Source organism: Ammospiza caudacuta, chromosome 3, assembly GCF_027887145.1.
Source record: "Ammospiza caudacuta isolate bAmmCau1 chromosome 3, bAmmCau1.pri, whole genome shotgun sequence".
NCBI lineage: Eukaryota > Metazoa > Chordata > Aves > Passeriformes > Passerellidae > Ammospiza > Ammospiza caudacuta.
The window spans coordinates 67,332,572-67,456,163 of record NC_080595.1 but is presented as its reverse complement, the minus strand read 5'-3'; the positions used below and the strand labels follow the sequence as shown (position 1 = coordinate 67,456,163).

General features: G+C 36.0%; 2 protein-coding genes across 2 annotated transcripts in view; one reads left to right on the top strand and one right to left on the bottom strand.

Annotated features, from left to right (window-relative positions):
- Positions 1-5,973: 5,973 nt before the first annotated feature.
- On the bottom strand, positions 5,974-78,361 carry TBC1D32 (TBC1 domain family member 32). The gene is made up of 33 exons (XM_058801792.1): positions 78,207-78,361; positions 74,304-74,465; positions 72,984-73,161; positions 72,287-72,358; positions 71,023-71,148; positions 70,060-70,138; positions 69,803-69,903; positions 69,666-69,727; positions 69,034-69,178; positions 68,263-68,322; positions 66,364-66,463; positions 65,959-66,096; positions 64,486-64,578; positions 64,099-64,241; positions 63,246-63,370; positions 62,105-62,306; positions 58,370-58,452; positions 56,630-56,768; positions 56,031-56,118; positions 54,425-54,543; positions 53,713-53,829; positions 50,164-50,252; positions 39,844-39,966; positions 38,462-38,570; positions 37,531-37,624; positions 29,744-29,869; positions 22,884-22,967; positions 14,496-14,565; positions 13,578-13,693; positions 12,443-12,597; positions 10,872-11,012; positions 8,869-9,057; positions 5,974-6,616 (listed from the first exon to the last, which is right to left on the bottom strand). The coding sequence occupies exons 1-33, from the start codon at positions 78,359-78,361 to the stop codon at positions 6,497-6,499; spliced, it is 3,903 nt and encodes a 1,300-aa protein (XP_058657775.1). The 3' UTR covers positions 5,974-6,496.
- A 44,492-nt stretch (positions 78,362-122,853) lies between these two features.
- Positions 122,854-123,592, top strand: part of GJA1 (gap junction protein alpha 1) — a 9,333-nt gene continuing 8,594 nt past the window's right edge. The window contains exon 1 of the mRNA XM_058800948.1: positions 122,854-123,087. The gene's annotated coding sequence lies outside the window, so the exon portion shown is untranslated. The remainder of the gene's footprint in view (positions 123,088-123,592) is intronic.

Below are 123,592 nucleotides of genomic sequence, written 5' to 3'. Positions count from 1 at the left end.
TTTTAAAAAGCTGTAGGTGACATGGGTATACAAGGGCCTTAGGGATAGACTGGTAGCAGTGGTGTATAGTGGAGGAAAAGGACAGTTCAATCAGCAAGCTGAAATAAAAACTATGTGCCAAAGAAAATATGCTGTGAGTCTTACCAGGGTTTTTCCTGAAGCAAGACTTTTGTTTTATTATAGGTGCTGAGCTTGTTTTCTTAGTGTCTGGTGTTACTGTATAATGCTGAATTGGTATCCCTATTTGTCCATTTAGCCCAGAAATTAGTTTTTTGCACCTTTAAAACTAGATCTGAGAGCGAAGAGGGGAAGAAGGAGAAGCAGTGGAATGTCTGAGGTGGTTGTATTCAAAAACACGGAGATCTTCAGCTTTCCTTCTCACAGACTCTGTTTTCTGCAGCATGGATGGACAGTAGGAGAAAGTTCTCCTTTGCTTTTTAGTTAGTTTTTGTTAGCTAGCTAACAGAGGCACAGAAGTTCCCTGGACTGTGGTTTTTCTTTTTCTTGTGACTGTTCAAACTACCTCTGGATGGAAAACACCAGAGAACACCCAGAGAAGTTCCATTGTTTAATATTACTAATTTTTCCTTGTTTTGTGAGTACTTTGCTTGTTAAATAAACAGGGATTTTTTCCAGTTCTCTCTAAGGAGATTTTTGTCTCTCAAACTGGGTGGGCGGAGGGGCCGCTTGAATTTGCTTTCTAGAGGGGCTCCTTCAGAGATTTCCTCCCTAAATTTGCCCTAAACCAGGACACTTAGTTAGAATCAGAAATAATATTTGGGTTTTTTCTAAGTTTCTGGTCTATTTTTATCTTCTGAAAGGGTCATTTGGAAGACCAGTTCTGACATTTACCTCCTCTGCTCTTCAAAGTCAAGTCAAACTGGCTGCTCACAATCCAGACCATAATGTACCATAAAGAATGTTAATGTATTTCTTTGAACCTTTGAAACTTCTTCAGTGGCTGAAATTTATAGTAGAAATAAGTTCATGTTGGGGGAAACAAACTACTCTTACTTTGGGATTTTGACGCTTTCATTTTCTCCACTGAAACAAACGACAGTTTAAGGGCTTGTGACACAAGTGGAGGAGACATTTTTCCATGTGCACACTATTAGTCATGTTACAGGTTCACCTTGCAACCCTGATGGGGCTTCCACACCCCACCTGAGCATCTAGAAAACAACGCTCACAAAATAAAATTATATCCTTCTGCTGTTTTAATTATATAAAGCAGCTAGTGGCAGCATCTGATAGGAATCAGTGGTGCCAGCAGTGAGACTACTAATTGCTCAGGCAGGGATTATAGAAGGTAGCAGCTTATTAAGATTGTTTTAGCTGCCTGAAACAGCATGTTCCAGGAGTTCTGTATTACCATTTTTCTGTAATGAGTATTATGTTTTAAATAGTTCCCTGCAATTTTGGGGGGCAGTGCTGATGGTGAGGTGGACTAATTTTTTTTTTTGAGAGACACAAGGATTTGCCTCTCTGAAAATAATCACTGTGCTTTTGGAAAATATTTGATGAAATCTGTTGTCAAAATTCTGTTGAGGCAAAGTGCCTCATTATTATTCACCAGAGAGGATGAGCTAGCTCACTCAGGGTGGAAGATATCCCTGCTTTCCTTGGCATAGTGTGTTAGTTGCATGATGTTGTCCATAGCTGTGTGAAACAGCTGGCAACAAGAATAGCCAGAGTGGTAGCTGCAGCAGTGTTGCAGACTAAAAACAGAACAATGGTTGTTAAACACTAGATAATTCTCCCACTTCTTCAGCTCAGGATGTTTTGGAAGCTTCAAGTCTACTGCATGTTGAAGGTCAAGGCAATTATTCAGGATATAAAATTAGTTTCTCTAGGGGACAAAGTTGCATGGCTCCAAGTGACTTGGCTGAAAATTCATCAAATTTAATTTTCATGGGAGTCCGAAAGGCTTGGGATATCTAGAGACCATGGTTTCCTCTCATTTCCAGATTCTGTACAAAATTAATTTCCTACAAATATCTGAATGACTCCAAAGTGATTTAGACAGATGGTCTAACTGGCTTCATGGGTCTATAGTTTCCCTCAGAAGGAATTCCTTGCCAAAATTGTATTTGTTCCAAACTTTGGTTTCCTATTTTCTAGCAGGAAGCTTTTCTCTGCTGATTTAGAGCTAGAGGAAAATGGCAGTGTAACCAAACACCCTCCTGGATCAGCATGGGAAATAAGCTTTTCTGGAGAAGAAATCTTTGCCTAGAAAATCCATTACAGAAATTGTGACAGTATATACATTATGGGATTGTTTATAACAGTGGGTTTTACAAATCAAGAAAAGTTGTATCTGAAAAAACTACTCGTAAATATGCCTTCTAAGTGAAAATATTGTGGCAATAGCCTGGATAACTGAAAAAAAAATCATATCTAAGCCATCAAAATTTTTAGAAGAGGGAAGCTTAATTGGATTGTTGTGCTTGTGAACATCTGTGTTAAAACTAAAGCAGCATTTTAAAAGCTGAGTCAAATTTTAAAGTTAATTCCCACAACATGGATGAATCTCATTCCATGACAGGCTTTCAGTTAGAGCAGAGAAAATACCAAGAGCAGATGAAATTTTTTGAGAGAGTTAACAATAATTTAAATGGTTAATTTCCCTTGGAGTTTTTATTCCTGTGGTGTTTGTTTTCTTAAAAATGTGCTCCAAAAAAGCTTGCTTTCTTCATTCATCATTTTAAGTGAATTTCATGTATTCTCCTTGTCTTGTTCTATTTCTGAACAGGAAACTGACCATATGAAATATTAGTCAGGTATCAGTTCCTGATTTAACACCATCTAAACTAATTTTTCAAACCATGTTGAAACCTCCCTATGCACCACTGCTCTGTATAGTATGCTTTAAGGCCTTTTGTTTTTTGTGATGGAACAGAATCAAACAACATTATGTTCTGGAGCTGTGGGGATTTTTTAATTTACTGGTGTTTTGGTATCAAAGGAACAGGGAAGATGTTTTTTCTCTATACACTGATGAATATACAAAACTTTGGATCAGTTCTTGCTAGATGAAATAGTAAAACTGGTAACTTAGTCATGATCTGAAATGTAAAGAATTGTTCTCCTTTAGCTTAGATGTTGAATAAAAATGAACTCTAAAAAGACAGGATCTGTCTAAATGGAAATGTCATTTTAAATTACTGGAAACTGCCTTAAGTAATCTAGCTTGGAAGAGTCATATCACTGTCTACTTATGTATGATCAGTTAATGAACAAAATACCAGTATAAGTGTCATAAATATAGCCCACAGATTTGCAGAAACAGTACAAACACTGCAGCTCTCGAAATGACTTCTTCATGGGAAATAAATGATCGTTACTTCTCCTGGCACAAATACACTGTTACATTTCAAACTAATTTTTTAATTAATTTTTATCTGCTCAAATTAGGTAAAATTTTATCTTCTGTTCTAGTCCAATGTGATATATAGGTAGATATTATAATCTGAGAGGGAAAATGTACGCTGAAATTACCACCTATTCTTGAATCTATGGACAATTGCTATGGATTAGCTAAAAAGCATTTTAAGACAACACAAAATGGTTTAGAAAAGCAGAGACTTTTTAACTGTTGTCCTAGTGATTGAGCTGGAACTATTAAAACACTCAAACCCAGAATTTTGAGTCCAACTATTTACCACTGATATATTTTTTTCCTACCACATCTAAAATATTTTATTTCAAAGTTTCTAGTTGCATTCACTGTCAGTACTTCTCTTGTTGTGTGAACATTATATATTGTAATGGAGAAACTTTCTACCTGCAGAACTGTCATTAAAAAAAATAAATTGGCAGAGATGACGAGTTGGAAAGTATTTTTGGATATTACTGTTTTTTATCCCAAAAGGTTGGCTCATGCTGCACAGACTAAAGGAGGTAGTTTGGACATGACATATCTTTTAGAAACAACGCAGACCTTTCTATCCATCATGGCATCCCAGCTGATGGTCAGGGGGATAGGACAGACAGGCAGATGCAGCAGAGCTCAGTTTCCTCCAGTAGGAGCCTGGGTCACGACTGCTGACAGCATATTTGGGAAGGTCATGTCTTCCTACTACCGCCTCCTCAGATTTCCAAGTTGGGGATTTATTTAGTGTCTTGTTTTGGGGGGTTTGCACCATTATGTTTATTTTAAATCAAGTTTAGTTACACATTTTAGGTACAAGGAAGTAAATACTTCTTATCCTTTAGTGCTTGGGCTGTCACTGGGGATTGGGAACAATGAGGCAGCTAAAAATAAAAGAGAGAAAAAGCCTGACAGAGGTAAATACAATCATGATGGAAAGCAAGGAAGAAGAATCTGGAAGAGGAAACCAGAAAAATACAAGTAGATTTTGAGATAGAAACTGTCTACATCTCAGTAGAATAGCTCCCTGAAAGGAAACAGGGAACTGAATGGAGAAATTTATATATATATATACACCAGCAAAGCTGTATAAGGGAGTCTTCAGACTGGAGGTAATATAGCATGTGAGCATGTCTTCAGGTATCTGTTGCTAAAATGGTCATCTGTTTTCACACTGTTATTGATTTAAAGAAGATGCCATTGGTTTCCCCATCACTTCAAGCTTTATTTCAGTCTACTTGTAATAGGTGTCAAGGTCCTGTTTCTGTCATAGGGCACAATGGAATTTTAAATTATTACCAGGTATGAAGATTTAGCATTTACGTAAGATTTTCATGCATTAACTATTTTATGGATGTGCTCTAATTAATCATCTCAGCATATACAGACTGTATGAAAATGCAGCTGTTTTGCAGATAGCAAAACTGAAGTCGATTGAATTGCTGGAAATGCAAAAATTGCTTTTATCAATAGCACTGCTTGGCAGTCAGGCTGTTTGCTTTCTACTATTTGTATCTGCCTTTCCTTTCTGGTCATTGTGTACTGGATCTCTTTGGATTAATTTGATGCAATAGTGATGAAAGGTATTACTAATAAAGGTCAGCTCTGCAGTACCTCTCTCTTCTTTGTTGGGGGACAAGGAATACAAAATGACAGCTATTGCTATGGCAAGAGTTCCATATATATATATATATTGGTTACTTATATACCTATCACAAAGGCCTATTTTCCTGAAAAATTTCTGCTGCTGCTAAAGGAACTGATGACTTACTTCATAATGGATATTTAATCACCCATGGTCTGTCTAGAAATATGTATATATTAGTGTTCAAGTGTTATTCAGCACCTGGATGTTTGTTATTTGTTGTTTCTTGGTTTGAGATATGTGCCTAAATAAGGTTATTTAAGAAAAGAGAAACTGCTATTAAGGTTAAAAGAATATATACCATGTAAGTCATAGCATTCAATGGCCTCAGTGTCAGGCAAGCACTTGGTTCTATCAGTTCTTGTCATAGTTCCTTCCTTATACTTGCCAGCCTCTTTTATTAATGTAGGTGAGCTAACACAGTTCACAAAATTGCAAAAGTTTTTAAAACATATCTTGGCTAGACAGGAAAAAAAACTAAACTTGTGAACTTATGAAATACACAGTCAGGAAAGCAGAAATTAGTGGCAAAACCTTTGTCAATGTTCACTCTAGGTTGCATATAATTTCAGAAATTTCACAGCAGGTTCTAATGTGTTTTATAATTTGAATTTGAGTATGGGCTCAGTTAGTGTATATATAACCATTTTATCTAGCAAAGTTGTTTTTCAGGAACTTTGCAGTAATCTTTAGTTTTTCTCCCAGGAATGTGTTAACAATATTGGATAAATCTAAATTCAACATTTGTGGTGTCTGTTGGACTTCCAAAATACTGTATCATTAATTTCTAATCAAAATAGTTTGAGATTATGGACATTCTGTAAAAAAATGTTATTGCAGCTGTTGACAAAACATAGTATTTTTCCCTCATCTTTGGCCAAATAATAAAGATTCTAATTTCACTCACAACAAAGGTTAATAATGCTTTATTACATAAAACTATTTATTTGGGTTTTTTTAAAGGCAGGAATATCAAGTCTTTTTTCATTGCATGTATTCAAACATCCCATTTTCTCAATATTATCCACAAAGATGGAACAGAGTTTGGTCTCCATTTGTTGACTTTTCTTGCACATGAATCCACAATAGCAGTTGTTTCTAAAGAAAAAATCCCTTTGTCAGATCCAAGCAAAATACGAAAGCTTTAGGGCAGTGCTATAAGGAGATGACAAAGAGAGAATGAGTTGAGAACAGGTTCAAGGCTTTATACGGAAGAAACTTCAGCAGCCTACAGGTGGTTTCTGAAGCTGCCTTCTGCTAACTGCAAAGGAGGCTGTGCACATAACCTGTCTGGTAAAATCAGGTTATCAAAAGTAGGCTATGTCTTATTGAAAAACTATATTCTGAAAACACTTATTTGTTTTACAATATGTACATTTCAACAGCCTGGCTGATTTTAGGTGAGACTGAGGTATCAATCAATAAGGATCCTTTTAAAGGATGTAATCAAAACTATAAAATAAAGTGCTTGCTTGCTTCATCTATGTGTTCTGTGTTCTTATATTCTTCATGTCTTTCAGCAGCATTGGTCTGTAGAGCTCCTCCAAGCTTTCCATGTAGTCTAAATAATCACTCACTCGAAATCCATGCAGTGCTTCCTCCTGCACAGATACACAGAGAAAGCATTTTTTAGCTAGGGAAAAAAATGTACAACTTCAATTTAACGAATTCCAACTTTCTAAAGGTAGATATTTTTTTTTCTGATTGTCAGAGCCTGACTGTTTAAAATATATTTTATCATGTTTTATTTAGAAATACAGATTTGGCAATATCTGCTTCCAGGCAGTTTGTTTTTTTTTTTTTCTAATTACACACTTGGTATCAGAGAATTTCATTTCACTGGGATGTTGTTTATCTAATTTCTGGAGAACATTTCATTGAAGATTTTTAAGGAAATGAAAGTAAACTTTAAGAAGAGAAAGCCAGGTACTAAAATATTCTTTTGAAAGAAGATTCCTACACCAGCACATGGTATAAGTTTATGGTTGGCTTTTGTATCCAGCTAGGTTGTAAAGAAAAACAGGAGATGAGGATTTTTTTAAATCAATGATAAAAGAAGATTTTCATGAAGTGCTTAAATAAAACCAGAATAAACCGTTCTGCACTACTAAAAGTGAATAATTCTTACTAATTCCAAAACACAGAGTAAAAGGAAGTGCCCTCAGAAAACAAATAGATAATGTTCCTGCTCATGGCTACTATATTGGAGGGATAAGGAGGATGCCCCACAGCACACAGGATACTGAAGAATGGTTAAGTGTAAAAAGGGTTAATTTGTTACTGTTATGTACTCATCATCTACTAATCATTATTACCACTGTTGGCAGCCTGTGCTGCAAAAAACTCTGGAGCCAGTCTCTGTGGACATAAGCTGTACCTCTGGTGTATTAACTGTGAATCTCTGCTAAGTAGAATTCTCCTGAGAACATCTACTCAGGCTTGGAAAACTGCACTTTGGCATCTGAACAGGAATTCAAAATAGTCTTTATATTTCTTCTTCTCTACATAGAAGCAAAGCAAAAGTAAGATTTTACCTTCCAAGTTGCTCCTTATGCACTGTGAGAAAGCTGACTACAGTGGAATATAAAATTATATATATACACACACATGTATCTGGAATTAAATGGCATGTAGTGACAGAACAAGGGGGAACGGCTTCAGACTCAAAGAGGGTAGGTTTAGATTTGGTATGAGGAAGAGCTTTACTGTGAGGATGGTGAGGCACTGAAATGAAGTTGTGGTAGTATTCAAGGCCAGGCTCAATGGTGTAGTGGAAGATGGATTAGAACTAGATGATGATTAAGGTTCCTTCCAATCCAAACCATTCTACAGTTAATTTTTTTTTTTTTTGTTTCAATTAATTAAGACTTATCAATAGCAAGAGTTCAAGTTAAATATGCTCCTTTTTTTCTGCACTGGTCACTCAATAAATTGCAGATGTTCCAGTAATGCATTAATTTACATTCTTTTCTCATTAATTAAACAGTACCATGCCAAACCTTTAGTCTGTTTATACTGCATGTGGCAATGTACAATTTCTTTCTTCTTTATTTTACATATTCAATCCAACAATGCCATCAAGATTCAGCTTTTAAGACACTTTGTCCAAAACCAGGGAAAACAAAACAATACATTCATTAGACTGTGTAGCAAACATTTTCAAGGAAGCTGATTGGGCTGAGATACTTTTCCATATTTAAGCATATGTTAGTTGGAGGCAAACTAGTCAGAAAACTATTACTCTTGAGACAGACTAAGATGCAGATATCTAGTTCACAAAAACATTTTGACAGGCGAAAAAAAACTAGCAAAAAAGACAAAAATATCCCTGTGAAGAAGAGTAAGATACCGTATCAATTTATGACTGCAGCTACAGCTTTGCACTACCCTGTAAAAAACCCCAAGCATAATTTATAATTGGGAAAGAATATGAAATTGCGAGGCTGGTTGCATGGTAATTGGCATTTCTTCAAACTACCACCTTGATCAGCTTTGTGCCACATCTCTACAAGCTTCAGCAAGAAACAACTGTGCAAACCCACCTTTCTGGAGAGCACCTCGTTCAGTGAGATTGCGCCCACATATAGAGAACTGAGTCAAATGCTCTCCCAAGTTAATGTGCCCATTTTCTTTGCTCATGAACAAAATTGCTCAGTAAAAAAATGCAGGAAAACTATTTTCTGGAAAATACTATACACAATTTCCTGCTAGGGAAGAAATAAAATTAAAGTATTATTTCACTTGTTTAAAATGACTAAGTGAAATTCAGAAAGAGTTTCAGATTAAGTAATGTATATATCCTGAGTATTCAGAGTTTTGCTTCTCCTCAGTTGAAAAATTAGGAAACCCTTACTTTCAGAAAAACCTGAAGATCTCGGGCTTCTGTGTGCTTCAGGATGTCTTGCTGTAGGTGTCTGAACAGAGAAATACATATATATATCTGATAATCAGGACCAAGAAAAATACATATGGCAATGTAGTGACAGATCTCACTCCAATCCATGTAATTCCAGAAACACTGAGTTATCCATTGCAGACAGATCTAGATGAGAATAAAATGACATATCATTAAATCATTCTATACATTCAGTCATAATTAATCAGTTTTATCTCTTTTCTATACTACAGAACCTTTTCCCTGTAACATTACCCCAGCTATGAAAATAAAAGGCATAAAGTACAAAAGAAGCCAATTTTTTCACCATTTTTAATGCACAGCCTTTGAACAGACTCCTAGTGAGTTAGACTAAACATTACAGCCTGTATCCATGCAGCTCACTTGTATGAATGTATTCCAGCGCCTCCTGAGGTTGAAACTCAAAGCCCAATGAAAGAAAAAGTGATTTTTTTCAAGATTTTGTTTTAAATGTGTCCTAAAGGGTAATGACAGTGATGAAGACATGTTCAACACGGGTTTTCCTTTCAATTAAAGTAGTTATCTGCATTATAAATGAACATAAGGTCCTCCCCTAAAACACATTTTCATTTAATGAAGTGAGTATGAACACAGTGACTTCTTTGCCCTGATCTAAATTACAATGTATTAAGAGGTATAATGAACATTTCATTTGGTTCTAGACCACAAATCTTCTGCTAATCATTCCTTAAAGTGTTTAAAAATATGCAGCAGAATTACCACAATTCCAATTAGATGACAACCATAGTCTGGCAGTAAATCTGTTTTGAGGTATTTATTGAGGCACACAATCACTTAAATACATCAAAATTGTTTCTACAGTTCAGAGTTTGTTTTTAATGCTGCAGTAAAACTGCAAAATCACAGTGAAGATATAGTGGTACCCACAAGTGGTATTTCAGTAGCTCATTAAATAAATGAAAAACATCATTATTAGCAGTTTCGAACAGTGTCTAGTGTACTACTGAGTGCACACAATTAAAAAAATAAAATAGTATTACTTGCACAAGAATAGCTGAAGGAGTGACTGTCCCCTTGTATTTTCTTCATCCTCAAACAGGAACCTTATTGCAAGCACCTTATTCCTATGCTGAGATAAATTCCTTCATCTGCCACTCTTTTCTCACCAAAAAACCAAACTCCAAGATGACTACTTTAAGCAATGTTTGTACCATACTGGCATCTGCCCCATTAGAGAGTCTCTTCAGCTGCAAATCTTACAGCAAAAAGGAATTTTGAAGGCATAGGATGAAAAATATTTTTCTTGCCTTGGCACAGCAGTACACTTTCTCACTCTGGCAAGATGTCCTTTGCATGGACAATCTAACTCACTGCACAGAGTTCTTTACCCTTCATCATGATTGCAATCTTCACAAACAATACTTCAGCCACAGCTTTCAATACTACCAAACAATTGTTGTAAGTAGACAAAATGAAAGCTGGTGTTATAGATAATTATTCTGCTGTTGTAACACTTCTTTAATATGAAAGAACAGTGTGTTACCTGATTGCAATAGTTATAGTAGCTCATAAAAAATTTTTTTTTCTCTAATATCACAGGAACTGCTTCCCAATATATAATTACTGCAAATTACCCATTTCTCTCCTATGGAAGATTTAGATAATTATTCCAGGGAATAAGGCATTTTGTTTAAACGCTAAATCTAAGGATTTATTATATATTATTTTTATCAATTTTTCTTCATGAACATGTAATAAAAGGTCATCAGCTCCCGTACACTGGTATTATTTTATGAGTCAGTCACTTTCTATTTTCAGATACTCAGATAAGTCGCTATGTGTTTTTATCTCTTACCCTCAGTTTTATAACCACACAAGTGCCATTTAGAAAAAAATGGCCAGTATTTCCTCAGTGTTCTTGGTTTTGCAGATTTAAGTCAATAGGTTGATGATCATTTAATAGACTTTGAATTGGTTACCTGGGATGGAGTGAAACCAGACATGTGGAAGGCTGAACAGACAAGGGGCAACTCAGCTTTCAGCAACATTTCAACGTGGTGAGCACTGCAAAAATAGACTGGATGGATGCCATATTCCACTGTTGTAACAGGCAGGTGCATCTGGTTAACAACAACAACACCATCATCATCATCAACAACAATGAAATTGAGGAACAGGATTACAGACTGCAGAAATGTGTTGGTTTTTAATGCCTTGCTGAGAACAATATATAAAAATATACCCTTTATATATGTAAGATAAGTAATTCTGATTATTTTAGAGACAGGAAACAGGATAAACAAAATAGGTTGTACTTCCATCAAGAAAAACATGTGGGTAACTAAAGTGTTAGTAAATATATCCTCATTGTTACTGTGCATTAGTAGCTAGCTAGCTCCTTATTGTATACAGGCTTTAATTGTCAAAACAGGGATGGAGAAACTGTTGTTGTATTTTAAACAGGAGAATAGAAAAAAAAAAAAAAAAGATTGATTTCTGCTGAATATTTTTCCTTCATTTTGTGGTGGAGTAAAACTTCATGGTATTTCAACTTGTTTTTTGTGTGCACATATCTTTGCAGTATGTGTGGAGGCTGTGAGCAAAATTCTATTGTGTACCACAAAAGGAGCAGAGGTTTTATCACTATGGAAGGCTCTGGATATCAATGCCCAGTTCCAGCTAATGAATCCTTGGCAGCAGTGGTTTTTCAGCACTAGCAAAGTGAAGCAAATTTCAGCACAAATTTCATTATGTTGGAACAACCTCAGGCCAGACTCAGTGCTGAATGGACCGAGGACTTGTCACCCCTCCTAGTGACAAGACAGATCACTTAGTATTGCTACAGAAGCCTCCATGCAGAAGAAACACAGAATCTAATCTGCTTTTTGTATCTCAGAGTTCTCTGGAAGTCTCTACTACAGTTTAGAGTTTATGTTCAAAACATGACAATGTACAAAGGGTTTTATTTTAAATAGCTGGGAACTCCCATAATGAAAGATAGAAATGATGCTTCCTTTATTACAACCTCAATCCAGATACTGACAATTTTAAATTGTCAATCATACAGTACTTGGGCAGTAATAATTTTTATATTTTACTAAATATACTCAAATATATTAAGTAAATTTCAAAACTGTCACTAAAAAAAAACCAAAAATCAGTTTGACAGACTTGCTCTCTTACTGGAATCTGATAATTAAAAAAATTAGGTCATTCAGCAGTATCATTGACTTCACACAGAATTTAGTGCCACTAACAAAGTTTGTTTTACTGCCAGCTTTAAAATTCATTAACATTGCCTTCAGTCCACCTGCTACTTCTCTCCTTTTAAAAAAAAATTTGAACAAATATCAGATCAACATTTTTCCATGAATTTTTCAGGGTCATGTATTTAGCTAGTGGGGTTTAAGGATAATATAATGCAATAGAAAAGTAAACAAACAAACAAACAAAAATGCCAAGAAAAAAAAAAAACTAAGGAGATTAATAAAATCTCATTTTCAAACTTTCAGAGGAGCATTTCAGAAAGAAACAGGTTACAAATTCTTACGGATAAATGCAGTCTTGGTAGCCAGAGAAATGCTGAAGCAAGAAGATGTGAAAATTGCTGAAGAAACATCAGTGTCCTCTCCCTGTCCCCTGACATTATGAGGAAGACAGAAGATGCAAACCAGTCATAACCAGCACAGTGCTCCTGCAAGCAGCCTGGACAGGAAGGTTAAGGAACTTGGGCAGAGATCTCCTCCTCACTCTCCTGCAGCAACCACAGCTCTCCTCCTTCCGAGGTCCTTGCACACAGAGCCAGGAGCTGGGTTGTTAGGCATGGCCAAGGGGAACAGAGCTGCACAGAAGACAGCATCAAGGCACAGTTGTCTCTCAAACTGAACTAAGAGCAACAATTTAAGCTGTTTTCCCCATATACTAAAATTTTTCAGTCCATATGTAGTCAAGCTAAATCAGTAAAAGTGATTTATAAAAAACAAAAAAGTAAGTAAATGCAAAAAAAATCTGCACCAAAATGAGTGTGCTTATTAAGTGCAAGAAAGAAGAAGAGTGGAGGAATAAAACAGGACTTAAAATTATTGGGGGAAAAAAAAGTAAAAAGCCTTAAAAATGAGATTTAGCACATTCTGAGTAATATACCTGAAGTATAATTTAATAGTGGTATGCAAGTTAAACAGAGAATAATATAGCAAAGCTGCTTGAAAAGCTATTATCTGTTTTAATTTTTTTTACAGGAAGTTCCACAGTAGATGCAAAAGAACCAGAAGTCTAACCAGTGCTGTTGATCTGACTACATTTATCACACTTATCACTACATGGGCAGTATCATTAACAGTGTTGGTATTGTGGGAGTACCTCAAATACTCATTAATGTTCAAAGGTGCATTGCTGCAGGCTCTTTATCACATCCAAAGATGTGATCCCAGTCCAAAACAGTTGATGACAAAAGTGAATGTGAGTTGCACTTCTAACAAAGTATGGGAACAAAAGGGTGAACATTTTCCTAAGTGCATTGGGAATGCATTTAACTTAATAAAATTTCAAAGTAAAAGTGCTCTTTTAATTTTCTTTTTCTTTCCATAAATATAACACACCTATACCTCTATTAAAAGTACAAACCAGGAGTTCAAATTCCACTGAAATTTTTAGACAATATAAGTTATACCATCAGGAAAGGATACAAAGTGAAGATACCACAGTTCTTTGCTGTTGTTTCAGAAACTCCTCACAATTCTTTAACACGAAACACAGCCCATTTTCAGCATCTTCTTTTAGCAAGTTTAAGTATTTTCCATATCTATTTCATAAAGTGTAAAAAAAAAAAACCCTCTTTAATATTTTTTGAATTCCTAAAAAGGAAGAACTCATATTTAATAAACCTGTAAAAGTTAAGCTGTCATAAAGTTGTTCATCACTAAAACTATGCTGTAGATATACACATAGATCATTAAATAAAACTTGTGCTCTATCTAGAAAGGATTCACAGCAAACATCTGCTGCTCATTGTTACAAATCTTCACCCAAATTGCCTTTAGTTCAGTTTTAGAGACAGTGGTGGGGATGAGCAAGTACTCCATCACACACAACTCAGTTTCTTCATGTACAATATTTAGAATTCGATATAATTATTGTGCGTGTAATTATTATAATCAGAATTCAAACAATAATGCTAAAGATAGCAATCCGTGGAAGTACAGACATCTAAGCTTTTCCTTCATCACAGCTCTGCAAATTCCCAGCCAAATAAAATGTTTAAATGACATATAACTAAGCTTAGCTAAACAGAACCATTTAGAGAAGTAATGCGAGGGAAAAAAAGCCACATAATTCAAGATAATGCAATTTTATGGTAAATCTTACTAGCACATTACAATTAGTCTTTACAAAAATAGAGGATAATAACATACATAAACTGTAAAGATAATTTAATTCTGTTCTAATACCTTTTTCAATTCTAGTTAGAATTCATTTTCTTAAAGTTTATCTTAGATTAAATGCTATAAAGCAATGAGTTGATGGATTAAGTATTATTAAAGTCATTCCATGAAAATCAAACAAATCCTAGAAATACTCTAGGGAAATATTTTAATACCATGTACCTGACTGTCATTTCAACACCAAGCTGCTGCACAGATGAAAGGTTTTCTTTCTTCACATCTGCATCCACGGCTAAAACAAAATAAATTAAATAAACTGTTACAAGAAATATGATTTGAACTGAATGCTAATGTAAAGTTCTTTCTGTGTATGAATATCAATTCTGGAGAACTGTCTCCTATTCAAAATTATTTTAGCAGCATTTGGAAAGGAGTCATAAAAAAATCTCCATTTTTCACAAGACTCTTTTAAAAATGAAAATCACCCTTGTTTTAAGGAAATCTTCATGGTTGGTATGGTTATCATTACATTTACAGCAAGCAACATCATTTTCAGCCCCATATCTTAGTGGAACTTCATCCTTTCTGGCCTAGAAATCAGAAAAGACAGCCTATTCTGATCCACTTTGTACCATTCCAGAGGCCTTAAAATTTCCTAGCTGTAATTCCAACTTTATTAACAAAAATTCTATTCTGATATGAATCACAGAAAACTTTAAAACTGATAGATTTAATACATTAATTAAATCCTATATTTACATGCATTTTTTTTCTATAGTAAAGTATACCCCATTTTCCGCAGTTGTTTAAATTAAAAATCCAAGCTAGAAAAAATTTATAAATAAGGATTTATAGCAAACAACTCCTGTAGCATTTCCTCAAAATTTTAAATTCGAAATTGAATTTTAAATGGGCATTTTCCCTGTCAGGTACATGTTATCATCTAAGATAACTATATCACAGATAAAAATTGCAGTCTTATAATATTATGAGTTACAAAGCTCAGGGAATAAACCTTGAATATACTTCTTTGAAAGTGCTGCTTAAAACCAGAAAGAAATGAAACAAATTGAAACCCTTATTAACTGACAACATTAGTTTAAAATGTAAATAAGAGATATGTCAGCAGAAGTTATTTTCATGTAAAGAATAAATGTAAAAATCTAATTAAGCAAATCACACAGTAACTTCTTCTGAATTTTTCCTATATCCTCAGACACAGAAATCAAAGTGAAGGATTCCCTGACTATTCATGTAGGTAAAGACTCTACGTTCCTGCCACATAAACAGGAACTAAGGTAGTAAAGATGAAATAGTTACAAGTTCAGGGAGGAAAGGACTCAAAGGGAAAACAAACAAACAAACAAAACAAAAAAACCCCACCAAAACCCAAAAAAAATAAGATTCAATCTGCTCATATCAGATGGAGTAGGGCAAAATTTTTATGAAGAAAATAATACAGCAAAATACACTCAACAATGAAGCAATAAAATTCAGCAGAGTAAGTATGGCTAGAATAAAACCCCACTCTGTTTTATATTTTTCAGAGAACAATAATTTGTGTTAGCATTGTGAGAAGTTAACCTTGTACCTTTGACAATATATTTATACATAACAAATATCAACTGCTCTTTGAATAAAATTATCTTAATAATCTGATGGGACTGAAACAATAAACACACATCAGAGAGGTTTTATGCAATCCAAAGAACAGAAGTTCAAATATCTTTTACATAGCATACCAGCAGCACAATCTTTGGAAGAATACAATTAACTTCACAGGGTATTTCAGTTAAAACCCCATGGAGATAACTGAAACATTTATAACTTTTTACAGCTCCTGTTCCAAGTTACCTGTGTACTCAGGCTGCAATTGCCGTATGAGATCAATATATCTTCAAGTTTGTGTGTGCAAGTGGGAAGGCAAGAGGCATACATACATCCTAGGAAATAGGGGGAATTTAAATGAGTTGGCTGTGGCTAATGACTAATTCAGTCCTAACACCACCAAGTTTAATGGCAGCACAGGGCAAGGACAGCAATGACCTCTAAGCTCCATTGCAGACCTGCTTCCATTTTGAGGTTGATCCTCTTGTGGGTAGCAATGCAGGTTTCCCAGTCCAGCAAGGGTGTAACAAAGAAAAGCTGTCACAGCCCCCAGTGTCCGCCCTGTAACAGTTTACAGCAAGTACTGAATGCTCATTGTCCATTAACATTAAAAGAACACAACTGACTTCACTGATTTTCATCGACTTCTCTATTGTAACAATTTCTCAGTGGCTGGAAAGGGCTTTTTTTTTCCCACCACATTTCCTTCTCATATTTTTTCTGTATTGTGAAGGAAGATAAAATTAACTTGAAGTCTGGACTGAATAATAATTCTCTAGCACACAGTACCTTATCAAAACTAAACCTCTTGCTTTCAGACACCACTGTATTCCACATAATCACAGCTCTGTATCCTCCTAATCCAAAAATTGTGTTTCTTTGTCCTGGGTCAAAAGTTTTTTTTTTCCCTTTTGCTTATTACTTAACAAACTGGGAAGACTAGGCCTAAGAACACTGTGAAGTCGTTTAGAATACACAAAGGACTACTTTCCACTGATTAAAAACTGGACCTAGAAACCTTAAATGCTCCATTAAACTTAGAAAAATGCTATGAAAAACAAGTGGAATATTGCAATCCATGGACAAAAAGCTTGCTTGTTGTGACTGTACTATTGTGATGATGTCCATATATCTGATTTAATGCACTGAGTTAATTTTATACAAAAATGCTTTGACAAATATTTTTCAATACACCTGATATAACTGTCTTGAAACACAAAAGGTTTCATAACAAAAAGGCATGGAGAAAAATCACTTCTCTAAATAAGAATGCCATTCATCATCAAAGGCCAGACCACCTCTCTGAACTGTGAATTAATAATATGATACAGCACTCTGGCTATTATTAAATTGAATGAACAACATATTTTGGCAGCTTCCTTTTTATTTATCTTTAAGGAAAATTATCTATGTTGAACAGATATTTCACACTTTTTTTCTTTAAAAATGAAAAACACTGTAAAACAGAAGCCAAAATTAAACTGGTGTCTTGACGAATATCAAAATTCTCTAGGAGCTGATTTACGATTTAAGCAAATTCTTAGAAAGCACCTCAATGGGCAGCACTTTTCAAAATGTTTTGTAGCATTCAGGAGCACAAAAAGAGACCCCCATGAGGCATGATTTTTTAAATTATTAAAATCAGTCTATAGCTATAAGCACTCCAGCATAAATTAAACTAACATGCACAGTCCTGTGGCATTCTTTCTGGTCAGCCTACACTTCAATTAAGTTTACAATTTATATTAAGGATTGCTTTCTTACTAATTTTTCCTCTTACCATGACAAAGCTTTTCTGTGGTTAATTCAGAAAATGGGCTACATAGCATTCATACTGAAATGACAGGATGCTAAGCTGAAACAGCTTTACAGCACATGTCATGTAACTTGTATGGTCTTTGGATAATATTTAATTTATTTCCCTGTTTAAAGTGCTGTTACACCAAAGACACAACTGGCTTCCATTTTGTCTTAAGTAAAAAATATTACTAAAGCTGTCACTCACATTATTGGTTTAGCTCTTTCAGTTCCTGGTGCCCAGGCCAAATGGTTTTATATCTATATAAATACTCTTTGGAATATACTAATGGATGCTAAATTTTAACTTCAGTGACAATAAGAAAGATTAGGTTTCTTGCTATGGATGAAAAAGACTTTTGATTCAAAGAAAATATTTAAGTAAAGGTTCTGCAAACAGTTGAAAATACCATGATAGCCAGAGCCACCTGCATGATTCTCACAAATGCTTTAAAATACTTAGAAGTATATAGGTATATTTGCTATCAGATTTCTAGTCTATGGCTTTGTCCATATAAACTGAATTATGGAACTCATAATTTATTTCCTTTGATTTATTATTTATGTTAACAAACCAGCAGGTTTTCACTTTCTCTTCAACAGGTACCTAAACACTAACCCTGTCCATTGGCAGATACCCAGGCAGTCAATATTAATCTTTATGCTATGCCAGTAACTATCCTTTCTCATTCTAAAGTTCTTATGAAAGTTTTCTATTTTAAACATTATTTAGACTTGTGGCAGAGCAAAATTTATGAGTTTTTCTCCACAATCTGTTCTGCCATTTTGCTACTGTTTTTTCATGATGTCACCTCCTTCAACCAGCTACTCATCTAGAACACTTCTGACAGTCTGACTTCACATTCATTGATAGAAATGTCTATAAAGTAATCTTTAAAAAAAAAAAAAAAAAGTATTACTTTTCTTGGATTTGAACTGGGATTGGAGACAATGTAAACAAGATCTAAGAGTGACTGCTGGAGAATGGTGATGACTTCTCAGAGGTAACCTTATGCACAATTCTAGTTTGACTATCTGAAGTATTTTTTATGCCATCAATACTCATCATAACAATACAAGACCAAAATATTGATATCTGGAACTTCAACTTATGTAATGATCATCTCAAATGCTCAAGTTGTTTCTGGCAACAGCTTCATTAAGAATGAAGCACATTTTCCATCCAGTTACCTAAATTGGCAATGGGTAAAATGCTTTCTGATAACAGCATCTTCAGAATGGTGGACAGTTTGAAGAAGTGAATTTATCAAATGATGCAGAAAGAATGGAAAAGTTCCCTTCCTTCTCCTTCCCTTTCAGCACAATTTCAGGTTGTAATCAGTGTTTCTCGTTTGCTGCTCCTCCTGAACAGCTCTATATTGATACATTGCCCCTGGTGTTTTTAAAATTTCTCAGTTTGTTACCTGACACACCTGACCCTCTGAAGATTAAGAGCTCATTAAATGCTAGAAAGCTCCTAAAGATTTTGTTCAGTCAGAGAACTTAGACTTATCTAGGAGAAGGAACACACCATGACATTTGAGTTTTATGGCCAAGACCTGAAATCCCAGAGGTTCTGTCCCTTTGGCAGTAAATGACAGAGCTGTTTCAGAGACAAAGTCCAGTGGAAACAGAGGATTCGACTGCAAGTTCATCTGCAAAAGCAGAGCTCCCAAAAAAAACCTGCTGAACACAAAACATTGCAGCAGTCCCAAGTGTCTGCAACACATCACGGTCTGCAACACATCATGGAGATCAATTAAGAAGCACAAAACACCAATACATTAGATGACTTCACATTTCTCTGATAAATGGGTTGTTTAAACCTTGAGAAAACTATGACATTTTAACAAAGCATTTCTGTTACATTGAACTAGAATTTGCTAACAGAAAGGGAAGAGGCTATTTTAGGAACTTCGTATCCCTAATATATAATGCATGGTATTTACTACTACAGCAAATTTCAATTTATTGCCATTTTATTACCTATTACAGCTAGACACCAAGGGTTTGGTTTTCAATGTTTTAGGGTTTATAAAGGAGAAAGAAAAAATAAAAGCAAACTAGAAACTATTAATTCTAGGAAAGGGGACAGACAGAGATCATCAACATACGCACAGATTCAGTCATCTGAATAAGCATCACAGCAGTATTGTTGCTGCTAGCAGAAAGTAAACTTCATGTAAGATTTGTGTTACTGTTTATAATTGAATATTGCAACTGCATAGTTTTTTATCAGATATTTTTTCCTTCTCTCTTATCTTGAAAACGGTAACAACCCAATCTAATTTAATTTTTCCATATTTGCAAATTTTATAAGAGACTGAAATCCTAAGGGGTTCCACGACAGATGGATGACTGTGTTATTCTAATTACAACTAGCTACAGGTTTACAAGGCTGTCATTTTTTTAAGATAATCGAAATCTAATTTCAGGAAACATGATAAACGCTGAATATCTATGTGCTGTACTGAATCCACTTTCATGCAAAATGTGACTTTTCTTCATTGAAATGAAACAATTATTAGAAACCGGCTTTCAGTTCCTCAGACCCAAATTTATTTTGTTACCTTCTAACAACTCATTACCTCATACCAAAAAAGTCTCTATTGTTACTAGTTTTAGGATTTAGGTTAGATGGCTCTTACAGGAGGATATGAAAAACATACTGTGAAATAACATGGCATTCAATAATTGTCCTTGAAGCAATTGCAATGCTTCATAAAAACTACCAGAAAATCTTGGGAAATGTACAGAAATCTGGCCAATCATTATTAAATCAGTGAGAAATCTAATTTTAAACAAATAAGGTCGGATAAAGATTTGAGTGTGTTTTGCTGTCCCTTTGGTACAAATGTAGGAAGCACGATGCATCCTGGGTTCTCAATGCTCATCACCCTCCCTTCATAGGAAGGCCATACTGCTTATTTTATGATGTAAAAAAGAACCCAAAATGAACGTCATTTTAGCTATATGACCCATTCCTAAAATCATGTCTTTTTACTGTTTCAGAGTAGAATTAGAATATGATCACAGATTCAGTTTTAGAGCCAGACTTTTGTTTCATGTCAATCAGCACGAATTTATTGGCCTAAACTAACTTCCCTGGTTAACCCTTATGGCTACACCTGTCTGGAAAAGGTGCTATGAACACTTAATAACTGTTTTCATATAAAAGTTAAAATAAACCTTTGATAATACATGGTGTTTACCTGAGCAACACTCTTTTCTGGGCTAGAGAACTCTTCACAAAAGAAGTCTGTGATAATGCTGTTGCTCACAGGGAAAGAACTCAACAGGGCATCACCAGCCCTCTGTCTACCTCTTACCACCAGATTGCTGACTACTCTTTAGAAGACTTCTTATTCTCCCATTTCCAAGCTTTTATTCATTAAAGCACATGGAATATCAAAAGCATTTGCACATGAAAACTCTTTCTTAGACAACCCATTAAATGTCGGAGCCTTTATTTGATTACTGAACAGGCAAACTTATCCAGAATTAATGCCTAGCAGTGCCTGTATAAGACCCAAAAACACTCTCTCATATGGAAAATACAAAAATAAATATTAGACAGAGTTGGTTTATCATTAAAAGAAAATCTTTAAGGCTCAAGAAAACCAAGAACTAAGGTTTTCACTATGTTATCTTTGGTTTTGTATCTACTCTCTTGGATTTTTCATTCTAGATAATTAATTGAACCTGCAATTATCTAGGGATTTTCAAACTTTGTTTTCTTCAAAGTTGACATTAAATTTTAGATAAACTATGCAGTGTTGATGCCACATCTGTCTAATCAGTGGTTCGTGGTGAAATCAATTACATAGAAGATCTAGGTTCAACCTTCCTGAATGTATTTTAAATCCCACCTTTGACCAGAAGATTGAGAGGAGTGGTTTAAAAGTAAGGTACTTGATGAGTAAGGCCTACTACTTCTCTTTAGAGATCTTACACATTAGATGGAAGCACTTAGCTATCATAATTAATGAAGAGCAGGCTTGCTGTTTTTGCTGGGCAAGGCATCCATTCAGAGTCAGATGTTTCTTCTTCCTTGAGTTAGTTTTTGCATGTTTAACTTTTAAAGGAACAACCAAAATTATTATTTGAATTAGGAAGTCTCAGAAATATGTAATTAGCAAGCCTCTGAGTCCATGGAATTGCTTTATTGCTCATTATGCCTCATGAGAAGATGAAAAGTAATACAGGACAAGACAAATATCTTGTCCTTGACAAAGATATCAGTATCTTTTAAGAAAAAATAAAATTGTGATAGAAATAACCGTCTCATCAACACTGTCTTCATAAAGCAAAGAGACAGATTCTCAAATTAAATTAAGGGTATCCTGTTAGCAAGCTTTTGGAAGGTAAAGGACACTAAATATAAAGAAAGACAGCTTCTAAAATTTCTAAAGGGGTTTTATGCTTTGAAACTTCAAAGGCAGGCCTCAAGGATACTGTATCTGTATACTATGGATAGGAGAGTAAAACAACAGCATAAACAACAGACTCTCCCCAAAGCAGGCTTGATTCTCCACAGTTAGTAACAGAATAAGTACTCTAAATGGCTGAACTACAACCTGAGAGAAGAGTCATGGACAAACAGTGAAGAAAGAAAGTGCATCTTCCAGCAGATATAAACATTGGTTCTAAATCTTCTAATTTTACCAGTGCTTCAAAGTATTAAAACACATCCATTTATACTCAGAATAAATCAACGTTATCATTCATCCTTTATTCTTGGCTGTAAGCACAAAATCTGTACAAAACTAACACTCAGGTTACTCTGGCAACAATAACAGTTCTTTAATACATATCCCTTAATACAATATAAAGTGTATACCTTTGTGGGGCTTTCAAAAATGAGCCAGATTGCTTACAACATAAATATTTATGCCACCAGCTTTGCAAATCATCTATAATAGGTGTCAACAAATACTCTGAATCTCATCCTCACCTGCTCTGCATCTTCCTCTTTCCATTTTACACACAGAAATGTGAAAGCCCATCACTAATAATTATCTGTTCGGTTCACTCAAGCACATAATTTTCTTCTGCAAAGTGAGGTATTTCCCAACAGTGAAGTAATGAATTTCTGAGCTGTTAAAGAACATTTTAAACAACCCCCAAAATGATACAGATACATTTAGAAGAAAGGCAATTTAAATATGAAGAAGCTGCATGGCAATAAATTATTAGGAGACTGACCTTTATAGCTTCCTGTGCTGAAATAACAATCTGTTTTGCTTTCAGAAAGATGTGACACGAACTTTTCAATTAATTCTGCCAAAACTGCAAGAAGTAAAAACCCATTAAAAATTAGAAGCAACAAACAAAATATGGAAATGCGTCACTTAACTAAATGACAATGTATGGGAAAGTAAAGCTATTTAAATTCCTGCATATTTATTCATATTTTTATGGGGAAACAACTCAAAACATGCATTGCACTTTTACATTCCTAACACCATTCCTAACTAAAATTAAATTTTAATAGCTTTGCTGAGAATATATTCAGTGTAAACAGAAAGAGAATCTCATATTATCTTCATATCCTCCAAGGATTACTTCAGAATTTGTTACATGGTTTCAATATGAAATGAAAATTAACTATAATTAAACTATAATATCTCACCACATTTGTCTGTGGTTGGAAAAGGAAAACAATAAAACGAACAAACCACAAAAGCAACCAACCAAATACCCCAAATAAACTCAACAACCCACACAGAACAAAAACACTGACACCATCCCAAAATTATGCTAACAAAAGCACATGAAGTTTAAGGGCTGTTTCCAACAAACTTCAATATAAAACTACCTATGCCATCACAAAATAAAAATTATTCACTTAAATTTATGCAATAGGAGTATTTAATTTTGGAAATTCTGCATTTAATGGTGACCATAATGTTCTTCTTCAGTTCTTGCTATGGAACTTTGTGTCTGCAGGCACTGCACTGCTAAGCCCGATGCTGACACCTGTTCACTATGGTGGCAATCTTATCTCTCACCTTGACAGGATGTTAGCCAGGAAGTTAGCAGGACCTCTCATTGACAAATCATTATCCAAACTGTCCCTGATGCCTCAATTCCCCAAGTCTGAAGCTATGGCAACTGAACACATGACATCATACAAGTTTAAACAAAGGTTACAAGGAAGCCTTTACACCAACTGCACAGAGGAAGCCTGCATGACATAAGCCATATTAGGAATTTAGGATAGCAACAACGAACTTCTTTTAGAAGTAAATGCTATCCTAAAGCACCTGCTGTTGGCTCCATAAGTGGTATATAAAGCATACAGATCTGCATACTGATACTTCTTACAAGAAATCAAAGCAAGGGAGTCTTTTTAGAGGGTAACAACTGCTGCCACCTGTGGGATTTCCTGTTTAAACACCATGTTACCATTTCCCTCCCAGCACTTCCAGCTAATAGCAATGAACCTACTGCTCCTGTTCCCCCATTCTTGCACATAACTCCAGGCACCCACTGCCAAGGTGGGTTTTCTGCTTTTGAATTGAATAGTTCAAAGAACCATAGAATGGCAGGGGTTGGAAGGGACCATAAGGAACACCCAGTACCACTGGTACCAGTACACTGTTTAAGCAGACAGAAGTAGGAGCAGCTGCAGCAGCACAAGTGAGGCAGAGCAGTGACACAAGCTGGAGGTGGCAACAGAGTAAGCCAGAAACCTCCTGAGCGAGCCATGGTGACAGGAAAAGTGACACAAGCAGTTAATGCTCTTTCGGGAATGAGGAGGAGGAGGAGAAAGACAGAATTTCCACCCACACTCTGATGATTGTTATGCCAGAAAAACAATTTTAAGCTAACATACTGACATTAAATCACAATCTTTTTTGTCTTGATTAATTGCCTAAAATATTTACAGAAATTACACTGAATGAGTCCAAAAAAAAGTTTTTAAAAGGCTGTATTTTGGTAATGCTAAAGAAGTTTCACTACAACAACTAAACATGAATTTTCAGTTAGAGTTCTAACTCCAATGGTAACAAAATTAATTTTGCATTGCAAGGAACTACTAAATTAAAACTAAAAACCTACATGTGTAATTTATATTCTTATGCACTTTTACAGTGAAATGAAACTGCTAATTAAATATACCATAGTTACTTTTAATCATGGTTAATAAAACACATGAGGCTAAAAAAAGCAATTTACTTTACAGAAGAGTAACAATTTATTCTTTTTTGAAGAATACACAAACTCACTAATCCTCACTAATATGCTTAGTGGAATTTGGCTCACAAACAATATAACAAGTATTTGTGTAAAATGAGCAAACATGTCTATTTCTGGAACTGCAGACAGCCAAAAGCAGAAATTACACTTTATGTTTGTAATTAGCTATATATTTACTGTATGATTATTTGTACAGTGATTATTGAAATATGCCATACTATAATAATAAATGAGAACTACGTTAAGACTAAAATATCCCATAATTCAGGAACTTTAAAACCAAGTTGGCACATTGTACATTTCTTCTTTTTGTCATAAGGCAACCACATGCTTGACCTAGCAGGTGAATACTTCAATTCAGTGCTTGAGTTAATAGAAGTGAGAGTTCAATGGTTAAGTAATATTTTGAAATTCAAGCACTAAATTCATTCCCACCATTTGAAAGTATTTATCTAAGTGCCTATCAGGATCTTTGAAAATATTTTCATCAAGTTTGAGAGACGAAGACACACAAGAACGTGTCTCAAAACACAAGTGGTTAATATTTAAATAACTGGTTTTCACAGGACACTGCCTTCTCCAAAGGAATGTCCATGTGAAATGACAAGTAGCTATTTCAATTTTTTTCTTTTAATACTACATCATTTAGCTGCCATTTGGACACCACTGTAGAAACTGGTTCAGTGATTCTTCATTTAACTGGAAAACTAGAAAAAAAACATTTAGGCAGGTTCATTGTACATTGTGCTCCTTTATAATAGTCAGTATTGCTGTAAAAGTTGAAATTTTCAGGTAAAGTTTATGTGGCCTACCAACACAGTGAAAATGTTGATTTTCTTAAATTATGGTAGCTTGGCTGTATTCGTATTGAAGTTTTTAAGATTCTAGAAATAATCTCATGGAAATTTAATTCTTACACAAAAAATAAACATAATTTTAATTTCGCTGTGTGTCATCATATACAAAATAAAGAGAAATGCTTTTAAATTTCTTAAATTACTAAAGTATGCTTATAAAATGCCTACTTTCCTCCAGGATTTTATTTTTCCTTGAAGAAGTAGTGTACAACAGAAGGTAACTGAAACAGCTTCAAAACTGCAAAAGAACACTGCTTTAAAAAAAGCATGTGGTTAAAACTGTTTTAATAGGTAACAACCATGAGCACTAACTTAATTCCTACTCTGAAAGTTTTAAGTAGAAAGGTCAAAAAGTAAAAATCATCAGACTTTTAAAAATCCTCTAACTACTGCAACCGGATCATGTTCTATGATCCAGATGTTTCAAAGGAGCTTAAAAGAAAATACAAAGGATTTTTTTAACAGCAGTTCTGCTCTCAGGCACCAGGTGTGACTCTTGGGGATGGTCCTGTGCAGGGCCAGGGGTTGGACTCAATGATCCTTGACAGTCTCTTCCAACTCTGCTGAGTGGAAGGGATTCTGTGTTTTTGTGACTTCTGTTAAGAGGCTAGAAATTCAAGAGTGAACATCTTGGACAGATTACTTTTTTGCAAGAGTAGTGTCAGAATTTTCAACTCCATCAACAATACTTCAGTTTATTAAGTATATGAAAAACAGAGTTAGCAATTCCATTACTGATGGCAAGAACAAGGAGAACTTTCAATTATTGTGCATTAAAATGACAAATGAACAACCTACATTTTCTCTGGAAAGAAGAAAACAAGATAATAAAAATTCTCACAGTGCTTCCATTAGAGATGAACATTGCATATGTTATATAAATATACAAGTATTTTCTTTATTAATGGAAAAAAACAGCCCTTCAAACCAAACCAAATCTTTACACACCTGCACAGACATTCATGTGCACTCACGTGCCACTGCTTACAGTGGCTCAAACTGATTTGGGGGTCAGAAGAAAGAATTTGTGATCTGCAATTGTTTTTTCTGCATAACATAAAGACCCACTGTTTCACTCAAATTCTAACAAGCTTCCTTGGAAAATCAAGGACATAAAAATAAAAAACACAAACATCTAATTTGTATTATTCTAAAAACTTCTTTTGAAAATACAATATCAGCATTTTGTTATCCTGAACTAAAACCACTACAAAAGCATACAACAGTTATGGGTTCTTTATCCTATGGGGAAAGTCCTGCAGTTAGTTTCAACTTTTTGTTGCAATTGCTAAAGACTGCAGCACGCATACATCACAAACAATAACACAGCCTCAAAGGCTCACTGTATCTTTTGTCAACCTGTTTTGATAGAGCTATCTCAGATGATGCAGAGCTCACAAAATATTAAAGGATTCCTGAACACTGTGTTTACTGTAACCACTCTGCTTCCATCAAACATTTCATTTATAAAAGCTGGAGAAAATTCCTGTTTTACAGTGAGTTCTCACATGCAAGTTCAAGAGCTGCTGTATTTTCTTTTCTTGGTTGATTGGTTTTTATTAAGAAAAAACAATTTGGAGGTAAATTAATAGGCCCTAAAGAATATTGGAGATCTAAATCCAGATCCTCAGGGAGATAGGTGATGGAAAATCTGAAAGACTCTATGGAACAAGTAATTTTAGCTGAGTATACTATCCCTACCCACATCACATATGAATATAAAGCTTGAGAAGAATAGGATTTGGGGACAGAATATCTCATTATGAAGGGAAAAATGTTAGCATATAATTGATATAATCTCTGCAACACCCTTAATTTATTTTGCTTTGGGTTTAAAGTCTCCTAAAAGAAGAGTGGAATAAGGATGTTGAATCTGCCCAGAGGTCAGATGCTGATACAATGTTAACTGGGAACAGATGAAAAAAGAAGTTTCTGGAATAGAAAACAACATTCTGCCATATCTGAAGGACAAAAAGGAGGAGATAATTGAAAAAGGCATGGCTGAACTAGTCAAGATGAGATTCTGGTTCAAGAGAAAAAAAAAACCAAAGCCACAAGCCATCTCTCAGTCATGTAAACTATTTGAACATGCATTATGCTAAGCCTAGATTCATACAGAATAATAACTTTCTACATAAACCTAAGGTTTTATTCAGAGGAGTTGATTTGCCTGGTTCTTTTTCTGCCAAAGCTTAGATGGAAATACACAGAAAGTTCTTTTCTAGATGTACTAAAGACACTTGAGGGAGGCCACAAATATTGTAATGTGTAGTCCAAAAGAAGCCAAGACATAACCCGGCCAAAGGCTCTCCCCATGGTTCTCTTGCTGGTAAGTGACCCAAAGAAAACAAGGAGCTATACACCCTAACACCCACAGATCTGTGGCACCTTAATGGAAGGAATGACTGGAAGAATGCCTTTGTCATCTGCTTATTGTGCTTAGAACACCAGACTGTAGGAGCTGATTGTCTACAATGTTTTGTGTTAGGAGACCAAGAAAATTCCCAGACTTTCAGTCCTGATGTATTAAAAGATATGCAAGCCTGGGAAGGTTTGTATCTCCTTCCAGCAGTTCAATAAAGCCTTTCAAAAAACAGATTTCGATGTTTGAGAACAGAAATTACTTAAAAGCTACAGTCAGAGGTGATGCTTTAGCAGAGAAAACACCAGTCTAAGGACATCTCAAAAGCAATGCATTACCAGAGCATTTAGCACAAAAGTATTGACCGAGTGGCTCGGAGAGTAATCAACATGGGAAGGGTGAATTGCAGATATTGATACTGTACAGTTTGCTCAAGAATTTTTTGATGGAGTTCAAGCAAGTTCTATAGATTCACCATCTAGTAATCCTTACAACAGATCACAGAATATTTTTAACAAATCAATATACATTACTCCATACAGTCCTTGAGTCTAATGTTATCTTCTCCCATTATATTCTGGTTTAACTCCTGTTAATATCAGTCCCCCTTAGAATGGGCCCAGTAAAGAAAGCACAAGTGGGCATCTTTGTTCTGTAAACCATGGAGATTGCTCCATCTGTAACTATAGAGAAAATTTTGATTTCTGGGCATCTGGACTGAAGTCTCTCACTCCTCTGAAATTTGGGAGAGCTTTGCAAGCTGCAAAAGATACACGGCAGTACAGCTGTCTCTTGTAAAGTGATTCAGCAAACATGATGTTGTCTCAAACCACAGAGCTGCAGATATTTTGCTGCTTCTGAAATATCTCCAAGCAGATACAGAACATCTGAAGAGATTTGCAACAGCCAGTTGTATTAACTGCTTATCCAAATAACATAAAGGGAAACCTTGGGCACCTGTAAACAAGTGACCATAATCAGAATTCCTACAGGAATAGAAGCCTGAAATTTCTGAGAACACTTCACTTCTTTATTGCTACACAAGCTTATATATCACAAGGGAATTATTATGTCTTACTTCAGATGATTTATGTCATATCGATGATCTGTGTTTTTGCTTTGGCTTTTTACTGAGCTATAGTACTTCATGATCATACTGTTCATTAGAAATGCATATGAAAATTAAGAAAAACCTGAATGAATTAATTCTTTGATGCTTCGTATGGTTTAATTCTGATTTTTTTTTTTTTCAGAAATTGCCCATAAATATAATTTCCCAACCCATGTTAACTCATTCACTAGTCTCTGAGAAAAGTCTGTTTTCTTTCAGGCTTTCATTTTCATTTTCTCAGTATCTCAATAATGGACCCTTTAAAGATCTGGAACAAAGACTTGTATCTGAGCCCTCTTTCTCTGTCAAGTTTCACTGACAACATAGAGGGACAATAGTCGTAAAGTGAAAAATAGGACATAAAATGCATAAACCTTGCTTTCTTGGGAAAATACCATTGAAATAGTTTTCATAATCAACACAGAATTATGGACTACTTGTATAGATAATGTACTCCTCAATGAAAATAATTAGTTTCTTAATAGTGGTCTTTTGTCTGCTTTCTTTGTTAAACTTCTTAAGTCATACTCACTTGGTCCACTGATGCTATCTGGTCTGGTTTTCATGACTTTGCAGAACTGTTTTCTACAAACTTCTGCCCACCCAGTTGGCTTGTCTGGACTTCTTAAGAGTTTTAAGAGCTTGTCAAGATCTTTATCTAGAAGAAATAATAAATTAGTGTTATTCTATAATGATCATACACTGACAGAATAGTTTGAGTTGAAAGGGACCTCAAAGATCATGTAGCCCCAACTCCATTGCCACATGTATTTCAGACCTCTTAAGAAAAGACTACATAAATATGCCTTTTCCTAAGACAATTAAACCAGAGAAGCAGTCCTAAAACTGATGACATTCTGCTTTATACAAAACATTCCATTTACTGATGGGATTTTGGGCTTATTTTGGCTGGGGTAGAATTAATTTTCTTCACACGGCTGGTATGGGGCTATGCTTTGGATTTGTGCTGCAGATAATCTAGAGGTGATAATCTAGAGATGTTCTAGAGATCTGTGTCAGCAGAGCAGAGCTTGTACAGATTTGGCCTTTTCTGCTTTCCTACTGCTACCCCAGCAAGGAGGCCGGGGGTGCATGGGAAATTGGGAGGAGACAAAGCTGGGACAGGTGACCCAAACTGACCAAACAGGTATTTTATACCATATGACATGGTCAGTATATAAAGTTGGGGGAAGAAAAAGGAAGGGGAGGAACATTCTGAGTGATGCTGACATGATGACATGGTTGGTGACATGGTGGTGTTCAAAGGCAGTACTCAATAATATCTGAGGTCTTTTCAAACCTAATTATTTCTGTGATTGCATTTGTCTCCCTAAGTAACCATTACAGGTGATGGGGTCCTGCTTTCCTGCAGATGGCTGAACACCTGCCTGCCACCTGGATGCAGTGAATTAATTTTGCTTTGTCTGTGTGCATGGTTTTGCTTTTCTATTATACAATCACAGAATAAGCCAAGTTGGGAGGGACCCATCAGAATCATCGAGTTCAACTCCTGGCCCTATTCAGGGCACCCCAAAATCACACCGTGTGCCTGAGAGTGTTGTCCAAACACTTCTTGAACTCACAGCTTGTTGCTCTGACCATTGCCTCGAGAGGCCTGTACCAGTACCCAACCACCCTCTGGATGAATAGCATTTTCCTGATGTCTAATCTAAACCTCCCCTGACTCAGCATCATACCATTTCCTCAAATCCTGTCATTGATCACAAGTGTGAAAAGATCAGTGCCTGCCCCTCCCCTTCCACTTGTAAGGATTTTGAAGATCACAGTGAGGTCTCCTCCAGGCTGAACAGACCAAATGACCTCAACCACTCCATTGAAAGCTCCCCCCTTCAGACATCCACCATCCTTGCTGCCCTCTTCTGGACACTCTCTTATGGCTTAATGTCTTTTTTATGTTGTGGTGCCCAAAACTGCCCCCAGGACAGGACAATCCCCTCCTTGCCCAGCTGACAATGCTGTGCCTGATGCCCCCCAGGACACAGCTCGCTCTCTTGGCTGCCAGGGCACTTGGCAACTACCAGGTAACTTGGCTCCCAGAGTCCTTGATGCTGCTATGAAATACTTTCTGGCCATCTGGAGGAGAAAAATAAAGATGGTACCTGACACAAAGCAAATGCACATGCATTCACTCCAGCTGTGTACAATCCCTCTGCTGTTGGACAATTAATATTACACATTTTTCATGTTTGCGAGTACTTTGCTTGTTAAATAAAGTTTTTTCCATTTTTCTTGAAGGAAATTTTTTCTCCCAAGCTGGTGGGAGGAGGGGCCACTTGAATCTGCTTTCTAGAGAAACCTCTCCAGAGACTTCCTCCCTAAATTTGCCCTAAACCAGATCAAGTGTCAATAGTTTGAGCCAGTCTATGGATATGAAAAATATTTGCTGGTACTTTTACTTCTTTATACCATTTCTATTTCAAAACATTCTTTTCAAATGATCTTATTCTTTTTAGATTATTATAATATTTTCAACAGAATTATGATTTTGCATGTAATTTATTTTAAGCTCATCTAAAAACCTTAATGATTTCTAATTAGTAGATTGTATCCCTGTCATTGGAATTTATTATACAATACATAATATTTCAAAACAATCTTATTATAATAACTTGATTATTATAATTAATAATGCCTCCAAATTAATTAACCTGAAATTTCTTTGTTATTCTCAAATAAGTCCTCAGTATATTCCCAAATAACACGCAGTGATGCTTAGAACAGCTTACTTATGAAAATTTAATGTGAAGAAGGATTTAACTCTTACAGTATTATCAGTATGATTTCTAGTTCTTTCTCTGCCCTTTTTTGTTATTTCTGAAACAGTTGAGTATTGAAGAAAATCCTGGAGCTGCAAAGAAACACTCCTTGATACAAGTTAAATAGTTATTTTACTTCCTCAAGGATTGTAGTAATTCAGTTTGCCAGACAAGGATCAGAGACTACAAGCTGAGACTTAATCAGTCAATGTACCAGAGATCCATGCAACCAAGATACTGTGGTGCAGTCATGTATTTAATATATCCAGTACAAACTGAAACTGGTATCATACTGTGGAAACTCACTGCAGCTTATTTTCTTCCAGGTAAACCACTGCTTCCCTTAACTTGTCATTAAATGTGGACTATCACTTCTGCCAGCAGGTCATCATAGTACAAAAAAAAAAAAAGACAGAACCTTGGGGGGTTTTTGGAATGACAATTGTTTCCAAACACTCATGATATCTAAAAAACAGCAGCTTGCTTTCACAATTCTGTAGGCAACTATAACTTGCCCAACAGTATTACCCTGTAGCTGAAACTTAAGGAACGACATAGTTCTGGGCTATGTATATTATGTGTTACTGAGGGCAGGCTGTCACACTACCATTACCACTACAGGTGTTCCAAACCCACCAACACTGAGAAACAGATGTCCTGCTTTTATTTCTTCTCTTTTCTGGTTTGTCACTAAATGAGTTCACAAGTTATTCTAAATTAATGACTTGAATTTGATTTTTTTCCTGAAAAAATACTAGACCTTCTGAATGATGTGAAGGATACAAGGTGAGGGAATAGGGGAAGGAGAAAAAAATAGAAGGAAGAGAAAATATGAGGAAGAAAATGACTAACACCTTCCTCTACTGAGGTAGGTCTTAGTAATTTAAAAGCTAGCAAGCTTTTAAATATGGACATCATTGAAAAGAAGCTAATGTCAATTTAACTAATCTGCTGCACTTCTGCTCTCTTCTTCACACGTAGCTATATTTTGCCATCCCATCCATTACTTGTACTTACCTTGTGCTAGCATTGGTTGTTCTGTGTAATCCCATGAAAAAAAAAAAAACAAAACTCCCACATTCACTAGTTTACGAAGCTATGAAATTGCACTATAAATAAGTTACACTTCCACACGTATGAAATCTGAACCACTGCATCATAACAGCAAGTTTAAATTGATGTCCCTTTTCTAAAAGATGCTGCTTTATACTTCTTCAAATAATTCTTCAGCTAGCTTGTTTAGATCTTCTAAAGCTAGTAAGACACAGAAAAATTCATCAATGTTTTATAAAACATAAGAAATGCAACAAGCACCTTCTCATCTGACTGTGCTTTGTGGCAGAAGTGTTTTTCTGTGATTAATAACTAAGATCTGTAAATCCATGCATATCTTATTCAAAATCTAAACTGAGAGATTAATAACCTGACTACAATTTTTCGGCTAGTACATAGAAACAAATCCATATAGAGATGTATAATTAAGGAAAGCTTATGTGCATTTCTCATAGACCTTACTACTCTTTCACCTTTTTTTAATTGAGTGGACTTAAAAGCAAAAGGCAACAGACTTGTACATTAATATCACGGCAAATATAAAAAGGAGTACAAGTCAAAGAAGTGTAGGTGATAGAGGCATTTATGTGACATTATAAGGAATAACAGAAAAGATAATACAGCTGATTCTTGGACAGAGAAAATTTTAAAAAAACTTAAACACTGCTAATACCAGGTATTAAAAAAAAGAATTAAATCAGATTAAAAAAACAAAACCAAACAAAACAAACAAGTAAACAAACAAACAAGAAACCCTCAATGAAATCAAACTGTAAACATGGCAGCATGTTCCCATTCAAGTTAGAAGTTTAAAGCAAAGAACTCAGATAGCAGTGGCTGAGATAAATTGGCAAAATTCTTTTGATAACAAATAACCACATTTTTGGTACCAATTCTGGAATGTATGATTTCAGAAGAAAATAAGATTAATGAATGGTGGAATACCCAAGTTTAGGGAAATGTCAAGCAGTGAATGCATCACTGCAGGACATTTACAGAAAATATTCTTCAGCCACAGTCATTACCAACTGTCATAACTGCAGAGCTAGGAGGAGAAAAGAAAAACATATTCTGTACAAATAGAAGAGTGAATATTACAGTTTAATAGCCTTGTAAAGAGTTTTAATAATCGACACTATAGTTAATATTACAAGTTCAAAAAAAAAATCTTTACACAGTTGTTTCCTGAATATAATTATCACTCTTTGAAAATTACTTAATAGTTCTTCCTCAAATTACCTTAATAAAATAATAATTGAACAAATAAACATGAAAAGCAACAGGGTTTCTTGCTGGAGTATAAACAAGTAGAAATGGCATAATTAATTTTCACATATAAATAATGATCCACATAAATCATTTGAAGTTTCACTATAAGTTATCTTTGACAGAAGTGAATCATTAGCATATGGCTATCCAGTAGTTTTCAAACTCTAACTACTGGCTGAAATTATTAGAGCATATTAACATACAATCAACCAAATTTATTTTTCCATAAATCCTATCCTGCAGACTCATATACCACACGAACAAATACCTAGCACCTGTAAAGCCAGGACAGATATTTGTAAACACTGACGCACTGCAAGTTTTCCTCAAATACAAACATATTTTTGGAGCGAGTCTGCTTACTCAAAGTGTTCTCAAAGAGATACTCTACTACATCAGTGCAGTTACTAAATTACAATGGAGTCCTTTTTTATTCAGTGAGTCAAAATATGCTCTTGCCAGGGTCTGTGATCACTATAATAGCACAGAATAGAATAAAAGCAAGAGTGTTAAAAGAAGAGCTCTGTTACATACAACCTTCAGGCCTTTGTGCTAGAAAACAGGTTCCATACAATGCCAGATTTACCACTGCTCTGCTTTTTATTACAGCTGAACCGTAAGGTGTCAGTGTTGCACATTAGCACTGTTTTCCAAAAGAATTTATAGAATAAAGCCCCTACCCACTTCCTGGGTTTTCATGCTGGAAATCTCCATGTGAACAAGTCCTTTTAATTAACCACCACTCATAAGCTACTTTCAGTTTTATCCATGGTTTCCATTATACCAGATACAGGATAAAAGAAGTCCTGAGATCTGGAAATGAAGCTTCCTTTTCCCTGACCTCAGCTTGGCCACACTAGTTCCAAAATATTCTGTTATAGCATCTGTCATTCAACTCCATCAGAAAGGAGGGTCATAAACAGGACTATTAGCAGTACCATATTCAAGGCACATTTGTAAATCTTTTTTTTTTTTTTTTTAATGCTCACAAGCCATCTCCATCTATTATATAAATATACTAAAAAAATCAACTCAGGTTACGTTTTTACATGTGCCATCACAATTATGTGATGTATATATGATATATTTTCAAAGTACAAAGAAAAGGTGAAATCCTCTTCAGCAATAAAAGAGGACACGAATAAGAGGTCAGGACAGACAGGATGACAGCTCCAGTTGCAGCTTTTTCAGCCAAAGAAACTATACATTCTTTAACAGTACTAAGAATCTACCAGTCTTAATTATTCATGTCATAGAAACACCAAAATAAGGGCACCAGAATGATACCTCACAGGTTACATAATGAAACACTACAGCATGAAATCTGAACACAGGCAGGTTCAGGAAACAGACATTGTGCTGGCGCTCAATCCTTGTCAACAGATACAATGAAGCAGTCATGCATTCCCACTCACACAATGACTGCAGAATTCTTGCCAGTCAGAAGTCTGTGTGAACCCTGAAGCAGAATGAAAATTCAACAAGTATTTTTCTCAACTCCAAGCAATCTGAGTAGCACACAACATGAATTCTGAATATTCACAACAATAAAGTTGTAAGATCTTGTATAAATGTAACTCATGGATCCATCTTGCAATCGCATTTTTAAACTCTCTTGTGAAAGAAAACTTCTATTGCTGCCATATCATAGTGCTTAAAAATAGAGTTCAGATATTCTCCATTTTCTATTCATGCTCTTGATTTCTTTTTTTGCAAGCACTACAATAGCAATTTATGAATCTCATTATTTTAATTTTTGATCTATTTATTCTAATGCTTTCTTTCAAAATAACTTGCACATCCTGAAAGCTTCAGTCTGGCAAATACTATGTTCACAATTGAGTGGCTTGTTATTTCTTTAACCTAGCACTGAAATAGAACACTTTCAATGGTTTATTTCCCTTTTATTTTCAAACAACAAACACAAAATATTTTGATGCCACTACCAAACATTCTGTTCATTTTGCAGTTATATAATCTTTTACTTCAGTTACCCTTAACATCAAAAATGCCATTCCAAATTAAAATATTTCTTTGATTTCAATTTTTCAAACTCATTTGAAAACCTTTGACATTTCAATTCAGCAAATTTACTTTTAATCAAAGTTTTACGCAAATTTACTTAGTTGGCTGTCATCCACAAATGTGATAACTGTAATATTTATTTCATTGGCCCACTGGGTAATGATGAACAACAGAATTATTCTGAACAAGAGAACTGAGGGATCCTTTGAACACATTCTGAGAATAACAATAATAATAATAATACAATATGCTTTTCCAACCCAAGAACAACACTACTGCCTCCTCGAAAACACCCACTTCACCATTATCTGATTATTGTCTTATGAAACTTGCCTTGGGAAGCCTGGAACAGTATTACAAAAGCTAAGATACAGAAAACTCCCTTCTTTTATAACTATATGGCCTTTCTTCTGGTCAGAGTAGGAAATCACCTTTTAATTTTTTCCCCCCAGATATATACAAACAGACTATTTTATAGTCCACAGTTAATATAAAATTTCTATCATTTCTGTAAATCTGTCTCTGCTAAGGAAATTCATAATTTCTAATAAGTTCATCTCGGGGATATAGTAAACATGGATAAATACAATGAATTATTTATTTACCAAACAATTCACCTGATTCTTTTGCATTGTCTACGCAAACTAAAACCTTTAAAGAGTTTCTCTGTGCGAATTAAACTGCTGTGCCTAGGTAGCTCTTGAAAGGATTCTTCAGTCTGCTCACATTCCAAATTGATGTTCAATGTGGAAACCAACTATCCTAAACGCTGTCTATTTCACACACCACCAAGCTCAGTAAACACAGGGATGTGAATCACGAAAATAGTGTACAAAGAACTCTGCAGTTTAAGCAAACTGTCTTGCTTCAGTTACTAGAGAGATGATATAAATGTACCTTATGAGTCACCCACCAGAAACCAGTACAGGAGGTTAATCTTGAAGTGTGCATAAGAATTAGATTACCAAACAGCTTTCCAGATTGACAGTTGCACAAAGCCAGACAAGCAAAACTAAACCAACTTATTTAGCTACAATTGCAGCCAGCACTGAAATAACCTTAAGTCTTTCATGAGATTATGATCAGTGGGACATGAGCGTGGGGAGCAGGGTGTAGGCAGGAAGGAATAAGAAAATTTTTAAATTGACTGAGATACTTGCATGAAATCTACACTGCTCGCATGCTTTCTACATACCTTGTCTGGATTCAGCTTTCCTAGGAATTTCTGCAAGATAGCACTTTGGCACAGGGAGCGATGAAAACATTGGCCAAGGATATAGACCGCTGTCCTAGAAACACGAACAGAAATAAATTAATTTAACAGAAACATTAATAGCTTTTTCTCGATTAACAAAGGTACAGTTCCGAGAATTACAGCCTATGCACCAAAATTGTTTGATACTACAACTTCCAATCAGATGTGCTATCACCAAAAAAAAAGGATAGAAAATCCAAAAAGCTTTGAGAATATATAATTTTTTATGGCATATATATCACTGACAGTTTTGATTTTACAGTTCCTTTTTTCAACCACAAAGGAAATTGCAAGTTTTACAAAAAATATAAAAAAGAAACCCCAACAACCTACTAAACTGTATTTCCAACTTTATATATTGATTTAGGTGTCTTTGTTGTGCTGACAGTAATCTGCATTTCATCTTTATGAGACTGACAGCCAGTGAGAAGTAGAACATTTAAAGAAGTTGCCTGACAAACACTCCTTTGTTAGAATATTAATGAAAGCTCTAGGTATTAGATACTGCATATAAGAACCCAAGAATGGAAAAAATATCAAATAATACAAAGATAAATGGAAAGTTAGTAAAGAATTCACAGTAATATAAAAGGAAAAATCCAAACAAATTGTGTTCACTTAAAAAGTAACATTAAAATGGAGCAAAATAAAGATGCCATCTGAACATAGCATCTCCTAGGTACATGGCAATCCCCAGATAGTGGGAGCAATGTATTTGCTCAGCGTATCACTTCTTTAAAATATTAACACTTCATAAAGCTAAAGGTGGTCTGGTGTTAAATAATTTTTCACATGCTTAATTATCAGCAAAAATGTTCAGTTAATGAAGGCAGAAGGTACAGAAAGAAACTGGTAAACTTAAAATTCTAACCTTATCTAATTCTCTCAAAGGCAATATCCTTTCCTGTGGTCCTCCAATCAGATTTATCCTTACAAGAACATGGTTTCTCTCCACTGACAGACCATCAATTATAAAAACTCTGTGGAAAAAAACCGCAAACAAAACACAACAAACCTTTAAAAATGACAAGCTTTGATTTATTGACTATTTAATTCAGAAAACTTAAAGAAGCAAGAATATTTTGAGAAACATACCAGAGTTAAAACACAGGCTGGAATACAAATAGGCATAAATAAACAGAAACATTAGGTATTTTGAGATGTCTCCAAGCATTGTTCTGTGTGCTTCCCTACCTACTACTGATTAGAAAAATTTGAGCAATTACTGGACCCAAAAGAGTAGAAAATCTCAGAGATTTTCTTATGTCACATAAAAAATTATATAATTAGGGCAGTGACAGTTAATGGACCATAAAAATTTGCTCCTTATTTTGCCTACCAGTATATTTCTGCTGTCACAAATAAGCAGAGTTGTTCACTACTTGAAACAGAGACAACTTGCTGTCTGAAATCACTGTGCAGCCCAAGGTACAAAATCTTTGAAAGCAGTAACATCCAGGTTTTATTCACCAAGTTTCTTAATAAAAGTTTTTCCTTAGAAGGGAAATAGCAGCTTTCATGTTCAAATAGTAAATAACTATCATCTTCACCCAAACTGTTTGACTTACATTCTGTAATGGTCCCATATAACAAACAGTAAGAGGAAAATACTTCAAACTCAGCATGCCATGAGAAAGGAAAAAACATCAGTAACTAAATGACTGTCCGCTTCTGTCCCAAAAATACTTTTTTTCTTTTGAAAGGATGCACTATGCAATTTTATTTAGAAGACAGCAGTGGAAAGTCATAGAAGCTGGGGAGTTGACTAAGCTACAAATAAGCTGTTGGAGAGTTGACAAAGCTACAAACCAAATAATAACAACAAGAACAAAAATAGTCCCCCATAAAAACCCCAAAGTATGATGCCTGTAATTCATGAACATTAAAATACCCTGATTTTATATTAAATACATAATATTAAAAAATATATAAAATTAGAAGGCATACTTATTTTCACAAGTTTTAAACACTTTTTGTTTTAGAAACAACTTAAGAGTAATATAACTAAAAAGTAAAAAAAAATTGCTTTTTTATTTTTTATACTTTTGGGGTGAACATGGGAGAAAGAGAAGGCTATTATTCTTTTCATAATTTAAAACTGCTGACAAACCTGCATGTAAGGAAATTTACGGACATTAGAAGCCAGTTTAAGTGAAAGCATTTGTATGTTTAAAGCTACTAAAGCATTTATGTATTTGTTCTCAGGAGAAGAGTTTGATAGTTAAAATAACATTTACATCAATCACTTCTTACCCTGGTCCTTCCAAAGTTTCTGTGACATTTTCCTCCTGAGCAGTTAGTAAAACTTGTGACACTTTATACTGAGTCTCCAAGAGTAAAAGGGTATTGAGCTCACAGCACAGCACATTTAATAGCCTGCAGAAGGAGACATTGAAATGGTAGTACATCAGTCAGGACTCCAGTAATTCACAGAAAGACAAGGGTAAACATGTTTATGAGATCTTGCAATGGAAAGGGAGAAGAGGAAAAAACAGCAAAAAAACCCACTTGAAGTGCCTGAAAAAACCTCACATACAACTAGGTCAGGAACACTTTAATATCCGTTTCAACCACTCAAGTGGCACAACCTTAAGCAAACAGGGAATGGTTCCCAACAGTTGGTTTTTTTGTGTGCACTGAACAACCAGAGAAAATACCCACTGGTCAGCTCAGTCACTTTTGAATTTACATCACACTGTAACAAAAATGATACAGGCTTAGTAAGACATTCCATGTGAAATATAAGGAAATTATACAATAATAGGCTGGTAAAGCAACTCAAAATTAGGTTGTCTGAAGGGGGAAGAAGGAAGGGAGGTAAAAAAATATCTTTTATTTAGAAAAGAGGCTTTTAAGACCTTCTGTATAATCACATTTAACGCAGTTCAAAAGCAATAAAAGATTTAGCATGTAACATAACCAACAAATCTGCCGGGTTAGGTTTTTTCAGAGAAACAAAAACGGTAAATGAAATGAATAATAACAAGTGCACAAGACAGTACATTATATACAATTTTCTTTCATAACTTTGGGGCAAATTAACAGGGTAAGTACTCCAATATATTTTTATATAAATCTGAAATAAAACAGTCCAAATCACATTAATTTTTGTTTTAACTAATCTAATCACTCTAAGACCACAACAGAATAATTTCATTGAGGGCTTCCAGTTCAAGGAAAACAATGTAACTAAACATTCTTGTTACTGGTTTTATTTCCTGTTTTAACACAGTCATAAAATGCAACATAAATTAAGGCTGATCAGCATTATATTTTGCATTCACATAAGATTTTATATGAACTAGAAAATATACTGTTTTAAATTCATAGTCTGTTAGTCAAAGCTTATTTTCTTCCATGGAATTCCTCATATGTTTCTACTGAGAAAAGCAAAAATTCATAAGCCATTCTCTCAATAATTTAACACCTGCAAATTTATACAGTTGTGGCCAAGGATTAAACAGCCAAGATGAGATTATGTCTCAGGTTTTTTTCTGTTGTTTTTTAAACAACTTGTTGTGTTCAGTTTCAGTATTCTTCAGCTTTATTTCTTTTACATTAACTATTTTGTGACATCAATTTGTTCTCAGTACTTTTTGAAATCACAGAAGAAGAAATGACAGTTCAACTATAATTTTTATTATTATTTAGAAGAAAAAACCCAGAAAAGAGCTCTGAAACCATTATGAAGATGGATAATGTTTTTCTGTGAAGTACAGTAAGTGGCAAAGACCAGCAGTTAAAAACCACTTGGGAGAAGACTAGTAGCTGAGAATGCTTTATAACATCATCTCCTCTGGTAGGCAAGACAGAGCAAAAAATAAAACAACAAGAGCAACCAACCATGAGCAAATAAAATTAGGTGGATGGAATAGTGGTAGAATAAATGATGAAATACACAAGATCTAGAGTATGCAGCCACTGCTTGGGCATTTAGTGAAATTTTCAACTACATAGAAAAAGACATTTAAAAATGCAACTACTGAAGTAGAGGTTATTTGGTTAATCATGCTAATCCATTAATTACCTTCCAAAGTCATAGATGTATAAAGTTTCCAATTAAAAAAAAATAACTCACTTTTTATAGTAAGTATATTTGTAAATATGCTTGAATACAGCTATGGAGTTTTTTGTCTTTTTTGTTTGTTTTTGGAACATAAGAATTGGATCAGACTCCCCATCTCAGTATCTCATCTATAAGAAGTACATGCTTATGAGAATGTATAAAACCTTTACAGACATAACACAATATGATCAAGCATATATTTTTGAGATACTTTTTAAATTTTCTTTAGAAAGACTCCCAACCTAAATACTGCTGAAAATTGGAAGATACACTTTGATGAAGTTCTTGTACCTGGGAAGAGCCCAGCAACAGTACAGGCTGGGGACAATCAGTCATAAAGCAGCTTTGCAGTCAAGGACCTGGGGGTCCTGATGGTCAATAGCTTGAACACGAGCCAGAAACATGTCCTTGAGGGCAATCACCATCCTGGGCTGTGTAATGAAGAGTGCTGCCAAAAGTCGCTGGAGAGAGGTGACCCTGCCTCTCTACTGGTTCTGGTGAAGTCATACCTGGAGTGCTGGGTCTGGTTTTGACCTCACCAGTCACAGCATGACAAGGATGCACTGGAGCAGGTCCAACAAAAGGCCAAGAGGACGATTAAGGCTTGGGCCATCTGACATAGGGAAAAGCTGAGAGAGCTATGACTGCTCAGCCCGGAGAACCCTCAGGGGAGATCCTGTCAATGTGTATCAATATCTAACAGGAAGGTTTGAAAATTGAGTCAGACTCTTCTCAGTGATACCCAGTGAAAAGACTAGATGCAAAGGCCATGAATTGAAAGAAAGGAAATTCCATTTTAATATACTGTGACGGTAGTAAAACAGTGGAACAAATTGCCTAAAGATGCTGCAGGATCACCAGCCTTGACAGTACTATAAACCAGACTGGACACAGCCCTGAGTAATGCTCTATAGTTGAACCTACTTTGAGCAGAGCAGTTGTACTACACAACCTTCCATCTCCCTTTCAATTCTGATTATGTAATTCTGTGATTGTTGTAGTGTGTACTACTAATAAAATATACCACACACCCAGGAACAAACTGTAATGCATATAAAATAAAAGTTTCTCTGAAGGCAGTCCTTTATAGAAGAGCAGTTTCAAAGAAATTCAGAAATATCAAAATACATATCATAGTTGTGAAAATATGCTAGGAATAAGTAATTTTGTTCTGAACTCTGCATTTCCTCCCCTATCCATTTTTCTTGAAAATTCCTCCCTGGATTCTACCCCTTGAACTACAATTTCGCAATTATTACTTCACCGAAGAAATCCCTAATCTAAAAGAAAGCATTCTAACTACTGTTTTGTTCCACGGGCTATCTCCTTAGTTTTGCTATGTGGAATCATATTGACTTCCTTAATTATGACAAAACAAAAGCTCCTTTGTGGGATATAAATCAGCTAGTAAATAAACTTCGCTAATTTTTATGCTGTCTCTCTAAATTTTTCTGCCTGAAAATAATATAATAAACTGTCCATGATTTACTCTGAGTTGCTAAAAATGCATATTATGAGCATAGCTTATGACCACCTCAGTATTTTTTCTAGGAGTTCCTTTTAAGAACACAAAAGAGCATGTTCTCTGTTCTTTTTCCCAATATCAAACCATGTTTCTCTCAAACAGGACCTTTATTATGTTCTTCTATTTTTCTGCAGTTTCCACAACACCACCATACACTATTCTTCCTTACTTTCACATGTTCTTTCCAAAGCCACTCTGATGTTCTGTCCTTACTTCAGGCACATCTGCTAATGCTCAGCTGGCAGTGAAAGATGCAAGATTTTACTCTTGAAAACAGCAGCTGTAACAGTCTGTGGTGAGTTGACACCAGTCAGCAACTGAGCACCCACCCTGCTTCTCATCCCTCACCACTCGCGCCTGGCCAGTCTCTGACTAATGAGACCCGCAAGACCAGCCTCCAAGGCCCTCAGTGTGGGATGCTATGTGGTATAAAACATTCCTCTGGTCAGCTCAGATCAGCTGTCCCAGCTGTTTTCATTCCCAACCTCTCACACATTCCTAGGTATGGCTAATGTTGATAAAAAAGAAAGCCCTGTTGCTGAGCTGCTGCTTGCACAACATCAGTGGAAACATGCTGTGTTATCAATACTCTTTTAGTCCCAAATTCAAAACACAGCACCCATGTGGGGTGCTATTAGAAAATTTGACCCCAGTCTGTATGGACTCCAGAGAAACAAGATAAAATTTTATGCTATAAGCAGGACAAAATTTCCACCACATAAAAAAAAGCAAGCAGCTCATCCAAAGTCAACTATACTACAATCTCAGTAATGGATGCGTGCATGCAACATAAAATGGCCAACTAAACACAAAATGCTTACATCTCTGCTATAGACAGTGACATGATGCTGAAATAGAGGACTAAATTGGTCTTTAGTAAAAAGTTTTCTTTTGGCTTGTAGTTACATGCCTTCTACAGATATAGGCATGGCTGAATCAGGCCAGTGCAAAATAGATAGCATGATATTTGTAGAGAGCTCAGCTGTGGGACAAGGGAAGGTGCATTTTTTTCATCTCTCAGGAATAAATATTAAAAACTGAAGAGCAATAGAGCAACGCCTGGAACTTCTTTGCAGTAGCAGGACCTCCTTTTCACTAAATGGCTATGTACAACAAAAGTGAAATCCAAAGCAAAACTTGCATTAAACAATTCCAGTGTTAACATAATGGAGGACAGCCCATTTAACATCAGAGCTTACATTAATAATTTGATTTACTCCTTACTATACTTTGAGTAAGAGCCTAAGCTTCAATGAGAAGATGGATCCAAACAGTGAACAGCAATTATTTTCAAGTGCCAGACCAGTAGACAGAGACTATGGCTAAAAAAAAGCCCTACAGAAGTCCAAAGCTACTCAGTCAGTGTTGGAACACAAAGGGCATTTGGAAGCTTCAGCCAAGCAAAGCTTTGCACGCTGCCTTTGCAAACTGAACACAAGGCATTAGAAATGAGCAGATAGAGGATGCCTCTGCACTTGGTCTAGCTGAAGGATTGAGGCTTCTAATTGCTCCACTGAGGATGATGCATGGTTTTGAAACAAAAAAAAAATGGGTTTCTGGATACAGGAGTTACACATTTTGTGCCTGAGGTGCTGGAAGCTACTACCTCAGGGCAGTCATGTTTCTCCCAGAAAGAAAACTCAGAGACTAACATATTCCTTACAATGTTTTCCACATGAAAAGATTTGCAAAAGAGCCACCTACACCATTTCAGCTACCCAATGTACCTACAAATGACATGTAACGTGATTGCTAATGATAAAAGTTTCCCCAGCTAAATAAAAATGCTTTTCATGAGCATCACTTGCCAGCCTAGAGGATCAGAAGTGAAAAATTTTAAGTTAAGGAAAGGAAAAAAAGTCAACAAACAAGTAAAATCTGATCACAGAATCTACCGTTCCTATTTTTTTAATAACTATTTGTTTTAAATTAATAAACCTAATAAACTTGTATTAAATTATCAGCTAGCAAAAAACTGAATTAACTGTGTAACTCCATGATCACGGATAATGTGGAAGCACTCTCGCACAAGCCTGTTGCAAATCCCCATCATTAGTAGTCACTGCTAATCCAGACGCTGTCCCCTTTTACCTTTGGATTCTGCTACTCATGATGCTCTTTCATAAAGAGAAAGGAAAAGAAGACTAAATATAAACAGCATTGTGTTGCAATCATTAAAATCACACATTCTCTTAATTAATACACATAATGCAAGTACAATTAAGGAATGAGCTATTTCACATGCTGAGGCTACCTCACTATTAAAATGCTATTATATAATGGAGGAGCTGTTTACAATGCAGTTGACAAAGTAATGGAGAAGAATGCAGGAACATTTATTATTCGTATTTCCTAAACTCACAAAGTTATCTTTTGCCTATCACTTTTTTTTTCATTTATTTCATTCACCTGGATTCCACTGGAATTATCTAGATTAAATTTTGACCGATCTGTACTGCTTTAAGGCAAATTTCAAGATGTTGATTGATTTTGATGTCAGTAAATTATAAGCCATTTAAATTTTCTTTCCTAAATCTTTCTCTGCTAGTTTTTTAGGGCAACAGAAATAGATACAATGCATTTTAATAATTCTCTGCACTCACTTGGTAGGCAAGAAAACAAACAAAAACATATTCACCATACTATTTTATATGACAAAGAAAATGTGACCTAACAATGTCAAAATCTTTATTACACAAACCTGAAAATAACAAGCCAATATTATTTTTCTATTTGCAGCAGACAGTAGATTTACAATCCTGATGCTGATACAGATGAGCATATGACTTAGACTAATATTTACAATTTTCTTTAATCTCACAGAAAAAGAAATGCATTTATTCACACAGGGCATTGTAACAAATGCTGGATTTTCAGCCTTGCCTTAGAGAAGCCTAAAATAAATCTATTTTCCATTGCAGTTCAAATTACACTTCTACAAAATGGGTTATCTTCAGATATCTCTAATGACAGGCAAACTCATTGAATCTTTAAAATTAAACAGTCACAATTTGCATATCTGAAGGAAAAGGGTTTACCCTCAGAATTTTCCAGGTATGTCCCTGCAGAAAGCCAAACATTTTAACAGAGTTGCTTGAAGCTCACTAGCAGGAAGCACCTTAGTGAACAAGAGTGGAACTAACAAAGGTCCTTCTGATTCAGAATGTATGTACAAAAGATCTTTTGAATTCACAATATTTAGGAGTTTTATTGATTTATGCTTAAAATAAGCCACTGGGAAAAAAAAAAAAAGAAGATAGCCAAAGGAAAAAAAAAGTCTAATTTTCCTCTTTAAAGTATTCAAATGCCCATTACTGCCATTTTATCATATATCCACAAAAAAGAGATTCCAAGAACAGTGTGTTACAAAGTACTTAGTAAATGGGAATTTTTGCAGATCTGCCTGTAAATCAACTCTTATCTCTTCCCACTGCCCATAGTGTAGGCATATGCCAGTAATGTTGTTTCTCCTGTTTTTTACTCAAGCCAACACTAATTGAATATCTTCTAATTTATTTTGGGGTATTGATACTGTTTAGAGACAGGAACCTGACTATCAAAGCTAGAAATTCTTACTCTGCCACACTTTAATCCAGCTAATAAAACAGTGTCACTATCATTCACAGAAAACCTATTTTCTGAATAGAGAGAACAGCAATATGTAAATAGCTGAATAATCCTTCAGGCAAAGACTTTGAAAATATATATATTATGCATATATTTTCTTGGCAGGCTGTAAAAACTCATGAATGCATTTACTGTACTGAAACACTAGACAAAATGTGTTGATAATATATAATATCATTAATGTGAAAGATTCCTTTTTAATATAAGTTAGACACAGAGAGCTCTTCAAAGAGCTTGGCCTCAACAGGGAGGTGGTAAAGACTTCTAGTGTCACATTTTAAGAAAACTGTTATTTCTCATATGCAGTATGTTTTAAAATCAGATTTATGGGTATACTTGTATCAGAGAAATAAAGCTGATCATTAAACTAAGAAAATACTCTCTGTTTAGTATGTTAAAAAATATTGCTTTAATATTAATATACTGCTCCTAACTTCCTTTTAGTACGATTTGTGCTCTGATGGCAATTTCAGAACCTTCTACAACAGAAAGACCACTGAGAATTTCTGCATTAGCTCCTGTGCATCCAGATTTTCAGCCTGTACAAAAGAGTGTCTGAGACAGCCTTCAGTATTCTTTTATCAACTGATAGTGGCCAACTGGGAGACTTCTCAATTCTAAATAAGTGTAAATCTGCTTTGAAGCTAAAAGCTGAACTGACAGCTTGAAAATCTTTCTATAGACAAATTAGGAACTGTCTATATACTTAGACATTTCTATTCCTATCTCCAACTTCTTGCCTAAGGTTTCCCTTTAATAAATAAATAATATTAATGATAATAACACCTTTTTTTTTTCCTCCAGTTAGCTTAAAAGGACTTTCAAGTGAACAAATCTCATCACACAAACACATAATAGATTCAATTAATGGAATATCAGATCACTGTCTGAAACTACTGAAGAATCATCCTAGGCAAAGATACTTCCAAGAACCTAAAAACAAACAAATAAAAAAACCAAACAAAAAACCAAACCAAAACAAAAATGCAAACAAACAAACAAACAAAAAAACCCTAACAAAACCAAAGAGTAACAACAAGAAGAAAACCAAAGGAACCACAGATTTGAAATTAGCTACAGCTTGTGGTGGAACTGAGTATTTCACCCTTGACCACACAATCCCTAATCTATATGAATGCACCACAGGGATTACTCTTTAAAGACTAAGAGATATTGGCTATGCACACCCTATTCTGCTTCCCTATGTTTTCTGTTTGCCTTCTACTGCATGCACACCACTTTACAGTGGTTAAGCTTGAAAAGTGAAGTTGACAGCAAAGCCTCTACCATACTGTCCTTCAAAATTGTAATACAGAATTCATGCTTATTCAAAACAAAAAAAACTATCCACCAGAAAATGAAGTCATAACACTACAAACATAAATATCCCAAATACCTGTGCATTTGGGATTAAAGAGACTGTGGAAATACCTATGTATTTTATGCTTTATATGCAATTGCACACCTAATAACCAGCATAATTTTAGACACTGAAGCTCAGTATACACACAAAGCAAAGTGTAGTTCTAAATTGCAGAAGTTGTTTAACAGTCAAGTACATGTGTAACTGTTTTGAACAAGAAAAGCAGGACCTCACAGTATAACACTGTAAATTAAAGAGATCTGAAGTTCAGCACTCAACTGTGGGTTGAGTTGAGCCACATATATAGTGTATGGCCGTGTAGATCTGTGAACAATTTAAAGAATGTGGCTTTGGCTGTATTACTGGTATTAAGTCTAGCAGAAATGTTTCCAGACAATTGCTTCACAAAATCATACTGTTTTTCAATGCTGCAATTATCACATAAATATTTAATTTCTACATAACAGCAAAGAAAATTAGATCTTTTGCTATAATTTGCACATTTTCAGATCTGTTAAGCATCTAATATTATTTGGTATAACTCCTGCTGAACTTAGAACTCTTGATGGAATTTGGTTAAGGAGCAAATCAACTACACAAGGCAAGGTTCATTTACAGAACATGGATGTCTGCAGTCAGCAGCATTCACAGGAAAGATCACAGAACTTTGAAATGAACACCTCTCATGTTCAGGTAATACAGGCCACGGTTATTTGCACGTTTTAATACTCTAAGTAAGTCTTAATACTGTAAATCCTGAGTTAGAAGGGACTCATCAGGATCCAGTCTAACTCCTGACCTGCACCCCTAGGACACCCCAAGAATCACAGCACATGCCTGAGAGTGCTGTCCAAATGCTTTTTTGAACTCTGTCAGGCTTGGTTCTTTTATCACGTTCCTGTTCCAGTGCCCAACCACCCTTTATTTTAAACTGTAAAACATCTCATTTTCTCTTGATCCTAATTAAATCAATGGAAGTTCTGTCAAGTTTTCTATGGAGACAGTCTAACCCTAAATGAAGAACAATTTTTTTTTTCAAATTTCATCTTAAGACTTCTTATTCCTATATAAACGTGATTTCCTCAAAGCAGCATTTATAACTTCTGATTTATATGTCAAAATCATATATATCTCCCAAGTCCAATATCTGCCATTGTTCATCTTCTCTATGCTCATCCTTATCAACAAATTGTACTGTATCTTATGGTCATTCATATATAGTATTAAATAATTTAATTATGATATTAAAGTAAAAACAAAGCTGCAAAAAAGCTAAGGTTTCAGAACTTAATCAGTTGGGCTATATCATGCTCAAGCAAGGTAATCAAAGTTTTCCATATTATGAAGTACAATCCAATAGGTTTTTATTTCAACTGTCTATAATAAGTTCCCAACAAAAATGTGAATTCAAGTATTTATATAGTCATCCTTGGAAAACAGAATAAAAATGCAGAAACTAATTTCTATGTTAAAATTATAAAGCACTGAATATTACAATACATGAGCATAACAGTGTGAGCATCTTTTAAGTGTACCTTTAGGTTCCAGAAATATTTGGAACCAAACGCTACACTCCTTAAACTAGGTTTTTGTGAAATAGGTGATAATTAAACAAATAGTTAAAAAACAATTTTAAGTACAGAGAAACTACATAAACCAAAATGACATAAACATAGTAAAAATAATTTTGGTATTTTGGTGTACCGTGGATGTACAATTTGTTTTTTACAGTCAAGTAGGCAAAATAACATGCAATTTCTATCAGTGCTTCTCATATTACAATATATCCATTTACAGATAATAAGATAAGATCCATCACTGTTCTCATTTTGAAGGCCATTTTTCATTTAATCTTATGGTAAAAAAAGGGGAAATTTCACCTTCATACATAATAAAACCCAAACAATGTTATCTTGTCAGAAGTAACACATCCAAGCACATTATATCCTATTTAGTTAATGTGACCAAAGAATAAAAAAACATGCACCTTACCTCAGACCAAATATATGGGATTGTTCATAATTGAATAAGGAATGAATTTTAGCTTCTGAGTTCAAAATTATAAGCCTGTCAATAATATCCTGTCAAAGGAAGAGAAATGTGAAAAACCATGTAGGCTTTTATAATTTATGCACATCATAGTTTCATAGGGATATTTACTATTGAATGAAAACTATTATTAAAACACACACTGAAATTATTTCTGTAACAGGAGGTGTTTTCCACACAAAAGTCAACAGCAAAATTGAAGGCAAAAATGGCAAAACTTTCCTAACCATGTAGAAGGTTAGGAAAAAAAAATCTATTAAAAATATAAACATACAAAAAGATCGTTGCATGTCGACTATCCTAGTTCTTCTTTAGCATTAAAGCACAAAAAAAGTTAAAATTTTTTTGCACATTTGAAGTGTGTACATGTCTATTTTAATAAAGAGAACAGCAACTCCTTCAGTGTAATAACCCTTTCTCACACCAGTTAGTACTACATGCTTCAAGACACAGCCATTTAGTCTTGGTTTAACAAGGCTTGGCTCAGATGTTGAGGCTTACACCTTTCATCTTGGAGCATCTCATGTAGCAGACAATGACTTTGTGGCTGCTTCCCACTTCTTCCACAAAGCCAACCCAATTATCTTCCCCTCTGGCTCACTGCACATGCAAACTACTTCTGAAAAAATTATTTCATTAAAAAAACTAAGGAATGAACAAAAACATTGTTCATGTTCAGTGTTGTTATCATGTCAGAGAGAGATTGTTGTGCTATGGTCACAAGAAACAGATTACAAAATACTTATGAGCTTTATTTAATCTCGATTAAATACAAACTTTTATTTTCTCCACATTTTATAAGTACAGTTTCAGAGACAGCAGAGGGAGTTATTATTCACCTAATTAGATCAATGAGTCATTTCAATACGATATGAAGGGAAAGTTAATACCCGTACTTTATTGAAATTAACAAAAGCTCTGGTTTTCAATGGAGAAAAGTAAAAATCACAAGTAAAACTCACAATAGAAAAAAAACAAAGTCTATAACTTTTCAAATTAAATTGTCTACATAAAATGTACTCTTACTTAAAATACAGTGAAAGTATACTTTTCCTATTAGATTTCTGGGGCACTGGGGGAGACAGCTTTTTCCACATAGTATATTTACAATAAAATTCTCAATTAAAAAACTCAACTTGGACCTCAAGGCTGTTCATAAAATTGATAAGGCAAGCAATTGATTTGTTTGGGAATTAAGATTTTTCAGGTATCTGTGCATACAAAGAGTTAAATGCTAAGGGATATTTCTCTGGCATTATGTTCCTTCTCTCATTTATAACTCAAAGCTTGGAGTTGCAAAAGAGTACAAACAGCAGGCACAGTAAGAGGACTACTGAGAAAGGAGACTAAACTCTGATTTGGGATTTTAGGAAGGAAGATAATGAACAAGGTCTAACACAGGATTACATCCAAAAAATGTGTGGACAGATTTTCACAGCTCAGCCATAGAGCATAGCTTAAATATTACAGGTCAGATGTCATCTACTTGGAATATCTAAGACAAACCATCTAAGATTCTCTAGAATAACTGAAGAAAATCACCTTCTCTAATGTCTTTCAAAGCTACAGGTCTAGAGGGTAACTTCCAAACTAGATTCCCCTGAATATATGCACTGCAGAAACCCTCAAAGACTGGAGGCAGGCAGAAAATCCTCATTTATGTGTTCCATTCTCTAAAATAATTTTACATGCCAAACATAGCAAAGAGAAATCTTACATGCATTAAGAAAAATTTCCCTAAGGGCACAAATGAAAACCTCATTAGTCTACAGTTAAAAATTGTAAAAGTTGTTATCAACTATCACTATTATCAGTTGTTATCAACTGATAATCTGTTCAATCAATGATACAGCTAGTCAGATAAAAATATAAAGGAAGTAAAAATGCTTAAATCCTGGGTTTTCAAGAAATAAAGGATATACCAAGATGATTAAGTTCTGTGCATTAGCAAATATAGTTTAGCATAAACAAGTCACATTCCATGGCAACACAACACAATTCAAAAATAGAGACACAAAGCAGTTAGGTCTTCCCATCAAATCTTCTGGTGGCACAGAAGTTGCTTTTACTTTGCTTCTTGTAGTTATATCCAGTCAAAATCTTTTACCTTTTGCTTTCTGGAATCACTGCCCAAAAACATAGTCATAACAAACCTTGATCTCTTCTTAACTTCAGAAGTTTTTTGAGTACTTAGACTCAGCCATTATATGTTAAACTAACATTAGAGGATCTCACAATTTTCTTTCTGCTAACTACATCATCTTGGATGCCTATCTTACATATCTAGGTGTATCTTGGATGGCTAGGCCCACAAAACCCACTGCTGCACAGTAGTTCACTGAGACAAACCTCATCCAAAATATCTTTATCTCCTCAGGGAACTTTGAACAATTGTATCAGTATTGGCATTTCTAGAAACCTAGAAAATTTCATAAAAATACTCAAGTGCCTCTAAAGTTAAAATAACTCTGGCTTTCAAAAGCTGCAAAAATCCTTCTTGAGATCAACCACAATTTGAATGCTCTCAAATACTTATGATTTTCAGCATACACCTGTCTTTCTCACTCTGAGTTCCTTAAAAAACTTGATAACTGAACAAAGCTATCCATCGGTAAACACACTAGCATTGAGTAGATTGGAAAAATGAAATTTGTCATGCAATTTCCTCTTGAAATCATCAAAACAGTATTGCAAAAAAGAACCCCAAAATACCTTGCAAACCTAATATACACTATTATGATAAACTCTGTCTAAACAACTTCAAATATCACCAATCCAGAGCCTATGCTAGACAAACACTTCAACATAACAGCAATTTAAAGTGCTAACTCATTAGGGAAAAAAATCTGATTTTAACTGCCACACAAGGTCACAAATTTTCTGTGCTTTGTAGATGAGAAAAAAGCCATAATTGACTGCAGTAGAATGATTGAATACAAAATAATACTAAATACAGAAATGGTGAAGCTATTTCTCTGAAGTATGTCTTAATCAGTAGCTTTCCAATTACTGATTTTTTCCTTTATGTGAATTATGTGTCCTATTAAAAAACAGCCTGAGGTATGAGGCTTTTGTGTTTTCATTTTGTTTTGGTTTTTTTTCTTTTATTCTTTTTAAATCCACAAGTAGTGTGATAGAGCAATGCTGTATAAAGTACAAGTATACATATTTTCCAACATTTTCCCATATGTAACTGTATGCACATACAAACATGATTATTTATGTTACTTTTTTTCTGTGAAAAAACACAAGTCAGGAAAGATGATCTTTAAATTAGGCATCAAAATTTATATTACCTTTAAGATTTCAAAATGAAAATTTAGGTTCATATGAAGTGATATGTGCATATACTGCCCTCATGCTGTATATAATACAAAATGCAGAAAAATTCAAAATCGTTCAATAGGAAAAAAAAGCTTACTCTTTTACAACAAAAACATTTTCTCAGGTAAAAATGTCTTCACAGAATTATTTTTCCCTCAAAATACTTACAATTACATCTGTGGGTACTTCACGGAATGAGTACATGGGTTTATTTGGTATATCTCGTTTACTCAGGAGCTCAAAAACTGCTGGGTAAGTTAGCAAGTTTACCAGAAACAAAAATGACTAGAGAAAGAAAAAAAGGAGGGACAAAAGGGAATATTAATCTTAGTTAAGTACAATCAAGTAAGTGTTGGCAATTGTTTGCAATCTACATTAACTTTGTTCTTATCCTTTACAGGCTGAACTTAACATAAATAGACCTGTTGAAAATAAGACTGCATACCTGGTAGGCATCTGTATAATCTAAAAGGGCAGTAGTGTATGAAATATCTATTACCTATCATATGGTACATACAATTTTGAAAATTATAGTATTTCATTACCACTTAATTCTAAAATCTTGAGACAAAGAATAATCTAAAATTTAAAATTGCTGATTTTATTACAGTAATCTGGATGTAAACTGATGGCCAGCCCTTAAGACTTCATTTTGCCCTGATTTTTATTCATTATTTCATAGTTAATCCTTGGCATTGTGAACAGCCATGCAACATAAGAAACCTGTGTCAGTCATGATTTAACTAGTGTATTATACCAATTTTGACTCACATGCCAAGAAGCAGGTATAATAAAAATTTACAGAAAGGTATGTGTCTTCCTATCTGAATCACAGCACTGTTTCTTTCCATACAAAAATATAAGATTAATAATTTCTCACCTTCTGACAACTTTGGTCAATAGGGTCAACCGGAGTAGATTTAGGTTGGGTTATTCTCAAATCATCTTTTCCACACTCCAAAAGAGCCCATAGTTCAGTTACAAGTGCCTTCACAAAGCCTAAAACAAATGGTTGTCCTAATCATGAGTTTCCTGTTAGAAATATTTTACACCACAATTCTAACCAAGATGTGTAAAATTCTCTATACTGAAGGCTGAAATTTCACCACACAGATTGCCTTAGGTTTTCTATCCCTGCTATTCTCAATAGCTATCCCTGCTATTCTCAATACTCCAAACTACATTCCTAGAGCAGTTTGCTTATGTTCATTCTACAGTCTGTACCAATGGCTTCCAAAGGCTATTACACTAGAGTAGGATTACATTCATATATCTTCTATGTAAATGAGCTTCTGACCTTCTTTAAAAAGTTAACTGCAATGGATCAAGGCTTAGCTAGTATTGTCTCTGTGGTTCTAAAAATACAGATTCACTATAACTCATAAATAAATTATAACAGACCACAGTGAAAAGGACTAGAAAAACCCCAACTTTAGGAGAAGCCCTACTAGCTGAATTTAAATTGTTAAAAATTAAAATGTTAAATATTTATATAGAAAAGGAAAGAGGTCTCTAACTCTGAAATCTTCAAATGTAAGGGTTTAAAATCGATGCTGATTATTTTTGGTATATCATTTGTCTCTGAAGCCAAAGGGCATAAAAGGGCCTTAAGAAGCAATTTGGCTGAAAATCTTACACCAGGACAGATGGGTAACTCCTCAGTGGATCTGCTCCCTGCTTTGTGAAAAATCCCAGAGGCATAAATAGCAACTAACTAAGAACGAAGAAACCAATCGGTTTCCTTGACTGGCAGAATTTGCCTGCCTTTTTGACAGTCTTTCAGTCAACACCATCCCCTTCTAGATACTCAGAGAGACGATTTCCAACTTTTGTACCTCATGGACTTCCTCAGCAGCTTAAGACATTACCTTCATTTTATTGATGAGATTCTAGTTTTAATATAATGGCTACCTGGACTGTTGATGATATGGTAACAGTTGGGTTATCTGAGATTGACTCTGAAGGGACTTAGTCTGAATTTCCAATTCTTCTCACACCACAATCTCTTTTACATCTCGTTAATGTGTAACTTCACCTGTGACATTCAGGCCCTTGCAGTTCCTCACCCTTTGAGCAGTCAGTAACCATGGAAATGTACATAAAAATTACAGACATCAACAGTTATTAATTCTGATCTGCAGATCAATAAGAAGCACCTGCAAATTTATTTTCAAACAGTACAGATGTCTTCACACACATACAGGAAATTTCTGTAAATTCAAACTAGTGAAGTAAAGATTTTGCATAATATCAGAAGGAAAAATAAAACAAACTCTAAAATTCTGCATCAAGATTAATGAAAGATTTAAAAGCTTGAGAGAATTAATTTCCATCAGAAATAATTAACAAACATTTAGGAGTTTTTGTTAATACTGTGTAATTACTTTACACAGTTGATCTTTATTTAACATCTTTCCCACTGTCTTCTTTCAAAATGAAGGACTACAGCACGCAATTATTCATAATAACATCATCCTGCAGCTTACCTGAATTCTGCAGAGCCACTGCAGCCATTGGTGTTGTTGCCATTTGTGTAACAATGATTCTATTACCAAAATCTTCATATTCATTTGTCTGTTGATAATAAGTATAAAAGCACCATGTTAGTTATTCAGAAGACATGAAACTCTCAAATGATCTCTTAAATATTGATCTTTCTTACACTTGTTTACAGAATTTAATTCACTTTATGTTTAGACTTGAACAATTCATAGATATTATCCTCTACAGACTTACCAGGGTCAGATTCCTAACCAAACATCTTTATCAAGTATCTTATAAAAAATTAAACACAAAATACTGTGGTTGAGACATGCAATATGAGCAAATAAAACCATTAGTATTATAATGCTTTTGTACACATAGTGTAGGATGCCTTTGGCATTACTTTTTTGCACATTACCTGACTAAAACTGCACATTATCTGATTTTTTGCTTGTATTCAAGCTTTGTCTAGCATATCTAGATTTCAATATGACCTACCAACATTGTCTAAGAAAATTTGCACTTAGAAGAAAAGAAAAAAAAAATTCTAGTATTTCAAACTTTACAGTAAAAAGTAAACTACAAAGACTGCAATGCTTACCTGGATTTTTTTTGATAAACTGTTAAACATAAAGTTCACACAGTCATTCATGGCATCTGTACTATGAAGCAGAAATAGTCCTTTGGGTGTGGTAGAAAAATTTAGCAAGGCATCTAACAAAGTCTCTTCCCATAACAAGCTGCAAGAGTAACAAAATAGTAATTAAAAACTATATGTAAAATAGCATGGGAAAAAAGAAAAAAGCACAATTCCTAACTTTGAAAAACAACAGTACTTTACTCACTGTACTCTATGCTTAATTTATAAGCTTATGTTAGATTTAAAAGAGCATTTGGGGAAAAAGATAATATACCAGACTGCATTTTATGTGAACATTCAAACTCAGTGTGGCAAACCTAAAGTTATGTAGGAGCACAGAAGAGAGAGATGATGTAAAGGGAACCCAAAAGACCTGTGATATCCCTAAACATACATATGACTTACAGTCTGACTCTATACAGTCTTAAGATATTAACATGGCAGTTCATCTTGGTAAAACAGGCACAGTATCTCTCATCAATGTAAAAACACTATGAGGGACTCACATTTGAGGAGCTGAAGGTTCCTACAAGAACTCGGTATGGAATTATGAAGAAAGGTGCTATATTTACACAATAGCGTCACATAATAAGAGCAGAAAATGGAAAATCAACATTGTCCTGAATTTTCAGGCTCCCAAATACTTGTGTATTTCTCATCTTAATGAATATAAACTTCTATAAAGGGACATTAAGTTTCAGTATAAAAGGAAGGACACCTTTCACTTGGTATCAGCCAAAAGGCTGCCAATCTTGCTACATAATATTTTGAAGGTATAAATATGATTCAGCAGAACAACATGTTAAATTAGTACCACATAAAAAGCATAAGATAGACAGCTATTTTGTTCTGTGCTTTCTAACTCCCATTTTCCTCTAACCAAATTCTTTAGTCAGAGAGAATCAACTATAAGTCAGTTTTACATAGATCAGACACCACTCTCTATGCCAAGGAAGTTCTCAAAGGCCAGGAAGAATTTTGTAGCTCTACTGAGACTTATGCTAGGATAGTTTCTCTACCTACCACTATCCTTTTGGCAAAAAAAGACTGTCCTGGGTTTGGCTGGGATAGTGTGTTGTCTTCTAAGTAGCTGGTAAAGTGCTGTTTTTTGGATTTAGGACAAGAATAAGGTTGGTAACGCACTGATATTTTAGTTGTTGCCAAGTAGCACTTCTCAAAGTCAAGAACTTTCCAGTTTCCCATGCTCTGCAAGTGAGCAGGTACACAAGAAACCATGAGAGCACAACCAGAAGAGCTGAGCCAAACTGGCCAAGGGGATATTCCATAGCATGGGAAGTCATGCTTAGTACATAAACTGGCCAAAATCACTCTTAAGAGATGAACTGGGCATCAATCAGAGGGTGAGGAGAATTGAGTCATGTGTCATTTGCTTCTCTTGTGTGTTACTTCTCTCTCTCCTTTTCATTACTATTAATGTTATCATTACCATTAGTAGCACTACTATTATTAGGATTACTATATTTGACTTTGTTTAAATTACTAGACTGTTTGCATCTCAACCCTTTTTTTTTCCTGATTCTCCTCTCCATGCTATTGGGATGCAAATGGCTGTGCAGTATTTAGTTGCCAGCTGGAATCAAACTACAACAAAGACATGGGGTTACAAGATGTTTCAATTGTAATTAAAGCAGCAGTTTGTGTTCACACTCATACATGTGCATAAATTAAGTACCAAGTTACCTGGTTTTTGATTCTTGACTTATTGATGAAGTGGAGTCTGCATCAGTTACAGGAGTAGGTACTCTTTCTGAAAGCAAACTTGTCTGTAAAACAAAACCAAATAAACACCTCCTTAACATTGATGTAGGATGTCCCCCTGCTAGGGAATGACATGCAGTGACTCCAAGATTCAGAAGGCTGAACAATTGCTTTATTAAGCTATACTATACTATACTATACTACTACACTAAACTATACTCAAGAAAAAACCCATGACCCTTTTTCAGACAGTCACGATGCAACTTTGACCTAATTGGTCAATCAGTCAAAACAACCAACACCAGTGTCCAATTAAGAAATCACTTTTGGCAAACTACCTCCATAACACATTCCACATGTGCCAAACAACATGAGCAGCAAATAGAGATAAGATTCTTTCTCTTAGCTTTCTCACTGCCTTCCCTAGAAGAAATCCTGGCAAGGTTGTGCCTGCTGCTCTCTGTGAAGAGAGCTGCGGCCACACTTTAATGTTTATTTGCAGTATTTTTAAACTCCAGATCTAATTCATTCTCTTGTTATATACAAAAGACAAAAAACCACAGTGATGTGGTTATAGTCCAGTCTTTGGTACAGAATACACTATTCCTTTATATTGTTTTTATTCCAGAAAAGTTTATTTTTTACTTCTTCCTTGGGTATAAACAATTGTAAAGCTAATACATTTTAATTTTTTATTAGTATTCTTAAATAAATCTCTTTTGTTTCCAACTGGAAACTCCCAAAATCAAAAAACTGGTATTTAAAAGTAAAGAAGGAAAAAAAGAAAAAATTGTAACACAGCTCTTTACTCTGTTTCTGTCACAGGTAATGGAAATAACAGGCTCTGAAGTCACCATGCCAAAGTTATTAATTCTGCCACTTTTTATTTTGTTTATTTATAAATTATATAAATTTATCTATATTGATATGGGTGTCATTGGAGTTACAGACATTAATATATACATATTTTTATATTTGAACATTTAAATTATATTTTAAAATAACTGGCATAAAAGAATGCATATTCAAAATTATTTCAGTTGTTTTACATTTATGGGATAAGAAGCAAATTACACCATTGACATAAAAGTGAGAAGTTATTAATTTACTACCTTATAAATGTGATGTGAAAAATCAACAAAATATTATTTTCTTAAACTAGTCAATCATTCTGGATCTGTTGTTCCGCTTTTATTATCATCTTTATAAATTCTCTCTCAGAATTTAATCAGAATCTGCTGAGAAAAAATAATTTCTTTCTCGATCAGTCTTAAAACTCCAGGAGACATGTAAAAGAAATGGATACAAATTACCAGTCCCGCCATTAAAAAATTGACACTTGGGCTTGGAAAGAATTCACCATAGTCCACTGGTTTTGCTACACTATAAATGGCAATATATTTTATAAACTTCAGGTATTTTAAAACTGGAAAATGACAGAAAATATTTTTAAAAGTAGTTAAGATGATGGAGTTGACTTTCCTGTAATAGCTTGTTGAGTCTTGAAGTCAAGAATATATTGATTCTTCTTCAGTTTATATCTGACTACCGAAGTGAAGTGAAGAAATAGCATTTTGTAGGGTAAACTTTGTTTTCACTCAACACATTCAGTCTACTTATATTTTACATGTCAAGACAATTTGTCTAAATTATGTTCTATACCTTAATAAGGGATTTTAACGTGGAAAGAAGTCTTTTGTACAAAGTGTAAATGCTGTGTTTTTTAGAGGAAATAACTGGAAATACCCATCAAAAGCTTTTAACACTCTGGCCTTTGATAAACATTAAACAGAGTAAGAGGCTAGCTGGAGTAAGATTGACAAATTACACAATAGGAAAGCATCAAAAAAAAAGATTGCTGAGTTACGTAAATTACAGCATGGATCAAGTGAACTAAGCTCCTTAATTCAATAAAAATCCTCAGGTTTTCAATGCAAGGAATAACATAAGTTTCAAAACCAACATTCTATGATGAGGAACAGAATTTATTGTTATATAATTATGATTTTTAGTAATAATACATTTTATTTTCAAGACAATCCTTGGCTTCGTGGCAACATTAATATATAAAACAGTGAGAAATACCCTCAAACTGGTGATTTAAGTATCTTCTATTCATGTTCTGCCTTCTGGTATTTTCTGCCTTAGTTTACATTGTGACTGTATTTTTAAAATATCTCATCACAATAAAAGCATACAGTAGAAGCATACAAGAAGGAAGAAAAGCTCTTCCATTCTTTTTCCCTTGCATTCATTTTCCCTCCCACTTCCTTGCCTCCAGAAAAAAACCAAATTTAGTCTTTTAGTCTATTCTTTGTTCCAGCCTGATCTGATCCCTCTCTAAGATATGATATAAAAAGATAGTCCTATTTTTCAGGGTAAAGTGAATAACACAGCTAGACTTTGTCTGTCCACTATGAGTCCTAATACCTACAGTTTAAATATGCTTTCAGTTAAGCTGTAAGCCAAAGCTGAAGATTTGTTTGCTACCTTTACCTAAATTGTGCCAATGTTATTTTAATGATTCAAAGGTTGGAATTTGCTTCCTTTTGAACTTTTTCAAAACTGCATTTGCAGGATCTGCCATCATTTCTCCATCTTAAGTAATTTTTTACAATACACAAGGATTTTCACACTGCATGTGACTTTTAGAACAATGAAAATAGAACTGATGATGATGAGGGACTGAAACATCATCATTTATGAAGCAAGGCTGAGAGAGATGGGCCTCTTCAATCTTGAGAAGAGATGACTGAGAGGGGATCTCATCAATATCTGTCACTATCTGAAAGGAGGGTATCAAGAGGAGGGATTCAGGCTCTTCTCAGTGGTGCCAAGCAACAGGACTAGAGGCAATGGGAAGAAACTGACGCACCAAAAGTTGTACCTGAACATGAGAAAGAACTTCTTAACTGTGCAGGTGAATGAGCACTAGACCAGATTCCCCAGAGAGGTTGTGGAGTCTCCCCCACTGGAGATACTCAAGAACCCTCTGGACACAATCCTGTGCCATGTGCTCTAGGATTACCCTGCTTGAGCAGGGAGGTTGGTCCAGTAGACCCACTGTTGTCCCTTCCCATCCTACCCATTCTGTGATTCTGTAATAACAGAAAGCAAAATGCACAGAACTGTTGGATCCAAGCTCTTTCATGTAGAAAAAACACTGGACTAGCAATCAAATTGAAGTTAAAGTACAGAATCTAAGCTTCATAACAAATTCATGTACTCAGGTAAGACAAAAACTCCTGCCTTGCACTTTTCACTATGGTCTCTAGAGAATATTTCAATGTCACTATTTAACAAATAATTGCAATCTGCTATTTTTTTCTCTCACCTGATACAAACAAGTTTAACTAAAAATTGATAAGAGCACATCTCAGGAGTATTTTCCTTCAAAGTATCCCAAACCAAGAACGAAGGCAAGATCTGTGGTGGTCAGTGGTTATGATGACATCGAGTGACTTCTACCATCAAGGACAATGAATGACAAGTCTACCAATGCATCAAAAGTTCCTGTTTTAATCTCAGGTATAGAAGTCTCAAATTAAATTTCTGCTAGGTTCACATTCAGAAGGAAAATTTGTAAGTAGAACTTCATTTTTACAACATTTTCAAGTACTATTTAACTGCTTAAAAATAATTAACTTATAAGAACAACTATTACACAAGCTGAACTTCTCACAGTAAGATTTTTCCCAATCCAAAAGCAAAATTTACCTTTCTCCAGGCTTCTGCAATAGATTCATGCAAGCCATAAGGAATTAGCATCTGTAGGCCTTCACAAGTTCTGTACATTTGACGGCATACAAAAATGAAAGCTCCTTTAACAACTGGCATAAACTCAGATCCAGATAAAAGAGAAATGTCATCATGAAGAAGTTTCTTTGTGAACTGAACAAGTACATGAGCAGCTGTAGGACTAGAAATAAAATAATGCATTTAAAATTTTGTTTTGTAGTAAGCCTTGAAACAAATCCTCTGACTAAAATGATTTAAAATTTTTTGGGGAAAAGAAGCTACAGAAAGAGACTATGACCCACTACAGAAGGACAAATGATGTTAGAATTTGTAACACCAGTCAGAAGATTAGAAACTTACAGAAAGTGATGTCACCTTGGCAAATAGTTCTATGCAATTCAAAAATACATCCATTGCCTTCCACACAGCCCACAGGACCATGAACTACACAGACTCTTGGTTTTATAGGAGTCCAGTTGGGAAGACAACTTGGAGATTTCTCCACTTAGAAGATGTACATTCCAAACATTTTCATGACCTGCAGCTTAGCTGTTTTCAAAGGCTCATCTCAGTTTTACTGGTGTTAGAAGTTTTAGCATCAGCTAACTATATTCCACACATATGAACACACTGATCCTAAGTTAGGTAAGTGTTACACATGGCAGCTTCATATACAAGATCTGTCTCTACTAGATGTACTGAAATGGGAATGCTACATTAAATGTATTCATTCAATAAATTTGGTTAGTTTAAATACTTATTCCAAAATCAAACAAAGAAAATTGAAGAAGAGAGGCCTTTGGTCTGAAAAGTAACACAAGTATAATGGAATATATTCAGAGAAAGGAAAGCTCTCACATTAATTAGAAAAAGAAGAAAAACATTAAAATCTCCCTTATTACTAGTATTTATTTACATTGTCATTTAACCTGGTTCGACACATAAAGATCTCCCTCATACACTCTATAAAACACTTACTACTTTAATTTATAATCAGATATCTTACTCAAAACCAAAATGTATCACATTATAGATAAATGAAAGATGAGAAAATGAGTCTCATAAGAGCAATGTAATTCATTGAAGTGCTCACTAATGCCATCCATTAACACACTCTTACCTGTCTTTGGCATTTTTTTCATTTTCTCCATAAAGAAGAAGAGAAAGACCATTTTCTGAACCAGCAATCCTTGCCAAAATATCAGCTACATCAAGTAAAGTAGTTTCAAGGCAGTTGATATACACCTATTTGGAAGAGGGGGGAAAAAAAAAAAAGAAGCTTCAAATTCAATGGTTTTGTGAAAGCTGTTTTTTCAAGTCTGTCTTAGGTATGCAGAACCTGAAGGTCACCTTTCTGATGTTTTCTTAATGTCTTAAACCCAGTTATGTTAACAGCTTATGTTCAGATGTCATTACACAGAAATCTTCATCACAAAGGGCACTAATTCCCAATATTTTCATAGTCCTTATAAAAATGTTTACAAGGAAAAAAACAAAAAAAGAGAAAAAAAAAATGTTTTCTTTTATCAATCCAGAAAATAGCAGCTTTCCATGGAGAATTATATATTTTTACTTACACTTGTTATTGACAACACCTAACCTACAAGTTGCCAACTGAATTAAAAAATAAAAAGTAGTCTGCCTTTCAAATAGAAAGTAGAGAAAATATTCATCCATGAAATATCCAAATGACAACAGAAAAAAGCCAAAACCAATGAAAAAAATTAAACAGTGTGTTTTTTCCCAACGAAACAGTCTCACTACAGCATAATTTTTGCTACTATTCACAAGACTTCCATGCCAGACCAATCATAATAACAGACTAAACTATTCAACACACACTATGATAGTTAAGGAACAAAATACCACAGAAGTTACCATATTATGTGAGTAAATAAACCTTCTACATAGAAAATATTAATAAAATATAATATTCTATACATGTAAAAATAATTTGGAAGATTATTACAAACCTCTGTGCCATTCAGCAAACTTTGGACAGGATGAAGCAGGGCATCTATCACTGTGTCTGTGTACAAACATTCAGCAGCACATCCTGTTTGATCACAAAAAACCTGCAGAATCTCCATAACAAGACTTTCTGGAGAATAATTTTCTGGTGAGCACAAGAAATATTTATTTTAACTTACACAAATATCTCTGTATGATTTATGCAGTTGCTTCTGAATTATTATTAATTTTGTGAAGTCCTGATTCAACATAGAGGGAGGAGGAATGGTAAGAGTGGAAGGGAAGAGGAAAAACTGCTTTAATAACAGAGAAAAAAATTGCAAAAGAAGTTATCATATGCCTCATTATAAGTACATATATTCATGTATAAGGAAAAACAAAGCATTTACCTGTATGTGCTGGCAAAGCTGTCCTTGGGTGACTTGGAGAGGAATAAATAAGTTGAACAAATAATACCAACACATCAGTTATGGATACAGTAGCTATTAAAAAAAAAAAAAAAAAAAAAAGAACTCTGTAAATTAAAGATTAAGTTAAATTTTCCAAATAAAAAATGGGTTTTCTAAATACATGTAAAGAATGCTTTGCTGCAGAGAGGAAATCAATTACATACAAGTTATAAAGCAAAGGACATATGTGTCCTTGGGACTCTACTAAGGCATTTCATGATCACCTTATAAGACTTGATCTTGGTCTCAATTTAGCCAATTGAAATTCTACAATGTCTTTCACTGTAACAAATGACAGCCAACATTTGGAAATACTGGCTGTAGAAAAAAAGCATTACCTTTCTATTAGATTAAGTGAAACAACTGGTAAAGAGAGAAGGTGTCACACAACTCTTTCTCAGGTCTGGAACAAATACAACAAATGTAGCTAAATGCAAGATAGGAAAAATTGCTCCAAGTTTACATGTAATTATGTTAATAAATCAGTCACTTTGTGAGGAAAGAGTTGCCATCTATGAAGCTGAGGACACTATTAAGAAGAGAAAAGGCAAGATTGTTACATTTTATAGGAAAGAAATAAGCAACCACCATCCCTGGATCTCTGCTGGACGGGTGTTACACTGGTAATGCATAAATGACGAAAGCACTTTATTAGTAGATATTTCTTACTCACAACTGTTCTACACTGCATCTATCAAGTCTTGGTCCTCTAACCAGAGGGACAAAAGGCAAGTCACGGAATGAGTATCTAGTAATGTTTGGAATTATACATTGAATTAATAGAGAACTAAAGCAATGGAATGCTACAATTGGCCTCACACATTTGTTTGCCAGCCCTGCCCCGTGTAGTCTTCTCTGTCTGTTGAAGAGTTTTTCCATCTCATTTCTTGTGTCCCTGTTAACACTTCTGTTCCATAGAGGTGAAACTTTTCTTCTACTTTTTTTATCTTAATTAACAGATTAAATTCAGAGCATTTGTTTTCAATTTGCAATGAGCTTGAAATACTTATTTTTCTCTCACACCTGAAAACCAGTTTTGGCCCCTGGACATACCTCTCCTCCAACCAACTACATCAAATGGTTTGACAGAAGCTATTACTCACACCTAGAAAAAAATTAATCACTTACACACTGATCCAATTATCCTTCTACACAAAATTAATGTATTAGAAGTAAAACACACAAACAATCCATTTAACCACATCCATCAAAGAGTAAAAAACCGTGTACAAATTTTCATATATAGATATATACACACATACACTGCCTTTATGAAAGTTTCCAGGCTCCGAATTGGTGAACAAAGTATTGTTCTTCAATACCCACAATATTGCAGTGAAAATATATAAATATATATCAAGAATGGATACAGTTTTTTTGAATAGGTTCCATTTTCCTCAACTCTTCCCCTACCTTTTTTATTTTTCAGCTGTACTGGAAAGAGATTCTGGCCTTCCTTATAGATCAGCAATCTTCCTAAGAGGCACAGTGAATGAACAAAATAGATGTACTGCAATTCTGATCCAGTGTAAGAAAAATCCTGCGTATCACCTATAACAATAAAGCAAAAAAATCAGAACTTTACTCTTGTAGTTTACTTCACAGTACCTAGCTGCTTCCTGCAACACAAGCAGATAATTTTGGATATAAAGACAGCTTAAGAAATTACTCACTGCTGTTAGTTTTCTCTTAAAAGATAGTCATTCAACATTAGGGGAATGGAAGAGATAGAACATCTTCCTCTTGAAGCAGCATGCTCAAAAGCCTAAAGAATGGGGATGTATGCACATATAATGTGAGACATGCAAAGATACTCACTATAGTGCTGCTGAGAAAAGTCACCGACTTTGGAATTTTTATTAACTGCTGCCTTGCAAAATTCAAAATAATCAAGACATTGCTGGACTGCTGCATTAATCTGTGGAAAAAAACCCAAAATAATAAAGTACCTGATATTTCCAATAAACTCCTTCTCTCATGCATCCAAGTACTGTCCCTTAACACAAGAACTTAAATATCCACTTCACTTCAATGACTTCATTTTTCAGTGCTTTGGATGTATTAAGCAAGAGAGGACAAACTTTTACAGGGCTATTAAAATATATCACCATTATTATTACATTATCACACAACCAGTTCTATACATATAAAGACAGTCTATGAAAAAGAGTACAGAGAACATGGAAGAGTTTTGAGAAGTCAACAGCAATCTGTGAATGCCCTAATGTCATTACTCTGGAAGATTTTAAATTTCCACAAGTGAAAACCTTTGTCTTGAATACACTTACTAAAGTGTAGATTTGGTTGCCAGGTGCTGCAGTGCTATTACAGCTCTTGGTGGTGTATCACTGTCATTGCACTATAATGTAATCAAGGTATATAAAAGTTTAAAAGTTATAAGCATTGTTGTAGCAAGGAAACACAAAGCACATTGTCCTGGTTTCAGGTGGGATAGAATTTATTTCTTCTATTTCCTTATGATCTGAGAAGAATAATTAGATTTATTAAAGTTTGGAGCTGCCAAGATTTATTCACAAGTGTAAATATGCAGGCATACACAATAAAAAAAAACTCCAACCTTAATCGGATGCTTACCCTTGCTTATAAATTAGATTAGACTACCCTGCTTATGGACTTTCTATTATAAACTCTGTTGCATGGATCATGCTTTATTCTGTCCTGTTCTATGCACACAGAAAAAAAAGAAAAAGTTCTCTCATCTGTGTCCTTTCTCCATCTTAAGGTTTTATTGGTCCCATATATTTTACATTTGATTTCATCTGTATGACAAGATTTTATATAACATAGCCAAGTCCTGTTTAAATGAATGGATCTCACATCTGCAGCGGTCTTATTAAAAACAATGAAAATTCTACCCCAGTAAAGAGATCTGCCCATACAAAATATATTATAGGATTAACAACTATATTACTAAATATATTTTCCCAGTTTGATTTATCTTGCTGACTCTGAATCCCTTATGATTCAGAGAATACAATGGCACTTTGTTTAGCCTCTTTTCAACAAAAATCCAAATTTAGTACAGTGTATTTACAGTATTTATCATGCATCATTTGTCATTTTTATGCTTTTTTGTAAATAATTCTAAACATGAATGAAACATAACAAATTAATACATTATAATCCTAAATAAACACCTGCAATAAAATATGCAAATTCCCCTTACACAGAGCTGGCCATATATGCTTCTTTGTATTTATCAATGATCCATTTAAGCAAAAAAATTTGAAAAAAAAATAAAAATCAAAAGGCTTATTTAGCTGAAGAACATGAAATAGCTACCAAAAATACAAAAAAAAAAAAAAAGGAAAAAATTGTCCAAACCACTATGTGCAAAAAAAGACTAAGTTGCAAGTAAACTTGCCTTGGTAATGCATAGAATCATAGAAAGGCCTGGACTGAAAGTGACTTAAAGATCATCTAGTTCCAAGCAGTGTCATGGGCAGGGACACCTTGCACCCCCATCCACCCATCCAACCTGGCCTTGAACTTCCAGGGGAGGGGCATCCACAACTTTTCTGGGCAATCTTTTCCAATGTATCACCACCCTGACAGAAAAAGAAGTTCCTCCTAATATCTAATCTAAATCTACCCTCTTTCAGGTTCAAGCCATTACCCTGTGTTCTATCAATAAATTTTATTTACAGACTATTACTGCATATATAATCAATAAAGTATATTAATAGAAGTACTTACCAAGGATTTATATTTCCTTTCCAGAAGCCTAAATACCACTCTTCTGCTGTAATATGCATGCTTGAATGACAAAGAAGATGTAATATCAACTACAAAGAAATGTTCTGACTTTTAACTAAGAAGTGGAAATTATCTCTGATTCTGTTCTAGGAGAGATCCCATATACAGTACATATTCAATGAACTCCAGCTCGTGTAAGCCAGTATTATACTCAACTGAGACTTTTGTTTGCAGTACATTTATGACAAAAATACCTATGTCATTAGAAAAAAGTGTAGCAGAACACACAGTTAAAAGAGAAAACCATTAAGTACACAAATGCTAAACTACACATTTTGAAATTGTCAAGTAAATCCTAAATTGTAAGTTTATGGTAGGCTGGAAAAAGTTCTAATGTCCACTGAAGTTAGCAAGTTGTGTGTAGTGTATAATATAAATGTGTTCTTTCATGCTCATCATTTCTTCCAAACAAATACTTGCATCTTTTGGTGGCTGTCAATCAATTCCTCCAAAGGGAGTGAAGACACAAAACACAGACAATATTCCTAAATTTCATGAAAACAAGTAACTGAACAGAAATTGAGGTGGAGTGTAATATTGAAAAGCAGTAGACATAAAAGTCTAAAAAAAACCTGCACTTCCTTAATTACAGTTCTCAGTATAAGCTGTTATAGGACACAATAGGTCTGTGATGTCAGAACCATAACTTTTCAAAATAAGTGTCTGACATGAACAAGTTATGTGTTGTTGGGTTGCAGGTTATTTGCTTACCGTCCACTTCTTAAACCACACTGCTTTGATATCTAGCAAAGCCAAGAAGTGCATTGGACTCAAGAAATCTGGAGAGGCAGGATGATTAGGCTTGTGTTTTAATGACAAAAGTGACAAGGTACTCTCCACTACTTCTTCCATATACCTTATGACACAAATAGGAAAAATGGACAAGAAACAAAAGAATCATTGAAGTCCTTCCACCAGTAATAGTCAAGAACAATCTTCTCATATAACCTTGTTCAGATAAATCATAAATACCAACAGCATTATCTTTAACTTGCTCTTGTATGAGCATTAATTCTTTGTAATATCACGAATAAAGCTAATATGCATCTATATTCTCGTAAGTTATTACAACTTCTAAGTGTATTACCCCTACTACACTTACATCCAAATTATTTTTTGTTCAAAAGTACTTAGAACACTCCAAAAGCTAAGTAAGCAGCTAAATATGACTACTCCTATGCAACTTCCCTATTTTACTTTTCCCACCCTCTACTTTTATTTCCCCTGTTGCCACTGACCAGCCACTGTGCATCCTATAATCAAGCCTTTGCTAAAGTTACATGTATCTTATGTCAAGGACTATTAAATTAACAAAAAGTTACAGGGTTTTGAAGGTGACATACTTTTCTGGATGTCGAATCCAGGAAGAAGGTGCTTCTTTTTGGTACTCATTTAAAAGGCGAACCTGAAAACATAATTATTAAAATTAAAAAATAATTAATGAATAATGTTTCAGTACTGACAGAAAGTTCATTTATACCTTTTTAAGTAAACGATTCACATCTGAGTTAGATACATCCAGACCAGCTGAAATATGAAGAGAATTTTCTTCAGAAAGAAAGTACAACTCCAAGTGTCGTGCTAAAAAAAATAAAGAGAAACCAAACAAGAAAAAATCACTTCAGCTCCATGACAACAGCGATAAAACAGACTGTCTTATACAATCTTCATTATAAAATTTAACTTTTCAAAAAGTACATAACTCATGAAGTTTGAAATGTAATTAAATGCACATACCTAAACTTGTATAGACTTCTTTTGTCATATTAAATGGAGAAGAAGAAAAGGTTTTTGCATAGAACCTAAGAATTTTCTCCTAAGGGTGAAAAAAGCAAGGAAGGTATTAAATAGTCATTAACTGTGTATCATAATTGCAAAATAATCAATATATCATTTATTCTTAATGTTATATATTATTCATCTAGACATCTGCACAGATGTTAAGCATGTTTTATAAAAATATAGCTTCTGATCACAGGAACCCCCAGTTCAAAGGAAATTTTATTCAAATACTTGAACTACAGCACCAATGTAAAGCCTCACTGAGTTATAAAGTAGACCAAGGAACATTACTTTTCCATTCAGAATCAGTAACTTGTAATTATCACTGTTTTAAAAGAAATTGTAGAACTCAGCTGAAAGAGAAATCTATGACAGCAGCTGGAGCAAGTTTCCTATTTATTTGGTAATCACTTTAAAATTTGAAGAAGCAAAGAAGTTTAATTGACATAATAAATAATCTAAAAGCCATTTAAGCAGCTGTCATTTCTTTTCCTCATCACTGCCTCTGTCATATTACTATGTATAATTTTCTCATCGTCACAGGGCATAAACCTGACTTGAACAGGAATTATTAACATGACCTATTTTACAGAGCAGTTTTGGCCATTCTTTTTATATGCGTTTCAGCTAAAATAAATTCAAATATCTTCACTGCCATTAAAAGAAATGCAAATGACTACTTTGGCGTCCGAAAATCCTATTGAAAGCCTGTGCAGTTCTTTAAACCAAAATGTACTGGAATCCTGTATTTCTGTTACTTAAAGAAATAGTTTATGTGATTCACAAACAAATAATAAAATGTCTTGAACCCTGCTGGACTACTTATAATATGTAAGAGGTGTAACTTCCTATAATATGTAAGAGGTAGTCCTTTCTTTGGATACAAATCTGGTAATTAGATACAAAACATTCCCTTACACTGAATGTTGCATCTGGATCTGCCAGAGAGATTGTCAGATGCTTACTCAGACTTGGCCAACTCTCAGAGTTCAGGATATCAGAGGCAGGGGCCAAGCACAGCGTCTGCAAAGCTTCTTGGCGAACCTGGAGCAGTCAAAAAGATAAACACCAAAAATCCATTCACAGTAGCCTCTGAAATATGTAATTTACTAGTCAGAGGGAGGGAGGGAGGGAAGACAGGAAGGAACAGAACCTGGCTGTAGAACAGATAAGGAATAACAAATACTTATCTTCTGCTATATTTTTTATGGCTATTTAGACAAAACACTACATCACTGAGTGGGAAAAATGTGTGTATTCGAAGAAGTAACAAAACCATTTTAAATGGGTTTTCAATACTGGATGCAAGGTTTATGTTCTATTTTCTGGCTGTAATCAAATATTTTGAAACTGGGGAATATAGCTTTCTAAAGCTCTCAGCTAGGAGAAGCAGAAACAGTTATTAGACATAGTGTTATAACTGCTGAATTTTCATCAGCATTCTAAGTAATTTCAAGTAACTTTTTCTTTTCAATTCATAGACAACTGTTATCTCTAGCAATTTATTTCATTCTACTGAAACAAACTTTAGGACATTTTAATAACATTTAATAGCATCAGATTTTTTACCTGGTTTTCTAATAAAAAAATTGTTTTTACCACCTCCTAGCTACCATGCCTGTTTCAGCTGCAAGACAAGCCTCAACAAGTCTTATCAAAGCAGCACACTCAAACTAGTATTTTTCCAAGCTTCAAAAATACCAGCAGCTGGTTTGTTGGTTAGAGACACAAATTAGTACTGCCACTGACATGATTGCAAACCTAACTTGGATTTATTTTTTGCATTTGGCAAATCAGCAGGCACCCTCTCTTTGGACAGGGGTAACTCAAAGGGCAACACAGAAGTTACCAAGAAGGGCAAGGGACATGTATATAGGACAAATAATGTTCAGTAACTTAATTTATCATGGAACAACTTTTTTTTTTAACTAAAAATGACAATGTTTAGCATATAATCTCTAAAAAATATATAGATACTTGCTGCAACACTACTTTTTGAACCAGATGGTTACAAACAATGAAATATTGCACCGCAGAGTATTTTCTGCACGGAAGGTAAAATAAATGAACCAACAAAGTTTCCACTCAGACGCATAGGAACTTGTATGTACATACAGGCTACTCTACAATATGCAATAAGCATTCATTTGTATCAACATTTCATTTCTGTTTTTAAACTTACTTCCTTGGGCTGACTAGGGTCAAGCTTTTCTGTGAGCAGCTGCAATTGTTCTTGACTCATGAATGCATAACTCTGTAATACACATTATAAAATGATCATTAGTGTATTTTATTAAACTGAACAGCAGAAGATTAAAATCATCAGTCTTTCTGATACCTAATTTACTTTTAATAATTAGGACTTCAACATTTATACTAATTTTACTGTAAAGTCAACATTCCAAATGTTTTCTGCTGTTTGCCCAAAGTTAAACTTACGATAATGAAATCACCATGACATATTTTGTTTGTTTTACTTCAAAGTTTTCTGTATCTTCAAAAAATTCCTTATAATAATTTATTCAGCAAGAAATGTAGCCTAGTACAGTAGTCTGGAAATGAACTGCACATTATTTGGCTTCTAAAGTAAAATCACAAAAGTTAGATGATGTACTGATTTTATCCTTATTTTTCTATACCATACTTGGATAGGTACTTTGGAGCATATGGCATCATATTGATCTCATCTGGCACGTGATGCCTAAAGTAGCTTGTATAAGCTTAGTACTTAAAACTGAAAGAAAAGCAAATAATTTAGATTTAAGATATAACAAAGATGGGAAAAATTAATCTTTCTCTAGGGCCATTCCATTGACAGTAACCTAATAATTTTGCAGTATCATGCTTATTTCATAAGATAGAGAGAAAATCCATTGTACTTGGTTGAAGGAGGAGTCACTGTCAGAACAGTTGTCTGTGTAATAGCCACTCTGACGTTCTTTCTTTGCTTTACTGGCCAGCTCCTTATCATGCATCCGATCTTCTTCAAACTTGTTAATCAAAGATTCTACCACAACCATCATGACACTCTTCAAGGCATGCATCATTTCTCTGTATCTTCAAAGTAAAGATGACTTTAATATATAAGAACATAAAAATCACTATGTAAAAAAAAAAGAATATGAAATAATGCTAATTGGACTTGAACTCACTGAATTTACAAAAATTAATGAATACCAAATCCAAATCCAAACTAAGCAAGGAAACATAGATGCACTTTACATGTTTCAGTTAATGATGTTTTTAAATCACAACAAAACTCCTTTTTTTCCCTTCCAGAACCACTCAATGAAATACCACTATCATAATTCTATTGGGAAGTTTTTAAGAAAGAACAACATGAGTCCACCAAAAAGAAGGACCTGTCCCTGAGAAAACAGGCCAGGTCTCATCCTTGTTACTGTTAGTTTCTTGTCGCTCAACATCCAATTTTTCTTTTGGTATAAAGCTTGAGCAGAACCAGTAGAAGCGAAAACATCATCCTGATTCAAGATCTTGAGCACAGGTCATACACACAAAATAATTTTCTTTCAACAAAACTTGTTTTTTTCTAATTTCCATAAATTGCAAAATAATATCCACAGGGAAGCAATTAAAAAAAAACCTTCAGAAAAGCATCCTGTTGTAAAACATTAATGTTTTATTTCAAATTATTTTTTACTTTAATGCTACAATTATTTATTTTACAGTCATCAAAGATGCAGATTATCATACTGTGCTTTAATATCTTCCTACATGTCAAATTAAAAATATAAGACTCATTTTTAGTTTATTGGCATTTCCTCTACCAATTTTAATACACACAAAACCCTAAGGTAGGTCCTGATCCTTGAAACAAAATTATACAAACAGCATAATCTAAAAAATGGTCTTCCTAACATCTATTTTCCTAATTTTTTATGTTGCAACACATAAAAATGACCACTGATGCTAAAATCCTAAATACCTCAAAAATTTCACATGTTTGCTACCTCTCTTTTTTTTATGCAATTGTTCTCAACCTTAAGCCCAGGATGAGACAAAGCATGACAAACTGCAATGTATGGTGGCAACATGTGAATTTCTTAGCACTCATCTTGGTTAAGGGTTCAGAATTGTTATTGGTTCAGATCTTATTTTTTCAAAAGATATTATGGAAAAGCAAAAGGAAGAGCAAGGCAAAGAAGAAATAGAAATGTGAATTAGAGGTATATACTCACTCTTTTGATTCACAGGCCTTCTTAGTAAGATGTTGAACAAGTGTTTCATAGCCAGATATTTCACCCTGACTTTGAGCAGAGGTACATTTTTCTGTTTCTTCTTCAATCACAGGTCCCACAGTATTTTTTATGTATTGTCTAAGGTATTTCACAAACTCATAGCTGCAAGAAATATGCAAAATTAAAATGCTAAATCTCTTTGAATTCACCATGAAACATTTTCAACATTATAACAACAACCACTACCTTCACTCCCAGTAGATCTGTTACTCTGAGGTAAGAGTTGATGACTTGCATAGAAATAAATTTCAGGAGTGTAAAATAACACATTACAGTTTGATTTTCTTCAATATGGTCAGTATCAGCATGTTGTAGGAAGAAATAACACCAAATAGAAGAAACAAAACCAAGAGTTAGTTTACCAAAATGCACATTTTCACTTTGTGCTTCTTCTAAAAGTAAAAATCCAGACAAAAAGGTAAAGATTTTGTAGACAAAGAACAATGAGTAACAAGAAGTTTCAAATTCCAAAAGAAACATTCCTTGTAGCACTCTAAACGTGTCTTAGAATATAAAATGTCTGGTAATATTTTTTATGCAGTATATATAAAAAATTAGAAAATAGACAGAAAACACAGTTCATAAATTAGAGCATATGAGAACACCTATGGCCTACGAAATTCTATGTGTCATGACAATACACTCAAAGGGCAACACAGAAGTTACCAAGAAGGGCAAGGGACATGTATACAGGACAAATAATGTTCAGTACCTTTATTTATCATGGAATAATCAAACTGACAAAACAGCTTTCTGTGATCACACACATATCAAATTCAAGGATTCACCACTTCGCAGTCTTATGATCAGATACCCACAGACACTTGCTAACAGAATAGAATAATCAGAGGGAGATCTCAAACTAAAGACTCTCCCTGGGCCCTCCAGCTTCATATTAGCTATAGAAATTGCTAAAGAGTACTGCTCAGAATAAATCAAATTTTCTTTTTGGCTAGTTCTGTGATTTGTATAAAGGGCAAGGCAAACAGAAACACATAAAAAAGTAATCACATAGTTACAATAGGTGCATAATTTTATTTTCATTTTATCAAAAGTAGATGTGCACCTACTTCATGTTGATTTGGATTAAAAAAGCCCAAAACACAAACAACAAAGCACACAAAATTGTATCATGATAGATACTTCCTCACTGGATTGCCTACCTCAGGTTCCATCAGGAATGTCAGTATTTTTCTTTTCCCCTACCTTTCCATTCTTGCTCTCAGTGAAAGTAATAGAAATGTGTTTCAAGAAAGATGTAACATATGTTTATTTTTTTCATTTGTAAAATTGCACACAACTCTCCACTGAATTAAAGCTTTCATGAAACTGTCTCCCCTTTGTTTTATAAGGGCAACACTTCCAGGGTATCAGTTTTTGCAGTGACTCCTTCAGTCTGAAATATGCAGTAACCACATCACTCTTCACACCATTACCTTCATGTCTGAGGTTCTAGTCTTCATCTTCTGCATTATTCCTCTACCTTAGACATGTTTTGTAACAATTATGCATTTCAGCAATGACAATTCTACTTCTTCACAAGCAGAATCAATTCAGACTGATCTGGCAGGACTTACCAAGGAATCACACTTGGGGGTTAAAAATACCGCTAAATGTAACAGAAAACATGTTACTTATGTAGTTTAAAATCCTTTTGTCTACTATCGCACAGAAATTTTTTTACTTGATTCAATTTTCCTTTTTGTTAGCTTTCTGAGGATCTTGCATTTCTGTCTTTTCTACATCAAAGTGGGAACAAAGGGGAAGGCCTCAAAATCTGGTAAAATTACTGTGTCAAAATAGGCACGGGGCAGAAACAGTACTGCTTAAAATGCTGAGAGCAGCAGTGGACAGTCCAAAAGCACACACTACTAATTGTCACAGACATATCTTATGACAAATTCTTTCATTAGGATCTTTTCTCCTGAGAAGCTGGGAAGCTTCAGCTTCCCCAAGTTTTGCTGCTTTGGAATGTGATTTGGAGAATTGTTTACCCAGTATGTGAAACTGTTTTTATTTGATGACCAATGACAGACACCTGGGTTGAGGCTGTGAGCAGTCACAAGATTTTATCATCATTCCATTCCTTCCTTTGCTAGCCTTCTGATGAAATCCTTTTCTCTTCTATTCTTTTAGTATAGTTTTAGTACATAATTTTAATATATTATATATCATAAAAAAATAAATCAGCCTTCTGAAACATAGAGTCAAGATTCTCATCTCTTTGCTCATCCTGGGACCCCTGCAAACACCACCACAACTAAGAACAGAGCTTGCAATCTGGATGGATAGGTTAAGGAAAAAGTTTCTTAATCTCCTCACTTATAAATAACCACATGACCTCTCTGACTTTCCATGAAACCCAGTCTATACTGCCATGGGTCACAAACAAGACAAGAATACCTCCAGAAATATTGCAGTATCAGTTAGTAATCCTCATGTTCTGAACTTAAAGACCACTTGATTTTCCATTAAATGTAAATTAAAATTGTTCTCATGAAAAAAAGTATTTTTAGGATCACCAATTTTCTAACATACAAGAAAGAGTAATGGCTGTCAAGGTTTCACTGCTGTAAAAGGAAAAAAGCTATATAGGCATTGCTTCAACCACTTACAGACCTTACTCCCTCACCCTGGGTATTCTATTAGGTTCTTAGAAAAAATGACAGAATTTTTTTTTGTTTGATCTTTATTGTATATATCTTCTCTAAATAAATTTTTTTCTTTCAGAAATACCCGTCTTTCAACTTCCACATGTTTAGAACCAAATTATTTTACTCTCATGCTTGTCACCCAGCAACCTATTATTCAAAATTCACAAGAGTAAAAGCAACAGGGTAATTCAATACATTGGTAACAAAAACTAAAACTGAACTAAAATACCTTTTAAAGAATCTTCAGAACACATTCAATCATCAAGATTTTTAAATTACAGTGAAATTTTAGATAAACCCTAGTTCAACTTCACTTATTTACTTTTACCTAACTCCTACCACTGACAAAGGAATGCTAATACCCAGGTAAATTTAAGAGAATGTAAATAGTGCCACTTCTGAAAAAAACTGACAGGGAACCAGCTTTCTCAGAAGTCAGGTCACAGAACTGTTTCTTATTAAAATGCCCTCAGGTTATTTCAGCCTGATATTGTCTTGGCTTGTGATAAACCGTGTACTAAAAATCTCCCATGCAGCAAAAAAATAATCAAATTATAACATCATGGAAAGGAAAGAGCAGCACAGGATCTAGAAATTTACATTGCATGTGAGGTCACACTGTCAAACCTGATTTAACAGAAGTGTGATGGGGATACATTTCTGTTTTACTTAAAACATAAATTAAAACAATGATTGGAATAGATAGATAAGATAGACACGATCAATAATATAGGCCAGAGAGAACAATCAAATATGGAAGCCAAATGGCCCTCTGAAAAAGTACTCTATTTTGGAAAACACAACTATGCTGTCTAGCAGGTGTCAAATACACTGAGAGTCTCCAGGGACTACTTCTTCTAGCTCCACATGTGCATTTAGTACATTATGTGTGCACCTGCATCAGAGCTTTGTAAATTCCTCTCTCACAAACAGCTCATGAATTACTACTACAGCAAAAATATATTAGCAAGAGTGGATGGGGAAAAAAGCAAACCAAGAAAATGGCAACATGAATTTTATTCTTTAAATTAGCATCATCTGAGAGTTGATTAGTGACAGGAATATCTACATATGTATAAATACACACACATTTACAAAGCAATATAAAGTGTACACATGTCCCAGGAATAGTACAGTTTAAGATATACCAACTTCTTCAAAAGACTAAAAATAGCAAAAAATATTTTACTTGTGAAAATTCTCATCTGTTTCCTCCAAATGCAAGAGAATTTCTTCTGCACATTCTGCTGATGGAGCTCCAGTGATTTTTTCCTTCACACTCTGCAGCAACTGTCTAAGCATAGACTGTAATAGAGCTTCATCTTCGCTTGTAAAGTGAGACATCTGTAGAAAACAGACAGAAGAATAAGAAACTCTCATAGTTTTATTTTTCCTCAGGATGCTAGGAAAAGCACATATCCCTTAAATTGCCACTCTTCTACTGTTATCAACAGGATTGTCATAAACACAGATAAGAAATATCTGACAGAGCTTATCTCAAGACCAACTGAAAACAAAACAATCAAATCAGTTTCACTAAAACTCCTGTTTTTTTAGCAGAACATTCTTAAAGGAGATATTATATTAAAGAAAGCCTAAATATTTCTATTTGTACTTGTCCATGATAGAGGCACAAGACTACACAGCAAGCTAAAAAAATAAAAAGAAGGGAAGGTTTAACAGATGTAATGACAGTAACTTGATAAGAAAGCTTTATAAATAATCTTTCACCCGCTTCTCATCCACTATTACTACCCAGTTCTGACTCTGGAATCCCTCTAGTCAGAGCTATTGCTGTGCCCATGACTGAAAGTGCTGTCAGCTTTTGCAAGGGCCAGGTGGAATTAACAGAACAGTTTAATTGCCCTGTGCTAATCAACAGCAGTGACCTGACAGAGTTCTGTCAAATTACATGGAAACTGCTGGGAAAAACTGTGAGGAGAATAAGCAGTAAGAAATTGGAAACATCTGCCAAATCCAGAAGGTGGACAATCAGTTAAATTTTCAAGAACTGCCAAAAAAAAAAAAATACAACCTCATTTTCACCTTTATTAATAAATGACTTAAAAATCTTTAAATGGCAAGGAAGACATTCAAACCCCAGTGGCAGTTTTATCTTATATATATCTAGCCTGTTTAAGGAAAATTACTTAGAGATATTTTACTTTTTTGAATTAAAAATTGAAGATTTTAAATTAAATTTAAAGAAAAATCTCTAAGCACCTGTGAATAAACAATACACACACATTGGAAGAGATAGTATAGCAAATTACTATTTAAGTATCAAATAGTATCAACCAGCAGGGGGAAAAAAAAAAAAGCCATATAGCACCAGCTGGAAGAGTTATCTTTTATGAAAGGTAATAGTTCATCAAGGTAACACTCTTCTGTGGTAAGTAGCACAGTTGTTGAACATTTTACTTATACCTATCATTATTCAATATTAACTCAATCATTTTACCAGAAATGTCATTAAACTAAACTCACAGCAAACAATCACAATACCCCAAATCCCTTGCAATAATCTTAATTCACTGATTTGCAGCCTTCTTTTTCTTATAGAATCTCAAAATACTTAGCTAAAGTTAATGCACTTATAGTTCTGTATAAACATCAGACAATATCTTATTCCTCTGGGGAAAAAATAAATCGCCAAGTATTTTGGTATAACTAGGCATTTTAGAAATGCAAGGTATCCAGATACTCATTAGCAGTCAGTGCAAAGCCCTGCCCAGGTTATTCATAGAGAGAAATCATGAGAATATTGCAGCTCCACCTCCAGTTTGCCTCGGAAAGTCTTACCTGACTCATGTAATCCCTAACAAAGATACATATCTTACATTTCATTTGCAAAGGTTTGCGGTTTGTTATGCTTGGTTTTCTGGTGGCTGTTGCTTTGGGGGTTACTTCCCAGCAGGCACAGCCCTCACTCAGTTTCCAGGCAACATTTAAATGGTCAATTTCTCTCTAAATTACAACTTTACCCTAAACCCAGTTTGAACAGTCTTTCCAAGGTCCCAGCACTATCCCAAATGTAAATCCTGCCTCCAGGCAACGATTCAGCAACGGCCTGTTGTTGCCAGCATTCATCCTTACACCAACCTTGGCCTGGGCAGGGAGGCAATTTTAGCAAGGAGCCGAGGAGAGCAGCTCCCAGAACGCGAGCAGGGCGGGAACCCCTGCCCCTTCTGGCGCTTTACCGCCCGTCCTTCGGCTGCGCACCGGGGCGGGGCGGCAACCACGATTCCCGGGACAACCCACAGAGGAGGAGAGCAGCCGGTCGGTCCAAGTGCTTTCCTCAGCCGGCGCTGACAGTGCGGGGGAGCTCTGCCCGGGCACACTCGGCTCCGCCACGCTCCCCCCGCCCCGGCATCCCCGCGTTCCCCGTCCCTGCCCGCAGCCCGCCGGGATTCACCTTGGGCGGCCGCGGCCCTTGGCAACCGCGGCGCCGCCGCCGCCGAGTCTCGCCGGGCCCTGGAAACATCGCGAGAGGCTCCGTGGGCCACCCGGCCCCGCCCGCGCGGGATGGCGGTGCTGCGGTGGCGGCCGCCGTGAGGGCTCCGGGGGGAGCTGCTCCGCCGAGAGCCGCTCCGCTGCCAGCCGGGATGTGTTTGCCGGTACGGGCAACCCCAGCACAGCTCAGGAGCACTCAGCGCTTCCTGGCTTCAGGGTCCTCGCTGTTCAGCCCGGGGTGGTGGCCCCCAGGCTTCGCACCCAAATCAAAGGAGTGCAGTCATGCCGTTATTCCCAATTTACATCAGCAGGGGAGCAGGTTGTCTCAGTAAATAGTTATGAAAGGCAAGGAATTTTTAAGTCCTCTTTGACTCTCCATTCCTGTGGTGAAGGAAATATTACAAAGATATCAAATAGTATTTTTTTCTCTCCAACAAATAAATTCAAATAAATTCATAACACAAAAACTATTATTTAATATTAAATAATTTCTATTTAATATTAGGTCAGCTATAATAAGCCAGAATTTAGTTACCGTAAACACTCGTAATGATGTTCTTCAGTGATTGCATGTGAGGTGTTACATAGTGCATTATTATCCTTTCTTCCTACATTTTTCTAATGATTCTGATGTTGGGTGATGCTATTCTTCCATGATGATGTGTCCTTCAAATGTTAATCTTCCATGTAACACTTACCTTCCATGAGCACTTGTTGCTTTAACTGAGCCTGTAGCCCCTTCAGTTAACAGAGCCCTACTTAGTTGTGGGGATCCACCTGCACACTAGAATTAAGTTTGTAAACTCCTGTATTTCTATTGGAAAAGGACAATTCAGGAGCAACACAAGCCTCTCTTACTACTGGTTCTCAGAAACCGGGTTTTGATCGGTGGCAACGAAGTTTCTGTGATACCTTTAGCAGTGAGCCATTCAGTGCTTGGATGTGGCCAGTGTGCTCTGGTATCCACAAAATAAAATTGGAAAAATTGTCTGCTTACTTCTGCTTGCAAAGGAGCTCCGGTAAACTGACCAGAGTCCTGGTAGCTTGGCCATGCACTCTCCTTGCCTTCTAAGTGCATTGTTTGGAATGGGCTACACGTTACAGCGGCTTATTCCACATCCTTACCAGGCTCTTCCTTCATAGACAACAGAATAGTTTGCTTCTTTTCTGTCCTCATACCCACTGAGAGGTGCAGTGGTGCAACACTTCCAATTCCTTTATCACTTCACAAGCACTGATTCAAGTGACAGCATCTCAGTTTCATAGCTGATAAGGAATAGAAAAAAAAAATCAATATACATAGTGTTCAGCGTTCATAGTCCTTACTGAAAGAGCCTCCACTTTAACAAGCCCCTATCTTAAAAAAACCTTATAAGAAAAGTTGGGCTTGTAGTGGCATCACAGAAAGATGTCCTCATGATGCCTGCCATGTTTCTGAAATCCTTCCATTCCTTTCTACCCTCTCCCACCTTCTATATTGCATCCAGCTTCTTTAGCCACGTTTTGCAGCCATTTGAACTTGGAGCCCTTTCTTGTGAGCAAAGCTGTCACACCTCAGATGCTGTTGGCCATGATTATGGGGATACATCCAGGCAGACACCCTCCAAGGGTGATACTCCAGAGTGAGCATCACCATTCTGAAGTACAGTGTGTTTTCATGGATGGATGTCTGTCACGTGAGAGAGGTTGCAATCACTGTGAAATTGTTCATGTGGATTTCACACTGGTGAAATTCCACTCTCTCTTGCTCTAGGAATTCTTTCTCTTTGGTAAAAATATTCCAGATGTTCTCCCTCAGTTGTACAAACAGGAAAGCCTGGCTCCTGACCCCCGTTCAGGAAGGTATAGTCTTCATAAGATCTCAGCATTGTTAGAAAGTCACAGTGCTGACTTCTATAATTTTAGAAACTTGAGGGAAACAATACACAAATTCTTAGAGTGTGTAGCATATAAGCTAAGCAGAGTTTCAAACTATGAAACATTATAGGAATGTAATTTAAGTATTATAGAGAAGTTTAATTTGATATGATTTTCTCTTCATATCTTGAACATGTCCCAGAATTTGAATTATCAGTTTATGCCAAATTTCTGTAAATTTGAAACGTTTCTGCAGTGTCTTCATTGTGGCTGACCAGAAAAAAAGAAAACTGTGAAAAACAGAAGAATTTTCTTTACAGTTGGATAATACTGGAAACAGCTTGTGTTGGTGCTTATGTCATTACAACCAGGACATAATTTCTCTCCCCTCTTTCTGCTCTTTCTGACTTTTCCCTTTTCCTTCACCATAACTTCCCACAAGACCACTCTTTTTCTGGATGACACACAAAGGTTTGGAGAAATTTTCATTTTATATAGTTGATGCAGAGATGTTAGTTTCTCCAAGACTCTTTAGCTAAGACTTTCACCAACTCTATATGTAGAACCTACTAAAGAAACTGGGGTTTAATATCTGATTAAGAAATTTAGCATAGCCAGTATCTATTGAAATTTCAGTTTATCAGCCTTTCCTTGGCTGATACAGTTTTCAAAGGACTCTATTCCAAAGAACTAAAAGGGAAGGCAAACTCTATTTGACTAAGACAAACCCTACCAAACCAAAACAAAACCAACTTTCTATACTCCCTTTTCAGAGCTAAATCAAGATCAGAAGGAGCCAAGGTGTCCTCACTTTAGATTTTCCCAAACTAAGATATGAAAAGGAAGAAGTAAGTTAGGAAAGCAGAAATAAGTGTGAATTCTGGTTCTGGAGGTAACACAAGAAGTCTTCACCACCTTTCTGCACACTGACATCCCTTAAGCAATGCTTGAGACTCCAAATAAAAGATGAGGACACTTCTCCAGCCTTGTATGAATGCTGTGGCATTTGTTGCCCTCTCACATCACACTTATGGCAGTTTCCCAAATTTGGAGGAACAATGAATATGTTTTAAGATATCATTAGATCATAATCTAATCATAAATATCAAAAAAAGGAAACTGCTTACAATATTACAGCTGATGGGAAAATCTTTTAAAATAAAATTTTCTGTTTTGGAGACCGTGTGTCCTTTCCTCCCTGTGCACTCTGGGGAAATACTAACCCCTGGATAAATGTTTCCATTAAAACAAACACGCAGCAACTGGTGGCTAAATGGTCATGAGGGTTGCAGGCTGGAACACTTATGTGATCAGCTGCTCTTAGAAATCTTGTGTTAAAACACATGCAAAGATAATTTATATCACTTCCATAACAGGAAAAACGTAAAGTGTCCTGACAGGTCTAAAGTTACATCAGATGACTTTGTACGTACCTGTTGAGAGCTAAGCTGGTATGAGATGCATGCAAACTATTACAGGAATCAAAAAATTAAATTGGGTCAGTTTGCTTATTTGGTGACTAAACTTCAGTTATGCTGACATTTCAAAAAGACTGAAGATCTTACTTTGCTGTTCCTGATCGCTTTTTTTCTGAAAGGTGAGAGACTGGCAGGAAATCAATAGGACTCTTGCATAACATTGTAAAGCATCAGCTCTGAACTAGCCTGTCCTATAACAATCAGGAATGTTATTGATTAAAAATATAGCTTAGTGAATATATAGGTAATGATTTTTCCATCTGTATTTCATGATGCACTTTCAATAGATGCTCTGCTTGCAGTTGTAAAAGTAACTACTGGAACTAAGGTGATAAAGTTTATATTGCAATGCTAAGTAACTACCTCAAAGAATCAAAGACAAAATAAGCTTCAATGACAATGTAAATATCCAAATGTCAATAAAACAATTTTCTGATCCACAACTTTCTTTTTGTGAACTTCAAGGAACCAGGGACATGTGTTACTAGCTCTGACTGGCCTTAGGCAGATCTCTTAGCATCAGACTTAGGTCTTTATTGGAAATTGAGAATAATAAAACTATCTTTATATGCCATTATGAAAATTAATTTCACAACATAATAAGTGGCCTCTTAGATCTTGACTTTATTTTCCATTTCTTTTCTAATTAATATTTTGGTCCTTTTTTATCATATGTTTCCTGAAGGTGGCAGCAATATTCAGGACTTGGGTGAATGTCTGACTTTTGAACCTACTGACCCGTAATGCAGCATTTCTTTCAATGTTTATGTATTTGTATTTATGGATACTAATAATATGTTTAAATCAAAATTTGATGATATCAGTATTGTAGTTGTAGACATTGTATGTACAATGTCATTAGAAAATATTAAGAAACTATGTTGACCTGGAGTGTTAGAATTGCTTATTCTTTTGTATTATAAAAAATCGTAAACAAAAGAAGCATTTCTAAAGTATTAAATTAATTAGCAATTTACCATTGCTTGTAGTTAAAATTATCCATTTCATTGTCTTCATTGAAGCCTGTATTGTATGCTTTTTCTGAAGTGACCTGTAAGCTTTTTTGTGGGCCCTACATTAGCAGTTCAAAACACTACAAATGTTATGTGTGATCACTAAAGGAAGATTGTAGTCTGTAGGATTTCTTTCAGTTCTATTCCTCCATTTGATCTTAATCATTTAAAATCACTGCTAGAGTGGGTCAGGCCAACTATCTCAGAGCATTGCAGGGTTTCAATTAAAAAAAAGAAAATTTAACATTTCTCCTTTTACTGCAGATGTGGTACAATACATTTTTATGAAATGCTTCTGCTACTGAAGCAAGGCAGTTGCATCAACATTAGAAATACAAAACAACTTAGGGAACTTTTGTCTCCTTTCATTTTGCTAGCAGTTACCTGGTCAGGGAGTTGCAGATTCCGCTGCAGTTTTAATGGAGCATCATGGAAGCCCACAACAGGGGCAGCAGGGCTTTCCTCCCCTTTGTCTTTCACTAACAGAACTGCATTATGTCAGGTGATTCTTTTGCCTGCAAGTCTTCTGTCAGCTCCAGGGCTGCTCCCACGATGCATCCAGGATAAGGGCCCAAGGACCAGTACTGCTGTCCCAGAAATGCCATTTTGATGCAGGGTTCCTCAGTACAAGAGAGTCACGGAGCTCTTGCAGCAGGTCCAGCAGAGGGTTATGAAGATGATGAGGGGACTGGAGCATCTCTTTTAAGAGGAAAGGCTGAGGGAGCTGGGCCTGTTCAGCCTCAAGAAGAGACAGAGGGGACCTCATCAATGTCTGTCAGTATCTGAAGGGGAGTGTCAAGACGATAGAGCCAGGCTCTGCTCAGCGGTGCCAAGCAATAGGACAAGAGGCAGTGGGCAGAAACTGATGCACAGGAAGTTCCACCTGAATATGAGGAAGAACGGCTTTACTGTGCAGGTAGCCATGCACTGTTACAGGCTGTCCAGAGAGGTTGTGGAGTCTCCCCCACTGGTGATGCTCAAGAGCCATCTGGACATAATCCTGTACCATGTGCTCTAGGATGACCTGACTTGAGCAGGGAGGTTAGGCTAGATGACTTCCAGTGGCTCCTTCTATCCTCACCTATTTTGTGATTCTGTCAGTTGCATAGCTGCCAATGGCCATGCTTCTAAACAAAATGCAAAACATAAGCAGGGGATTTCTTGTGAATTTTTGCTGGTCCAGACAGACTCCCTAATCCTTGCATACCTTTAGATCTGAATGTTTCATCCTGAGAGAAAAGAAATGTTTGGTTTTTTTTTCTTTAAAGTAATCTCCACTCCTAAATGTTCATGGAACACAAATGCTACAATTTTAAATTATACTGACAGACTTTATTACACTGTGCTTCTTAAGGAGTTTGCTCAGCAAAACTGGTGGCCTTTTTAGTAGTTGTATATGAATATTTCTGTGCCTTAGAATTGTCCATCTTTCTTCTTGTCCTTACCAATGACTGTTTATGCTACCTCCCAAAACAGTATTTTGATGTCCTGAAGTTGAATATTTTTATAATTGCTCAGTTTATGTTCATCCTTAGTAAAGTATTGCTAAAGTAACTTCCTTAAGATTTCATCTCAAGATCAGCATTAATTCCTGTGCTTGTCACATGGCATTTCAGAATTCAGTCATCAGCTCCTGTGAGCTGCTGATGTGGTATCCTATTGCAGACACTGACTGCTATTCCTCTTTGCATTTCTGCTCCCTCTTAGATTTCTCTAATATGTATTACTGGTATCACTTCCTTTATTACACCATTATTACTACAAAGCCTGCATAAGTGATTTTGTTACTTGGGGTTTAAGTGTTAAGTGACCCCACCTTCTCTTTCCTGTCTCCCATTTGTCTTCTGGAAATTTTACCAGTCCAGATAAACTACTGCTCTCCTTACCCAGTGGCTTATCCTGCTATAGTTCTGAATCCCAAACACAATACAGCTTCCTTCCTGGATCATCAACCAAGTGCTGTCTGTAATCTTAATATTTGCAGGGAGTCAAATACTGGAGACATTTGCTGTGTAAGCTGTTGCTTTATATTCTCTTGTTAATATAAGTTATAGTCTTCTTGTAAGAGTCTCTTCTACAAGTACAGATTAATCTGACCAGATGTGACGCACAGATAACTTTGTTCTGTTCATTTCTGGAATGTTGTAAAATACTTGAAAAGTAAGCAAATCGTGCTCTTTGCTGCTCATTTGAAGCTGTACTCTTCTAAGACAGGCTCTGGAAGACAGAATTTGGCCCATCCTTTGCCATGCTTTATTCCTTTGTGTACTTTCAGTAACATGAACTGTGTGCTTTGTTTTTCAAATGTTTTGTGTCCTAGCAAACTGTGACCTCCTCCTCAAAGTTATGTTTTAAAGAAATAGTCAAAGCATTGCTTGGTAACAACACTGTTTATTTAAATTCCAGAAAACACTTGTTTTTACTTTTTTCTATTATTTCACTTAGATAATATCTGTGATCCTAACAGAATTTTACATCTGAGAAAATTCTTTGGAGATTCTGTGAACAAATACAGTGTCTGAAATACAGAAAAATGAATGAAGAGAAACACCACTCCTGAATATCTTCATACACAAAATATGATCTTTTATTTAAAAATTTATTTTAATATTGTTGTGGAACAGAATCTATTAAGCAATGGAATCTTATTAGTAACACACATTCCTTAAGATAATGAATCTAATTTCTTTTTTTAAAAAGTGTTACAGTTTTGCATTATTGAAGTCAATATGCCACCATCAACTCAATGTGATTCCAGTGAATTTTAGTATCAAGGATGAATTTGATTCAGTAAATCTGCAAATACATTTCTCTGACATGAAAAATAATCTCCAAGTAACAAGAAGAATATTTAATATTTTCACTGGTATTTTTTAGTGCCCTCATGATGTGAGTGAAATTCCAATAGAGACATGATATTGTCAGTCGAATTCCTTTCACAGAGGAATAAGAAAAATACTTCTGTATCTTGGTACACCTGCTCACTGACTGTTACAAATTTTGCAATGCATATTTTATCATACAGCCTCTAGTGCTGGGTTGTTGTGACCCAAGGGCACAACTTGGCACTTGGTCTTGTTGAACCTCAGACAACTGGCCTTGGTCCATCAATCCAGCCTGTCCAGATCCCTCTTCTCCTCTTCAGAAAATTCATCTTTTCAATTTTTTTTTTTTTTTCAGAGAACCACCTTCTCAGCCAGGCAATTGTATTCTGCACCTGTCTGGGGATAGTTCCTGGAAAAACACACACAGAGTCCCTGTTCTCCTGGGTTAGAAGTTTATTTGAATTCACAAGATGAGACTCAGGTCTCTTGATTCAGAAGGTGTCTTTTTCCCAGACTTGTGAATGGTCTTGTTTACCATACCAGACCTGCAGTGTGCAAGTCAGTGCTACTGAGAGGGAAAGAGCTGTGATTCTGGAGTAACTCCTGATGGGGCTTGGAACTTCATAACTGGCTTTGCAGTCAGAGCAACTGGGAGCATATTCTGTTTTGATAAGGCTGAGTGTAATCTTCATCCCTTTGTTATCGGTCAGATGGGTTTTGTGAACTTGTGATTTGATTGGAAACTGATCATTCTGCTTGGAATCCTTGGAGCACTCCTGTAATAAGAAAAGTGTGCTAAGAATGTGATAATTACTATTTTACAGTCTGATTTCCTTTTGATGCACTCTTTTTTGCTAAACTGAGGTTCCTGAGCTTGCATTGAAGAGTAATGCAGTAGCTGGAGGGAAGAATTAATGTGGATGTAGACTCTAAGCTGTTGTAGGTTGATTAACTTGATTTATACGGATGGATCTATCAGAATACATCAGTAGAAGATTCAACCCCAGTTTTAAGGAGGAAGAAAGATATACTCACAGATGAGTAATTCTTGGCAAACCTCTTAGAACACTTTAAAAATACCTGCTTAGTTTTTAGAATAATTTTACTAGCCATTCTAATGGTTTATAGTTTTTATGACACTAAATAAAATGCCATTGTGTTTCATACTATTTATTTTACTGCTTATGCACCCTATGGTATTGATGTGTACTATATTGCATATAACTCAATACAATAAACATAGTATTACAAAAGAGAGTTGGTGGATTTTTATTATAGGTAGGTTATCTACTGTGATGAAAATAATATAAAATTATAGAGAAATTATTATACCCTTTCTTCCTAGTTTTTATTCAAGATATAACCCGTGGTAAATTAGGTGCAATTCCACAAAGTTTTATAGAAACACAGATCTTGGTATAAAAGAGTAAATAAGATCTGCTAGGATTTTATGGTTTTTACACTTGTCTTTTAAAATTAGTCTATACTTGTAATGCTTTGCCTCAAAGGTTACTTGAAGATCACTCCTGAGTGTTACTGCACATTCTCAATTGTTTCTGAAGGCAATGAATGCCAAGAATCTCACTTTGCAGATCAGAACCTTTTATTCTTTCTGCTATTTACCCCATGCAGATTTCTTTTGCATGTTGACCACAACACTCCAATTCCTATCCATTAAAGACTTGATGCTTAGTTAAGAGAGCAAATTTAGGCATTAAATAAATTTTCTCTTCTTCTATGATATGATCCTAAGCTTCATGAGATGAGCTGACCTCTGCAAAAATACACTGTGCAGTTCTCATTTTGTTGATTTAATTCCAGAATGGGACCTAAGAGCCAAAAGGAACCATTGAATTTGCAATCTTTAGGCAAACCTTCCTCTCAGTTTTCCATATTTTGAGCTCCACAGAGAATGGAAAGGGAGGGAAGGAAAGCACTCCTTTCCCATATGAATTACAAATTCCTTGAAATCTTACACAGAGATGAAGCTTGACTGCATCATTGTGGTTAAGTACTGATGTGGGAGTGTATGTACTTTTCTTTTTATTAAGTCCAGTCACTGTTTAATATAAAATGGATGATCAGTCCTGACCATAGAGACAGTCCCACAACTCACTCCTACCCAAGTGTCTCTCCACAGTCAATTTTCCACTTGTTGGATTTCCCTCCCTCTTTGGCAAATTGCTACCACCTTCACAAAACTTCAGCAGAGGAGGAAAGCCCTGCTCAGCCTAGCCTGCTTCTCAGCCACTAAAAAATTCTCCTGGAAACAGGTTTGTTTTGAATTCCCTGTTTCTAGAGCTGATTTAGATACTGTCAGTGGGCACTGTGAGACTGAAGTGTAAAGGGGTGTGTAGGCATTTGGGGTCTTCAGAGCCAAGCAGGAAGCTGCACCCTGCACCCTAATTTTCAGTTTCAAACCTTCTGAATCTGGTCCTAAATGTCTTCCATTTTTCACATGTGCCTCTTTTTCTAGGTCAATGATAGGTTATATATCAATTTTTGTAACCTAGGATAACATAATAAGGATAGGATGTAGAAGATGTTTGTATCTTTATTTAAGCATAAAGTTTTTCTTCAAATTTTCACTTATTTTGTATAAATGTAAGACTTTACCAGACAGGTGTTACAGTAAATTAAAACCTGCATGGGGTACAGAAGGAAGTGAAAGACAATCTGGATCAAACATATAAGGAACTGTGCTGTGTGTTTAGAAGTTTTATCTGCAAAAGAGGAAGCATGTAGAAAAATTCATGTCAGCCTTTCACATCATCTGTCTGTCAAAGATGATTTGTGTTTTATTTAATGTTAGTTGAACTTGTCATCTCCCAACACTGCGTATTGTTTGTATCAGAGCACCAAAGCCTTGGTTCATAGTACAGCATGCAGATTCATCTGTCCTGAATAATTTTTCCAGTGTGAATAACACAGACCTTGTCTTAATACTGTTACAATTTTACATCAATGCAAAACCAATGGAGCTACTTCATCTGCATCATCCTCCCCTTCAGTTTTACGCTAGTGTAGCACATCGATCAGAAAGAAATTACATCTGTCTGCCCTAGCATTAGTGTCCAAATAATTCTTGGTACTATAAAGAAATGTGGTGCTGGCCCCATGGAAAAGAGTGCCCAAGCCAGGCTCAGGCTCCCTGCAGTCATTATTATTCATCCTGCTGCAACTCTGCCCCCCTGGAATTTTAAACACAGGCACTGCAGAGGCTCATTGGGAACAAGTGAAGCTGTTCAAGTGCTGATTACTCTGGCAGAGCCTGAGCAAATTAGTTAATAATTAGGTGTGAAATTAATGTACACCTTCTGTTTTCCTTAGTAGATTTCCCATGTTGTTAATTTGCTTCTGCACCACCAAGGGATAAAGTACATTTAAAAAACATATGTGGGAATGAGCTAAAAGTGTCCCCAGGTAAACCTTGTTACATTTGTTATCTAAATTTTAGTATTGTATAGAGCTTTGTCTGAACTCTACAAAATGTCTCAGTCCTTAAATCCTGACTATGTATAGTGCCTGTTTGAGCAAGATTTAATTGGCTGATGAGAAAAATAAAGTATCATTTGGTCTTTATGTTATGTTTTGTTAGATAGATATATAGTATATCTTTCATTATGCCTTATCCTCTATGTTTGCATTTCAAATGTGATATTTGAGGGTGTTTATATAGAATGCATTAGCCAAAAATTGTGTGACATGATGTTAGACCTGCAGTGTGGTGCCTAACCTAGCAATGTTTTGTAGGAGGGGTTTTGTATATTTCTGTATGTTAAGCAGGATATTTTACTCAGAGGGAGTGTTTTGTGATTCTTTACTATGAGAAATATATAAATGAAGTTAAGGAGACCTGAAAGCATCTATAGGAGTTATAGACTCCTGGTGTAGTTATAGACTGCACCAAAATTCAGAATGAACATTGTTGACATTTCACTGAAATTGCAGCTTTCCCTGTCACCCACAATGTAGTGTGTGGGAAGATCTCTTGGAAATCTGAGGAGATGCAAGATAAAGTTTGAATCTCTGCTCCTCTTAAAAGGTGAGGTTACAGGCTTTTTGCTCTAGCAGGCCATTTTTGGGCCCTTCACTATATTTAAACTGGCTATGCCAAATTGTTGTCTCACTGCTTATTCTGTTAACTCAGGACCATGACTTTTGTTTTTTGTAGCCTCTCTGACTTTTTTGACCACTCCGGTTTACTGGACAGGGATGAAAATATCTGTAGCACAAGGGCAAACATGTAAGTGTGGAAGCTCCTATGGGAGCAGGTAGAAGCTTCTTGAGAAGCACACATTGCTGTAGCAGGCAGGGCACATGAGAAAAGGAAAGGTTCTTTCCCTTTTTCTAGAGCAGACCTTGTACAGGGATCAGCAATTCTTTAAGAGATTGCTCTGTTGCCTGTTTTGAATTTGTGCTATTCAGGTGTCTCACTTCAGCTGGAGGTTAGAATACCATTTTGGTTGACTAGGAACATTGCCAGATGTCATGAATTTTGACAAACTAGCAGTTTTTGAAGTAGTTCATATATAATGTAGGTAATTTCCCAAACTGTTCTTAATGCATATGTTAAGCAAACAATCAGAAGAAAATTGATCTAACCCATCAGGTTAGCCTTGTTGCAAGCATGTTAACATCGGGAATTTTTGTTATCTCTAAGGGTTTATTGTAATGGTATACCAAAAGGTAACACTTTTGTTTCTTTGGATGCTATTTACCATCAAAAAATCTAGGAATAATCTGAAGGGTAAATAGTTAAGCTACTTGTAAATTTTGGTAGGAATATATGCCAACATTTCAGTTTACAAAGGATAGTATTTGCATATAAATCTAAAGAACAGTTTACGTAAAAAATTTTAAAAGGCTGATTTATCAAAAATCAGTTGCAAAAATACATTAGGATTAAATAGAATCTAAATGTTATGGCTGGACTGAAGTGGCTTGATTATACTTTTAAATATCTGGCATTGAGTTTCAATAGTCCTAATGAACTGAGTTTCTTTTTCTTCCAAAAATTGTTTCTACTGTTTATCCCATTTGAATAAATATTAGTGATTGGAGTAGCGGGCAGGGGAAGAGAGGCAAAACCCTTTCACTCAAGTCACTGCTGGTGAAAGATCCAAAAAGCACCTGTCATCTGCACCATGACCCATGTCTGGGTGAGGCGCTATGTCTTCATCAATAGTCAAAGCTGGTCTGCTCACCATCTCCCAGGATGAAAAATTTACAGCTCTCTTAGTGCAGTCTTAGGTTAAAATATTTTTTATGTAGACTTATTGTTATTATGGATTTCATCAGTTTTCTGATGTGGGTGTTCTTTTTTTTCCCATCTCATCTCATAATCCCTTTCTAAGACCACCCATTCTGCTTCATGCATGCTCATCAGTAATAGAGGACCATTTTTACCAGGCCTGTAGATAATGATCTTTTTGGGTTATGTCTCTTTCACTTGAACCACAAAGTATTTTTCTGAGCTAAAACTTTCTCTTCGGTGTTAATTTATGAATGCAAGAAACTGTATTTTATTGGTCTGTGATTTGCATTCTCTCTTTTTCTCATGACTAGCATACTTGCTTCTTCTTGTCACCAATGCAATAGATTCCCTCTTTGTCTTCTTTGCTTTTTTGATTTCAGTTTTGTTGGAATTTGCAATAAGAATAACAAAGTGGGAGAGGTACTTGGAGAACCTTGAACCCTTACAGCTTTAATCAGAGCTCCATTAAGGGGCTTCCAACTGTGTTATTCATTTCCCTTTGCTGTGCCAGGTTCATCTTCCTCCCCCTTGTTGACCCACCTTCCTTTGATCATGTCTTCCCTTTCCTTTCAGTTTCTCCAAGAGGTACATAGCCCAGAGTTGCTATTCTCCTTTGTGCCTCCACCATTCTCCTGCCTGCCCTCCTGCCTTACTGTTCTTTTTTTTTCTTTCCTTTCCCTGTGTTAGGCAGGGGACAGGTCAGAACCTTGTCCTCTGGCCTTTCTTGAACTTTGAGTGCTATTCATAAGTTCATTTCACTTCATTCACAGAATGTCAGAGTCTATTTAAGTCCATGGAAAGACTCCAATAATTTCAGGGAAGTTGTTTTTGTACTGGCCATGAGGCCATGGCTGTGTTGGTCAGAATTTCTTTCCCTAGCAACCTTATCCAGGAATCCAGGGGAATGCCATGGCTCACCCTCATTCTCCAAAACACTTGTTCATTGTTTTAGTAAGTGGTTACTACAGTGAGAAACTCTTGACTTGTTTCTTGAGCTGTTGGAAATATTACTTTTTCAGTGATCACAATATTATGAAGTTTTGCTACCTTTCCAAAAAAAAAAAACAACCCTTTTTTAAAAAGGAAAGTGGCCAACTGATTCATACAATATCTCTGCACTTTTACAATGATGCTTCACATACCAAATATTCCTGTGGTATGCATTTTCTTTTATTTTTCATAAAGAAAACCAGAAAATGCTTATTCTTTTTTTTTACTGATATTTACCCAATTTTTTGCCAGTTTTAATTTATCCACATCATATTGAGGTTAACATTTTTAAAGAAATATCTGTGACGTGTTATGTTACCCTTCAGTCAGCCCCTTGCTAAGTTTGAGGTATTCAAGACTTTTAATTGCTCCGTATAATTAGTCCCAACATTCTGACCATTTCTATTACTCTTCACTGAAGTTCATAATTTAGTAATGTTTTTCTACTTCTTGAAAGTAGTTTAAAAATTCTCGACCTATTAGCCAAATTTTCCTATTCAAATTTCAATATTTGACTGGTAAATTTGTATAACAAGGTGGGCATGATGTATTAATATTTTTAATGAACTCTTGAAGAAATTACTTTGCATATCTTGGAACTCCTAATTTTCTTCTTGGCACATATATCCTAACTATGTATTTGTGAGTTCTTGGCTTAAGTTGCACAAGATCTTTTCTCTGTAAATTTTTTTTTTTTTTGACAATTAATTCTGACCTCAGGATGCAATTTTTCCAGCCTTTAGGAACAAATCAGAATATCCTCTGGAGTCTTTTTTTCTTTTTTTTTTTTTTCTTTTTTCTTTTGATAACTAGAATTTCCTGTGTTTTTAAATCCTTGGGGTTTATGTGCTGGATTTGTGCTTTAAAGTTACATCAAATTAAGATAGTACAAAATCTATGCAAGCTGATCCACAAATTGCATTTTGTTTGTTGATATTTATAATCCTTTCCTCTCATTTTACTGTGATTTCTCAACTGTAGAATTTTTTTTCCAATTTCTTATCCCTGCCAACATAGATGTTCAAAGTAATTTAGTTTATTCAAAAACATCAGCATGATCCTTCATCATGGAAAAAAAGAGGCCACTGCAACACTGATAATTTTGCTATTTTAGACAGCCAAAAAATTGCAGTGTGAGGCAGATATGCCATTTGTTCAATGGTGACTGTGAATTGGAGCCGTGGCAGAAGACAATTGTTCATGTCAAAACCAAATCCTCAAATAATTTATCAGACCTGATTTAGAATCCAGGAGAATTGTAAGGAGAATGAGACAAAGGAGATAATAAAACATTTTGGAGAGATCTTTGATATTATCTTGTTCTGGCAAGCAAATGGTAAATTGTCCCATCTGCTTCTAAATTTCCAGCTTGGGTGGAATTCCCGAATTAAAAAAAAAAGAGAAAATCACAACAAAAAATCCCAGCAAACCACTCCCCCCCCAAACCAAAAGAAAAAGCAACCAAACAAAAAAGAAAAAAAAAAAGCAAAAATCAACTGATTAATAATGCATGTCCAAATGCTAATAAAAAGTAGTAGATGGGTCATAGAAAAATAGAAAAGCCTAAGTTGGAAAAGATAAAAAGTTCATTTGATTCAAACTTTCATGTGAAAGGGAGCCCTGATGACATCTAGCCTTGTCCAGTGGTATCTTAAAAACCTACAATGATGGAGACTATCACATAACTGGAAGATTGTTCCAATGGCTGATTGTTGTCACTGTGAAATAAATTGTTTCTTGTATCAAGATGAAACCTGTCGTTATGGAGCTTGAGCTCATTGTCCCTTGTCCTCTCTGTGTGTCCTTCTGAAGTGACCTTCTCTCTGCTTTTTAACTGCCCTTTAAGTACTAGAAAATTTTGATGAGGTCATATGAGTCTTCTCATGAGAGAAAAGGCCTAATTCCTTCAGTTTTCCTTGTGAGTCAGGTTCTCCAGCAACTGAATCATCTTTGTGGCCCTCATTTGGATCCTCTCTAGTCTGTGCATGTCTTTTTTTGAGTTGAGGAGTTGAAAACTTGACACAGATCTTAAAGCACATCCTCATTTTTGTTGGCTAATTCCTCTGCAGATAGCCTTCAGAGATTTAATGAAGCATTACATTCCTTTTACTATCTTGAAACTCAGTTAAGTTTTGGCTTTTATACACTTTGCATTAATAGCATTCTTGCAATTTTTTCTACAAGACTCTTTATATATATAGATAATTTGCTGGAGGATTTTGAGAGGAGGAGTACTTATAGTTGATGAAATATTTCTTCTTTGTCCTATTAAATTCTGGTAAGCTTCTGCTGAGATGTAAATGCCCCATACAGCCATTGGCCTTCTTTAGCTCATGTACCACAAAAAAAGACTATGATAGCAAGCTGAAATATTCAAGGACTGGGAAACTCTGTGGCTGGGCTGATTCAGAAACCAAGGCAAAAACCAGTTCTTCTTTCTAATGGAATCAATATGCAATGCCAAAATAGACAGTTAAGACTGGAATTAGCTCTATCTCCAAATCTGCTGCAGAACCTCCAAATTTTGTGTGTTTCCCTGAAGTATGAAATGCAGAGCAGGAACAGGGAGAAGAAAAGCTGGGTTCTTGTTAATTGTGTCCCAGACAAACCAGGTGATTGGAATCCCCATTTCATCATATTAAACTACACGTGTATGGAGGAGGGAAGGAAGGAAATAAGGTTATGGTAAAGCTGGTTTTGGCAGTGACACACAACCTAGAAGTGTCTCAGGGTATAGCAACTAGATATATGTTACAGATCCTTCCCTTTCACTATTGCCAGGAGCCTAAGTCACTCACCAGGGCTGCAGTGCCCAGGTGCTGTCTAAACACAGAAAGAACAGTGCCGGTCAGTTTATAATCACAGAATAAAAATGATAGGAGAAAGCAAGAAGCAATATGCTAAAAAATATGTTTTCTGAGTCAGAATTTGGAAATGTCAAGTGAACTCTTCTTGCAAAACCAGTTTTCAGACCTCTTAGTGTGCACTCATATCCTAGGATTGGGCATGTACCCCAAACACAGGTTTAATACACAAAGCAATGTATTTTCTATCTTTTTTTGTGTCTAACTTTTTAAACCATAACTCAGGTTTCTTTCACAACACATAGTTAAGAGTATGAAAATAAATGTATCATTCTAATAATAAATTTAAATAAAGGCAATGTTTATACTGAATTCAGATGAATTAATTATGGTCATCACTTATCTCCAGGAGAAACAAAGCTTCCTTCACCTATGTTCATAGATTTCAGCAGCTTTGATGGGATTTTATAAACTAAGTCTTAAATTCTGCTGTCAAGCAATGGACAAAAGATCTTATGAAAGAAGTAGAATTTAATGGGGCTTTTGAAGACACCAACTTAAAATGAAGTTCAGTGATTAATTAAATGTTGTATCCACTTTGAAGATTTCAAATCTGTCTAACAGTAAAGAAGGATATGCAATCGAATTATGTTACATGGAAGCTGTAACAATTTCCACCAGTTGGAGTAGTCTCCAGAATGCTGATCCCAAGGAAGACCATGGAACAAGTCCTCTTGAAGAACATTTTGGGGCGAGTGAAGAAGGAAGTGATTGGCAACAGGTGGCACGGATTTTCCAGGGAGTGATCAATCATACCTTACCAAGCGGACAGCAGTGGGTGCCATTTACCTTGACTTTAGCAAGGCTTCCATCAGAGTCTTCTTCAAACTTCATGGAACTAAGTTGAGTCATTACACTGCAAATGGGTGGGCAGATAGTTGGTTAAAAAGCTGTTGGATGGTTGGGCTCAAAGGACAGAGAGTAGTTAGAGGATTGTGTTTACCTGGATGCTGGTGGCAGTGGAGTGCCACCAGTGCATCTGCCCTGGGACCTGTTCTGTTTGACATCACAGGAGCACCCAGGCCAACCCCTGCACTGAGTCTTCTCTAGCAGGGCTGCAGCAAGGACCTCCCAAGCATTTTTATCATATAGCCTTTGAACAACTGTCAGTGTCTGCATTCTGTAAAGGATATGTTTAGAATCTTTATTTTTTTTCCTTTTGAAAGAGTGTTCTTATCCTGTAAGTAACTCTTTAAATTGCTTACAGTAGGCACCAGGCACAACTGATCTCTGTTGAGGTGGAACAATATGTTACTTACACCTGAAAATTTAATCTATCGTAGAATCTAAAGGGTTCTTAAAAATGAGATTTGATTTTAAATGTCAGAGAAAAAGAAAACAAAATCAAAGTAGTAGGAAAAAAATCAATTAACTAATAAAAAAGATTTTGCTAAGCAGCAGCCCTACTTCCCAGAATTTGTATTAATTTGCCAGAATGAGCATCGAGTCAGAAAAAGTCATTGTGAAACCAGCTGAACACAGAAAGCCAAATTCTGCACTCACATGTATTCACACAGCTATCATTTACTGGGAACAGGATTGGCACACAGCATGGAAATGAATAAGCCTTTTCCAAGAAAAGAAACTGAGACAAATTTCAGAAACCACATCATAGGAACATTTCCCCATTGTGCCTGTGGTCTGGTGGTCTGCTGAAGTGAGGGAGAAGAGAAAAGCATGAAATTGGACAGAAAAATGTGTCTGCAGGCAACAAGCAGCAAGAGGGTTGCAGCATTGTGGCAAGGTGCCTCACTAATTACTTCTTAAAAGGCTGAAACTGCATTTTAAAAAGTTTATTAATTCTTTACAGTCAATCGAAGAATTGTGGATAGATGTGCTTTGTAAAAGTGATACTCTTCTTGAATCTTGTATTCCTCCTGATCAGGTATTTTTCTTTACTGTACTGTTTTTCCCTCTCCACAGTTGATAACTTGTGTTACAGGGAGTCAGTCAATAGACCTGCTTTCTCTTCATTACTGAAGGCTGCTTAAATGGTTTTATTAATAGTCAGGAAAATTCAACTAATTTTACATGTAAATATAGCTTACTGTGTGGTCAATTAGAGTTACTCAAAGTACTTTGAAAATTAATCGACTGAATTAGTCTGTACAAAGTTGGAGGGGCCAAAAACCCCAAAGTCTAAAGTTTCCTAGATCTTCAGGACAAAACACTAAATCTGAAGTAGTTATTCAGCTAATAAATGTTTGAGTCAGATTTGGGGGGGGGGGGGGGGGTAGGGGGATAGTGGAAAATAATTTTTGAGAGAAATTCTTATTCTTTAGAATTACTGAATTACTACTAGACAAGTCAGAGTTAATTTCATTCATATCCCTACTTTTTTTCCCTAGGCTGCAAAATCTTTTTCAGTTATTTTCAGTGGGAACAGATAGTTGTAAAGACTTCTGCTCTCAGTGTTCCTGAGCAGACCTTCAGATTACACTTAACAAGTCTAATGGACCTGAGGAGATGGTGCTCCAGTGTTAGCTGAGCTGCTTTTGAGTCCACTCGGGTCTGAGCACAGTGAATTCCTTTCCTTGCTATTTTTTTCAATGGGGAAAAACCAAGAGTCAGCAATGTGAGTTTTATACTGTGCAACTTTATTATTTACTCAAAGGAAAAATTAAGCCATTCACAACCTAAATCCTGTGTGCTCTCTAGATGGTGTCTGCAATAGGAAGCTGGTCCCAGGAAACCAGAACAGGATCCCTGCCCACCCAGCAGGGCTGGAGCTTTTCTCTTTTGGTATCAAGCTCTGCCTAACAAAGTGCACAGTACAGGAAACATCATCAGTCTGTGTGCCAGTGCCTGTGGTCACTGATCTAGCTACAAATAGAAGTCATTAGACCCACTCTGATTAAGCATGTACTGAGTAGGACATTACCAGCAGGAGCAACAGTGGGTCTATCTAATAATATAATGATGTGATGGTGGCAGAAATACTAAGAAGAAATAGGTGTTTCCAGTGCTTTAGGCTTTTGCTTCAGCAGAGCACCATAGTGCCTCATATTCCTAGTCACACGCTATACAAGTGTACAACCTCATAAATGAGGGAAGTGTAGAAAAGATCATCAGGTATCTGTGTTGGAACAGACCAAATCATAACTACAGTATCTGTACATTTTTTTAATTAGCCAAGAAAAGGAATTTTTTCATGTGTCATTTTATTAAACATAATATATCCAAATATGCTACTGTTTTTTAAAGCAAACACATAGCCCCATCAATTTTTCATGTTTCTCTTTTTTTTTTTTTTTATCATTACAATGGAAGTTGTAATATGGGACAGAAATGTGTCATCAGTAGACAGAGGGGAAAAGGAGGCTGCTGTGACTTTTACTAAATTGCACAGACACAGCACAGATAGCAAGGTGTATAGCCAGTGTTAAACAAGTATGCAGCACTGGCCAAACACTGTCCTCCTAGGTGGAAAAGGTGGGAACTTTATGGCCACATGAAATGTTGAGTCTCTCTGAGTCAGAGGTTCATATGGCAGGGAAGGTTATATTAAATTTTAATTTTCCATTATAGGTGTCAGAAATAATGCTTACATCGCTACTGTAAAACAATACAACCTTCCCTGCCATTGACCATTCAGCCTGTGTCTGACTAGTACTAACAACAGAAACCCACAGTCCTCTGAAAAAACCAACTAAACAGCTGTACAAAGTCCAGTGAGCCATATGAACCTCTGACAGATCAGAGAAAAAATTGATGTGTGTATTTGCTTTTAAAAACACTAGCATATTTAGATATGTTATGTTTAATAAAATGACATGTGAAAAAATTATTTTTCTTTGCTAATTTAAAAATAATGTACAGATACTGTAGTTATGATTTGGTCTTCTCCAACACAAGTACTTGATGATCTTTTCTACACTTCCCTCATTTTTGCATTGTGCTTCTAGCTAAGATTTCCTCTTAATTCTGAGGTTTTGGCATTGTTTAGTACAATTATAACACTTGAGGAGCACTCAGCCCTCACTGCACCCTGAGCATCTCTTTGGAGCGTGAGAGAACAAAAAATTAATTATAGCTACATAGCAAATTCTCAATGCATTTTGATACAAGTGTGAATACAAAGAAAACATAATTTATGTGTTAAGTTGCAGGAAAGAAGTGGTTGCATCAAGCATAAAGGAAAGGCGGAGAGGCTACATGTGTGCTTGAATTGAGAGGTTATTTCTGCCACGTGGATTTTGCAGTGGCTGCTGGAGGCTTGAAACAAAACACCACCTGAATTTGGTTATTTAAAGTGGTAGTGGCAGCTCCTTTAATGCAACAAAACACACTGGGGTTCTTGTGTTAGTTTTGATCCCTGTGTAAGTGGCTTGACTAACTTCAGTGGGTATGGAAGAAGGTTCCACTAGGAGGAGAAAGGGGATGGCCATTCAGAGCTCCCTCCAAGTGCTATTTAGAGTTCCCTTCAAGTGCTTATTCAGAGTTACACACTATGAGGATGTCAAAAGGTGGTGATGAGAGTTTTCAGAAAAGATAGTTGATTTTTGGGGTGTTTAAGTATATTTCAGGAAACTTTGGTGGACCATGCATTTTAGGAAGCACTGTGTGCTCATGCTCTGCACAGCTTCTTTGGGTCTCCTTTGCACACATTGCTGCCAGCCACTGCTGAAAATCTCAGCCTACTTTCTTGCATCAGTTCTAGGTGACGGGAGAAGCCTTCCAAAAGTAATTAAAGGAGACCCTTTAGCATCACGAGAAAGAATATCCTCTGTGAATAAAGTATTCCAACTTCTATTCGTGCACCCTTCCTCTCCAGCTAATGGTGTGTCAGTTTATCTTGTAGTGCTTGTCCATAACAGCAGGAAATTTAAATTTGAAATTTCTGTTTAAGAAAGCTGAATAAAGGGTTTGCATTCTTCCAGTTCAACTGCTTTTGAAAATAAACCTTCAGTATAAGGATGCCAGAAAGCACAGTAAAACCTGTAGCCTCTTGCAGACCCAGAGCAGGTACCTTTGGCTGGAGTAGGAGCTAGGAGTTTTGCAGAAAGAGAGATAAGGACCAGCATGAAAGACCAGGAGAAAAAGAGAAAAGAGATTGGGGAAACTACAATGAAAGAGGTAAGTTGAAGACAAAGTCACAATGCAATTAAAGTCGGCATTAGAAATATATAATGACGTTACTTTCCCAGTAGTGCAAAGCTGTGAGCCTGCTGATGGAATAAACTCAGTGCTTAATGCCATCTGCTCTTGCTGATGGAAACGATGTCTTGCTGGATGTAGAGGGTGGAGCATTCCTGAACATGTCAATGCAATAAGCTGTTCATAGATTAGCATGGTCTGTCGCAGAAATGCTTGAATTAGAGAAGGAAATGACTTGTCATAGCAGCTTTAAAATACCCCTTAATGGTCTCTTGCAGATCTATTGCACGCAAGTGACTGACCCAGCCCTGATCTGAGAACACTGCAAAATCTTATCTCCAAGCATAGATCCTGTTTGTGCCTGCAGGCAACATACTCAATTTACAGCCAAGGCTGAAAGCCCTTTGAAAGTTGGCTCTTAAGGTCATACCCTCTGTCCTAAAGTCTGTCAAGGAATTTTCTCCTACAAAATATTCTAGGAGAGTTTTATAGGTCATACTTGCCTTGTTTTGTTTTCTTTTTGATGTAGCAGAAACGGCAACCTTTGTGAGAGTTCAGATAATTAGATTTGCATTTTGTTTAACCAGTCTCACTGCTACTATTTTGAAAATAACTCTCAATATAGTTTTATACTCCAATTCATTATCACAGCATATGGTCATCTTTCAGATTAAAAATAAAAAAGAGCAAAGATGTTCCTGAAGGAATACAGAGTCCCTGGCATTTTCTTTTCTTTGACATCTTTCTTTTTGAGTCTGTGTGATTTTTAACTTCTGAGATTCTTTTGATTTTGTTTACTGTTTTCTTCAGATTCCTGCAATACAGGTTGGGGGTGGCAACCCTAATATTTGTTAGTACAAAGCATTGTGATTCTTAGATGAAACATGGAATCTTTTCTGTTTAAGGTTTTGCTGTGTTTCCAAAGCAAAAGTGATTATAATATTTTCTAATTTTTTTTCTTTCACCATAACTGGATTCCTTCAGTAAGGAATTCTTTGTCTCCATACACTCACAAACTTTGTCCTGTGCTTTTCAGCTTGGCACTGTTTTAAAGATTTCTTCATAATAGATATTTTGCCCTGTAAATGTTTGCGTACACTTAGCACCTCTCTTCAAAAGTGTCACACTGTTAGTATTGATTTTTTTCTATTTAGTATTTTCCCATTACTTTCTCAACCTTCAAAGTTCTTTAATTTACCTAATTTAACTCTGAAAACTCACTGATTTGCATTCTTCTTGTATTATATTATTATTATTATTAAGTATCCTGCTGATTAAATCTGACGTAATTTAAAACTGTTAATCTCAAACTTTATAAGGGAAGAACACTTAATTTGTTTAAAGTATTTACATCAATGAAAATTATTCAGTGGAACTGGATTATAAACCAGTTAGTTTATACAATACTGAAGTCAGTTATTTTATATTATTCCAAGAGCCTAAGAATAACAAACAAGGCAAAAATTAATTCTTTAACTGAGAGGATGCTAACTAGAAGAATAAACAAAAGAAAATCAGAGGGGATTTAATGGCATAGTAGTAAATGGATAGGAGGCATGCAGGCAATTTAGAATTATTTGATTTCTCTCCCTGTTTTTGCTTATTTTACACCACCAAGTTAGTCCATTGGAAGTCATGCTACATTTATAATATTCTAAGTGATGAGAGAATCTGGCTAAAATTACATTCAAAACCTCTGTAAGTACCAATCACGTAAACGGGAACCCAAAGCAAACACAAACTGAATTAGCTAAGTGAAGTCCATATTAAGACATGGAGTCATAGACTTCATGCTAAAGTTTTTTTCTGCCTTTGGAATGTAACTGTTTACCCCTTTCCCCTCAGAGACTGCAAGTGACAGAAGTGCTCCAGGGTTCAGGGGCTCTTGCAGCAACCACCAGCCTTTGTTTCAGCTCTGTCAGCATATGGGTCATTAATTTCCACATCATCAGTGCTGAGAATGAAAGTAAAATGTCAGTTGATTAAAACATTCTGTTTAGTGAACTCAAAGGAATCTCATAAACTTGTTTCTGTCCCTATCTGGCAGAATAGCAGTGGCATGTGGGCAAGTGTTGATCTGTTGGCTATGTGAAACACCCTGCTGTGCAGAACTGGGCAGTGCAAAACCATCTTACTTGATGTTTTTCAGTTTTCATTGGCAATAAGAGCTGAAAAGTACCCTGCAATTGAAGGGAACATGATTTGGAACAATGTAAAAATAACAATGAGAAAATGATCCATCTGTTAACAAAATCCAGTTTTAATTGTAGAGAAATTCACATGAAAATTCTGGGTTAAGTGTGGCCTTCTTTTGCTATGTTACAATACTGTGGGTAATTGTTTTGAAAGCTTTTGTGGGACAATAAGCATCAAATTTAGATATCTGTAAATGGCTTTTAGTTTGAGATATTCTTGGGCCCAGTGTGTGGTATCCAGATGCTCCAGAACAGTGTCGACATCCTGTTTGTCCTGTGTCACATCTGCCAGACACACGCACATGTCTGAAATGTCCTAAGGCCTCCCAAATGGCAGTAGGTGTCTGTTTGAGACTGCTGAATCAATCCTTCAGTTTAAGCTCACTTCCAGGTGAGCTTAAACTGAAGCTTGATTTAAGCCAACTAACATAGGAACAAACTTTAGCTGAATTTTAAGGAAAATCTTGTCAAAGAGCTGAGCATCTCCTATATTTCTGTTCTTCTCACAGTGCCAAGAATATCCTAAATGCACCAAATGGCCCTAGTCACCTGTAAATGTAGCCAGTCTCACCATGTGCAATTCATGCAACTAGATTTTATCCTTAACATCTACTGAATTTCTGTTTAGGCTCCTACATCCTGTGTATGAAAGCATACTTGTCACTAAAATTTACCATGTTAGTTCAGTCTATTTGCTTTTCACTAGTACCTTCATCCCCCTTAACTCTGAGGCACTTAATGCATGTGTAATCAAAGTGGTTAACACACAAATTAAACGAATGAAAATTAATACAATTTAATACAATTTCCTTCTCTTTATTTTATAAATAAAATACAGATTATGGCTTATGATTTCTGATGGGAGGATCAATTTAGCCCTGGCAGTGTCTTATTTTAACAAGGTTTTTAACAAAGAAAAAGAGCCCCACTGTCATAAAAGTTTTTTTCTCCAAGTAACATCTCTGTTAGAATCTGCTATTCTTATAAAAAAATTAATTTTCCCAGGTAAGCTGAAGTTAGAATCCATAGTTTTGTTTTCCAGGAATGAAGAAAAAAATCTAGTTTTCTTTATCAGGAAAATACTTCTTCATAGGTGACAAGGGAAAGAGGCATGGATGATTGGCATATTAGCATCTGACTGTAGTTATATTTGAAAATAAAAATGCACAAGGTAGGAATGTGATATTTGTCAGGTTCCTACTATAAAAACATTTTTCAAAGCTGCACAGTTCAAGTCACCTTGAAGAATTCTCTAGCCAGCCCCAGGCAGAGCTCCAGTTCAGAGCCCATCCAAAGGGTATGAGTTTCATAGCAGGAACACAGAACTTAATTCCAAGCCTCTCAAAGACAAATGGAGACAGAGCTTTAGAATGTGTCAATAGAAACAGTATTATAGTATTGTAGTGACAAGTTAGAAACAGATTTCATTCCATGTTCTACTGAAGTAAATTTGATTGTTACTATGGACCAATGAGCTACTTGTGCGTGATAATTGTGCACCATGCTGCTTCCATTGAGGTCCCTGAGCTGTGTCAAGGCTGGTCCCCAAGAGGTATTCCAGAGGAATAAATACATACTCTGCAGCTGCTGGGAGAGGTAGGATCAGCAGGAAGGGTTAGTGGTGACTGGAAGGATCATACAAGCAGATGGATATCTCCAATACAAAATCATAGTGCTTTGGTGGCAAACCCCTTCAGTGCAGCTCCCTTTTACTAAAATTCCTTGTGTCCAAATAGAAGTTTATACTCTTGATGACAGCAAATTATCAAAAAGTAAAGAAACTATTTTTTGTAAAGAAATATTATCCTATCCCTCAGCTTTTCCCACCTTTTTGCCCCTGATTCACTCTCCATCACAATGATTGCCAGTCTTTCTCAACAGAGCAGTCTCTTATCTTGGAAGTCATCCCACTGAAACTCTGTAGGAGTTCCTGAGCAGAAAGTTCTTATTCATTTCATTAAAATAATTTCAAAGATGAAGGGTGCTTGTGGAACAGGCTGTATCTCCACAACAATCATTGAGACAGCAGCATATGCAGCAATTTGACTGTGATGATAAAACCATGCACCCTGGGCTCTCAGGCAGGTGACATTGCTAGACTGATATTGCCCAGCTTCTGACAATTTTCCAGCTTGTGCAGCTGTTGAGAACATGTGGGCTTTAATGCTTCCATGCTTAGTGAGTCTTCCTCTTGCTTTCTCTTATGTAAACACATGCAGACCACAGCCTGCCTCTACTGAGCACATTGAACATTAAAATAACAGATTTGTTTTCAGAACAAGAAAGTAATGGATTCAACTCTTAATTATTGAATAGCTGTGTTGTCTTTTAACAAATCTGAAACTGTTTCCAGTTCTGTAAGCTGCTACTTTGATGCTGGTAAAGATTTTATTTGTGAGTGCATTCAGCCACATCTGTAGGACAGTCGGAAAACCTTGAAGCACAGCTTACTCCTTCCTGATTATACTGAACATTTTACAGGTATGGAAACATTGCATTTTAGTTTGCTACAGTAATTTAGGTAGAAAGGTAAGTGCTGCCAATTTCAGTGCTAATTAAACAGAACTTTTACAGCAGCAGAAAGTGATATATCCTATTCTTCCAAACATAGGTTTAGTCCAATCTGTCTTTTTAATTGCACATTATGCAAATAAATAATAGAACAAAACTCCAGCTAAAATCCTGCTGAAGGGGAAAGTGCCTTGTATAAAAATGGTTCCATAAAATTTTGTTCTGCATTCCAACAAATACACAGCCATCAATATCCTTGCTTCTGTATGACAGAATTGTTCACATTAATAGCTAGCTATTTGGGTCTCAGTATGAATAATTATTTAAAACATTGATTAAACTGCCATCATGTTTTTAAATGGACAGACCATGAAAAAACTAGTTTGCCCTGCAGTATTATTTAATAATTCAGCAAATTCACATCTTGAGAATTTTAGTAATTAAACTCCAAAATTAAAAACATACATAAACCAGCCAATCCAAGACAGGAAGAAAATTCAAGTCTTCTGCCAAATTATGCTTCGAATGGAAGAACACTCTGTAACAGATATTGAATGCTAATCCTTCAATAGCCAAGCAACTCTGAAAACCATGTGACAGGAATTCATATGCCTGGAGGAAAAGTTGAGGGTAAGTAAACCAGATCCTAGAACCACATAGAGAATCACTGCTAGGGAAAACCCTGTCTCCACAAAATTGGGAGTTTTGATCTCAGAAAGTGGAAAAAAATTTTTTGAACTGTTGATACTAAGTTAAGGGAATAAGATATGAACCTGTTGATCGTTTAGCAAATCACACTAGTGCACTCACCTGTGCAAAAGCTCAGCCTTGGAAGCAATTGCTGGTTCACAATCTGGAGCACGGAAAGGGCTCACGTAAAGAAGAAATTGGATCAGGGGTAACTGGAGGACTTCAGCTTTGGGAGGAGGCACTGAGACTCGCAGACAGGAATATCATTCCCTATTTAGTATTCACAGTCCCCAAATGGTTATCTTATTCGCCTTTCACCTCCAAATAAAAGTTTACACCTGTTTACAAGATGTGAATTATGTTGATTTTTCTAATTGTGAGTTTTAAGGCTAGCTATCCATCCCAGACACAGTAAATACAATGGGTACCATGGAAGTTTTACATGGAGAAAAGTTGAATCTGTCTTTTAATACAGCCTCTTTCATAGCCATGTCTTCCTTCAATAGATTGCCAGAGGTGGTATGTGTCAAATGTAACACTGCTTGATAAAAAGAGAATAGTTTTGAAAAACTGGTGAAAAAGGCAAACAAATCTAGCAAAACCGCTAATGATACAGCATGGCATTTGTACACTCCTTAACTTTACACAAAATTCATAATGGAGGTACACTTCTTATTGAGTCTATCCAAACATTAAATCTCATATAAATGAGATACTTCTAGAGATTATCTTCCAAATGAAGCCCTTACAACTGAGATAATTTCCATTTCCTACATTTATCCATTATTTGCTCCACCTTGAGCCATGATTTAAAGTTAAGGTTATTTCAGTACTAAATGTGCTTTAGACTTAATTAACTCTGTTGATCCCGAAAATTTTTTAATACTGAGCAAAGCACACTCCATAATATGAGAGCAAATAGAAAACAAGGTAAAAAGACAAACAAACAAAAACCCAAACTGAAAAGATGAACTGAAAGTCTATGTCAGTGCAATGATCACAGTAAAACAAATGTCTCAATATGGTTGTTTCAAGAACAAATTGGATTACATTTACGGAAGTATAGCCCATATTAAAGCATTAATCACATCATTATCTCTTTTGTACCCTAATAATTTGTACAGACCTATGTGCATTTTGCATGCATAAAAATTCCTCACACTTCTAAAGGATGCACCACTGTTAAGAGCAATTCCATGTTGAGGGTTCCTTCCAGCTACTGGAAATTCTAAAGCGTATTTTCTAAAGAAATAGCAGTTTGTTAGAAATGTCTGTAGCAATATTGGATAACTTTCATCATTGGATACCATATCCATCATGCGGTGCATGGCTTTCAATAAGGAGTTTTCATCTCTATGTGCTATGTTTCTTTTTCAGATAGTTTCATCTTCTGTGATTTTATGTTTAAAAATCACCCATGCCTTTGGTGATATCTCTTTATGCTGTTCACTTCATTGAGACTGATCTTCAAAGCCTTCAAAGAGGACACAAGAAGAGGACATCATTTATTTTCCTATGACTATATGTCGGGTCTCCCCAGCACAATGAAGGAGAAGACCCCACTTGTTGAAATGCAAAATCAGATTTAGAGCTGGAAATAGCTTTCATTATGTCCTCTCACCTGTGATTTTGCTGTTCCAAAATTGCTGTCTTTTGAGTGTTCATGTCGAAGTGAGTTATAAACAACTCAGGCCATACAAGGACTGAGAACAAAAGGAAGTTTCCATTCCCTGGCAGCTGGAAAATATTTTCCTTCACTGAAGAGCATATTTCTACCTTTTAGTTTCAATTACAGTATTTTCTCACCTTTCCTGCACAAAACCAAATAATCAGGCAAACAAGAAAAGCCCAAAGTTTACCACTATCCTTCATTTCTGTTTATATTACTAGCTTGGAGTTTAGATTGTGCTGTTTTTTCTACTATCTTATGCTGTATTCTACATTTCCTTCAGGACAATCATTCAGGATAAATCTTATTATCAGTGATTATTTTCTGAAAATCACATATTAGAAAAAAATTATTTTGGGTGTGTACATGTCTTTTTTTGTAGGGGTGAACAAGAGGAGTACACATTCTGGAAGGTCTTTTATAGGTTTAATTGATATAGCAGCCACAAACTGTAGTTTACAAATAAGCCATGCTGGAAATAAAGAGTTGGAATTATGTGTTACAGGAGCATTCCCAAGACATTCCTAAAATACATGAATGTAAATATTTAAATGGATAGTGTTGAGCACTGGATACTTTTGTAATTATCAAACTATGCCTGGAAATACCATGTAAGTATCTAAATGAATTTTCTAAATTAATTAGATATTCTGTTTACTACTAATTACTACTACTACTAACTAATAGTTATAAATTACTATTGCTACAACTTAAGACTAATGGAAGTCTTAACTTTTTTATGCAATTCTTGACTTTTTGTTAATTTATTTACTGCAACATTAACTTGTATCTACAGTACAAGTAGAGGACTCCTGTGCTTTGATTATCCTTTAAAGAGCAATAAGAAGATGTTTAAACTCCTGCTGCTTGCATCCACCAGTGACTCCATGTATTACCTATGAGTAACTTGTTTGGGGTTTTTTTCTCCCGAATGCATTCAGTGCCCTTTCTAGAAGTGACATCTGATGGGAACATATCCTCAAGTATCATTACCAGTTGACTTTTTTCTCTATTAACTTTCTGTAAAGGAATTTCAATGCTTCTAGAGACAATTAGATCTCAAGTGATCTAAGTACTCTTTTTTTCTGCAGGTAAACATAATCTCCAGAGGAAAACACTAAGGCTTGACATACAGTCTCTAAAATTGAAATTGTTGTTAAAACCATTGCTTTGTCATATTTCCCAGAAGGAATTGACCAAATCAATTACAAGTAATCACTCCCTTTCTGTGCAACTGACTGGCACTTTTAATGAAAAATATCTGTGTTGTAGGTTTATTGACAAAATTATGCAACATGCTGTTCCCAGAAGAACCAGAAAATTTAAATAGAGTAATATGAATGACAGAAAAGAACCAAGAAAACAATTAATGACAATTAATTAGTTGTACTAATAGACCTTAAAAACCCTGGGGTACTAGCCAAATCACTACACCATGTAAATGGTAAATGTGTCCTGGGGGGCATCAGGCACAGCCAGGCAAGACAGGGGATTGTCACACTCTGCTCTGCACTGGGGCAGCCTCACCTCAAGTGCTGGGGGCAGTTTTGGGTGCCACAATAAAAAAAAAAGAAAGATGAAACCATTAGATAGCATCCTTGAGAGGAAGCTGTATGAAGAGCAGCTGAGGTCACTTGGTCTGATCAGCCGGGAGGAGACTGAAGGGAGACCTCACTGCAGTTACAACTTCCTCATGAGGGAAAGAGGAAGGGCAGGCACTGGTCTCTTGTCTGTGGTGACAGGATCAAAGAGAATGGATTCAAGTTGTGTCAGGGAAGGTATAGGTTGAATATTAGAAAATGGTTCTTTACCTAGAAGATGGTTGGGCACAGGCTCCCCAGGGAAGTGGTCACAGCACCAAGCCTGACAGGGTTCAACAAGTGTTTGAGCAATGCTCTCGGGCACATGGTGTGACTGTTGGGGTGTCCTGTGCAGGGCCAGGAGTTGGACTTGATGATCCTTGAGGGTCTCTTCCAACTTGGCTGAATAATTCTGTGATTCTGTGACATGCATTTATCCTAATGCAGGAGTTAAAAAAAAGGACTACCTTTCTGAGATGTACTCTCTGTGTTGAAAGAGGATGGATTTTGCAGATAATGCAAGCTGATGATAGCCAATCAAGCATTCTGTCAACTCATCTTGGCTTTTACGGGAAAAACAAAACCAAACCAAAATATTGTTGATCAGTTTGTCAAAGTCTGAAAATGTCACAACAAGTTTATAGTATAGACCATGATATAAAAGGCTTTAAAATGTATTTCAATCATTACTTTCAGGTGGGAACCCTTCAGAACTCAGAATCACAGAATCACAGAATCACAGAAATTCTAGGTTGGAGAGACCTTTAAGATCATCGAGTCCAACCCATGTTCTAACACCTCAACTAGATCATGGCAGCAAGTGCCACATCCAGTCTTTTTTTGAACTCTTCGAGGGATGATGACTCCACCACCTCACTGGGTAGATGATTCCAGTATCTGACCACTCTTTCTGTGAAAAACTTCCTCCTTAATTCTAGCCTGTATCTCCCTTGGCGCAGCTTGAGACTGTGTCCTCTTGTTCTATCTGTTGTTGTCCAGAGAAAGAGACCGACCCCCAGCTCACCACAGCCACCCTTCAGGAAGTTGTAGAGAGTGATAAGGTCACCCCTGAGTCTCCTTTTCTCCAGGCTGAACAACCCCAGCTCCCTCCGTCGTTCTTCATACGGCTTGTGTTCCAAGCCCCTCACTAGTTTCTCATTCTCAGACATTGACCCCTGAGTGAATAAGAGAATGGTTACAATGAACCGAGGCTCTTCATGTCTGAGTGAGGCTTTTTTTAAAATTTAATCAATTCTGGCAGTCCTGAACTGAACAAAAACAAAAAAATCAAAATCAAAACCAAACAAAAACCAAACAAACAACCCCACCCCCCCCCAAAAAAAAAAAAAAAACCCGAAAAACACCACAACCCGTCGGTGTACAGCCTTCCTTTGGCCCCCAACCCGCCCCGTTGCCCCCAACCCGCCCCGTTCCCGGCCATCCCTCTGCCAGCGCCGTTCCCGCCGCGCCGCGCTCCCCTGTCTCGCACCGCCCCCTGGCGGCACCTGCTGGAATCGCGGGCGTCCTGCCTGCCCCGGGTCCGCCCGGCCAAACTCCTGCCTCCTTCTCGTCCAAAACCTTAGTCTTGCATAAATCAAAATTTCCAGCTTTAAACTATTTCGTATCATAATATAGAAATAAAAAAAAATTAGGGGAAAAAAATCTTTATTTGATCGTTTCATTGTGGTTTTATGCATATTTTTTCCTAAGTATATATATTTTTTCCTCTTCTTTTATATTTAGATGTAGGGCATATATGAATAAGGGTTATGTAAAAATTCATATGCTATGTCTTCCAATGTCTTCGAAGCTAACTTGATCTATTGGCAGATTATACTTCTTTCTAGCCACCGAAACTTCAAACCCTGGTTAGGATTGGGATGTCAAGAGTCCTTCGGGCTTTTTGCCCAGCAGCAGTTATTCTTCTTGGCACAATGTGAAAATTGTGTCTAATGTGTCTAATTGTGTCTCTGCAACCTTCATCTGCAGAGCTGCTTAGAAATGTGAGCTTATCGTAGAACCGGTAATTAGCAGGGACAGAAAGAAAGATTACGTCTCAGTGTAACATTTGGAATTAAGTCAAAAGATTTTTGGTTTAAAGACACACACTGTTTCTAGTGCTGAATTGTGTTTTAGGCCTTTCTCTGCTGCTGTAATAGCCTGGAAGGCAACAACTGCCATCTCTGGAGGAACCTCATTTTCTGAGAAGTCATTAACTGCTTCCTCTGTGACTGCTGAGGGGCATGCTGGTCTGGAGAGCATGAAGCTGCTGGGTGCCTCAGCCTGTGTAAGGAAAGCACCCTTCTAAGCTAAACCAGCACTCTGAATAAGTTGTGTTTGTGGTGGTCACCAATGTGGCCATACTGACCAGCCCTTTGCTGTAAGGATCGCTTTTAGGGATTTGATCTGCAAAGATCCTCGCTGTCCTTCTTTCCTGAATATCCTTAGTGTCTTCAAGGAAAAAAAAAGGAATGATGTTATAATTTTTTGTTCTTACTGTTGTTGCTTTTTTTTCATCCTTAAGTTGAAAACATTGGGAAGCACCCATAGTTTCATGGGAATAAACCTTCTTTAGGACAATTTATAGAACAAAAGAAATAATATGTTTTCCCTATCAGTCCTGCTCTCAGGAGTTCATAGAGGACCCAAAAGACGTTTCACACATTTTAGGTGCATATTATTGCCTTAATATGTTTACCTAGATTTCATGAATATTCAGAATAATTTTATGCAATAAATACTTGATTCCCAGATGACTGTCTTACAATAAATCTACACATATCTATACCATCAGAGCAAAACACTTTATAAAACTCACGGTGAGTTGTTACAGCAGAGACCAGAGGTAGAAGTGAGCTGTTTCATGGCACTATATATGGCACCAGGGCTCCCAACACAGGCACTTCTCAAATGCAGTCTGTGGGTCAAGCAGATTGCATATCAAGGACTTTTACAATTTCACACTGAGACTTCTACATTTCCATTTCAAAGGCTTGTAGAGACCCTGTTTGTTCTTGATGTAAAATTCCTTTTTGAAATCAAATGGTATTGAGAGCAGGGAACAAAGGCTGAATAAGTAACAAAGAGCTATTTATGTGCCATGGAAAAGCAAAAAATTTGTGCAAGTGCATCAGTATCACTTGACTCTACAAGAATTCATAAAAGGATCTGTGGTTTATATAGTCATTCATGAAGTAATCCAAAGAGATTTTACTTCTGGTTTAGCATTTAACTTGCAGTTTATAGTGTGTTTCCATGTCCTGTACCCAAGATTAGCCTTTATTTTCTGGTTCACTTGGATAATCAGCAGGATCTTCCTTTATCAGTAAGCATTTTCAGCAGTATCTTCTACAGATATCAGCTTAACTGGCTTCATACCCATGACTGCTTTCCAGGTTTAAGAGAAAGAATTTACTCAGAGGAGTATAAACAGTGAGTAAAGAAGTTCATCCAAAATGTAGAAGAAGTTTCTTTCCAAATAAAGATGTTCATCCAAAATGCAGTAGTCACTCACAATTTCCACAGAATAGTGTGCTGTGGGTGGCCCAAGGGGCTCTCAAACTCATGCAGATTGTATCCACTTGTGCTGTGATCATCTGAAATGGACAGAAATAAATTTACTTTCTTTAATATTGTGTTATGAGATCTTATCCCATTTTAGGAACTATTTTTTAAAAGGACGCTAAGAAAAAAGACATATTTTTTCTCAATTATTTCTCATCTTATTAAACTTTTTAATTATTTTTCATATAATCATAGAATGATTTGGGTTGGAAGGGACTATAAAAATCATCTAGTACCAACTTCATAGAATTATTAAGGTTGGAAGACACCTTTTTGGAGTTCAGCCATAAATCCAGCACAAGCAAGCTAAACCCCAGCCCTAGTGCCATATTTTTGCAAAATAGTGCAGCTTTCTCAACAGCAATAAAGGATGTGTTGGTTTACCTTCAGATGTCCTTGGTTTTTATAATTAGAGCAGTGGCTTTGAAAGCTAAAGACGCTGTTTTGAACTCTACAGTCTCAGCAGGGCTTGCAAGTAGGTTTACCACTTTGGGAGCAAGTGTTCTGATCGCTCAATGATTGGCTAAAATCTCAGCTGCAGCAGGAGCAGAATCCCAAGCAGCCTCATCCAGGAAGAGCAGGATGGCGTGAGGAGCCCCTCATGGCAGCTCATCCTGGGCTGTTTCTGATAAAAGGGGGTAAAACAGGGCCTTTCTGGGCAGGGAGCACCTCTGGTGATTTGGGGTTTCTGGTCAGAGCAAGGGTGGGAGAGGGCTCTGGGCAGCACAATGTGGGGTGGTTCTGGGCCTGTTGAGCACCACACATGCTTCCTGAGCTTTGCAGGTATCTGTGCTTTTCCAGAGTTTCATAATTAAGGCAGAAAGGCAGCAGAACCAGAAATTAGGACTTGTGTGCCTCAGCTCTCCATGTCTATACTAATGTTTTGCGGAGAAAAGAAGAAACCTCACAACTTTATAAAAGTTGTAAAGCTCGGTATGTTTATTTATGGCGCCGGACACACGCGGAGTAAACTCTCCTTAAAAGGCATGTGTAACTCTGAGAACTTCAGATCTCCTTTTATCCCCCTCCCCCTCCTCACTTTGCTTCACTAGGACCTAAATTCTGTATTCATTCTCATCCACTGCTGACAGCACTAAGTCACCATTAATGTGCTATTTAATAAAGACTTTATTTTCCATACAAGATAACATCTTACAGCTATTGTCTACCATTTTTTACTTAGATTTTAGACAGAATTTGCCAGATATAACCTTGGTTGTGAGAATACAGATTTAATTCGTACCTTCCAGCTTCTGAAAATATTCTGTACCTATGGAAAAGTCTGAGATTATTAGTACCCATTTAGAATTTTATTGTGATCAAGTGTGCAAGAACTATATTTTTGGATAATACACCAGTGTCAGCTTTTAAGGCAGGTGTTTATTTCGAATACAGCCTCAGAAAGTTGTAAAGCTTCTGGGTTTTACTATTCAAATTTGACTCGTAAAAGGAAACCCTTCGTTTAATGCTCAGTACATTACAACTAATTTTTCTCCCATTATTGAACATGCTTTTAGCATTCTTTTGATGCAATGTACTTTCTTAAAGTTTAACAGCTGAAAGCTTTTGTTGTCTTTTATGTGATGTTTTCCCTTTTGCACCTACGTTCATGTCTGCTGAACAGTGCTGGCAATAACTAATGAGCAATTGAGCAATTCCCAGCCTAAACTGTGAAGTCAGGATTTTTTATGTTCTTTACGCATCATTTTTGTACGTCATTAAATTACTGATATACTGTGTAACTTGACTACATTTCTTTTTCAGTTCAGTAAATCTAAAAAACTCTGAGAAATTAAATTAATGAATGTACACACATTTAAATTCAAAGCAGATTTCTGGGCCTGATGTTCTTTACTGCCTAAAAAAATGACTCATGGATTATACTGGAATATCTCCTTCTGGGAAAATCTATAACAGAAACTGCTAATTCCAGTAGATTAATTTTCCAGTTGTTTTCCCAAAGCTGTTCTTATGGGAACCTCTTAATTAGTAGTATATTTTAAATCAATTTGTGTTTTTACCAGCAGTAAACCCTATTAATAACTTTTACTTTGCTTTTATGTAGAATTTCTTGACATTTAGTCCTTTGCAGACGCTTTCATGTCCTCAACACCATTAATCCTGCAGGCTGCCAAAAGAAAGAGGCAATTATGCTCCTCAAGAAATTCTGTCCAACATATAAGCAGCTGTACAGCAAATGGCAACAGAGTGGTGTAGGGGAAATGAGTGGGAAACCTGGAAATATTCATGTCCTCAAACACCCCTGTGGTGCTATCAAGGAGCCCAGTGAGTGCACCTTTCCCTTTCAGCCAGGAACATCTCACTCCCTCTGCCTCTGATTTTCAGATTTTTTTTTGAAATAGTGTGCTTCAGGCCCATTGTCCTAGATGACATTAAATTTCTCTTTTCTGCGAGCAAAAACCCTCTTAAAATGAGAGGAAATATAAACCTCTTTGTTTCCTTGGCAGTCATGTGGGAAGAAGACTTTAAAATAAATGACCAGCATGGTCAGTCTGCAGGTGAGTGGGGAGAGTCACTCAGTGAAATGTGAATGAAGCCACATGTCAATCTAAACATAATTGTATCTACAGGAAAAGGCTTCCCAAAAGCATTCTTGAATCTTGTGAAGAATTCAAAAAAAGCCAAACAGTTAAAATGATAATGTACATTACAATTATAATTAACACGCTTTATTTTAATGCATGACATAATAGGAGAGCCTATAAAATTTTGATTCTAGTTTCTTTCTCTGTAGGAATTGATTAAAAGGGGACTTTATTTTTCCTAAATATCAATGTGTAGACTAGCAATAAAAAATGTTTATTTTGATATTCTAGATAAAAAGTCCATTTAGTTAGATTTCAATGCTCATTTAAATATTGAAGCTGCTCAGTTTAATTCACTGCAACCGATGATATTGCCTAGATAAATGTAACAATATTGTTCTCTTAGTAAAACACGGTGCCTCACACTAATAAATTCACTCAAATGGTGAGTGAATCTGGAATTATTTAAATAGGACCAAAAATCAAAATTAAATAAAACTCAAGGGTATTCTGAGAACAGGATTTAAAAGGCATGGTTTCTTGAGGGGAAGGGAGCTCACCCATTTCCTCTTTTCTCCTCTGAAAGTAGCCAAACTTTCTGTCCCGCAGTTCAGCCACATGTGGAAAACTCATCAATCTCTCCAAGAGTTCTAAGACTTCCATAGGAAAGCAGTTGCTGTTCGTAAATCCTGGATAAAAAGTATTAGAATTATGTCAAAATTTATAAGCTTAACAAGCTTATAAGATCACTTATTCTAAACATCCAATAACTTAATAAGCTCACTTATTCTAAACATCCAAAGCCCAATGATTTTTGCACATCAATTTATTTTTTTTTAATAATAACAAATTTTTTTGTCAATAAAGTTACAGAAATATTTTCAGCTGGGTAGTAATTTTGGGAACTTTCCTACTCTGGTTTTCTTTCGTTTGTGAAGATTGTTATTTTGTAATTTGGTTGTACAACCTTTATTTATATTGTTGGATATTACTTTATGTGTGCAAATGTATTGTCTTCTGTGAGATTACCCATTAGACTAAGTAGCAGACAATGCCAATACATATCCTGAAATTTTCTTTTATTTAATTGTTAATAAATTCCATCATTCCCAGACCTCCAGAAGAAGAATTTAAAGACAGTTTTGTGAAAGACAATGTTACTTTCACACTGCTACTCTATGGTTTGGAAACATGAAAGGCCATATTTGTTTTTAAAATCTCCCATCCTTTGGGACCAAAGGCATTGGAATCCTCACCATCATCAACAGAGAGAAACAAAAGCTCACAAAATACTGAAAAACCATCTCACTGCTGGATTTTTAATGTGAAATGAAAAATAAAATGAACAGAAAGATATTACCTGGCATTCAAGATCCAATATAATTCATGTTTATTTTCACTGTGTACAGAAGGTGGAGCCAAATTCATAAGGATCTGTGAACTCATAGTTCAATCTTTGTTTCAATACTTTTCTAATGTCTTTCTGGAGGGCCAACTAGTTCAGAGAATGTATTGATTGGAATCAGTAACGACCTTGGATAAATCCTTTTCAGACCCACTTTTCTGGTGTTTAAGCTGTCTTCAATAAGGTTTAGAAGTTTCTTGGCACAGCTGAAGAGCATCTGAACCTTCGTGTATTGTCCTTCTCCCTTTCGTTGTCAGTGACACAGAAGTGAATTCATATTTCTACATGTAGCAAGTGAAAGTGAGCAAGCTGGGTATCTCCATGAAGCTGTGGTGAGACCTTAGTGGTATGAAGTGACAAGCACAAAGAACAGAAAGGAAACAGGCACCCCAAGTTTTGAGCACTTTCTTTTCCTTCTCTGTGGTCCTCATAAATTTTAAAAAGAAACTCACACTTAGTTGTTTGTCCTGCTAGCTGATGTTCCAAAATACAACTAGAGAACAAAGCAGAATAATTTGGGTCTTAAAGGATGGACCCTGTTCTTAAGAAATTTTGCTTCTTATTCTGGTTGACCCATGAGCTGTCTGTGACTCAGAAGAGTTGCTGATATTCTCCATTACAAACTTTCCAAAGAAGCTACTATAACCTAACTTATTCTATGATGATATTTATAAAACACTCAGAGATTGTAGACAGATGACTGTACAACAGTGCAATGTATTTCCAGAGAATGGTGACGGTTCTCTAGGGTGGGCTCTGATGCAATGGCATCTGTCATAGAGAACTTCCCACTTTCATTTTAGTTGCTTCAGTCTGCTGTTTTTTCCAGAAGGGTCTCTTTTCCAATAGCAATTATTTTCTTTTGCTGGCAGTAAGAGCAGAATCTCTCTTATGCTGACAAAGGCTCCTTTTCCCTTGGGGAATATCTAGCTTTGAATTAAAGTAATCTGAGAGACCAGTTTCAACAAGCAATGGAAGGTGAATTCACTAGCAGGCCAGTCTTGTGATTATCCTGCTTTTACTATTACTATCCTTAAAATTATTATAAGAAAATATTCTTATAGGCTATGTGCTGTGCCACCCAAGTGGGACCAGATACCACCCTGAAGGATGACAATTGCTTTTAACTCTCTGTTTTGAACAAGCAGTGACCCTTTGAAACATGGGGCAGGGGGTGGATATGGCTGTGCTTTGCAGACTCAAGGACATGCTGAGTGTATCAGTGTGCTCTCACAAGTTTGTCTTCAGAGCCAAATGTGTCAGAAGGGATATCAGTGAAAACCTGCCAAAGCTTTTGCTCTATCCTGAGATGTGGGTGACTGCACAACTACCTTGAAAGCAAGAAAATCTGAACTGCCTGTGTATATTAATCTCTTAATGTACTGTATATTTAGCTCATGTTACTTGGTCTGTGGATTCCTCTCCCAAAATGCACAGGACAAGGACAGTGCCATGCATGGAAGTACTGGGAAGTGAATTTTGCAAGCAAATTGAAAACAAGTGAAGCCATGTGATTCATTTTAAGAGCTCCACAAACTACAGACATGCTTAACTGGAAGTAGACCATGAACCCCACTGGTATCCCTGGGAGGTTTGGTGATGGTCAGAGGACTGGATAGAGCCTTCCAAATGAAACATTCACTCGGGCTTTTCTAGTGAATCACGTTCTCAAAAATTATTGAGGGATTATTTAGAAGAAATATGAGGGAAAAAAGGGGTTTTTAATGAAATGTTTCACTTGTGTTAGGGTAATAATTACAAAGAAAACAGTGGAGTGAATTCTGTATTAAGCATGAATATGTGCCAAAAGCTGAAAATACTAAATAATCCAAATTTTGGTTCCCTTTGGTAAGTCTGCATGAAAAGCAGCAGCAGTGGGCAGTGTGGGCTCTGAACTATTTTGCTGATTTAGCTGAGGATTCAGCAGAGAGTGGAGAGAAGCTCTGTGGAAGTCATCCTGAGGTTCAGCCTCAGAGGTGCACTTGGCAGAGCCTGCGCTCCAGCGCTTCACCTGGGTTGAGGTGCAACTGTGCCCTCACAGATTGTGCTGCAGCCTGCCAAAACAAAGGCAAACAGGTTCTGGGGTCCTTGCACTGCCGAGACAGTGCTCTTTGCTCCAAAAGGCACAACATCAATGGATGGCAAGAGAGTTCCCAGACAGTTCAATGTCCCAAAATGTTTCTTTTTCTAATGTAAAAAGAATCTGTCTTCTACAATGCAAGGCTTCAAACGTAACTGTGATCTTCTTACCCCTCTGTTAGTCCATAATTATGGACAGATTTGAAAATATCTCAGATCTGACACCCCTCTGCTTTTCTGTTGAACACAGTTTCAGCTGAAGAAGGGTTGTGTGTGAGGACATTTGTTCCATCTGAAACAATTGTTCCCTTTCAAGCAAATGAATGTGAGAATTTCTTGTAACCTCACGAAATGGTAGATTGTTGCATCACCTGAAGCTGGATATGTTCTAGTAATAGGCTTTAAAATGTGATCATGAAGACATGTTTCCAAACTCTAAGAGACATTTCCAAGTAATTCTTATTGGGGCAGATAATAGTCCTTCCTAATTCTAAACAGTATCACAGTGGAGACTTGTAAAACTTTCCCTTTTGCATATAGATAATACCATGGCAAAATCAAGTCCTATGCTTAATATGGCCACAAAACCATTCCTCCCTTGTTACTAATGTACACATTTTAGCTTTCCAAACTGGGTTTTAAGATTGCTGCGCTTCTCACAAATGCTGGGAGTTTTAATTTATGTGGAGGAAAACTTCTTCTTCCTTCCTTCAAAACCACAATGTTTGAAAAATTGCAAAGCCTGTACTGGAAGATAATGGGAAAATGCAAGATTAGGCAAGCTGGACCCTGTGATCTTGTGATCTTGCCAGCTTCAACAGGGAATGATAGCTTTGTATTCTTGCATGTTATAATTCAAGGGTTTATTCCTGGCATAATTCTGCTTTCCTAAGGGGCAATTTTTTTCAGGACCAACATACACAACATCCAAAATGTCCTCAATGTCTCAGCATTGACACACATAGTCACATTGACAGAGTTTTTTACTTTGCTCCAGAACAACCAGTGTTTTACAGACAGTAACAGGAGCCCTACGTGTACTCTGCTCACTGTCTATACCACAGTCATGAAGACAGTGAAATGCTATGGCTTGTATATTTCAATTTATCTATTCTCAAGAAGAAGAGCCCACAGTCTGTGAGGCACAAAGCTCCAATTCTCCCTTAATGTGATGAGAAAAGATATCCTGAAAACTACCTTCAGAAAACATGAAGTTTCTTTCTGCCTTATGGCTTGGACAACAAAAAACAAGAGGAGGAAAAAAAAAAAAGTCAAAACTGACAAACTAGCAGCCACTATGAAAGGAAAGAGAGGAAACCGAGCAAACCTGTTGTCTTTGTCTGCAGCTGGAAGAAGGGGAAAGGTGTGCGCTGTAGTGTGCTATCTCTTTTTGTCAAACAGGAGGCACTGTGGGCTGCTATTAACTGCTCCAGAGCAAGAACCAGGATGGGTGTGTTTAGCTCCCCGCTTCGAAGCTCCCTGCTGAGTCTATTTCTACAAAGATCTTGTCTTACTTCTCTTCTCTGTAGAGATCTGGGTGAAAAACAGTAGGGAAGAGCTGTGAAAAATAAGCAGTAATATCTAGGTTGTGTTGCAGAATGTAACTCATTATTTAAAAAATAAACTGTAAAGAGGACATTTATCTAGGAATAGCTCCATACCCATTACTGAACTTCTCCCCTTCAAAGACCAAAAAATGCTTATCCATGCTACTGAACCCAGAAATAACTCTTGAGAATAACATGAGTTGAAACCCAAGTGATTCTGGTACAACCCAAAGTGTGAAACTTCTCAGAGAAGTCTCTGACCAGGACACTTCTAAAGAAGCTCTTAAGTCCCATGGAGCTGCTCCAGGACATGAACAAGTACAAGCCCAATTCCTAATGCCTTTTGAACTCCATGTGTGAGGAGCTTAAAATAAAGAAATAAATTAATTTCTGTTCTGCAAGAGACAAGGCATTTTTTAAGGAGCATTTAACCAGGGTCTTGCCAGGAGCAAAGCCAAATTAGTTTTGTTCCAATTGCACAGATAAATTTTGAAGGATGTTTTTATTCTATAAAATATGTTCAAAAATTATCAAGAACATGTCTCACTATTGAAGCCTGATTCTGAATTTTCCTGGAAAGAATATCCTGGAATGTGAGATAATTTCTTAATTTCTCCCGTGGGACAGACACGTGCACACACAAATAATCGTTAAAAAATATGTGATGTGTATCTTCCGTGGAAACAAACACGCTGCTCTTGGTGTGTGCTTTCATGTGTGCACGTAAAGGAAATTGACCTCGGTAAACAAGGCTGTGTTCGCAACAAAAAAGTAGAGGGCTTGGGAGGGCTTCCTCTCCTGAGTGGTGGCTAGGAGATGCAATTCCCGCATCCAGAATGTCCACGCTGGTTACTCATGAATGCCCTTCCCTGCATTTCTGCCTTTCCCTGCATTTCTGCCTTTCCCTGCAGTGAAACCCCTGGCGCACACCAGAGAGCCAGCTTTGTGGCATCTGTGTCCGGCGAGCCCAGATGCGGTCACCGCGCCGCCCAGGTGCCCCAGTGACCGGGGGCTGTGGAGCGGCTGCTGACTGCCCGTGCATTTATTTTGTTACATCAGCAAGAGTGGGCTGCCATGCTCTCAGGCTTTCCGCAGGCTGGTTTTTTGCTGTGCCTTCAATCCCGTCCCTCCTCCTCCTCCCCCAGCTCGGAGCTCTCCGCCCGCAGAGCGCCCCTCCTCCTGGGCTCTCCCCTCCCCTCTCCCCTCCTCTCGCACAGTCAGAGGCTTGAAAACTTGTTAAAAGCTCTCCCAGTGTTCCAAGTTAGAAAAAACTTTTACGAGGTATCAGCACTTTTCTTTCATTAGTGGGGAAGGAAGGATGAAAAATACAAAACAGCAGTAGACTTTTAAAGTTTAAATAGACAGGTCTGAGTGCCTGAGCGTGCTCTTCCATTTTAGTTTAACCCTCCAAAGAAGTGCTCTGATCCATTTTCACTGCTGATCAGCAAGGGTAAGTTGAAAGTTTTCCTCTTTCACTTTTTCATCATTTTGTCTATCCTTTTTTGTTTTTCTGAAAACATTTCTTTTTTCTTCTTTTTTTCCCCTGCGCCCTAAGAACTCTGTGTTATTGCGTTGAGGGTTGAACTTGTTTAAAAACACACATCTCTAAACAGCGCAGATTCTCTTTAAGCGCTCAGTTCCAGCTTGGAGGAATGCTTTGCTTTCTTTTGTCACATTTCTATACATTTCCAGAAGTGCTACACTTTTACAACTTGTAACCTTGTTCGGCCGGAGGAGGAACTGCGGCGAAGTTGTGAGCGCCGGGCTGAGCAGATTTGTTGCTGCCACAGGCGATCTCTCCCCTCCACTGCCTCTCGGGCTATCTCAGCTCTTTTAAAGAAAAAGCCGAGGTGTGCTTCACTCTCCTCTGCTGTACCGAAATTGCATCAGAAGTTAGCAACAGGGAGACCTTGCCTTGGATGCGTCCCATTCCTTCCCCACACGTTTTGCTTTCA

Excerpts from the sequence above, each read along its gene's own strand:
- TBC1D32 (XM_058801792.1), bottom strand. The coding sequence starts at position 78,361 with ATGTCTCACTTTACAAGCGAAGATGAAGCTCTATTACAGTCTATGCTT. Across the intron at positions 73,162-74,303 it reads AAGGCCTGTGAATCAAAAGA|ATACAGAGAAATGATGCATG; the intron begins GTGAGTATATAC and ends TTTACTTTGAAG. Across the intron at positions 9,058-10,871 it reads CTGGTTTCACTCCATCCCAG|ATCTGTCTGCAATGGATAAC; the intron begins GTAACCAATTCA and ends ATTCTCATCTAG.